The 144,179-nt window shown below is 33.5% G+C and overlaps 9 protein-coding genes, 1 non-coding gene and 3 pseudogenes across 10 annotated transcripts; 6 read left to right on the top strand and 7 right to left on the bottom strand.

Moving 5' to 3' along the window:
- Positions 1-10,278: 10,278 nt before the first annotated feature.
- TRNAK-CUU (transfer RNA lysine (anticodon CUU)) lies at positions 10,279-10,351 on the bottom strand. Its single transcript has one exon. It is a non-coding gene; the product is annotated as a tRNA-Lys (tRNA).
- Positions 10,352-12,110: 1,759 nt separating this feature from the next.
- Positions 12,111-13,862, bottom strand: LOC114762198 (cytochrome c oxidase copper chaperone 1). The gene is made up of 2 exons (XM_028951657.1): positions 13,793-13,862; positions 12,111-12,774 (listed from the first exon to the last, which is right to left on the bottom strand). Exon 2 carries the CDS (start codon positions 12,751-12,753, stop codon positions 12,520-12,522), a length of 234 nt encoding a protein of 77 aa, XP_028807490.1. The 5' UTR covers positions 12,754-12,774; positions 13,793-13,862; the 3' UTR covers positions 12,111-12,519.
- Positions 13,863-18,701: 4,839 nt separating this feature from the next.
- Positions 18,702-19,882, bottom strand: LOC114762200 (uncharacterized). The gene has a single exon (XM_028951659.1). The coding sequence runs from the start codon at positions 19,304-19,306 to the stop codon at positions 18,872-18,874; it is 435 nt and encodes a 144-aa protein (XP_028807492.1). The 5' UTR covers positions 19,307-19,882; the 3' UTR covers positions 18,702-18,871.
- Positions 19,883-34,774: 14,892 nt separating this feature from the next.
- LOC114762190 (probable serine/threonine-protein kinase At1g54610) lies at positions 34,775-40,682 on the top strand. Its single transcript, XM_028951649.1, has 8 exons — positions 34,775-35,203; positions 36,021-36,305; positions 36,655-36,972; positions 37,280-37,507; positions 38,039-38,139; positions 38,838-38,937; positions 39,212-39,676; positions 40,132-40,682. The coding sequence occupies exons 1-8, from the start codon at positions 34,793-34,795 to the stop codon at positions 40,336-40,338; spliced, it is 2,115 nt and encodes a 704-aa protein (XP_028807482.1). The 5' UTR covers positions 34,775-34,792; the 3' UTR covers positions 40,339-40,682.
- A 2,150-nt stretch (positions 40,683-42,832) lies between these two features.
- LOC114762180 (protein SPA1-RELATED 3-like) lies at positions 42,833-48,255 on the top strand (annotated as a pseudogene).
- A 518-nt stretch (positions 48,256-48,773) lies between these two features.
- On the bottom strand, positions 48,774-51,762 carry LOC114762191 (beta-glucuronosyltransferase GlcAT14B-like; annotated as a pseudogene).
- A 4,523-nt stretch (positions 51,763-56,285) lies between these two features.
- LOC114762189 (type II inositol polyphosphate 5-phosphatase 15) lies at positions 56,286-68,169 on the top strand. Its single transcript, XM_028951647.1, has 12 exons — positions 56,286-57,213; positions 57,715-57,967; positions 58,886-59,678; positions 60,902-61,026; positions 61,374-61,458; positions 62,921-63,086; positions 63,184-63,224; positions 63,679-63,931; positions 64,844-64,967; positions 65,110-65,470; positions 67,295-67,664; positions 67,829-68,169. Exons 1-11 carry the CDS (start codon positions 56,403-56,405, stop codon positions 67,661-67,663), a joined length of 3,381 nt encoding a protein of 1,126 aa, XP_028807480.1. The 5' UTR covers positions 56,286-56,402; the 3' UTR covers position 67,664; positions 67,829-68,169.
- Positions 68,170-76,500: 8,331 nt separating this feature from the next.
- LOC114762192 (proton pump-interactor 1) lies at positions 76,501-82,251 on the top strand. Its single transcript, XM_028951650.1, has 8 exons — positions 76,501-76,734; positions 77,312-77,736; positions 78,495-78,680; positions 78,779-78,958; positions 79,074-79,268; positions 80,809-80,907; positions 81,072-81,587; positions 81,672-82,251. The coding sequence occupies exons 2-8, from the start codon at positions 77,353-77,355 to the stop codon at positions 81,993-81,995; spliced, it is 1,884 nt and encodes a 627-aa protein (XP_028807483.1). The 5' UTR covers positions 76,501-76,734; positions 77,312-77,352; the 3' UTR covers positions 81,996-82,251.
- A 4,021-nt stretch (positions 82,252-86,272) lies between these two features.
- LOC114762182 (protein GRIM REAPER) lies at positions 86,273-86,755 on the bottom strand. The gene has a single exon (XM_028951640.1). The coding sequence runs from the start codon at positions 86,753-86,755 to the stop codon at positions 86,273-86,275; it is 483 nt and encodes a 160-aa protein (XP_028807473.1).
- Positions 86,756-88,253: 1,498 nt separating this feature from the next.
- LOC114762184 (dynamin-related protein 5A) lies at positions 88,254-92,907 on the top strand. The gene is made up of 8 exons (XM_028951642.1): positions 88,254-88,654; positions 88,872-89,063; positions 89,168-89,374; positions 89,691-90,119; positions 90,229-90,456; positions 90,541-90,736; positions 90,939-91,611; positions 92,361-92,907. The coding sequence occupies exons 1-8, from the start codon at positions 88,283-88,285 to the stop codon at positions 92,545-92,547; spliced, it is 2,484 nt and encodes an 827-aa protein (XP_028807475.1). The 5' UTR covers positions 88,254-88,282; the 3' UTR covers positions 92,548-92,907.
- A 12,240-nt stretch (positions 92,908-105,147) lies between these two features.
- LOC114762183 (VQ motif-containing protein 4-like) lies at positions 105,148-107,070 on the top strand. Its single transcript, XM_028951641.1, has one exon. The coding sequence runs from the start codon at positions 105,329-105,331 to the stop codon at positions 106,010-106,012; it is 684 nt and encodes a 227-aa protein (XP_028807474.1). The 5' UTR covers positions 105,148-105,328; the 3' UTR covers positions 106,013-107,070.
- Positions 107,071-111,029: 3,959 nt separating this feature from the next.
- On the bottom strand, positions 111,030-116,695 carry LOC114762177 (probable bifunctional methylthioribulose-1-phosphate dehydratase/enolase-phosphatase E1 1). The gene is made up of 9 exons (XM_028951639.1): positions 116,404-116,695; positions 115,990-116,069; positions 114,353-114,481; positions 113,960-114,115; positions 113,258-113,407; positions 113,095-113,196; positions 112,237-112,346; positions 112,028-112,146; positions 111,030-111,246 (listed from the first exon to the last, which is right to left on the bottom strand). Exons 1-9 carry the CDS (start codon positions 116,636-116,638, stop codon positions 111,155-111,157), a joined length of 1,173 nt encoding a protein of 390 aa, XP_028807472.1. The 5' UTR covers positions 116,639-116,695; the 3' UTR covers positions 111,030-111,154.
- Positions 116,696-121,905: 5,210 nt separating this feature from the next.
- Positions 121,906-123,190, bottom strand: LOC114762178 (early nodulin-like protein 2; annotated as a pseudogene).
- Positions 123,191-144,179: the final 20,989 nt, after the last annotated feature.

The raw sequence follows: 144,179 nt of genomic DNA, 5'->3' as shown, positions 1-144,179 counted from the left end.
ACAGAAGATTTACATGCCAAATGCCATCCACCTCAACCTGGCTGGGTTAGATTGGACATTGATGGTTCGGTTGACCAAGATGGAGCAACACTTTGTGATGGTCTCGTGTATGAGACGAACATCATATTCATCAAAATACTTTGGATTCATTACAACGCAGTAGCTGAATTCTTAGGTGGCCTGTCTTTAATTGAGCAAGAAGTGTGTAAATTGAAGTTATTGTGTACTTTGACTTGATGGAGGACGGAGGAACTCGCATTTGTTCGCAATGAATCTTCATAGAGCCATCATCTTCCATTCTCCAAAACACCTCTCCGCTGCTTCCATCTGTCAATTCAACTTCCAACAAAAGTATCAAATAATACTATTTATTTCGTTTAAACATCCCCTCCATGATATAACACAGCATCTAACAGAGATATATGATGAAAATCAAATAAATTTCTCCTTAAAAAAGAAAAACAGTCCTTTACTTTCCCTTCTCAGCAATATCATATGGAAGCAAACAAAATAAAGACTTCAGACTATGTAAGAATAATATGCCGACTCTCTATGCGGAAAGAAAAAACTATAACTTTTTGTCATAAGTGATAACTATTTTGTCCTTAACTAATGAATTAAATTGACACTACAAGAAATTGTAAAAGTAGCAGCGGAACCTTTCTAGCGGTTAAAGAAAACCGCTAGAAATTTCAGATATTTCTAGCGGTTCCTACAAAAACCGCTGCAAATACAGACGGTTTGACCATTAAACGCACATTTCTAGCGGTTACCCCTAACCGCTAGAAAATTAGAGCTAGAAAACTCCCCGGGCTTTGGCGGGAACTTGGCGCCAAATTTGTAGCGTTTACTTTCTAGCGGTTCAGGCTAATAAACCGCTAGACACTGAAAATTCTAGCGGTTGATGCATGAAGCGCTAGAAATTTTTTTCATTCCCCGAGGAGTTTAGAAATTTCTAGCGGTTCACGGCCGAACCGCTAGAGATTTCTAGCGGTTCGAGGCCGAACCGCTAGAAATCTCTAGCGGTTCGGCCGTGAACCGCTAGAAATTCCCAACGGTCATATGACCGTTGGGAATTTCTAGCGGTTAGGCACAAAACCGCTAGAAATTTCTAGCGGTTTTGTGCCTAACCGCTAGAAAGTTTCGGTCTATATATACCCCCCCCACACTCTCACTTCTTCAATCGTTCTGGAAGCGAAGCTCTGCTGAATTTTCTTCACAAACATATTTGAGTTCTGATTCAGTTGCAGATCCTTATTTTCAGGTAAAAATAGTAATTTATTGATAAATAATTTTTATTTTATGTTTTATTTTATTAATTTTATTATGTTATAGCTTATAAATTAATTTTTTTTATTTCATTTATAAATAATTACTATTTGTTGTTATTAGGATGCCTCGTCGACATGGGAAAGACCCAGTTGATCCTGAGAGAGCTGGACCCAGTGAGGTTCATCATGATGCTGATGAGCCATTTCCCAGCATTCATGACTACGATTGAGCGAGGAGGATATCCTCAGTTTTATGGAGCAGGATGGTATTGAGCGGACTGAGGAGGCTCATTTTACTGGGGATGAGCAACCCCATGCTGATGCTGCTGACGAGGAGGAGGAGGAGGAGGAGCAGCAGGATCAGGGGAATGAGTATCCCCAGGCTGCACAGCGTCCTGCTCCGAGACGTCAGGCTGGTTATGAGGTGGAATTTGTCGGTAAGTATTTATTTTAACTTTTTAAAGTTTTGATCAGTATTTAATTTATATAGAAATTATATTAATTTATTGATATATAATTTATTTCTTAATTAAATTTTGTAGACACTGAGGGGAACAGGTCCTATCGGAGGCTGACAGCCAGAGAGCTGTCTATGATGACGGGCGGACGAGTGGTTGTGCCGCTCAATGAGTTGGGCCAACCGACGAAGAAAGGTGGCCAGTTGTACAACAAGTACGTGCGCCTCCTTGGTCAGCAGTGGACGCTGTTCCCCATCTACGTGCAGGACTGGAAGAAGATCACCTCAGACAAGAAGCAGCAAGGCTGGGAAATAATGAAGGTAATATAAAATTGTTATTTATAATTTTTTTTAATTTAAATAAATGATTATATATTTTGTTTTCAAATAATTTAATTGTTTGATTATAATTTTTTATTTATTTAATTTGTTTGTTATTTATAATATTTTTAAAAGTAGTTAAATGAATATATTTTTAATTTAAATTATTTAAAAGTAGTTAAATGAAAATAATTTGTTATTGATTTCATTAATTTATTACTTATAATAATTTTAAATTTAGTTGAGTAAAAATATTTTTTATTTAAATTACTTAATTGTTTAATTATTATTAAACTTTGATTAATTTATATTTTATTTATAATATTGTTAAATTAGTTAAAAACTAATTATTTGTTTTTAATTATTGAAATTGCTTAATTATTTGTTTATAATTTGTTATTTAGTTAATTTATTATTTTAATCATAGAGTAAATTTATTCTGGGGGAGGAGTTGAGGGCTGACACGATCAAGAGGCTGGGGATGGCATGGAAGAACAGGAGGGCCGACCTGTGGAGGGAGAAGAAAGGTGACGGGACGAGGCCCCTCCAGGAGATACTGGCAGATGTACCTGGTGGAGTCCCGGACCAAGACTGGTCTACTTACGTCTATTTTAGGATGACGGCTGACCAGATGGTATGATAATATTGTATTAATTATAATTTCTTTATTTTTTATCCGACTTGACTCATTTAATTTAATTTTTTTACATTTTGCTTCAGGCTCTTTCTAGGAGAAATGCTAGGAGCGTCAGGCATCAGACGATACGTCATAGGGCTGGATCCAGGAGCTTTGCGATCACTTATGACGAGATTGTGAGTACTTGAAATAAATTTATTAAATATGTAGATGTATTTAATTTGTAACTAATTATTTCTTTGATTTCATTTACAGATAGAAAAGACGCAGCAGGAGCGGGGATACACGCCCACTTATGGCGAGATGTGGCCGATGGTGTATAGACCCCGAGACGGGCGTGCGTCGGATGAGGTTGAGGAGATAGCGGTAAGTAATAAATTAAATATTAATATAATATCACAGTGTAGATATCATTATATTATAATTAACTTCTTTATATTAATTTTGGTAGGCACGGATGACTCAGGTCGATTCCGAGTTGCGTGAGTCTCAGGGGTCTGCCTTGGATCCCACCGCCTCACTTTTAGCGGGTCTTGGCCGGCCGCAGCACCCTGGTCGAGTTAGCGGGCTTGGACTTGGACCTACACCGACTAGGCTGCCCCGCTCAAGTGGCGCTGGCCCTTCATATACTGCTGGGAGCTCTCATGCGAGTGCGAAGCGGCCGGGTTCCTCATCTTCAGAGGAATTGCGAGAGGAGCTCAGACAAGAGTTCGAGGCCAGGATCGTGGAGCGTGATCGTCAGTTCCAGGAGCGTGATCGTCAGCTCCAGACGCAGCTTGACCAGCTCTTGGCAGCTGCTACGGCTCTGCGTCATGTGGTGGTCAGTATAGCTCCAAACATCTCGGTTCCTGACATCCCCGACCTACACATGCCACCAGTCCCGCCCCTACCCCGCCATCCGCCAGTCCAGTCCCAGCAGGTTGAGCGGCCTGCCCACCGTCAGCCGGAGGATTCAGCAGAGGATGATCCCGATGATGCTGCTTCTGCCCCCCACCCATGATTTGCTTTCATTGTATCGGATTTTATTAGAATCTTAATTTTACGGTTTTATATATTATTTAGATATTTATCTAAATTTTATATTTATTTGTTTCCTTTATTGATTTATTTCTATAATTTTATTTATGTCAAGTACTAATTAATATTGAAATATTTATTTATTTATTACAACATCAACATTACAATTTATTAAACACGTTAAACATATTAATTACTCGAAATAATTCTATAATCATTTATTAATTTAATAAATATTTTAAAACCGTAGAATTTTCTAGCGGTTCTGGGGAACCGCTAGAAAATTGAGAATTTGACCGAATTTTCTAGCGGTTATAAAACCGCTAGAAAATTCAAAACAGATGGAGAGAAAATTCCCGTTAAACCGCTAGAAATTTCTATCGGTTTGTAACCGATATTTAGAATTTCTAGCGGTTAATAACCGCTGGAAATTGAAATTTTCCGTTAAAACCGCTACAAATTTGTAGCGGTTTTGTAACCGCTACAAAAAAATGACCGTTCCTCCACCCTCCTTTATAAGCTGAAGCACTTCAACTGAATTTCATTTTAACTTCTCTTTGAGCTCTGTGGCATATTTTCACGAAATTTGAGCATTATTAGTCATGGATAGGTCGTGGATCAACTTGCACCGGTCGACTCCGCAATACTTGGCTGGTCTAAACTATTTCTTGGATTTTGCTTTCGCCAATGCTGCCGTAAATGGTAAGATTCAGTGTCCCTGTCCTAAATGTAATTTCAAAAAGTGGCATCCCAAAGATATTGTTAGGGAACATTTAATCTTTAAGCCTTTTCCGCGAGAGTACGTATTTTGGCAACTACATGGGGAACGGCTAGATATGGGTGCTGAGTCAGTGCCAGTAGTTTCACGGATGGGAGTTCGAGTGGATGAGGCCGATGCCGTGAATGATGCTGTGCGTGATGCTTTTGGTGTTCACGAAAGCTCGAATCCCAACGAAGATGAAGTAGAGGGACCTCAACCGGAGTTTCTAAGAAACGAAACTGCTCGGGAATTTTTTGACCTCATGACCGAAGCTGACAAGCCTCTTTATTCTGGGTGTACAAAGTATTCGAAGTTGTCATTCTTGGTGAGGCTGTATCACATCAAATGCTTGTGCGGTATGACTGACAAGGCGATGTCTATGTTGCTGGAGTTACTGGGAGATGCTTTCCCCCAAGCTGAATTCCCTCCGTCTTTTTACGAAGCAAAAAAGATTATTAACAAGCTTGGCTTGAACTATAAGAAGATAGATGCATGCCCAAACGACTGTATGCTATACTGGGGAGATGATGCCAACAAAGAGATTTGTACGAGATGCAAGACGTCACGCTATAAGTCGGTACGAAAGGGCAAGAAGCAAAAGAAGAAACCGGCCAAAATTCTCAGGTACAAATTATTACAGCGTGTTACTTGTTCCGTCTCTAAAAATATTCGGTATTTTAAATTTTTAATATATTATTTTCTTAGATACTTTCCTTTGAAACCACGGTTGCAAAGAATGTATATGTCATCAAAAATGGCTCAGCACATGAGGTGGCACGCGACTGAGGAAAACCTAGATGGTAGGTTAAGGCACCCACGAGACTCGGAGGCGTGGAAAGCGTTTGATGCGAAATTTCCAGACTTTGCCAATGATCCTAGAAATGTACGTCTTGCATTGGCAACCGATGGTTTTAATCCCTTCGGAAACATGAGCACAAGTTACAGTATCTGGCCGGTGGTGTTAATTCCATACAATCTACCACCTTGGATGTGCATGAAGCAGAGCTCCTTTTTGCTTTCCATGATCATTCCTGGCAAGAAAGCACCAGGAAATGATATTGACGTATACCTGCAACCGTTGATACACGAATTGCTCGACCTATGGACGAATGGTGTTGAGGCATATGACTCACATGACAAGCAACTATTCAATCTCCGTGCAGCCTTGATGTGGACAATAAGTGATTTTCCCGGTTTGGGAACTTTGTCTGGCTGGAATGTGCATACTGGGTTGGCCTGTCCTGAGTGCAATTTTGATTCTGTGCCATGTCGCCTTCCACACAGTCGCAAGTGGTGCTTCATAGGACATCGACGGTTCCTTGATTCCAAGCACAGACTTAGATTGCAACGGATTCGCTTCGATGGGAAACAGGAGAAGAGAGATCCTCCTGTTACTTTGTCTGGTATGGATATTTTGCGGCAGTTAGAAGATGTTCATATCGAGTTTGGTAAGAGTGTGGATCCCGAACGATTGGGACGACGATCTCGTGGGACATCTGATACGCAACCTATGCAATGGCGGAAGAGAAGCATATTTTTCACTCTTCCTTATTGGGAATCTAATTTGCTACGACACAGTTTGGATGTTATGCACATTGAAAAAAATGTGTGCGATAATGTGCTATATACGTTGCTCAATGAAGCTGGAAAGTCCAAAGACCATCTCGCAGCTAGAAAAGATTTACGGGCCTGGGGAATTCGTGAAGAGGCTTGGCCTGATGAAAACGACAAGTTTCAGCCAGCTAAATTCACCTTGACAAAGCAGAACAAGGATATCTTCCTCTCGACGTTGAAGAACATAAAAGTACCAGATGGATATTCTAGCAACATCTCAAGGTGTATCGATCTGCAGGCTCGAAAGGTTACTGGGTTGAAAAGTCATGACTCTCATGTTCTTATGCAACAGTTACTTCCATTGGCCTTGAAAAACACACTTCCTTCTGATGTATCGGTGGTTTTGGTAGAATTATGTTCATTTTTCAAGAAGTTGTGTGCGAAGGTCTTGGTAGCGGAAGAGCTTGATCAGCTGCAAAATAAAATTATTCTTACACTTTGTCACTTGGAGATGATATTTCCTCCATCATTCTTTACTGTTATGGTTCACTTGACTGTCCACCTTGTTCGAGAAGCAAAGGTTGCTGGCCCAGTTCACTATCGATGGATGTACCCTATAGAGAGGTACTAGATTATCTTTTATTCCCGCCTCTTTAAATTTCACATTGTTCTTTCATTTACTCGTAATTATTAATGCAATTTTAACTTACAGGTACTTGGGAAAATTAAAATCATATGTTAGGAATAAGGCATGGCCTGAGGGGTCAATAGCAGAAGGTTATTCCGGAGATGAGGTCCTAACTTTCTGTTCGAGGTACTTTGATGACATGGAGACATCTTTTAACCGCCCGCGTCGCGTAGATGATTCTCCTCCCGGTCCTTCCACGTCAACTTTATTTCCTCCGTTGGGAAACCAGTTGGAGGATATGAATTCTTCAGACTCACTCCTACAGAGAAACTCCAGGCACACAGACACGTTTTGATAAATTGCAGCCAAGTTGAACCCTTCATGCAGTAAGTATATATATCATATAAGCTCACTAGCTTTTACACTTTATATTTGTTTCTTATTGACTCTTCTAACAAATTACACTTTACTATAGTGAGTTTAGGAGTTATCTCAGGCGTCAGCTACGGGGCCGTGCGCGTTCTGCTGACATTGATAAAAGAGTCCACAAAGAGTTTCCCAGTTGGTTTACACGTCGAATACGTAATGACAACAGCCCATACACAGATGAATTCAGAGCTCTTTCTCTCGGTCCGTTAGACCATGCACGGAGGTTTACCGCGTACAATGTCAACGGCTTCAAGTTCTGTACGGTTGCACGTGATCAGGGATTGCTCACACAAAACTCTGGAGTTTGCGGGACATTCGGAACGAGATGTTATGCTAGCAGTAGTGATGGCGATATGCGCTTTGGAGGCGTCACTTACTATGGAAAGCTAATTGACATTATTGAGTTGACTTACCAGCTTTTCACCGTGACACTGTTCAAATGCTCCTGGGCAAATACGACAACTTCACGGGGACTCGCTACTGACCATTTGGGCATCACCTCAGTCAATTTCTCAAGACTTATTCATACGGGGGCATCTGAAGATGATGAGCCATATATCCTTGCTTCTGAGGCACACCAAATTTACTATGTCGAGGACGAGAAACATAAAGACTGGAATATGGTCGTTCACCTCAAGCCACGGGATCTTTACGATATGGGTGATGGTGACATTATTTACGACAGTGAACCCTTCCAACCCTCGAATTTTGAAGACTTCTTTCCTCAAGGAGATGATAATTTGCCACTTATCAGGTACACGTCTTTTCTTAAATTATTTAAATAATTAACTACTAATTACTAATTTTTTCCAAATACAACATAAATTTAACAAATTTTTTTAAAATATGTCCTTTCAGGCCGGATGATGATGGAGAGTAGCAGCATCCAAAATAAATTATTTAACAAATTTTTCGTCCATAAATACATATGTATAAATTAAAATTCGTAAAATTTTTTTAAAAATAAAAAAATTTTCATTTGTAGCGGTTATTAACCGCTACAAATTTTTCCACGAAATTGTAATTTGTAGCGGTTATTAACCGCTACAAATTACAATTTCGTGAAAATTGTAATTTGTAGCGGTTAATAACCGCTACAAATTACAATATCGTGAAAAAATTTGTAGCGGTTATGAACCGCTACAAAATACATACCTGTAAATTAAAATTCGTTCAGATTTTAAAAATAAAAAATACTAACTTTCTAGCGGTTAATAACCGCTACATATGTAACCGCTACTAATTACTAGCGCTTTTATATACGCTAGAAAATGAATAACAGCTACAAAATGTTATAAAACGCTACAAAAACACCGCTACAAATGTGTCGCTGATCTCTATAAATATCATATCTTCTCTACATTCATTTACTCCATCTCTTTTCCTTCCTCTCCTATTCTTCTTCATAATTCTCTCTTTTTTTCTTACTATCTCATATTGTGATTTTTTTCTCTTTACTCTATGGTAAGTGAATTTTATTTTATAATTCATTGTATCTTTTATTTGTTTTTATTTAAAATTTACTAACATATTTATTTCTTCTTTCCTTTCAGATTTTTCTTCTCCACATTTGTCATGCCCTCCTCAACTGATTCAAATACTCATCAACTTAATACTATAGGTTCAATATTCCAAAATATATCATCTTCAATTCAACTATCTTATTAAATATTCAATTAAATTATCTTGTTAGATTAAATTCACTTCTTTTAACACATTCATAATTTAATTACATATTTTTATTACAAAATTTGAATATATAAAATGTAACATATAACTAATTATACAAATTAACAAAAATTCTTCAAAATAATTTATTTAATGGTTTTTAAAATTATAATATGAAAAACCATAAATTTTTTTTTCTGGCACGGTAAACATTTCTAGCGGTTCAGAACCGCTAGAACTATTTCGTCAAATTTAAATTTCGCGCCAAAATTTCTAGCGGTTAAGAACCGCTAGAAAATTTTCCCGCCATTCTAAAAATTCAATTGGTGTGAAAATTTAATTTCCCAAATATTTCTAGCGGTTCTATAACCGCTAGTAATTTTCGCGCGCTACTGAAATTATTTAATTCCCGTTTAGCAGGTTTCTAGCGGTTACAAAACCGCTAGAAATTTTTTCCGGGGAAACTTTTCTAGCGGTTATAAAACCGCTGGAAACGTTTCCCCGGAAAAAATTTCTAGCGGTTTTGTAACCGCTAGTAATGTGTCTCCTTCAGATAATTTCTAGCGGTTCGTAACCGCTAGAAATGTTCTATCGTTTTGACCATGATGTGTAGCGGTTGAGATAACCGCTAGAAATTTTTTCTAACACCTGTTTTTCTAGCGGTTTCGTTAACCGCTACAAATGTTATTTGTAGCGGTTAAAACCGCTAGAAATGTAACACCATAACCGCTAGAATTAACATATTTTTTTGTAGTGTGAGTAGAATAAAAAAAATTAGTTAAATTAGTTATTTGTAATATATAGGTGTTATCTTTCCTAATATCCTTACTAATCATATGTATTACCTAAAATCACCATTTGATGAATACAAAGGCTATTTTAAAAATAATAAATAAATTTAAGAAACAAAATTAATTGAAGTTTTATATTTAAAATTAAATTGAATATCAAACTAATTTTTATTTTAAGAATTAGGACAAGTATTACTCCAACTGTTCACAGTTTGACGGAGGAACACATTGGAAAGAATCCTATCTTGGGCAGAAAAGGCCAAGCAACACAAAAAAGACACACACAAACACACGCAGGAATCTCAAAAAATGCAGAATATATGATGGTGACGTTGTTTCTCCGCGAAAAGACATTAAGTTCCTTAAGATGATGATCAGTAGGCTCATGCTCCTCACGGGCCCTGCGAGGTCTCGACTTTCAGGCTCTTCCCCCAAAAATACTGCACCCGAGTTTAGAGGTTGGAAATTTAATTAAGTAATTTAAATAGATTAAACATATTTATTAAATTTATTAATATGATATATTTTTTCTAGGACATTGTAATCATCTTTTTTAATTTCTTTCTTTTCATATTTAATTGTAGGATTACTTTTTGATAAATATGTTAAATAAATTTTATACATAGAATCAACATAAATTCTACTTTAAAAATTAGACGTTGAAGGCCAAGGTAAACACCTGGTTAGTTCCTATTTGTCTGACCAGAAGATTATTATGCATGGGCGTGCTTATCAAAAAAGCAGACGCCCACCGTGGGGCTCGAACCCACGACCACAAGGTTAAGAGCCTTGCGCTCTACCGACTGAGCTAGACGGGCTTCACGCCATGGTGCTGCGTCGTGTGTCCTCAATGTTCTATATACTATGCTATATAGCTTGCTTATCAATATACAAATCCATTTTGCAGCAACGAGGAGAGCTGCGTGAGCAGCCAGTGAATACTAAGGGAATCATTAAGCCATGAATTTGCTACCACGAACAACATCATAATATGCAGCCTTGCTTATGAATAAGTGTGTTTGTGCTGTGATGCACATCCAATAACTGACATTGTCTCTGGTTTCTGTCGTCGTTGTACATCCTCCATTTCCATGTCTGTCCCTTTCTGTCGTATAATGCACTCATATTATCATATACCCAGCTTGTTCTTCCTCTTTCTACTATTCTTCTTGTTTGTTTCACTGAATCCACTTCCCAATATATAAAGCGAAAGAGAAGGCATATAACCTTATAGAACCAAATTATAATGAGATCATGAGATATATGACAATATGTAGTAAATATGTGTGTCTGTGTGTCTGTGTGCGTTCTGCTAAAAAAGTTTAATTAAATAATATGTCATCTCATAGTGTCATGTTGGAATGCTGATTACTGAATCAAAAGGAGCAGGAGGAAAACGTTTGTATGGCTCTTTTAAAAATAGCTAGCATGGTCTCGTGAGCCATTCAATTTTCGCCTTCAAAGCAGAGAATAAAACAACTGGATATATCACCAAGTGATCCAAACACCCAAATAACACAGCAGGAAGCATACTTTCATTTTAGAAAAAGCCAAAGAACACAAAAAGAGATATCATAGCAGAGGAGGGCCAGGCCTTCTGTGGCTGAAGATTCCTTGAGATGATGATGATGATGATGATATTCAGTAGGGGTCTCAGTTTCTCTGTACTGCATCATACTTAGAGGGTTCAAATATAGCAGCTGTATCATATAATTATAAACATACTGAGCTTTGAAATTCACAGCTCCTTTGTTTCTTGCTCTCAATATCCACGGTGTCAGAACCCTGGGACGACTGGGAGTGGAATGGTGGTCCACCCGAGAGCCATAGCGTGTAAATGCCTCTTCCGTTCTCTCTATACTAATGAACAATAAAACATTTATTTACTTGTATCCTCAATAATGATGTGATTATAATCTGTCTTTCAGGAAGAAACGGAACGGCTGCGTTGCTGAGAAAAGGCAACACCCTTAACGAACTTTTGGTTGTCCATACTTGGAAATGATAGAGCATAATGTTAAAAGTGAGTTTACTCTTTACGCCCGTCAAACATGTATGTAAATATACATGCATGTCCCCTTTTTATGGATGACAATGAAGCCGAACTAAGTATGCAAATCATGATTAGCGATTAAGAGCCTTGGAGCCAGACGGGCTTAATCACTCACTGTGTTTGTTTGCACGTGATCAGATACATAATTCATGATTGGCCACTAAGCAAAGCAGTGATTATGAAGCGGCCACCATAAACATCATATCAATAACTATTATATAGAGTTAAACGTGTTTTTGTTGTTTCTGGTAAAAAAAAAAACGTGTCTTTGTTGTTATACATATAGTAACTTGTTGAGGCACATCCAGGAGTCCAATAATTCACTATGCCTTTGTGGTTCTGCCACATAATGCACTGATATTATCATATACCTCTGGCTTGTTCTTGATCTTTTTTTTCCCTTGTTTCTTTCTTTCACTGGATCCAATTCACAAAACACGCACGCGCGCAGACCAAATCAATTATAGAAATTAAAGGCTAATGACCATAAAATAAAAAAGGCAAATTATAAAGAGATATAAATACGTAATAGAACCAAATCATAAATTATGCTTTCTCGTCAGCACCAGGTACAACCTGGGAGAATCGGGAAATAGCACAAGTAGCAGGGGATTTATTGATTTACAACACTTGTATGCCTATAATGTACAAAATGATTTTGAATATAAAAATGCAATCTGCATTCGGACCTTTCAGTTTCAACAAAACATTTGAGAGGCACAAACCTCCCAATTAAAAATTTACAAGTAAATTATGCATTGCATCTAGCAATCAGTTCCCTTTTCTCTTTTATTCAAACAATTCGAATATCATGTGTATAACGTCAGTAAATGTCTACCGTGCTCCAAAATTTGTATCAATTTTATAGAAACCAACTCAGTTATTCTACCAATGTCTTCTTTTTCTCTATTCTTCTTTTCTTGCTCATCAGTTTCAAACATTGAACCCCTCGGCACGCAGGCACTGACGATGAGCCTCAATCCATTTTGTACAAGCTGATTCACCGTGCTCTACTATGCATTCATCTCGCAGCCTTTTAGTGTCTGGGCAAGCACAACAGATTTTCTTCTTTGGTTTTGATTCTGCACCAGTTGCCATAGTTGCTGAGCCCTGGCTTTGCTGTGAACCCTTTAAAACCAAGGCAGGGGAAGCATTTTGCAGTTCCATACTGGCCCAATGACTTGAACACTAGTAAACCATAAAGAGGAAAAAGAAAATGTGAGTCAGATAAGGATGGAACGATAGAGAAGTGAATAAAACTAAAAGTTCATATTGAGGCAAGATGTGAGGTAGAGACAAGGATAAAACTTTGGCTAAAATGAGAAAGATATGGTAATATATACGTTTAACACAAGCTAGGAAGCAACGACCAGGACTTGACACCGGATGTTGGCATCACGACTTGAAAATTGTTTGGCATCGAAGTATAATTTCAAGTGTCGAGTAACGTCTAGTAAAATACAAATTTCCGACAAGTGTCAAAACATAAACATGCTCTTTCAAGTGTGTGCTTCCATAGAACACAGGTTGCGATTTTCATTTTCTTTTATCAGGGAAATTAGCATCGTTAGTATTAGTTACATAGTATTTGTAGTAGTTATAACCACATGAGTTGCTAGAAAACTATCCAATAGTTATAACCACGTGAGTTGCTAGAAAACTATCCAATAGTTATAACCACGTGAGTTGCTAGAAAACTATCTCAATCCCTTGGACAGTAATCTGGCCTAATTTAATCTAATGTAAAAGCGAGCACGCTATAGCACCTGAATACCTACCAACAAGAAATAAGTGCAAACATAAAACCGAAACAAGCCCAGTCCTGGCAGCTTGATCCTACTGATTGAGTAGTGACAAAGCTACACATTGTAGGATGAACATAAAAGTTTATGTACTTAGTGGATTAGCAAAAGCCCAAAAAAAAAAAATCAATAGTAGTTTAATTTTATCAAAGACGGAAAAAACAAAAGACCCTAAAAAGGTACCCTATCAATTCTCAAGTCCCTCGGCTACGCTCTATACTCCCGAAGTAATTAATATCTTCTGCACTCTCAATTTCATAATTCGCAGAGAATAACATCACTTAGAGGACGAAGACGAACGAGAAACAAAAAAATTAAGAGTAATAGAGCTTGGATCAAGTTTGGTCATTCCACAGCAAGAAAGTATGAAAATCATATAAGTGGAGAGAAAGACGACGGCTTACCAACAACAACGGAGCTGCGTATCTCTCACCTCTGTGCAGAATTCCGCCACGCTTCTGGTCCTGCGTGATGGCTAATTTTCGGAAGGAGAGGTCCGAAGGGGCATATGCACATAAGAAGACCTGGAAGAGTCTGTAGTGGGCCTGATGGGCTGAGTATCTTCTGTATCAGCCCAAAGCTACGTTGACTTCCGAGACTTCACTCAGGCGCAGCCAAATTGGAGACCCGCCGATCGCTTCTAAAGAGGTGTTTGGGTTATGTTAAAAGTGTACTTTTCTATAAATCGAGACAAACTCCTTCACATATTTACTTCGTATATCGTAAAAGTACTTTTAAAATCACAATTTTACTTTTACCCAAACACTCCTAAGCCTTTAGAATCAGCATCCATTTGGGGACGTTGCTGTGAAAAGATCAGCGAAGCTGCACAAATTATTATGGTGGGTCCTTTGATCTACTTTCCAGACGAAGGACCTTGAAAGGGAGTAGGACTTGCTCAAGAGCGCAGAAGATGAATTAGGAGCCCGAACTCTTGCTAGAATTGGAGAGCTTCGGAGTAGGATCAAGTAAAGATGGGGTTCTAATTCATTTAGTGTTGAAGAGTTTAGTCAAAGTGGAGGGAATCTCTACAAATCAGATATTTAAATTCTTGATATGATTGCTATAAAGTTCCAGTAAGTAAACTACATTATTAAAATGTTTCAGTAATAACAGAATAACCCGTAATAACTAATAACAAGTTTCAATATAAGAAACCATAACTTCTTGCTTATTATTAGAATTTCTTGATAGATCACTAAAAAAGGTAAATACGAGTGTTGTGGATTGCTTGAGAAGAAATGGGCAGTGGAGCGTGTGGTTTAACCTGGAGCGATTATCTCTAGTATACACACCAGCATGTAAATTTAGTGCAGTTGATCCATAAAATAAGCCACATATGCAATTCCCAAGGGTGACAAGGCATCCAAAATTAATCAAGGCAACTTTGAATGCCAAGTTCAGGCCTCTCCATCAATTGCAATTTTTCCAGATTTGTAAAGTAGGCGCGTCAATTTCAAATTTTCCACAATCATAAATAGATATTGATCTCAATTTGACATCGATTTTAATTTTGTAACATTTGTGAATAGGCATCAATATCAGGTTTTTCACATTCTTAAATAGGCATCAGCCTTAACTTTCCGAAATTTCTAAACAAGTATCAAAATCAAACATCAAATGATATAATGACCATCACTGTTTGCAAGAGGCATTTCTAATAGGCATTAACTTTAACTTTCCCACATTTTTAAACAAGCATAGAAATCAAGCATCAAATGATGCAATGATCATCACTGTTTGCGATCACCACTGAAAATTTGACAAAGTACACGTATCAGGGTTATAAAGTAGCAAATACATGGAGAGTCTAAGTTGAAGAGTGAAAGAGACCCATCATTATATTTATGCATTTTAAGATGAGGAATCAAACGACACAATGTCAATAACCCTCGTAGGAGTGTATTAAATATAAAAGTTCAAATATAAAATCAAAAACTTCTATTTATACCAAAAAAAAAAAACATTGTCATTTAGAAAATACGTCATGTGTAATTTCGAAGGATGACAAGGCATCCAAAATTAATTAAGGCAACTATGAATGCCAAGTTCAAGCCTTTCAATCAATCTCAATTTCCCCGCATTTGGAAGCAGCTATTAATTTCAAATTTTCTACATTTATAAATAGACATTAATCTCAATTTTCTCATATTTATAAATTGACATTAATCTCAATCTTTTCACATTTCTAAATTGAAATCATTGAGGAACTTAGGCAGCTTTGCCATAACGATCTAGTCAAGTGAGGATTGCTCCCAAATCTTTGATAAAGACACTTATAAAAGCTCTGTTCAAACTTCAAACAGGCCGTCCATTATGCTCAAATCAAACTGACCACCATAAAGATTTCGGAAGACAAATACGTCAATTACTAAAATCAGTGAAAAACATCATCCTTTACCCATTGGTATGTTATTATTTATTTCCTGTTAACAATATTTTTCAATACTTAAGGTGATAAACCCAATTTTGACCTCAAACAAACATTAAGTTACTATTATCTTATGTTCTTAATGAAAGAATTAGTTTGGGATTTGATTTGGACCTTAATTCATTTTGTCTTTCATTTTTTTTCTAAAATATCCTTATTTATTATAAGGGATTCTAAAATTCAATTTTAAACTTGAAAATAGAATCCCAAATAGGCAAGCTGGCTGTGTTACCAGAACATTGACAATGGATTCTTCACCATTGATCTCCAGATTTCGAACAATTACGGCTCAAAAGATATTCATAATTTTCAACCACGCTCAATTTACTCCTTTCAACATAATTGATTAAGTTGTCGATTGGAGAGATCTTGGCTTTGATGCACTATAATTAAAAAAAAGACATCATTATGTTGTGTTTTTCAGAACTTCCGTAATGAATTCTCGATCCATCCTTCCCCCAGCAAACTAGAAAAATCTTGAACCCAAAGTTATCCAAAATTTTCATCACATTAATTCTCTCCCCTAAATATATTAGCTTGGATACGAAATGTTCGTATCTTTCTCGAATCTGAATCCTAGTTCGCTACATACTGACTTCTTCTACTGAACTTAGTCCTTCTCGATTATTCTTTCCCCTGAACTTTTCAGCCCCTGTCGATCATTCTCTCTTCTGGGGCTGTTCAAGCTGCCAAATTCTCAATAAATCTGGGCTTTAAAGTATTCATGACCGAAAACTGGATTATATAGACACTACCTCCGCTATTTAGTATAAAAAACTAATTTAAACATATTAAAAAAATTAGTTAAATTAGCTATTTATAATAAATATGTGTTGTCTTTTTAAAAATACTATTATCAATCATCTGTATTAGTTAGAACTACCATATGATGGAACATTTAATATATGTAACTACTATATAAATTACTTTGGAAAAGAATAGATACATATACATACGTGTGTATATATATATAAAAGAAACAAAGGAGATTAGAATTTTGTATTTAAGATTAAATTAAATGTCAAATTAGCTCTTATATTAAGAATTGGAGATAGTATAATGCTATTTTCGGTCCTAATTATAAGAGTTAGTTGGCTAATTTGAAGAGATTAAGGAAATAAGTTAAATTAGTTATTTGTAATAAATAGGTATTACTTTTTCTAAAATATCCTTGCTAATCAAGTGCATTGGCTACAACTATTATTATGAGAAGGACTATCTTGGGAAAAAATGTACAAATATGAGAGACAAAGTGGATTGGAATCTTATATTTAGGACCAAAATAAAAGTTAAATGAGATCTTATATTAAGGACCGGAGGTATTATATAACTAAATTATCCGCCCTTTATTCCTTTTTTCTTTTTTAAACCAGATATCCGCCCTTTATTCACATAATATTTTTGGGGATAAAAAGGAATTAAATGGCGTTATTCGTTTGTTCACATTATTATGGGTGTCTAGGGTAAAACTAAATTGATTGAATCCACTCTTTTCGTTTTGGTCTATGATCGATTGTGTTGTGATCAAATCCACTGGATTAAAATTTAAAATTGATTGAAATATAAATGATCAAGTCAAAATTAAATATTGTCCCAAAAAACAAAGGTCAAATTTAAGTCTACGTATGTCAAATGTCAATAATAGCCAATATTAGTTGGACTAATATTTTTTAGGTATATTAAATCAAAGTAACTGTGGTGTATTTAAAAAAAAACAAAATAATTAACTGTGAGATAAATTTTTTTAGGCATACACGGTGAGTGTTTTTAAAATGATTATTGAAGAAACAAGAATAGTTGGACTAATATTTATCTGGTATTTTGAAGATTGTTTTTTACTGTCATTTAGAGAAAATTTCTTTAATATATTATATTAAAAAAATAGTCCGAAATATCGAAGTAAATTAAAAAGGATTCAATTGGATGAAATTAAAAATAAAAATGAATTTAATATATTATATTAAAAAAGTTTATGCAATGTTTTAGTTTGATGTTTTGAATGATAATTTTTTGTAACAATTATAATTACTTTAAAAATTAAACTTAAAATATTAGTATTTGAAAATATTTTATCAACATTCACGATCTCAATATCATTATTTTTTCAACAGTTTTATGATTAAAAAACTAAAAATATATTTTTTAAAATTAATGAACCAAACCAAAATCTTATATAAAGTTACAGGATTAAAAGTATATTTTAGTAAAAAAATATACGGTAAATGTTATTTTGAGTTTTTTTATTGTCAAATGCTATTTTTTTAATGTTGTGTAATAAAAAAATATTTTTTAAATAAATATATGGAGATAAAACTAATTTAATAAAAAAAATCGGCATGTGTATTAATCACCAATATTAGTTGGCATATGTTTGCTAATCCATTTTGGCAGAATTTTGGTTTTGACCCTACTCCCATAATATTTTGGTCAAGGTCATGCTTTGCTAAAATTGAAGTGGAAGATTTCCCATTTGAATTTCCTTAAAATAGATTAAATTTCAACATTGTAGGTAATAAAATCCCCCCGGGGGGGGGGATATAATTTTTGCTGTCTAAGCTAGTCTTTAATCATTAATTTAGTGTCTAATTTTGACTTAAAAACACAATCTAATCACTAGAGTTTCTTGAGTTGAAATAATACAATATCTACAATTTGTTAACTTAATAAACTACCATTTCAAGGGAACTAAATCAACAATTGAGACAAATTTTATCAAAAGTTATATTTTTTCTAAAATTAAATTAAGAGACTTACCTAATCAAACCTATTAGTTATGATTATGATTACCTAGTGGATTTTGGTTTTGGGACCACAAATCTATTATCCACTAAATCTAAATCTATTATCCTAATTACTGTCTCCCCACCAGCCTGAAAAAGATATGTCCACTGTCAGTAAGATATGTATTATGAAACTCATAAAGCATGAACATTTTGTACCAATGTCTCTGTAAATTACACTGAACAACCATGGCTTTGTCATGTGTAGGGGAAGTGTTTGCCATTTTTGTATGAGACAGAGTTCTGTACTGTGTAAATCAGTCCTATGAGGACTAATCATACTTCTCTCTCCATGAATACACAAGAAAGAAGACCCACGAAACTGCCAATGCCAGGTCTCCGATGGCTTGTCTGGGCCAGTCACGGGCCAGATCTTCAACCTTCCTCAAGAATCCAAATCTCCATACCGCCATGGAAATGTGAACAGCGATGCACCCTTTTGCGAAGAAGCTCTGAAACTCTCTGTCCTTCGCAAAAGCCACCATGAATAGCATGAATCCGATGGTGAACAGGAGTAATCCGGAGAACGAATCGGAAGTTCGAACTAGCAATTGATCGTGAGGCGTTGATCCTTGAAGCTTTTTCGCTGTCTCGCTGCCGTGGCTGAACTCCGAGATCTCCTCCGAGAAGAAAACCATGAGTGATCCGCAGGTCAGGGCTATCGCAGAGTGCAGAAGACAGATCAGAAAAAAACCGGGGGAAGCCATCGATCAGGATTAAAAAAAAAAAAAATCTCCAGTAAGATTCGGATACTCCAAATTAACCTCGATCAAAATGTTTGAAGCATCGATTACATAGTCATGTCGTGCTTGATTCAACAAACCTAGCTAAAATTTACTGATGGATCTTCCAAACAAATCGATAGAGGTCATTCTTCCGCTAAGGCTGGAACAAGAAAAACCAGAATACATGGCCATGTCTGTACTGTATCGTGAGGTACAATACTATAGCATTTGAAATTCGAAGCAGTAGAGAATCTAGATATCCCCGTGACCAAAACAAACAAACAATCAAAAAATGGACAGAACCCTTTCCTCAGCAATTTGAACAAGAAAACTAGGAATTGCTAGAGACGAAGATGTTGTGGAAAGATATGATGCAGATCTGGAACGGCAGGTACATGTAGCACTTACTACTTATAGAGAAAAGAATAAATTATGAGATTTGGATCTGCATAGGATGCAAGTTGAGTGATATGTTATCAATTGCATATGTAGAGATTGCTTTCATGATCATGAACCCACCAATCCCCATATGCACAAAATGCCATGCTTATGCTAATATGGCTCCTTCTTTTCTTGTTTCTATGAGGAATTTTGGCGTGGGTCAAGGAAATGGGTCTGCATAACTGTTCACTTTAAAAGATTATTTTCACATCATTGTGTTGAAATGGAATCCTTTGGCTTTCCTGGTAGGGCCCTGGGTTTTCATTATCCAGTTGCCCTTCTTAGACTATATGATTTTTTTTAACTTTATGTGATTTCACGTCTTAATCTTGAAGGGGATGACTTGATTTCGTGTTTGGATAAGTATAGCAGAAAAAATTTCAACCTATCATCCCAAATTTTTAATACTTTCCATTCACCTTAATCTTAAAGGCAATGACTTGATTTGCTGTATGGATAAGTATAGCCGGTAATTTTCCACCGATCATCACAAATTTTTAATAACTTCTGTTCAACATAATTGCGTATGAGGATGAGAAAGTGACAGTGATGGGTCAGATTTCATCCTCTTCATCATTCTCATTCTTTTGCCCTCCTTGTTCTTATTAACTTAACCATTTAAATTTTGGGTCTGATTGTTATCTCACTGTATGGGTGTATTCCACCATTTTTTTTACATCCCTAATCTCACAGTCATAGGGGACCCTTTTCACCTGAATTTACAGTTTCACGAAACTGATGCATCCATCTGATATTTATAATAGGAAGGAACAACCAAAAAGAAAAGAAGAAGATTCAGAGGAGAAAAAGCCAGAAAACATGCCGACTATTTCGAATCTCCAGGTCAGATTTGTGATATTCTATGAGGAAGGTTGCTTTTTGATCTGAAGAATATTGAGACTCTTTTGTTGTTCTGCAGACCCACCCAATGACAAAACTATCCAGTCGCATCACACACAAAATTTGAAATTCTATAGATAAAGAGGAAAAAGTCATCATGGGGTTTTAGTGATTTGTCCCACACAGCTAATTGGAGTGGAAAAATTGACTCTTGCTTTTGAAGACAGAGCAACGGCTAAAAAGATTCATCTTATAGCTATCATTCATATAGTAATGGAGAGTGATGTTCTTGAATTAAATATTGTTCTCTTCCCCTCAAGATACTGATTGGCTTGAAATTATAAGTGATATTAAGCCCTCTCATTTACAGGAAGCTTCAGTCATCCGTTTTAACAGCTAGATAATGGTGCTGCTCGTGACCTGTCCTGTTTTGTAAATTGGATAATCTATCATTATGCATTATGTGATATATTTAAAAGAGGACCTAAAATATTAATTAAATTATATATGAAATGATGAATATTTTATTTTTTTACACATATAGTTTTTTTTTCCTTATTTTATGTCGACTACTATATATATAAAATCAATTAACTCCATGGGTTCTGCTCACGGTTGCTTGCTTCAGGGCCAGCACAACTTGCAACCAAGCACGTTCTGCAATTAATATCTGTGTGGAAAAATCGTTGTGTAAATTGCATGTCACAATCCATCTCTGGCATGTATAGTGGGAGGCCACATATTAAATTCCTTTACCAGATGTTCTCTCATATCTTCACGTATATCATTGAGTAATCAGGATCAATACTAGTAATATACATAAAAAAATATAAGTTTTATCCTACTAGATGAGATCGACTTCATGGAGGATCATATAATGTTACTACTTTCGGTTCTTAATATAAGATCCTGTTTGACTTTTATTTTGATCCTAAATATAAGACCCCAATCCATTTTATCTATCATATTTATGTATTTTTTCCAAGATAGTCCTTCTAATAATTGTAGTCCTAGTTAATATAGTTGATTAGTAAGTATATTTTAAGAAAGTCAACATCTATTTATTACAAATAACTAATTTAACTTCTTTTTTTAATCTCCTCAAATTAGTCAATTGAGTCTTATAATTAGGACAAGAGGTAGTATTGTATTCTGTCAAAAAGCTAAATTCTTAAATAGAATGTTAACAAAAAGACTTTGTTCAATCACACCATTAAGTGTTTTTGGTTATCTTTCTTTATTTCTCTTTAGAAAACTTTATATTATTTGATCCACTCCCCTCGCTATTGTCTTCAATGGCTTTTTTTGTGTATGTTTGTATCATCTCAAATGATTTTTAGCTATTTTCTTTTCAATAGGCGTCATGTCTAATTTTCCTCTGTTATGGTCTCAATACTAGTATAATATATGATATAAAATTATTAAAAAGAAAGAGATATTATTCATAATTAAGAAACAACAATACAATTCATCTTAAACTAACAAACTTTGCATAATGTTTAAGAAAATGTATTTAATTTTCTCCAGGAAGTAATTAGGTACAAAAGTTGGATTTATTCTAAACAAATTTTAAAATCACTTAATCAATATTGACTCGTGAAGAAATCTACTCGTTGTATTATTGAGAAATCACAAAAGGATATAAGAACTGGGATTTAATATTTTTCGTGACAAATTGGCAGATAAATGAAAGCGATGAGCCTCAAGATGGCTCTGTGGCTGTTGTATTTCAAAGACTTCTCTTTCAGGCCAAAAAAAGAAAAGAAAGACTTCTCAAGGTATAAATGCTCTGCTGGCTTCTGTTCTTTTATGTGTGAGCCTTGTCTGAAGTGAATCAAGAGGTGCCACTGTTGGATCTAGAATATTTCAATACAAAAACTTCGTTGAAAAAATATTTAATAATTCTAAGCTCAGTGCCGACGAGGATTATACCCAAAATCATTTGACTGACCCTTAATGGATCTGAGTTTAAATCATTGTCGCCTGCTTTTTGAAAAAGAGAACAATTTTTCAGCATGGGATTTTAACTTGTGACTTGTGAAATAATAGCTTCGATACTTAACATAAGACCTCATTTAACCTTTATTTTGGTCCTAAAAATAAGACCACAATCCAATTTGTCTCTCATATTCATTCATTCATTCTTAATATAGTCATTCTATTAATAGTAGTTCTAAACAATAAACTTAATTACTAAGAATATTTTTTTTAAAAAATCAACTATTTATTACAAATAACTAACTTAATTTATTTTTTTAATCTATTCAAATTAGTCAACTAGTTCATATATTTAGGACCAGAAATAGTATCAAAGAAGCCATTCAAATACTTTCTTAACATCTGATTTTTTTTTTTGTCAGCATAGTTATCTTCTTATTAGAAGTAATTCTATTTGAGATACTATTGAGCATTAAATATAAATATTTTTTAATAGGAATTTAAATAATTTCTTTCTAGTTGACCCAACTCCCATTAATCTTAACATCTGATTTGAAATAAAAGAGCATCGTCTATAATTGAATGGGTCAAATAGTTTACCCTAAAAAGTGGGCCTTAAATAAAAGCCCCAAAAATTAGAAAGGAAAAGAAAAAACAGTCAACTGGAAGTTGATGCCAGAATTCTGTCTGTACGTCACTGCTAGTTCTGCTCTCCCGAGCTTCCCTGCCACAATTTTACTTCATCCGGAGAGACAGATATCGGCAATTTTATCAAAATACTATACACAGTAAAAATAATTAGCCGTGGGAACTATTTATCCATATATTATCTCTAATTTTTAATATAAGATTTTATTTAATTTTTATTTTATTCTAAATATAAGACTCAAATTCATTTTATCTTTCTTATTTATACTTTTTTTTAAGATAATCCTTTTAACAATAGTAGTTCTAGCTAATACACTTAATTAGTAAAGATATTTTAAGAAAGAAAACACCTATTTATTACAAATAACTAACTTAACTTCTTTCCTTAATCTTCTCAAATTAGTCAACTAGTTTTTATAATTAGGACCAGATGTAGTATTAATTTTCTTATTTTTCTCCAACACCTATTCTTATTTATTTTGTTTTTGTTTATTTCTAAATGATTTAAGGTAACATGACACTCTCACTGTGAAAGAAGAGAAAGCTCTAGTGACAGGACACTTTTATAATGATAGTTTTTGGTGTTTGTTTATTACATTATTTGAAGTGATTTTGTCAACCTATTAAGTTTTAAATATTTTATACTACCTCCGGTCCTAATTATAAGAGCCAGTTGACTAATTTGAGAAGATTAAGGAAGTAAGTTGAGTTAGTTATTTATCCTAAATAGGTGTTGTCTTTCCTAAAATACCCTTGCTAATCAAGCGTATTGACTATAACTCTTATTATTAGAAGGACTACTTTAGAAAAAAATATATAAATATGAGAGATAAAGTGGATTGGGGTCTTATATTTAGGACTAAAATAAAAGTCAAACAAGGTCTTATATTAAGAACATGAGGTATTATTTATTTAATTTATTTATACATTTTCATATGATGAGATGGGGTTTTTAACCGTAATTTCCTCCAAAATTCACAAGACACAGGGAGGAAGTTAATAAATTGGGTACTTGGTTGTAATTTTCGTCAAAAATGAAAATGGAGATAGTTGAACTCGTTCTTAGCCTTAATGAGTTTCTTTTTTTACTTTAAAAGCATAGCTGTCGGAGTGAAAATTCATCATGGTGTGAACGGGTTTTAAAAAGATGTAGTATATAGGTAAATAGTTCTTACAATATAGTATTCAGGTAATTATTTTTACTATGTATAGTATTTTGATAAAATTGCCGACAAATATCAGGCAGTGCATTAGCCAACAACAAATACAAATAAAATACAAATAGATTACAATAAGTTCACGGTAGTTGAGCTGTAAGCTAAGATGTCATATACTAATTCTGTCCTAAACAATACAAGACATCGTTAGGACAATATAAAATTTTAATTCATTTTACTTCTCATAATTTTTATTATTTTTTAAACTAGTTTAGCTAACTTATAAACTAATTTAATCTAATATCATATGGATTTGGCCTCTCTAAGTTTATACGTAAGAGTATTTTAAGTATATCTTATCATATTTATTAATATTAAATAATTTATTTAGCTTTCTTAATCTATTCAAATTAATTAAGGAGTTTTTATTGTGCAAGAAAGGGAAAGAGCATCAAAGTTGAGTGCTATGTATTGCCTCTTTGATTTAGATACTAAGTTACATTGAAACACAGGCTCTATTATGCCTTTGTGCTGCTTGAAGCTATAGGGAATTTCCTCATTAACGTGGGAAGCTCTTGCAAATATTTTTTAAGGCAAATTCTAACTTTGTTTTCTTAGTGCTAACCCTAAAGCCTTTATATTTAAATAGAATTAAATGCATGACTAGGATTTCTCTAAAAAATAGTACCACCTCTAGTCCTAAGTATACGTATAAGATGTAGCTTATAGTGCAATTACGAACTAAATCTTATGTTTAAGATTAAAGATAGTATTAGATACATTAATATATATATATATATAAAGGAGATATTTTCTTTCTGGGGACAAAAAGAAGATACAACTTTCAGCTACTTTATCAAGAATATTTGCTTTGGGTACAAGGAATCTCATAGGGAGGAAACAGTAAGGGTGAGGGAAAAAGGTTGAGCCTTTTGGCTGAGAAACCTTTTTATTATGTGTGAGAAAGATACCCTTGGGAGTTTAAGTGGTAATCATGAGGTTAGTTGTAAAAACATGGTTGAGCCCACTTTAATGATCATAATCTTCACATAGAACTTCAAGAATCTGGCGCTAGTATATTAGTACCAGTACTGCTAGTCTTGAACCTAATGATGCTTATCCTGTGACCCGAATCATTCTAATTTGAAGAAACCCATGCCACTCACAACAATATCTGCGTGACTTATCATTAAGGATTCTACCTTTTGCACATGCTGCCTCCTCAAATTTCTGGTACACTTGTCCTTCTCAAATTAACGGGTCTCAGATCTCAAATTTTTATTTTGTAATGTAAATTATACTAAAAAAGACAAGTCTTATACTACATCCGGTCCTAAATATATGAGCTAATTGATAAATTTGAGGAGATTAAGAAAATAAGTTAAGTTAATTATTTGTAATAAATATATATTGTCTTTTCTAAAATATCCTTGTTAATCAACTATATTAACTAGAATTATCATTATTAAAAAGAATATCTTGAAAAAAAAGGCATGAATATAAGAAACAAAGTGGATTGATGTCATAAATTTATAACTAAAATAAAAATCAAACAAAATCTTATATTGAATACCGGTGATAGTATTTAAGACAGGAAGAATAACATTTATGAAGGCGTCTAGAAATTATCCATAAGTGAATTTCTCATATTGGCAACAAGGATAAGACAATATATTGCAATTTTACATGTGTAAGTGATCAAGTCAAAATCAATTAAATTTTATAATAAAACAGATTTTCCCATGAAATTATTTTGAATTAAATTATTTGCGATCAAATCCAAACCTTGGCGTGGCATGAAAGTACATGCGCTATCTATCAAAAAAAAAAAATTATATCCCAAAAGCAAATGTAGTCTAAAAGATGTGCCTGGTCAGGATTTTCTACTAGGAACATGTCCAATATCTCCAAAATGAAGCTTGCAAATTACTCTCTCATTTTGCTTGATATCCAATCTAATGATTCTACATCGTGTGCTTAGGAATCTCCGCTCATAATTAACGAACTCATAATCACCAAAGGGACACGCATAAAAGAGGATTTGGATCCTCAATCCTATAAACTCTAGAGTTAATAGCATGTCTCAGACTCGTTTAATTCAAACGACACTTGGCATCTTTTCATATCATCATGTTTAAACATGAGGTGGCGTATGTGAGCCTCCCTGAGCAGTGAGCACAGATTTGATTTTGCGTCCTCAGGCCCCATAGAAGGAGGCTGGCAACTTGAATCACTAGATTCAAGGGTCTTGGGCAAAATATAATCCTTATCAGTTATATACCTTTCCGCTCCATAATATTATCTCCGGCTCTTAATATAAGATTTTGTTTAATTTTTATTTTAGTTCTAAATATAAGACCCCAATCCATTTTATCTCTCATATTTATACTTTTTTTTCCAAAACGGTCCTTCTAATAATAATAGTTCTAGTCGATACACTTGATTAGCAAGGATATTTTATGAAAGAAAACACCTATTTAGGACAAATAACTAACACAACTTACTTCTGTAATCTCCTCAAATTAGTCAACTAGTTCTTATAATTAGGACCAGAGGTAGTATAAGACCTAATTAACTAATTTGAATATATTAAGGATGTTAGTTAAATTAGTTAATATGATACATATTTTTTTAAAACATTCTAAGCATCTTCTTTAATTCTCTCCTTTCATCTCCTACTTGATTGTTATTAGGAGAATATCAATAGGGTTAATCTAAAATTTTTTTGCTAAATATATATAATAAGTCTTAGATATAAGACTAACATTAACTTCATAATTAGCTCTTATATTAAAAATAAAAAGAACACTAAACTAGAATACAATAGTAATTTCTGCTCTCTTTCAAAGCCTCGTTACCCTTATTAAATATGGAGATATATGAAAGAAAAATATTTAATGTTATCTAAAACTATCAAATTCTTCATAAAAAGATTTTTTTTAAAAAAAAAACACCTTCAAAAAGATGCCCTACATGCAGTTAGAGTGAGTATTTACTATTTACGCATGAAAAAATCTCACAAAAAAAATCTAAAAATTTTTAAATCTCAAATTTATAAATAGTACTAGAGTACTACCGTTGATACAGCAAACATTAATTATTAAGACAAGGTGAGGCATCCAATGTGAGGCTATTGGATTGAGAAAAGCTGTTATGTCTGTGAGCTTTGACCAACTTAGGAGTTAGGATTGTGAAAGATTTGGGGGTTTGCTAGAGATGAGGCAACAGGGTGGACCCTTATCGGGGTAGCCCCCTCCTCAAAAGGTCCCACCAACCTCACACATTGCCTCGGCCAAAGAATGCAAAGATATAAATTTCATGCACAAATGATTAATTAGATAACTGTTCATTATTTAATGGTCTATGTGGCTTCCCCTTCACGATGTTCCCCATTTCTGCTTCTATTGTCCCAAATCCTACTCTCTAGTATCTTTTCTTGTCCTAGTTTACTTGTTCTCTTTTCTTTTCCTTTTTTTTTTAAAAAAAATTGGGTAATACTGAGTTATCTTTTAATACTTCATGTTCAATTAGAAGTAGTGTTTTAAGCAAATTTTTTTACCTATAGGCTTCATACTCTTGACCATGTTTAAGAAAATTGTCAGGAGGACTAAATCATCATTAGTTTGCTCTTTCTCTCACTTTGTTTGAAGAAAGATTAGATAAATTGAATTTCAGAGAATATTAGTGTTGCGATGTTTATAAATATACTCTTTCGGTCCTTAATATAAGACTCAATTATTAAGTTAGTTTTGGTCCTAAATATAAGACATATTTATCATATTTATCAATTTTCTTTAAATTATCCTTATGGATGCCCCTTGAACCATAATTAAGTAGAAGAGGAAGATGGGGTATTAAGAAAGATGATTATGATATTTTAGGAAAAACGTGTCACATTTCTTACAATTAACTAACTTACCTAATTTCCTTAATTTAATCAAATTAGTTAACTAGGTTTTATATTAAGAACCAGAAAAGTACTAACATATTACTATGTATTATCAAACGAACACATTAATTATGGGATTTGAGCAATACTCAATATCTTTGTAAGTATGAGCGGCATGGCCGCATCTTTATAATTAGATTAGTTTTTATTCGCAATAAAAAGACCCTCCATCTTGTCCTAAATTTAGTAACTAATTCAGAGAGTTGCTTTGGTTTTAAATACTTTTTCAGTTCTTAATATAAAATTCATTTAATTAATTTGATTATATTAAGGAAGTTAAGTAAGTTAGTTAATTATAAGAAAAGTGACACATTTTTCTAAAACCCCATAATTATCTTTCTTAATACTCCCTCTCCATATTCTGCTTGATTATGGTTGAAGGAGTGTCTATAGAAGTAATTTAGAGAAAATTGATAAATATAAGAAATTGGTTTTATACTTAGAACAAAAACCAACTCAAGAACTGGGTTCTATATTAAGGACCAAAGAAGAGGAGTATAATATATCTATCTATTTTATCTCATAATTTTATAATTTTTTCTTGAACAATCCAATACAAATGATTAACTGAGATATTTTAGCAAAACTAACATATATTTGTTATAAATAATTAATTTAATTATTTTTTTAAATGTTTATAAATTAGTTGTCCGTCTCTCACATTTAAAATTAGAAGAGTTTTATTTAGACCCGTTTAGATTGGTGTATGTTACAAGCGAGTGGTTGGGATTTGATTTCTAGCTCTCATGTGCGAACCTAACTTATTGTTTGTTACGAGGGAAATTGGGGAAGAAAAAAAAAACAGAGAGAGGAGATTTTTTTTAATAAGCTTAATTTTGAAAAACTGAAAGAGTGGAGTTAAAAGTTTTTAATTAAATTTCTCCCTTTTTATCTTGTATGTTCTTTTATTTAAGATTTCATGATCTCATTTCTTCAATTTTTTAAATTGAGTCTATTAATTTTTTTTTTACTATTTTTTTCTCTGATTTCCTCATACCGAACATAAGATTAAAGAGGTTAGGCTATGCAATAAAATGAATATACGAAACTCTTGATCCCACGCAAAAAGGCCAAAAAAAAAAAATCCTTAGCAACAAAGGTATGACGATGTAATTCAGATACTTGCAAGAGTGTGGACTCAATTTTTGCTGTTAATTATTTTATAGTATAATTTATATTATAAAATGAGTTTTACATTTAAAATTAAAAAAAATATGAAATTTTTATTAATAAATAATTTATAAATACTTTTGTAACCACTGCCTGGTCAGAAGCATGTTTTGTATTCAATCGTTTTCTGGTGACACTCATTCTTAAAAGAGGGGGAAAAATCTTTGCTGCAGCTCATCCTCAACACTAAGCAATTTATCTTTTAACTATGTTAAAAAATCTTCAAAATAAGAACGGTTAGTATTATTTTTGCTCTTTATAGTTGGATCAAGTTTTAATTTTCTTCTTTGTATTCTTAAATAATTGGTTTTAGTTAATATAGAGATTGAAACTAAAATTTGTTATAAGTATAAGGACCATTTGTTAAAGTCAGACCAAAATATTATGAAACTATAAATGATAGTGATTAAAACCAACTATTTGAAAATATGAGAATCAAAATAAAAAAAATTTGATCAAACTATAAGTACTGACAATCATATCAACCCAAATGAAAATCATCTGCACAACATTAAAAATATATTCCACAATTACACCCGTTAAAAATAAGTTGTACCAATTTAAATTTAGACTTTTTTAGTGAATAAAATTTTGGAAAAATTGCAATAAGGTCATATACAAGATAATTAAATATAAAAATATCCCTTAAAATCATTAAATTATTTTAAAGTCTTAAGAGATATTATTGCAAAAAATTTTATTTTTTAATTACCAAATTGTTCTTTTTTTTAATTATGTATTGACAACTTAAAAAACAATAGTTAATAACTTAAGATATAACGATTGACGATTATCGTGACATGAATTAACAACATATTTTTTCAGTGCCTTACAAAAATGTAATGCATGAGTTGTTAATATCTGTCATAATAGTTGTTAATTATTACACTTTAAGTTGTTAATAACTGTATTTTCAGTTATCAATGTATATCTTTTTTTAAAAAATACAGGTAATCTGATAATTAAACAAATAAAATCCTTTGCAATGAGGTTTCTTAGAATCTTAGAATAATTTGATAATTTTAAGGTATTTTTTGTATTTAATTGTCTTGAATGAGATCTTATTATAATTTTTCTATAATTTTTAAACAAGTAACTTAATAATTTTTTTCCCGCAAAACCATTATAGGTTTAGAAATAACAGAAGTCATGCAAGACGATTACGACAGGAGTAATGTTGAAATAATAAAGTGCTACAGACTCTAATCTTCGTGTTAACAAGAGAACCTGAAAAGGAAAGGGAAAGAGATGGGAACCAGTCATGTAAGAAGGAAGCGATCGCCCAAAAGTGAAAGAGACAGGACAGAGGCGTTTGTTTGCCTAAGACGATAATACTACCTTCACCTTCAATCTTAACTAAAAAAAAAATTAATTGATTAATTTGAGTAAATTAAAAAAATAAATTAAAATTAGTTATTTGTAATAAATATGTATTGTCTTTCTTAAAATATTTTTAATAATTAAGTTTATTAATTTTATCTTAAAAAATAAATATATATAAAAGACAAAATGAATTAGAGTTTTATATTTAAAACCAAAACAAAAATTAAATAAAGTCCTCTATTAAAAAGATCAGAAATAATATTAAAAAATATATACTGAAGGAGCGACGTGGGGCGCAGGATGAGAGAAGAGAGGGGATCCAGGACCGTTGGATGAGGGGGGGATGGGGACCACATACCCAGTTTTTCACGGTGGGGAGTGAATGGGGTAGGATGGTAAATTCAAATTCTGCCACCTAACAAAATTTATGAAATTAACTGATAAGGCAGTGGAAAAGCCAACGACTTTGAATGACCTAAACCATCCTCCCTTCTTTCTCCCTTCGTACCTCACGCTGCCTCTCCTCCCCCACGCGCCTTTCAGACTCTCCTCTCACACGCGCTCCTCATTCTCCCACTAACTTTTCCTGTTACCAGTAATTTTTTTCCGCCCATAAAGTAAATATCCTATCTTTACGGGCATAGCAAGGGCACTTTAGTTTACACACCACATGAATTCCCCCAATTAGTAGGGATCTCTTTTGATAAGTACTACTCTTCCGGTTCTAAATATAAGATCTTTATACTCACTAGTATAAGGGTCTTACATTTAGGACCGGAAAAGTACTATTACTTAATTATCTTTCTTATCTAGTTCTATCATGGATTCATGGCCTTATAATTTAACATAATTTATTTTTCTACCATTAGATACAATGATTAAAGAACCGGACCGGACCGAACGGTCGGACCGGTTGAACCGTCACCCGGACTCGTTAACGGCTCGGTTTGGACCAAAAAACCGTTCACATAGTTGAGCCGGATTGGACCGGAGTTGAGCCGTTATTAAGCCGGAAACCAGAGTTGGACCGGGAACCGGAACGGTTTTCAGAAAACCGGACGGTTTTTTAGCCTGACTGAAAAATACTAAAAAATTTTAAAAAAATAGAAGAAAAATAAAAAAATTGATCCCCTTAAATATCCTAATATATTTTTAGACTAGTTATAACCATATAGTATTATTTCATTGAAAATTTCATATATTGTGGTGTTAAAATCGTGAATCGCTAGTCTTTTTGTTTCGATATTTGATCTATCTTTTAAAAAAATATTTTGATTTGAATGAATTGATAATTTGTAATATCATTAAATATTTTAAACATACATAAAATTAAATATATAAGGTTTTAGTCCATTTTCAATGATTTTATTATAATTTTAGATTATTTAAATGCATTTCTAAATTATTTAATAATTTGATATTTTTCATATATACTAATTATATGTATATAATATTTTTTTAAATTAATTATTGCGTCACCGGTCTGACCGAACGGTCCGACCGATCCGACCGATTGAACCATGACCCGTTGATCTTTCCGGTTCGACTTCCGGTCCGGCTTTTAAAACATTGATTAGATAGTTCAATAGAATTGATCCTAGATGATCATATATCAGTTAGCTCAACTAAAATATATTATTAATATTAATATTAATATATTTTCATTTTTTAAATCTAATTCTATATACTAAGTTGGCAAAATCTAGCTCAGCTATACAAAAATCAGGCATTGGCTTGATACTTGATAGTTAACCCATTTTTCAGGTACCTTTATTTTATACTCAGCGGTCTTAAATAAAATCTAATTGACTAATTTAAGGAGATTATGGAAATAAGTTAAGATAGTTATTTATAATAAATAGATGTTATTTTTTTCTAAAATATTCTTATAAATCAAGTTTATTGGTTAGAATTACTATTATTAGAAGGACTATCTTGAAAAAAAATATAAATATGAGAGACAAGGTGGATTGAGATCTTATATTTAGAATCAAAATAAAAATCAAATGAGGTTTTATATTAAAGACCAGAGGTAATATTAAGTTTAAAATAAGTTACAATTTGTGAATAATATGAATTCATATAGATTATATATAATACAAAATTTATGAAAAGTCAATAATTATGCACATTAAGGGTAAAGATTATCCTTACTTGACTTTTTTTTTTAAAAAAAATGTACTTCCGCCGGTCCTAATTATAAGAGCTAGTTGACTAATTTAAGGAGACTAAGAAAATAAGTTAAGTTAGTTATTTGTAATAAATAAGTGTTTTCTTTTCTAAAATATATTTGTTAATCAAGTGTATTGGCTAAAACTAATATTATTAGAAGGATTACTTTAGAAAAAAATACATAAATTTGAAAGACAAAGTGGATTAGGGTCTTATATTTAGGATCAAAATAAAAATCAAACAAAATCTTATATTAAGAACCAGACATAATATATTTTAATCTTAAAACACAACTGTGGAATTAATAAAATTATAAATTGACTGATGACTGATTGAAGACAGAGTTGACAGGAGAGTCAGGTTTTTTTTTTGGACAAAACCGGAGGGTCACCTGCAAAGTTTTCATAATAAACATAATATTAATCTGGAAGAAAAATAATTACACAACTACTATTTGATATTCTTTGATAGCTGATATGGCTGTATTACTAAAATAATGATCCTTGTGTGTTAGAAGGACAAAATATATATGAAGTAAAAAATAAATAAATTCTCTGGGTCACAAAACATACAGTGACTACATCACTGAAGAAAAAAAACATACAGTAAATAATTTAAACAGCTCAAGTCGGCTAGCTGCCAGAAATTTAATGGACAGATGTGAGTTTTGTGAAGTTTTATAATTACTCATTTTGAACTTGGTAACAAAACATTGAAAAATTTATTTTTTTTAACTATAATTTAATCATCAAAATGAAAATACATGATAGAGAGTCATGCATATCAAAATTGGGATGCATGGATCGTGAAAAATATTTTTCATAAAGGAATTTTCTCATCCGTTTTTAGGCTGAAAAATTTTCTCAAAACTTTAATTCAATGGACGACCTAAGAAAAGTAATTACCAATTAATGTCTGTCATAAAAAAGTGGCAATTATTGGCATATACCTCATCCTTTCCTAAGCGCGTGGCCTTATGGCAAGAACAAGAATGTCTTCATGCACTGAGTTTCGCTTCACAGCTTTTCTCTCTCTTCACTGAAAGCTGCAGCCTGCAGTGCTGGGGACACTCCTCTTCGCAACATAAATAAGCGCCGCGAGAGGCTATATTTACATGTTTTTAATTTTTTACTACTGCCAACATTAATTTATCTTCATTGAATTAAATATATAAAATAATTTTTATTGTGTTACTGGCATCTCTTCATCTTCCAAATACACAAGCTCGGGTTTCTCAAATCATTGTGCCCTAGATCCATGGCTTCTCTGCGCAAGCTCTGAGATGCGGTGATACCCTTTTTGTCATTCATTCAGTTTGGATGCTGGGAAAGCTTCATAAGGTCTGTGTTTAACTTATTTGCGGTGAAAATCAGCTTTTACAAGGTTTTGAGGAACTGGGTATTGCTATTTTGACTCCTCTCCTTGTAAATTTGGAAAGTTGTATGTTCCTGGATTAGAAAGTAGCGAGCTTTTGTTTGGAAAGGCATTCTACTGAGCCGAAGAACGGTCATTTTCAAGTTATTATGTTTTTCCTTGTGGTCTATTGAGCATTTTGGAGATTTCTAGCTTTTGATTCCTTGAAGTCTTGAGGCTGTTGTGCTTCTTGTGTTTTGGTGGGTGGAATATGTCAATTACTTGGTGATTTGAGGCCGCATTTGGGTTGAGATGAATACTGTGGTACTTTGTAATAACTTTACATTTGAAGTTATTGTATGACATTTGAGATGTGCTTTGAGTGAATTGGTGATTATAGCTCAGGAGAGGATAACATGATAATATTGTGGAGATACAGTTTGAGTGGACATTGAGATTGGTGGTTGCGTTTATTGCATGATGGGTTGCGTTTGTTGCAAGCCCTCAGCCATTGACGACAGTAGGGAGAGTCCAAGGGAGCGATTATCAAATAAGGCTTCGTTGGACTCCCGTGGATCTAGGGCCACTTCGTCAAGGAGAGAGGATGGATATCGAGTGAAGGATAGATGCGATAGTACTGATGGTCGAACTGCATCCATGGATAAACAAGGAAATGGCTCTGTGCGTTTACAAGTTGATCATTTTGAAAGGAAGAGGGAGAAACCAGAGTATGTTATTGCACAGCATCCAGGACTTGGTAGCGTTCCAAAAGCCACAGAAGGGGAGCAGGTTGCAGCTGGGTGGCCTTCATGGTTGGCAGCGGTGGCTGGAGAGGCTATCAAGGGATGGTTGCCACGACGAGCAGATTCTTTTGAGAAGTTGGATAAAGTATGCTTCATTCTTGATCTGGCTATATCTCATTATATGCTTCCCTTTTTGCGGACATTAGAGCTCTTTATCCTTTTGTTTTTACCAACTTTGATGTGTAGCATAGTGATTTGTATGCTAATATTTTATGATTACTTTTTTCCCTCCAGTTTATTGCATAATATCACTTCTAAAACTTGTGTTAAATTTTAAATATGATGGGCTATTCCTATCTTTTACTTCTTTTTTGTTTAGTTATCTAGACTTCCAAAATCTGCTTGCTGCCAGAGATGGCAATGTGCAAATGACAAACCAACTTCCTTGCTCCCTCATTGACTATTGATATCAAACTAGGATGATGAACTGATATCTAAGATAATTCTTTGCTTCTTGATCATATTGAGCTAAATTGCAACTTTTTGTACCCTCCTTAATGATCAAATGTTATTAAATGATTCTTTGCTCTTCATTCTAAGATTTTTTTTTTCCGCCTATAATTCTTGAATAATATTGGCGATTGTGGGTCTAATGCTCATGAGGTTATCCTTAACTATTTACTGCTAAATTATGGTTTTACTGATGTCATCTGTTTCTAAATGTGAATTCACTACAATATCGTCTGTTTTTTAGTTTCAAATTTCAAATTATATATTTTTGATGGTATGATAAATTATGTTTGCCAGAAAGTTGAGGTCGAATACGGGGCTTGAGGTCCTTGTAGTAATTTGATTTTTCTTAGTAAAATTTTCTGCTTAATCACGGTTAGTTTTTGAAATTATTTTACGTTGTTGTTGTTTTAACTTGCTATTAATAATAAATTATGTCCTTTAAAGTGCAGATTGGTCAGGGAACTTATAGCAATGTTTATAGGGCTCGTGATCTTGAGCATAAGAAAATTGTTGCTTTGAAAAAAGTGAGGTTCGATAATCTTGAACCTGAGAGTGTTCGTTTCATGGCAAGGGAAATTCACATTCTTCGTAGGCTTGATCATCCAAATGTTATAAAACTGGAAGGTCTAGTTACATCAAGGATGTCTTGCAGCCTATACCTTGTTTTTGAGTACATGGAACATGACTTGGCTGGGCTTGCTTCACATCCTGGACTAAAGTTTACTGAAGCGCAGGTACTTTCAGAAGCTTCTTTCTTTTGCCTACTGCTTTGCAAGAAGGGTTGTCGTATATCTCAAGAAAATCTAACTGTCATTATTGTCTATTTTAATATGATGTTCAACCTAATTATTTATTTGATAGTAGTTATTTTAAGATAATAATTAAAGATGCTGATCCCTGTTCACTTCTAAGCTGAGGATCGATTCATTTAGTTTGGAAATTGGAAATGAAGCAACTGTGCGGTAAGAAATATTTCACAAAAGAGTAAGATTCCCTCTCGGGGCAGAACATAACTAAGATCAAGTATGACAAGACCTAAAGAAACCTCCAAAGAGACTTACTTCTGTTATTGGAAGTTGTCAGGTCAAATGTTATATGCAGCAACTTCTACGTGGACTTGATCACTGCCATAGCTGTGGTGTACTGCACCGTGACATTAAGGGATCCAACCTTCTGATTGACAACAATGGAATCTTGAAGATTGCAGACTTTGGTTTGGCAAGCTTTTATAATCCCAATCAAATTCAGCCATTGACTAGTCGAGTTGTCACGCTCTGGTATCGTCCTCCAGAGCTTTTGCTTGGAGCAACTTACTATGGCGCTGCAGTTGATTTATGGAGTACAGGCTGCATACTTGCTGAGCTGTATGCTGGAAAGCCTATTATGCCAGGAAGAACTGAGGTGTGCATACTTAATTTTCACCATCTAATTTGAATGTGGCATTTTTATGCATTTTCTGTTTCCGTCACTTTTGCCAAAATGATTGTTATGCACTGTTTATTTGTTTACAATTTTTATTGTAAACTGCATGCGGTAGCTTTCAAAAATTATGAACTGTAGGCAAGCATAGGTTTGATTGGAACGAAAATATATGTAAAAATTCAGAAAGATTGGTGTTTTCTGCATAAAACATGTTCTTGAATTATCATGCGATTCAATCTGCTTGGTTTTACAAAGGAAATTATTACACACATTTTCTTCCTTGTAGGTTGAACAGTTACATAAAATTTTTAAACTTTGTGGCTCGCCTTCTGAGGATTATTGGAGGAAATCAAAGCTACCTCATGCAACAATATTTAAGCCCCAACAGCCCTACAGGCGGTGTGTTGGAGAAACATTTAAGGAGTTTCCTGCGCCTGCATTAGCACTTATGGAAACCCTTTTATCCATAGATCCTGCTGATCGTGGAACAGCAGCATCTGCTTTGAAGAGCGAGGTATGCATATTTTGATGAAAATAATATGGCATTTTTTTAATGGTGATGTCATTTCGCTTGTTGGTCCTGCTTATTGAAATGCTTCTCACGTGAAATGTAACTCTGTCAGTGCAAGTTGAGGGGGTCGTTTGTAGTGTTCAGAGCATCTGCTTTAACTTTTTTAAACATTGAGTTGTTAGAAAATTTGAATGTTTTTGGAATTTCTGTCAACACACAAGAATATAAATGCTCTGATATTATTTCTGGTTGATAATATTTATGCCAGTAATTAGTTCTCAAATATATTGTGTATTGCTGCAAGTACCTAAAAGGGTTGTCTCACATCTCCCCGTCCTATATGATAAAGCTTGTATGTAATTCATCTTACAATATTCACCACTTGTTAATTTATAGTTGATAATTGTTTACTATGATCAGCTCAGACAGAGTTCTTCAAAAGTAATTGTTTTATATTTCGTGATCAATTGTTTCCTTTCATACGTGTCTATGCATTATCAATGACTTCTTCCTTCTGGTGTTTTTGTGATTCAGTTCTTCACCACAAAGCCCTTACCTTGTGATCCTTCAAGTTTGCCCAAGTATCCTCCGAGCAAGGAATTTGATGCCAAAGCACGGGATGAAGAAGCTAGAAGGTGTGTGCATAGCCTTGGTTTAAAAGTGAATATGTTATTTATGTTCAGCAACAACTTAGTGACATCTCTGCTATTATTTTCGTTGTTTTCCAGATTTAAAGCTTTTTGTTCCTCCTTTTTAAAATGAAACGTCTTTGGCTATCACTATTCGGCAATTGCAAATTAAAGAAAAGTGAAGTTATCTTGAACTTTGATTGAACCTTAAAAAACAAACCAGAGAACTAAAGCTTGGCTGGTTCCAACAACTGCAACTACTATTCATTTTTCTTTTTGGGGGGTTTTCGCTCTTCCTTGTAATTATCTTGCTGAATGGTGATATCATAACTTCGGAGCGAGTCCCATGTTGCCTGGCTGAGGCAACTCCCATTTTTAGTTAGGAGTATGTATTCCTTTACATCACTTGGCTTAATTGTGTAGAGCAGGCGTCTGTTTATTTCAATGTTTCATGGGACTCCTGATATGAACATCATTACGTTCAAAATTTTCAAAAATACTATTTTCAAATGACGTTTTATCCCTTAGATCTTCTATGTTTAGTTCTAATTCTATTTATCCATGACTTGTCAATGAACTAGACTAAGATGCATTTGACTGGGTTTTTCAAATTAATCATTAGTGTTTGTCTGGTCCTGTACCTTGAAGGCTATACTGTGAGGTTGACTGTTGCAAATTTAATTTGATTTTTCTGATTCTACCAGACAAGGAGCTCTTGGAAGCAAGGGCCATAGACAAGGGACAAGAGAGTCTCGGGCTGTCCCTGCTCCTGATGCTAATGCTGAACTGGTCCTATCCATGCAGGTATCTTGTTCAATCATTAGACGAACCCTAACTATGTCATTGTAAGATGCAATTGCACGTTATGTTCGATATCATTCTGCTTTGGTCATTCAGGTTTCATGCATGAAACTTACTTCAGTTCTTTTACCTCAAAATCATGATAGCCTCACTCATACATATTTTTTTATCATCTGTTTGTTGTTCTGAGGATAATTTTCATAGTCATCTTTGTTTATTCGTACATATTTAATTTGATTTGATTTTGTTGATGTTGGAATTTTAAACCTTTTGGCAGAAGAGACAAGGTCAATCCAACTCTAAGAGCCGTAGTGAGAAGTTTAACCCTCATCCTGAAGAAGTTGCTTCAGGATTTCCCATCGATCCCCCTAGGCCATCACAGGCTGTGGAAGTAGGCATAGATCACCAGTTACAGCAACATAAAAGAGCTTCCCATTCAGGTCCACTTTGTAACCGCTCTGCATGGACAAAAGCTGGGAAAAACCCTGACGATGCCCCCAAGATCTCAAATGGGGGTGACTTGTCAGCAATGTCTGGCTTAGTTGCAGCAAGAAGAAGCATGTTATCTGATGATCGTAGAGAAAGGTCTGGATCATCACACACAGAGGTTCCAAAACTAATAAGCCGATTCCCAGGATCCATGAAGGAGGCCTCTGAGTCATTGATGCAACATGAACAGAAGCATGCTGGAGTCCCTCCTCCAAAGGAAGAAGGGAGAGGCAGCAACAAGGACCCAATTCCTGTGAGTAGTTTTCCCCCCTCCTTGATACCAGTCCTGTCCTTTTTGCTTTTCATCGTTCGCTTAGTTAGTCATCCGTTGCTGTGAATTTCATCTTCCATTTACGAAGTGGGGGACTTGTACAATGTTTTTGCTTTAGTTTGTTTAAAAGAGGTGTTTGGTACCCTTTGTAATGCTTACGCGCTATACATTGTTATTCAAGGCATCAAAAGAGATTAATATGGACATTCCATCCTAGAACTATTTCGACCTCACGGTCCTGCATTTTTGGGTTTGCCACGTATAGAATAGCGATTGTATAACTTCTGTCATCAAAACAAACAGGACACTATTAGTTACCATGATATTTTACATCTCGGAATCTTGCATGCCAAGAATGAGAAAGTTGTGTACCATGCACCTTGCTTCCGTTTTTTCGTTTATCAGTAGCAGATGATACTATATCTATAATGATGCAGGTTGGTTATGGGTCAAAGGGCCATAAAATTCATTATTCTGGTCCATTATTAGTCCCTTCTAGCAACACGGATCAGATGTTGAAGGACCACGATCGGCAAATTCAAGAAGTTGTCAGAAGAGCGCGATTGGACAAGGCGAAGATGAGAAGACTTCAGGCTGAAGGGAACCAGATGACAACCAATTCATTATTTGTTTCTGGTCGCTGAGCTGTTGTGTAGAGCCTGATGCAGCCAAATGCAAAGCCATCATCTCTAACAAGATCACTGCAAAAAATTATTTGGCTGGTGATCTTTCTCTTGTGAATCAAATATTCATATTTGATTCTTTCTTTCTTTTACACTCTTGGCATGTATAAGGTATATCCCTCGCAGAATCTGCCCATGGTGGCCGGTGTTAGGTGACTCAATAGCATAGAGAAAATCTTCTTTCCTCTTACAGCTGCAATTTCTGATATATGGCTGTTCTTGTAAAGCTTATCAGCCTTGAGCTGTAGAATTCTGAGAACAATGGCTTCCTTATGTTATGATTATACAGTAACATTCACTCACAAGATGCCTCCATTGATTTTTAGGTGTCATGTTAATATTTGCTTCTCATTTGTTTCGCATGTGGTTTAAAACTGTTGACTCTATTTTTTTTTCTGGGTAACTATACACGGTTCTACACATATCGTTTCGAACTTGGGAGTCATGCTATCTACGACTTACAACTTGTCACAAAGCAAAACTCCTGTTAATGAACTCTGTAATTTGCAACAAGAGCCTTAAATATTAAACTGCCTTTTATCTGATCCTATATTTTGGCATCTAATCTAATTCCTATCATCAATATTTAGTACATAGGGTTCAAGTTAGAATTAAGTAGCATTTGATATATAGGTATTACTGAGAAAGCATTTTAGATGCTGAATGCACCTAAAAATTAGATTAAAATATCGAGTGCCTGATGCTACCAAGAAGAATAGTTTTTAATACTAGAAGTTATTACAAAATATTGAATGTTACTTAAAAAGTATTTGGGTGTTGAATATATCAAAAATTCTTTTAAGATATGAATATTAATAGTATGCAAAAATATTTAAGAAAGCTGGCGGCAAGTTACCTATTATTGAGTTGATTTGGGAAAAAAAAAAAAACAGATTTACTTTGATGTTATCACAAGACGATTGTTCTTGTTTTTATCCCACGCTGAATGATATGTATCATATCGTTCAAACAGTGTGGTCCATTGTCTCCCCTCTCTTTCATCCTAAAAGCTTTTGGGGATGGTGTTGACCAATGGTCCTGAACTGAGATGAGCATCGCGTGTCTGTTCTTTGAGACCAAACCTTGGTTTGGGTTCTAAAGCATTTTTTACAGATTTGCCAAACACCCCGTTAATATAAGAGCTAAAACTAATTTGTGACATAAAAATTAGTTAAATTAGTAGTGTGTAATAGATAAATGTTCCTTTCTTGAATTTTTTTTATTAGTTGGTACTTGAATTATTTCTTCATAGTAACTCCTTAATATATGCAATTACTATAAAAGTTATTTGAGAAAAAAAAAACAAATATTTAAAATAAAGTAAATTGAGATTTTATATTAGTGCCAATTAAATATCTAATTGACTCTTATATTAAAAATCAAAGATAATATTTTGTAAAGCGTAAAAAACTTTTTTTTTTGGTTGATCCCAATTAGCTTTTAAAAATGGGTTTCATGAATTATGATGTGTTTCAAGAAAGTATGAAAAATTTTAAAAATAAAATAAAAATTGGGTTTGAAAAATCTGGTGCGATTAAAAAAAATCTTCTCATTTGAAGACAGAAAGAAAAAGGTCGATGTCATGCAATTGTCAAAGTCCATATAATATTTTTATACTTAAAAAAGTCCATATAATATTTATTAATATAAAATAATATACGCATGAAAGATTCAATTAATTACTCTTTCTATCGTGACGCTAAAAATTGATCAACTCATATGATATAAATATATTTCTAATCATTAAATTCACAAATCAGAGTAGAAGTGCAATCTTAAAATAATTAATTACTTTTTTTATTACGTTGTGTTGGGACCTTTTGGGTTGGTAAGAAAATAATTGTTTATTGATGGGTTACAAAAGCATGTGATTGTTTATTCTCATTTCCACTTTGGGAAAGTGAATTCATCCTTTCCAAGATAGATTAATCCACCTTTTTCCCCCCAATAATTGCCATTTGCTCCTATTTCTTTCTTTAATTTAAGTTTTGACCGCACGGCCATCCAGTTATTAAAATTTACTCCCTCTCTAGCTAGTGGATTGCATGGCCTCTGTTGCCTGGGAGATAAAACAGTATAGTAATCAGATCAAAATTCCCCCATGTTTTATAAAATATTTTTTTTCCTTCAAACTCAAGGGGTGATCTTTCACTAGCGGTAAACATTTTTTTAATTAAAATTACTAAATTGCAAAATGTTTATGATCCTAACGTCAGTTACGTTTATGATACTAACAAAGCATGGAAATCAATAGACATGAAAAATAAACTCCGTCTGAGAAAAAAGGACAACACGAAAAACAAAGGGGCGACATAGAAAACTTTGTGAGTACCCTGTTCTTTTTGGTTTTCTCTTGTCTTGAGAAATGAAAAGAATTTATGAGGCTGTGGAAGTTTCTGAGTTAGTGCTATGCTAATACCAAGTAAAGAGTTTTTTGTTGTGTGGTTTGCCTTCTCAGGTTGGCCTAGGTGCCTAGCAAGGAACACATCATCATCTCATAATCCACTCTTTTTCCCTCTTAGTTCCTCTTTCCCTATTTACTCCTATCGCTGTTGATTCACTAGTCACTACTCAACTAGCAAATTTGAGACTTTGAGTTCTTTTCTGCACTTTTCATCTTTGAGCTGTGATAATTTACGTCCAAATTGGGAAATCTGTGCACAACTACATCATTCTGCGTTGGGTTTTCTGGGAGCGTCTCTTTTCAATGTTCTGGTGTTTGGTTTTTGGTTAAAACTGCTGAAATGAAATTTGGACCGGTGGTACTTGGCAGGAACTAATCATTTCGTTCAGCGTGGAAATGCTGAGTTGATCTTGGTATTGGGTTTTTCATTGAATTTTTTTGTGACGCTGGAATGAAACTTCGAGCTGTAATGCTTGTGCTAAGAGAGAGTGTTACTAAAGCTGGAAAGTTCTTCCACGGGTCTCTGTCCTAGCCTTCATCATGCTCATGCAATTCTAACAGGATAAAAATGGAGGGTTCGTCTGGGTCTGTTTGGCAGAAGCCTATTTATTGGGACAGAAACCCTTATTCTGGTGAGATTTCAAATGATACTTCTGGCTTCAAGAAGGACAAAGATAGGATTGTGTTGGCTCAAAGTGATCAGCCTAAAGATCTGGTTAGTTTCTCTGGGGTTCATGAGTATGAGGCTGCGGTTGGCCCTTGTATTCATTCTGTAAAACGGGGTGATGTTAGCTTGAGGCAGTGGTTAGATAAACCTGAACGCTTGGTAGATGTATTTGAATGCTTGCATATTTAGGCAATAGTAGAAATTGTAAATACAGCACATTGTCAAGGAATTGTTGTTCATAATGTAAGGCCATCCTGCTTTGTCATGTCATCTTTCAATCTCATCTCCTTCATTGAGTCTGCATCTTGTTCAGATTCTGGCTCAGATTCTTTAGAAAATGGATTAAATAGCCAAGTTACTCAGATTAAAACCCCTGCGTTTTCCCATTCGCTTGATATGCATCACCAGAGAAGTTTAGGAGGCGAAGGGATGGAATTCGTCAAGACTTCAACAACTGCTGTGTCGAATTCTAGTTGCATGCTGTCCAGTGCAGTGAATGCGGCTCGTGCATCTTTAACAGAAGATACTGAAGAAAATAAAGCCAGAGGCAGGATAAACACTGAAGAAACAGAAGGAAAGAAGCATTCATTTCTAATGAAACAGATACTGCTAATGGAGACTAGTTGGTATGCTAGTCCTGAAGAGGTAGCTGGTACTTCAAGTTCCTCTGCTTCAGACATCTACCGACTGGGGGTTCTCCTGTTTGAGGTTCATATTAACAACTGTACTTAGATTCTATTCAAGTACTTCAATATGTTTTATCTTCTTCACTTTATATCTGTTTTTCTTTTTCCACTAACTTGATTGTCCTACATATAATTGGACAGCTCTTCTGTCCGTTCAGATCAACGAAGAAAGATCAGAACATGTCCAGAAGACATAGAGTTCTTTCCTCCAGTACATAGACTTCTAGAGTAATAAATGCAAGTTTGACTTCAATAACTCACCCCCAAGAAGCTCATTTTGTGGTTCTTCACCCCCAACCTAGTAGTCGTAACACTAGGTAATTTCTCCCCAACCAAGTGGTTCTTATACATCGAAATTCTAAACTGGTCTAGACTTGTCATCACTATTTGCCTTTTTGAGGCTTTTTCCCCCCCTATGTTTCAATTCCTTGATGTATTGAAAGATCATGATTCAGCTACTAACAAACTTGTTCCACTTTAGATCTTTATCATTAACATGGTAATTTCTTGCACTGATGCTGAGTTTAGGTGTAATAACTAATAAGTCGGACATTCATATTTTTGGTGAAGGATAAAAACTAGATGGCGAACATGCCAATAACTACAAATTCACATCAAAATGTTTGATTGCATTTGTTGATGACAATTTATTTATTTTTGATGTCTTGGGCTATATTCAACCTTTACTAGCATAAATGGACCTTTTCACTTCCTTTTCTTTTGCACAAGATTTTGTTGGACCTGTGCTTCGTTGAATATTGATTCCTTAAGCTTTTGGAATAATGGCTTCCCTGACATATATGAAATCCTCTTCAATTATCGGGACCTATCCTAAAATATGTGGAGCCATGCTTTGCGTATGTTTCAAGCTTTAGAGGTAGTCTGGTTCTGGACACCTGGGTCAACTATATTATTTTCAGTGATTAAGATCCTTAATGATCAAACATTTCTAGTTCTATGATAGACCTTAAGTGAAATTTTTTTTGTAACATTTGTTTCCTTTTTGTACCAGAGAGTTGTTGCAGAGTGAGTTCCTTAATGAACAGAGAGATGAAATGGAAACGTGAAGCTGCAATAAAACTTAGAGAAAAAATAGAGGAACAAGAGTTGTTACTAGAATTCCTTTTGTTAATTCAGCAGAGAAAAAGGGGTGTTGCTGATAATTTGCAACATACTGTTTCTTTTCTGTGTTCAGATATTGAAGAAGCAACCAAGCAGCAAATAGTATTTAAAGAAGTTTTTGGCTCTAATTTAGGGAGTGACGATCATTTAGTATCAAGTTTCCCGTCCATGGCAGTTGTTGAGAGTGAAGATTCTGCCGGCCTAGGCACTATAAAGCATATCAAATCAGAGATGTATGCTCGCAACATTAAAAAATGCAACGATAACATTGGTGATGATCAAAACAATAGTGGAGACGTTTTTTCAAATAAGTCTCGGCTAATGAAGAACTTTAAGAAACTGGAGTCAGCATACTTTTTAATGCGATGTAAATCATCGAGGAAACCAATGGTAACTGAGGGTAGAGGTTGCATTGTTATGACTGAAAGAGGTTGTGTCAATAACTTGGCATCAGAGGACAGAAATGCTAGGAAAAATTCTTTCCTAGAGGGTTTGTGCAAGTACCTATCTTTCAGCAAGCTAAGGTTAAGGCTGACCTGAAGCAAGGGGATCTGTTGCAATCTTCAAACCTAGTATGCGCACTCAGTTTTGATCATGAAGAGGCATTTTTTGCTACTGCTGGTGTGAATAAAAAAATTAAAGTTTTTGACTATAACTGGACCATAAATGAGGATCGTGATATCAGCTATCCAGTAGTGGAGATGACTAGCAGGTCAAAGCTGAGCAGTATATGTTGGAACACTTACATCAAAAGCCAAATAGCTTCTAGTAACTTTGAAGGTGTTGTACAGGTCAGTCAAGGCTTGTGCTGATTCATCTATTATTTCTGTTACAATGTTGTTACTTACTCGTCATCTTGTCCAGTTATGGGATGTGACAAGAAGTCAACCACTGTCTGAACTGGCAGAGCATGAAAGGCGGGTATGGTCCATCGATTTCTCATCAGCAGACCCGACAATGTTGGCAAGCGGGAGTGATGATGGTTCTGTCAAGCTATGGAGTATCAATCAGGCAAATTCTATTTCTGTATTTGTTGGATGTCAAATTTGAAACTATACAAACTACAGTAATCTATTGCATGTTTATGTATTGTTTCTGTGTGTATGATGATTTGTTTCTCTCAACGGGACTGATGCTGCAGGGAATTAGTGTTGGTACTATCAAAGCAAAGGCTAATGTTTGCAGTGTTCAGTTTTCCCCAGATTCTGGTCGTTTCCTTGCATTTGGTTCAGCAGATCATCGAACATATTATTATGATCTGAGGAACTTAAAAATGCCTCTTTTTACATTCTTTGGACATGATAAGACTGTGAGTTACATCAAGTTTGTGGACAGTGTGAACCTCGTCTCTGCATCCACAGACAACACTTTGAAGCTTTGGGATCTTTCTGCATGCAAATCTCAAGTTATAGACACACCACTTCAAACATTCTCAGGTCACAAGAATGTGAAGGTATGTTTGTTTGTAACATATTATGTTTTAACTGTAAATAGCTCATCTTTGTTTTCACATTGAAATCACCATATTTCTGTTACAACCATGATTTTGGTGGTTCCCAACATAAAACCAAACACCCACATGCGCCCAATGTTTGTGCACCCATTGTTTCAATTGTTGTGGGACTATATATAATCTGGCTGATGTATTTTCCCTTTCATACAGAACTTTGTCGGATTGTCAGTATCTGATGAATTCATTGCTACTGGTTCAGAGACAAATGAGGTATGCTCTATTACTTATTTCAACAGAAATCTCTAGGAATATATTTAATATTGAGTTCTCTGCTTGTATTAAGACAGCTTACGTGCCAATCAGGAGTAATGTTTTTCATATCATCAAATTGGTTGTCTGGTTATTTTCTTGGAATAAGCAAATTTAGGTGTAAATTTTACTTTCCTGTGACTTTTGAGTTGGGATTCATACAGAAATTTTACGGAGTGATTGTTACAATAGATTGAAATGTGACAACCCCCCCCCCCCCCCCCCCCCAAAAAAAAAAAAAAAAACTAAAGCTGTTTGGCCCTACTTTGCACTCATCGCTATGTTTAAATGATCTTGGAGGAAGAAAGGGATAAATATTAAAATAGTGATCTTCCATTTTTATTCACACCTTTCTTTCATCCTCCCATGTTTACCTGCAGTAACCTAACTATGAAATCAGACAACCATAACTTCTTGAGATATTGGGTGGAGGAAATGGCAATTTAGTCATGTTGACTCTACTTCCATTGAAGGAATTAAGAATAATGTTGAATATTCAACTCTTTTGAAAACTTCCAAACAAGCCCTTAGTCTGGAGTAATAAAAAAGAAAAGAAAAGAAAAAGAAGAAATGTAATGTCATTGTAGTCCCCCTCGTCAGAGAAAAAAACAACGGTCAAAGGCAGGTCTCCTACCAGCTTATTTCCCTGACAGACCCTTCTGGTATTGGTGTTAAACTAATGGACCAACGCATCATTTATTTGCTCTTTGCTGTTTTAATGAAGGTCACATTCTTTGTGGATTAGGTGTTCATATACCACAAGGTTTTCCCGATGCCAGCAATGTCTTTCAAGTTTCAGAACACAGATCCATTTTCTGGGCATGAAGTGGATGATACTGCACAGTTCATCTCTTCTGTTTGTTGGCGCACTCAGTCAAACACTTTAGTTGCTGCAAATTCCACTGGGAATGTCAAAATTCTGGAGATGGTTTAAGTTAGGTTTTACTAAGCAGTCTAGAAAGATGCCAAAAACAAAATCAGGGTTAGGTTTGGTCTATAAAATATAGTTGATAAAGTTAATTATGAAAAGTTATGCAGGCATATCAAGCATACTTTTTAGTGAGATCTATTTTTGTAACATAACTTCCTTTTTATAAAGGTAGATAAAATTCTATAGTAGAGGAAAGGATGTATCAAAATCCCATACATCTTCGATCTTTGTGGGTTTTGTTCCAATCATGTTCCATTTTATTTATGCAACAATTCCTGACTTTCATTATATTTGATTATATCCCTATAATCTCTCTAAACTTAGAGTTATATATGAATAAACTGTTGATATGTTGCGTTTTCCTCAGTAGAATACTTAACTAATCACAGGAGTGATCAAATTTTAAGTGTTCATTATCAAGTTGTAAATGTCAGAAGAGTTATTTATATATGACTCAAAATTTAAGCAATTTTATGCAATTAATCCTCCAGTTTAAGATACAACTGCAGGTAGAGCTTTTTTCCCGTGTCTTGTGGCAAATGCTTTTCTGCACATTATTCCCTAGTTGCCATGAGGATGACAATGGAGCATGTAAACGTGTTTTTTTTTTTTTTTCCCGTAAAATCACCTGTCCCCTTTGTATAACATAAAAGAATATTTATTTTAGGCCAGTCTCTTCTTAAGATTAAGGAAAAAGGAATATTTACGACTCAGATAAATAATTATGTGGTAAAAAAAATAGTTATACGCAGAGATTTGTAGGTACAAGATACATATTTATATGGAAAGGAGATAAGGAAAAAATGCGCACACCAACGAGTAAATATAAGAGTAAAGCAAAAAAATGTCGTAATTCATTAATAGTATGATATAATACAAGACAAATTTTTGCTGTATAGTTTGGCTATCAAAATTTTCAATCTATACATGAAATCATCAACTGAATATAATCTTTTACAGCTCCGCCCCATAAGACTGAATTAGCCAAAAATGAAGAATCAAGTAGCAAACACTTTTAAAAAGGAAAAAAAGAAAAGAAAAAGAAAATGGAAAAAAAAAAAACTTATCTCATTCTTGTAATGCAAGAAACTGTGTGTGATTTCTATGTGACATACAAAGAAAGATAGATGACAGTTTTGCCATCTTTGGCTCTGAATACAGTGGCAACCATGGCTGAAAGTTCAGATCTCTCCTTCCAACCCCAACCATGAGATTTCCCCATATGATCTATTCACATTGACTGCTAGTTAAGCTACCTCCTTTTGACAGTTTAGCTAGAAGACTAAGAAGCCTTTGGGATCCTCGGCCGGGTTTGATTTCCCGAGGGTCTCCGACCTTGCAACATTTGGGGTAGTCAGAACACCAACCACCTGGAGTGAATCTCCCTCTTTTCCTATGCAGTAACTTCTTGTCAATCAGATCCAAGACAGGATCATCTTGGTTAAACTTCCTTGCAAATGCAGCATTGCTTGCAAATATTTTCGCCGTGTCATTGAGAGAAAGGGTTGAGATGCTGTTTTGGGAGGGACATCCCAAGAAATATAGTGCAAATCATGGTTAACAGTTTTTCCTGCATATTCTGGAACATTGCAGACGATGGTCTGAAAGTAGCCTTCTGGGGAGGAAATAAAGTTAGCGTAGTACATGAGAAGGATCCTAGGAAGATTGTCCCAACCCCAGATAATATATTCGACTAGTCCTCGTGATAAAACTGTCCAAGCTGATCCTGCATGAAGAAATCATAGTTTATTGAAGCAAAGCAGGTAGTAAAAGTGAATTCAGAAGATTTAACTCGGCAGTAAAGGGGAAAACAGTGGTGACGATATCGTATGGCATAAATGAAATACTTAACCTCAACCCACTTCAGCGTCAATAATCACTTCAAGCCAAAAGTATATCAAGTACTCTCACACAAAAAGCTTTTTGGGATTGAAGTGCAGATAGCATAGATTCACCATACTTTGTCCTGGCATTAAGAATTGTTTTCTTGACAGATCCGTCTTAAAGACTGCGTGATAGCATATCAAGGACTAATTCAAATGGAAGGTTTAAGGTATTATGAAAAATCCTATGTATACTTTTATCATAATGTCTGATATTCTCAAGTATCAAGAGTAAGTCCAACTTAACAGTGTTTTCAGCTTTGAAGAACTGTAAGGAATATGTCATAATCCTAAGTAAAGAATCATTTTCGACACTGATACTACTGTCAGTTGATTAAGAATATACCGAAAACAGTTCACACCCATCATGAATTTATCCTCAAATTGCAGAACTAACGTAGGATATAAAAACACAAGGCATGATTTCATCATGAACTGCAAGTGAAACTCTGCAAAATAACAGATCAGTATATCATTGCTGCAAAATTAAAAGAATAAAGGAGTAAAGGCAGAAACTAACCAGTAAATAGTTTGAAGGCATTTGGCAAAGTTCTCTTAGGATTAACCCAAAATACATCGCTCTTGTTTGACATGTAAAGTCCAGGATCTACAATTAAAGGCATTGCCCGTTTTTCGCTGCAAAGCACAGTTTAAATATCAGTATATGTCATTGTCAGAAGGAAGGAAAAGCAAGAGAAAACTTACAATTTCCATCCTAACTTGCTTGTATACTCAATGAAGTTCAGGTTTCTATCCAAGCCAGAAAATGTGGAGATAAGATCTGCAAAATATGAATCCAATTTAATTAAATATTCTCAGAAAATGAACAAGAAATTAGTTAAATCAATCACAAGAGATAACAAACTAACCATCCTGAGTTACAAGAGGATAATCAGAAGCACTAAGGTTGATGAACCAGTCCCACTCTTTACTTCTCTTGAGAAGAAGGGCACAAGCATGAAGAGTATTGGCAACCATGGTTGGTCCTCTGTAAGTGACCATATTAGCTTTCACAATCATGAAAACATTCCCAATCTCAGAGAACATTGGGTGCTTCTCTATTCTAGAAGCAAGCTCCATCCTTTCTTCTACAGGTGATTCGAGGTCCAGATGAACAACATACTGGTTTATTGGATGATAAAGAGCAAAAAGTGTTCTCCAAAGCTTCTCCAAGTCGCCTTTTGATCCCGAAATTAAATAGGCAAAGCGAGGAATTGAAGGTGCAGAAGTTGTAGATGGATCAGGAGAAGGAGAAGGGGGGACCTTAGTTTCAGCAAAGGCCACGGAGGTTCGGTTTACATTAGGGTGAAATGGAAGAAAGAAGAAGATTGAGTTGATTGATTGCATTGAATGGGCAATACTCATGGTTAAGGATGTGACAAGAAATAGTACGCATAGAACAGAGAATATGATGAGAGGAAATATCCATTTCCTCTCTATTTTTGAGGAACCCATCACAGACTTTATCATGTGTCCCTTACACAGTTCTTACATTCAGGATTCCAGAGAAGAACTGAAATAGAAATTCCCTGTTCAACTTCAAGCAGCGACTAACATATATAAATATCTCACATTTGAGATCCTCCTCAAATAGATTCCAAAAACTTCACCTTTGAATGGTGTCTGTTTCATCAATCAAATATTATATTCGGGATTTTTTTAATTATCGAAAAACAATGGGAAACTGATGATTGTTGGGGTGATGAATTTCATGATCTTCAGCTGAAATAATGGTATATTGATGCCATTCCTAACGGTCTCCTTTTTTCCTTTCAGAGAAACTAGAATTGAAAGACAATAAGATCAACAAAAGCAACAGTAGGGAATCCACAGGGGCTGAACGCAGAAAATAGAAGATTCAGTCGTTGAACCATCTATTCATCAGAAACTAGGAAAGGCAATTGCAGTAGTGCATGATGAAGAACAGGAGCTGGATATTAAGCTGAAACAGGTCAGAATCTAGATGATTGATTGATCGAGGAGACAAATGCGAGGCCCAAACCTGGTTGTGATTTATGATGCGGAACAATGTGGAGCGTTCGACAAAGTGTAGGAACAACAAAGAATCATAGAACAAAGTAAGAGAAGGTAAAATGTAGGATTCAGACAAAAATTGTGCTAACAAGAAAAGCAGAGGAATTTGTTTCTTGCGCCAATGGACATAAGTTTTGTCAGGAATTCGTACACGAAGAAAAGGAAATTGCCATATTTGTTAAAGGTCTTCTCCATCTCTCTTTCACATATGCCTTGGTGTTTCTGTTCCTATCAGGAGCCTTCACCAAATATGGCAACTTCAACAAAATTGAAAATGACCTGTTTCCTTCTCTTTTTATACGCCATTAGCCTTTGTTCTTTCCCCCTTTCCTGTCTCTGTTTTGGTTTTGGTGCGAGTACTTCGATAAATTATTTTATTTGTTATATAATTTTAAAATTAAAGAAAATGGCTTTTTTCAGAAAAATTATCCATTAGTCGTAGATACATAAATTAAAATACAAAGGTCTTAAAAATTTCATATTTATAAAAAATGCATATTAATAAATAAAACTGGTGTTTTTATAAGTTAAATTTAACAATTTTCATCAGCGTATTTATAAGTTAAATTAGTAAAAATATTGAATTATTTTTTATGGCTCCAATATTCAATTTTTTTCCACTTATGAACAATTATTTTTTAAACATGAGATGGAAGGGACAATTAAAAACTTTTTAGATAGGAAAAATTGCACCCCACCTAAGGGAATTAAATAAAAAAAATCCCTTAAAATGATTAAAGTATTCTGAAATCTTAAGGGAGCTCATTACAAGATATTTCATTTGTTTAATTACCAAATTGTCCTTATTTTTTTTTAAAGTATACATTGACAATTAAAAGTGTAGTAGTTAACAACTTAAAGTGTAAGAATTAATAACTATCGTGACAGATATTAACAATTCATGCATTAGATTTTTGTAATGTGTTGAGAAAATGTGTTGTTAATATTTGTCACAATAGTTGTGAATCGTTACACCTTAAAGGCATGTTTGGATTGCCGTTAGAAACTATAAAATGTCTTAGAATTTGTGAAACTGAGTTACAAACTGAGTTGAATAAAAATTGTTTTTTGGTTGGGCTACCTTTTTCAACCAACTTCTGTGGCTTTCAACCTTAGTAGACTCAACAGAGAAAAATATGACTTTTAAAACTGCAGTTTTAAACGGTGATTATTAAAAATGAGTATCCCAGATTTATCCTCACATTTTTCCCTCTGCCTCATCTCTTTCGTTAGTATAATGAGCTTTTATTCAAACCAAATAAATTTTAATTTATATTCATGTTTGTCTATTATGTATATTTGATTAATTATCTACAATGTGTTTTCAAATTTTTCTTCGTAACAAATATTTTTATTTTAATTTTGCAAATAAACTATTTATATTTTATCATAATAATTTTACATATTTTTTTAAACTATTCACATTAAAAATATAAAATTTCAAATACTACAATTCAATAAAGTCCATACCTTTTTTTAGTCATTTTACAACTAAACTAACTTTTATATTAATCATCTAAATAACTTTCAATTTTTTCAACCGACTTTTTAAAAATATTATCCAAACATACCCTAACTGACTTTTACTCTAACTTCAGTTACAAAGTCAGTTGAGCTAGAAGTCATTTTACCCAACACTAATCCAAACATACCCTAAGTTTGTTAATAACTACTTTTTCAGTTATCAAGGCATATTTAAAAAATAAAACAATTTGATAATCAAACAAATAAAATCTCTTACAATAAGGTCTTTTAGGATTTCAGAATATTTGATGATTTTAAAAAATGTTTTATATTTAATTTTCTTGGATGTGACTTTATTGTAATTTTTTTCTTTTAGGATAAGCATAAGCAAGACATTATCTTTATTTTAAGGGAAAAAAATCTACATCTAATGCATATATTTATGGAGCTCGTAAGTTAATGAGGGCTGCACATAGGCAGGGTTAGGCAGGACAAGCCCCTTGCTTGATGCCCAGTCCCGAAAATTAGCGGGTTGCATTTTACAGCCCGCTCCTAGTAGAAGCCCTAACCATTTTGAGCAGGATAAGGCGGGTTGGATAGAGCGGGCTTTTCTGCCCACTTAATACACCATGCTCTATATCATATGTAGAAAAAAAATTCAATTATTGTGTTTTGAGACAAGGAGAGGAAAAAATTATCACGAATGAGTCTATCACTCATATATATATATATATATATATATATAAGGCTTATGTAGTCTTTTCTTTCGTTTTTCGATTCTTATGGGAGGTAAAAAATATTTAATATTAGAATATTTAATAATTAAGCTAAATCAGTAGTTCAATTCCTAGTTTATTCATATAGTTAGTGGATTATTATAATCATGTGAAAGCACAAAATTTGAAAGGTGGTTTTATTTTTCTTTTTGGGTTAAGGTTCTTAATTGCCCCGGAAGTTTTCCTCGAGGAGCACTCAGCAACCAGAAGTTTTTGTTTGTTCTTAAATATCCCGGAATTAATTTACGTAGCAATTATGCCCTGAGTTAACGTTCAGGCAAACGACGTCTGTAAATGACACGGTGTCGAGAAGGTGGACAACACGTTGGTGAATGGGATGGTGACGTGGCACTGTTGTGTTGACAAAATAAAAGTTGATGCCGAAGGTCATGTTGTCATCGAAGGTCGCTTTTGTCGTCGACAATGAGAGCTAGGGCAAAGCAAAGCAGGTGGGGCGCATGTAAAGTCTGAGAAGAGACAGAGCCAGAGAAAACCAAAGATCAGTTCTCAAATTGTATTCAAGAAGACCAGTTCTCAAATACGTATTCGAGAAGACCATTTCTCTAATATATATTCAAAATATATTCAAGAATATCTTCAAGAATTAGTTGAAAATAAGCTTTGAGTTAGAATGGTGTTTACTAAAGGATTGTGTGATGTGCGACAGTAAAAGACACAAAGGATACGTGGGATGTGCGACAGTAGAAGACACAAAGCTTTTATATTGATTAATATTGATTAGTCGACAAGGGTATTTATCAATTAACAAATCGATAAATAGGACTTGAATTGTTTGATAAATGAATTTATCGATAAGCTACTCGATTTGTTAATCGATAAATACCTTGTCGACTAATCAATATTAATCAATATAATACTTTGTGTCTTCTACTGTCGCACATCCCACGTATCCTTTGTGTCTTTTACTGTCGCACATCACACACATCCTTTATAACACCATTCTAACTCAAAGCTTATTTTCAACTATATTCTTGAATATATATTTAGAGAAATGATCTTTTCGAATACGTATTGAGAACTGGTCTTCTTGAATACATATTTGAGAACTGATCTTTGGTCTTCTCTGCTCTGTCCTCTTCTCAGACTTCACATGCGCCCCACCTCGCTTTGCTTTGCCCTAGCTCTCACTGTCGACGACAAAGCGACCTTCGATGACAATATGGCCTTCGGCATCAATTTTATTTTGTCGACACAACAGTGCCATTCATCATCTCATTCACCAAGTGTCGTCCATCTTCTCGACACCGTGTCATTACAGACGTCCGTTTGCCTGAACGTTAACTCGGGACATATTACTACGATAAATTACTTCCGGGATATTTAAGAACAAACAAAAACTTCCGGGTGCTGAGGCTCATCGGGGAAAACTTCCGGGGCAATTAAGAACCTTAACCCTTTTCTTTTTTTTATTTGAAAAAATTGGATGTAACAAAAAAAGAAGGAAATTTGATTGGAGTAATTTAGCATATTGAATCTTATATTTTGATATTTGGCTCTCTTATATAATTATAATTTTATGTTCTTTTCATTTTTTCTAATTTTACCTAATTTTTTACCCAAAATAAAAGAGATAATTGCTTAAAAAAATAATATTATATATATATAATTATATATTTTTTCGGGCAGTGCAGCGTATCCTGCTCGTAGCCCTGCCCTGCTTGTGAATCAGCCTGAACCAAAAATGGCTATTTTTGTTTGGGTAGCTTTTTATTAGGCTGGGTTGGACGCTTTCTTGTGGGCTCGGGCGGACTTACTGGGTATGCGGGCCTCATGCACACTCCTAAGTTAATCAGCACCATTTTTGCATTTCTTTCTAATTTATAAATTCATATTAATTTGCTTTTAAACTTATACTAACCACAAACTTAGTCGACTGAGAAACTCGTGATCTTTTACTCACTTAAATGATCATTTTTATTTTTAATTATTTAATCAAGTGATAAAAATAAATTCTTGCAAGTTTATGACCCTTTCACAGTTTACATGATGGCCCTGCATTTTTTGAACCCGTCATAGTACGTCTCATGGTGATTTGCTCATTAATGCCCTTTCAGTAAGATTAAAGCTCTAATTCTAATGGAAAACTGAATTACTTATTTTTAATTCTAATGGTAGTCTTAATTTTCGATTGTCATTGATGTTACTTTGTCCCTGTCGGGCCAGGCTGAACTCCGCTGCCGGGAGCTTGAACTGCGCTTCTCTATATTCGCGCAAATATTGGATCCTCTCAGCCTCATATCTTCCTCATTCCAGAGCGAAACAGTATCTTATTCCAATGGATCCACGCCTGGTCGAAAACAAAGAATCCTCAGTTTTGACTGGTCATCTATCTCCCCATTCCTACCCTCAGCACGGTCCTAGCGAGGTTCGCTTCGATGGAACTGATAATCACTCGGCCATAAATGTCAACTGCTACTTGTACTCGTCTTGTTCTTCTGACGACGACAACGATGATGGTCCTCACTCTCTTCCTCCCTCCAATTCCATCAAATCCACCAATAAACGACTGGACTATATGCTTCAATTTCTTGATCGCAAGCTTTCTTCCGGTCATCACAACCAGCATTCAGGCCAGGGGAACCATTCCCGCCCTGGGTTGCCTGAGTTTGTTGCCAAAGGTGGAGGGAATGGTATCTTCAAAGTTCCTGTGCGAGCGGCAGTCCACCCCTTGCGGCCTCCCAGTCTTGAATTGAGGCCGCATCCCCTGCGGGAAACTCAGATTGGGCGTTTCTTGAGGGCTATTGCAAGCACCGAGTCCCAACTGTGGGCTGCCAGCGAGTGTGGGGTCAGGGTCTGGGATTTCAAGGATCTCTGTGCAGCCTGGTGTGGCGTTGAAGAAACAATCATGAGAGGCGACGAAGACACGGCTCCTTTTTCAGAGTCCGTAAGGACTTCACCTGCACTGTGTTTGGTTTCGGATGAAGGAAACAGATTGGTATGGAGCGGACATAAAGATGGCAAGATTCGATGTTGGCATATGAATCAGGATTTAGATGAGAACCAGAGCGGGAGGACTCGATTTCATGAAAGATTGTCCTGGCAGGCTCACCGCGGCCCCGTTCTTTCACTTACTATTACGTCTTATGGTGATTTGCTCATATTTATTTTACTGCTTTTTTAACCTTTTCCCTGGTTTCATTTTGAGTTTATTTTTAAAATAATTGCATAAACCTGAAGTGGGCTTCTCCTGACATACGAAAATAGGGATGAATTGTAAATAGAGGGGGGATAAAAACTTGTCATAAGTGGCACGGAACAGCTGAAAATAATATCTGAATTACCATAGGTAAACCAAATTTGTTAAAACACAATTTTGTGTGTGCACCTTGCTAAACACAGACATGGGTGCAAGAGGTATTCATCTTTGGATAATGAAATAAAGTTACTACCTATGCAATACGTCAAATAAAAGCCATAAACAGAGCAATGGCAATCTGGAAATTTAGTGTTGATGGCTATGCTACTATTGTTAATAAAATCCAATGAGTTGGTCGTGGAATCAGTTTGCTTATCTAATGCTTGTAGTATATTGATCTTTCTTCTTCACCTCAATTTTTACTGCATTCCTCTTTATTGGCTTGATCCAGGGGATTTGTGGTCGGGTTCAGAAGGAGGAGCTATAAAGATATGGCCTTGGGAGGCCGTTGAAAAATCTATTTCCCTTACAACAGAAGAAAGACATACAGCTGCCTTATTGGTGGAGAGGTCCTATGTTGACTTGAGGAACCAATTGTCAGCAAACGGTTTCCATAACATGCTAACTTCAGATATAAAGTACTTAGTATCTGATAATTCAAGAGCAAAGGTGTGGAGCGCTGGGTTTTTTTCATTTGCTTTGTGGTATGAATAAAATTTACAGGCCTAGTCTCTTTTAGTATTGGTATTATGCTTGACACTTTGTATTTAAGATTTTTTAGAGGCTAGTAATAAATCTTCTTTCTTTTTCTTTCTTCTTCATTTAAGCTGGGGACATAGAGTATCTTTTGTAGAACATATTATCGAATTATTTTATTTTTTAACTACAAAATAATTTATAAATAATTCACCTGAGTATAAGATATTTCCTTTCTAATAAGGACGTGGAATTTAAAAGGCTGATCTTTAATATTTTTGGAGTGAAATAAGTTTTACATGGTTAGCAGCATCTATGACCAACTGTTAAAAATTTGATCTCTGGCGCCCACAATTTCGTAATTAAATTAAATTTCTGCCCAATATATGGTGGTTTTTAACTTTATCCGCACTTAAAAGTCCAAAAGATTTCCGTGTGAGGAGGCATGAGTCTCTGGCAAAGATGGCACTGTATTTGTAGAATTTATGGCCAATAGAATGAGATAATGATGGACGCAATTTGGTGCAGACGTATTCTTGAAGGAATGAGAATAGTGAGGTGGGTTCGGTAGGGGAAAAGTAGAGAGTATAGGCTGGGTGGCTATTCTCTGTAGGAATTTTGTGACTTAAGGAGATAGAATGGATGGATTTGTTTAGGAGAATTATATGGGAGATTGGCGTGAGTGTCATAGGCAGATCTTAGACTTGGTGTGGAGATACTAGCCTCTGAAAGCCAGACCTCTTCTTCCTCCAGATTTTCCCTCTCTACCACCGCTGTCCATCTCTGCTTCTGTTCCTCTGTGGCAGTGTCTTATGTGCCATCATTTTATGGATATTCTCTCCTTGATAACTTATTAGATTTGTCATCATGTGTCTGAGAGTGTGTGTGTGTGTGTGTATCTTATGCCAGTGGTTGTTACTTTACAGGGATGCCCGTACAAGAGAGATACTTAAAGTATTCAATACTTATGGCCAAATCGAAAATCGGGTGGACATTTCATCAATACAAGACTTTTCAGTTGAGCTTGTTTCAGGTTCTCGGAAAGACAAAGCACAAAGTTCTATTGGGTTCTTTCAGCGTTCACGCAATGCCATAATGGGGGCAGCAGATGCTGTTCGTCGAGCTGCTGCAAAGGGTGGTTTTGGTGATGAGAACCGAAGAACTGAAGCAATATTGGTAACCATTGACGGAATGATTTGGACAGGGTGTTCAAGTGGCTTACTGTTGCAATGGGATGGAAATGGCAATTGCATACAGGATTTCCAACACCATTCATCAGCTGTTCAATGCTTTTGTACTTTTGGGACACGTATTTGGGTAGGTTATGTGACTGGTATTGTCCAGGTGTTGGACCTCAAAGGTAATTTGATAGGGGGTTGGGTAGCTCATAGCAGTCCAATTGTAAAAATGACTGTTGGAGCTGGTTTTGTTTTCACACTTGCTAATCATGGTGGCATTCGCGGATGGAACGTCACTTCTCCAGGACCCCTTGATAGCATTTTGCGTGCAGAATTAGGTGGCAAAGAGTTTTTGTATACAAAAATAGAAAACCTAAAAATCTTGACTGGCACTTGGAATGTCGGCCAAGGAAAAGCATCTCAGGATTCGCTTACTTCATGGCTTGGATCTGTAGCTTCGGATGCTGGAATTGTTGTTGTTGGGTTGCAAGAGGTTGAAATGGGTGCTGGATTTCTTGCAATGTCTGCAGCAAAAGAAACGGTAGTCATCATCCTTGTTTCATGCTAGAAGATTATAGATCTTTGTTATCAACAAACGCCAACTTTTTTGTTAGTAAGCAAAATAATGCTATATCAGACCATGATTAAAATAATAATAATAATGCTATACAACTATTTTTTGGATTAATGATGTTTGTTAATTGTTGTCTTGCCATAAGATCCAACTTTGAATGCTGTCAGTGTAGCTTTTGAAGTCCATGGTTTCATCCGCTCCTTCTCATCATTTATAGCCTGCTATAGCTCCTTGCTGCAGCCTTTAACCATCTGCAACATGCCTTTGTTCTTTGCTATAAGTGTAGGGGTAGCATAGCAACCTTTTGTATTTCAGCTATAGCAAGTGCTACATGCACTGTAGCAACTTGTCTCAAGTGCTTGTTATTTTGCTATATGGGAAAGGGATAATTTTCAATTGCAATGCCCTTCGCCTCTGTCCAATAATTAATGTTGGCACGCTCACTTTAGAGGCAATTTTCAACAGCAGAGGTGAGTGGCAGTCATGTTCCCCACTTCACCTGGCCCTTCTCCTAAATTTTTGTTGTGATCCCCCCCAAACTATGACCAAATGGCGTGGGATTTTATACTCCTAATAGGATTCTATATACATTTTATTACAAGAGATGATGCGTAGAATTCTAATCCTTTTTAATATTCACATGTTTGTGTCCCTTTCTTTTTTCCATTTGCTTCCGCTTATTTCCCAGATTTCTCTTTTTGTCAGTTTTGATGGTAGATAGTACGAGTTATGTTTTAGATGCTAGTTTCTGATTTGTGGGTGTCAGATTCTCCATGTATGTACTAACATGGTGTGGCAAAATAATGTGAAGTTTCAGATATACTTTTCTACCTTTCTGCTTCTGATTACTTCACACAAAAACCTTCCAAGTTGCCTGTATTTTTCTACAATGTTAGAATTATAGAGTTGATAGGTGCCTCATGTTGTTGTGTCTTTCGGGAGTCTGGCTGTTGACATTTGGGCAAAAGTAGGACAAATATGCTTTTGGTATTTGTTCAATGGAAATGGAAATTTGACCTGTGGTTTGAGTGTTCATATGTCATTATATCATCTTGTTTGTGTGCGTGCTTGTATTATGATTACAGCTCTGCTATTTTTGGTGAAATATATATGTGATGATTATAGCTATTAGTCTGCCTAACTCTTCATTGATCTACCCTCCCCTAACCGCACCTTGGGAATATATATAGGTAGGACTCGAGGGAAGTTCTGTTGGGCAGTGGTGGCTAGATATGATAGACAAAACACTGGATGAAGGTTCAACTTTTGAACGTGTTGGTTCCAGGCAACTTGCTGGCTTGGTCGTTGCTGTATGGTGAGAATCTAATTCAAATGGGCTGGGAAAGCCTTTAACGTTTCACCAAATTATGCCTACATTTTTGCCTGAGTTGTCTTATTAGATGATTGTACTTATCTTCCCTTGTTATAGATGATAGATGATATTTATGTTGGGAATACATTGACATTAACCTATAAGGGTTGAGCTCCTAATTGTGTTCTGAAACGAAACATAAACCATAAACCAATGTCCTTCTTTGAAGCAATGCTTTCATTCAATTTGAATATATGTTTTCATTTTGTTTCTATCATATATTTTCTATGGTATCTTTCCTTGTTGATTTCATCACATGTAGTAGTTGAACTCAAACTTATATTCTGTAGGGTCAGAAATAATATTAAATTTCATGTTGGGGATGTTGATGCGGCAGCTGTTCCTTGTGGCTTCGGACGCACTATCGGCAATAAGGTATGCTTGCTCTGCTATTTTATTTGTATGATAGTTAGGATTTACTCTCTCTCTCTCTATATATATATATGCACATATATATGTTCTTTTGTAAATAAATGACTAAGATCTGGCAGTTTTGCTATTATTTTCTTTTTTAAATTCCTAATGCAGATCCTGAAGCGCATGATTTCAGCCTTGTTTACTTGTGACATTTCAATATGGATGATTAAAGCATGAGAATTTTTGTTAGGTTTTCCATGATATGGTATAGTTTTAATCTTATACGTAAGGAAATGTAATGGAGTTTATGTTGAAGGTTAAAAAGTTATCGACATCAGGAATATGTGATCTAATTATTGAAACCCATTGTCTCTAATCATTACTGCCGAGAGAGATAACCTATTCAATGTCAGGTGCAGACTTTGGATTGAAGTCATGCAATTGATTTTTAGTGATATTAATATCAAATAGCGTATGCAGATCTGCTCTCAGATGTCAAAGTATTAGTGTATTGTTATTAATCTAAAAGGAACAGTACTAAAATTCAAGTTATACCTTTACCAAAACTTCGTAGTATTTGAGGGAAAGATTATCCAAATATGTGTCTGAAAGTCAATTAAATTAATAATTATTAGGGAAAAAAGCCTTGGATACAGTTCAACATCATGCATTACTTTGACTTTATTGTAGGAGAGAATTATGCTTACTGACTGAAATGACAAGTTAGCTACATGCGAGAACCTTAAATTTCTAAAATTATTTTGCAAGATCAAGGTTCTTCTCTGAAAAGTTAATAAATAAATAAGTGCGTGTGTGATGAATGAAAGGTGCATGAGACAAATAAGTTACCTTGTTTAATAATCAAACATAGGAAATTTAGTACTCTGAAAGTTCCTTATATTTTAGTTTTAAATTCCCTATGCGTGATTGCTAAACAAGGTAAATTATTTGTCTCGTGGATATTTTTTTTCAACACTTTTTTTTCTCTCCAGAGAAGGACCTTGATCCTTCAGAATAATTGCAGAAGTTTAAGGTCTTTATATCTAAACAACTTGTCATTTTGGTTCTTTAGCATAACTTCCCCTCATTATAATTTTATAAACTTCGAGATTGTATTAAGAAACTATATTATTATTTTTGTTGATTATATACCATATAAATTATTATCCATTTTTTCGTTGTTATGAGATTTTCTATTTATTAGTGGATGGGGTTCCTGTATCTCATACCCTCCCCCACACCCATGCAACACAGGATAGAAAATAGTATGCTGCAATTGTACTTAACTGTCTTCTAAGTTGATGTGTTCCAAATGCTGAAAGTTCCTTTCCAGCATCATGCTATGGTCTGTATATACATTGCAAGCAAATCAACATATGCGTTGGTTCATTGAAAACAATAATTTCTGTTTTAACATATCCATTTGTGTGAATTTACTTTATACCTTTTGCATTGACATGGGAAATGTGTGTCTTACCAGGGAGCTGTTGGTTTGAGAATTAGAGTGTATGATCGGGTGATGTGCTTTGTTAGTTGTCATTTTGCTGCACATTTGGATGCAGTTAGTCGTCGTAATGCAGACTTTGACCATGTATACCGAACAATGTCTTTCTCTCGGTCAACAAACCTCATAAATGCTGCGGCTGGTACCTTACTGTGCCTTTACTTTTCTGCTTGTGGACCATCATATACATATTTTGGTCTGTTTATGAAAATGGCTTGCATTGGTCCTTTTTGTTGCAGCTGGAACTTCATCTGCTGTTCCAATGTGTCGTGGGACAAACGTATGTAAACACTATTCACTCTATTTTTTTTCAAGTTATTCATCGTGCTTGACATATGTAGCACAGATGCTTAAAAAAGTCAATTTACCTGTGTCAGATTCGTATCCAGTATGATGCACATGCTATATTTTTAAACTTATTTTTTTGATCTCCCCCCCCCCTAAAATGTTCCAAAATAATTTAAAACTGTCTTGTCATTAATACCTCTATGCTACTCTTGAAATACTTATTTAAAACTCAAATATGTTTATCTTGTTCATGTTTTATAAGTTTATTTGTTAAATATGTGCATAATTATGTATGTATATCTCCCTCACCTGTATCCATATCCTAAAATTTTATAATTTGTTGTGTCCAACGTATCGCATTGTATACTCGATGCACATACCCATATCTGTGCATCATAGTTGACAGCACAATTGGATGAAGAATTAATTCTTGGTATGTGTTTCAGTCACCAGAGGGGATGCCTGATTTATCTGAGGCAGACATGGTTGTATTTCTTGGTGATTTTAATTATCGTCTTGATGGCATTTCTTATGATGAAGCAAGAGATTTTGTTTCTCAAAGATGCTTTGACTGGCTTAGAGAAAGGGATCAGCTTCGAGCAGAAATGGAAGCTGGGAATGTATTCCAAGGAATGCGTGAAGCAATTATTACGTTTCCTCCTACGTACAAGTTTGAACGGCATCAAGTTGGCTTAGCAGGTTGGGTTTTCTGTAAAATTTATTGGATTAACTTCTTGTTTTAGGCTTGAAAGAGAAACCACTGACTGTGAAAGATTTGCTAATAAATACTAGCTAACGTTTGTGTGAATTTCTTTTCATTGAAGTTAACTAAGCAAATCTCTTAGTTGTGGTTTGATATGGTTGCAAGCTCTTTTCAATGTTTTATCTTTTTTATTTGTGGTTTGACATGCTGGCAAGCTCTTCATACTTTTGCTACAATTTAGATCAAAAGGTGAATTGTTCTCATGGGTACGCAAGTCAAATGGAAACTGTCCCCCAAAATCTAGCTATTAAGATGGGTAAATATTGATCGGGACTTGGGTAGTAGGAAGGCCTAAACCCTTCCTCGAGTAGCATGGGATGCTCTGAGGGGTATGTAAGCGGCTTAGTTTTCTCATCTCAATATCTAGCTTTTTAAGGAGATTTCTTCATCCCACTCGAGTACTCATCAATATCAAAGTTGATGGTTGACACTTCTGAGTAAAGTGTCACGGAGTGAAATGCTATCACGATGACATCCCCTCTCCAAAAGGGAAAATCTCTAGAGTTGTATGGAATATTTTATTAGGTATCTGATGGATACTTAAGTGGAATCGGAAATTTTCCTTCAAAAGCTAGCTATAAGCCTATATGAAATTGTTGACTGCCAGCTGTATTACCTATTGATGTATACTTACTCAAGTGCGATGAGAAACCCTTAATCAAGAACTAGCTCTTAAGAAACGAGAATCTACTGTCAGCATACTTAAATACGGGAAGCATCCCATACTACCTAACAATCTGTCTCCTCAGAAGTTAGAAGCAGTGCCGTTTGAGTTCTCTGTCATCTGTGTTGCTTTAAAACCTTCTTGGGCACATGACCTCAATCTGTGTGAATTGTTTCTTTTGAAGGGTATGATTCTGGTGAAAAGAAGCGCATCCCTGCCTGGTGTGACAGAATTTTATATCGTGATAGTCGCTCTTCTTTCGTGGCTGACTGCAGTTTAGAGTGTCCTGTTGTCTCTACAGTACTACAGTGAGTTATCTAGTTTAGTTACCCATCTATAATGGTATTTTATGAGATGCAAAGCAAGTAAAAATCAGTTGTCAGACATTACCGTTCTTGTCCCCCCCCCCCCCCCCAAAATAATCAACTAACGATAATTTACTCTCAATAGGTATGAGGCCTGCATGGATGTAACAGATAGTGATCACAAGCCTGTCCGTTGCATATTTACTACAGATATTGCTCGAGTAGATGAATCAATTAGGAGACAAGAGTTTGGAGAGATAATTGGTTCAAATGAGAAAATCAAAGAGTCCCTGAAAGAATTGTGCAAGATACCCGAAACAATCATCAGTACAAACAATATAATCCTTCAAAATCAGGACACGTTGATTCTACGCATTACAAATAAATGTTCAGATGACAATGCTTTATTTGAAATAATTTGCGAAGGTCAGTCTACTGTTACGGAGGACCAGAAAGCATCCAAACGTCAGTTGAGAGGTTCTTTTGGCTTCCCTAGATGGCTCGAGGTGATGATTTTTCTTTCTTTCTTTTCTTCTTTTTAATGCTTTTTTTGGTGCTTTCAACAGAAAATGCAGGCTTTTTCTTGTCACGGTATATATCTTATCTTGGAGAGAATTGAGCTCAAAGATAAAGAAGGATAAATCATTCTCTTTGGCGTTAAGAGGGGCCAAAATCTCATACCTGAACACGGGTGTGTCAAAACAATCTTGTCCCAAAGCAAGCCTAGGGACGAGATGTTTTTCTCTTTAAAAACTTTGGCATTCGACTATAACCAAATATGTAGGCTGCAATGGGCGAGGTCAGGTCGGTCTTCACCCCAACCTGTTGTGATGTCCTGCTTGATGTGCAATTCGGGCCAGCCTAATGCCCAAATGTTAGGGTCGAGCTTTGGCTCAACCTGATACATTTTTAAAAATATTTTAAAAATATGAAAAAAAAAAATTCATCAACAGGAAAATATGATTAAGATAATCTAAAATATATTTCTTATAAAACTAATACTAGGGTCAAAAGTAATATTTTTTAAAATTGTAGATATTTAAAGAATATTCTTTATTTTTTTTACATAATATTAAGTTAAAAATCAATTTGAAATTTTGAAAGAGGTTAAAAAGATTGAAATCACAAAAAATATCCATGATGATCATAAAACATAACATATTGCATGAAAAATATCAAGAAAAATAATAATATCAAACAAGTTTCACTAATAAATTAAGAGTGTGTTCAGGTCGGGCTGGGTAAGACAGGGTTTGCAGCCCAGTGCTCAGACTGAACTGCGTGAATGGCTGGGGCGGGGCGGGCGGGCCATTTGTATCCTACAATACACTAGGTGGCGAAGCACTGTGACCATCTTATTCTAACCGTGCCTGCTGAACTTTCTTTTGATCAGCAAGGCTGCTGAGCTTGAAAGAAAATGCTCATTTTGGGAAAAGTCAAGATTCACTGGGCATGACTAAAAATATCTGCTGGGATAATTAAAATAAGGCTGCACTCATATCTGAATTTGGGAAACACATCACACATGCAGTAGGATTTAGGATAGAATGGTGGTGTTTATAATGGAGGTCCACGTTCACATATATTCAAAATAGTGGGAGGTTTGTATATTTAACCCTGAATTTAAGGGTGGTCAAAGTGTTTTTAAAGGAGATTAAGGCAGCGTAGCACGCCTAAGTTTCACATTGAGTGATATGGAATTCTTTATTGGGTATTTAAGCAGATTGGTTCTCCTCCCTCTGTAGTTAGTTTTTGAGGAAAGATTCCCACGTTACTCAAATACGCATCAATTTTACTTTGAAATGTGGTTTATTCTGGTCAAGCGAGCCTTTGTCAAAGTGTAAGCATGAGAAAAGGCAGCGGCTATGGTGGAATGTAGTTGAAAGTTAAATGCTTGATCCGTGCAATTATACTATGTTAAAGGAGACCTCTGAACTACCATGCAGACACAGTAACACACCAAGCTTGTGAGATTAATCATTTCACCCAACCTATTTTGTATATGGTTTTTGCTTTGGTAGAGTTACTTGCTTTAAAGTGTTCCCCCACACCCCCCCCCCCCAAAAAAAAAGAATGTCAGGTAGAATAAACGTATCCCCTGGAATATTTGGCTTCTTTATCAGTTGTTATTCTTAGAGCAGATTTCTTTGTGTATCTGAATTCGAGACATCTCCCCTAGAAGACTTGGCTTTTTTAACGGTTGTTATCCTTAAGAGTAGATTTCTCTGTGTATAAAATTCGATCCTTTTTTTTTTTTTTTGGGTTATAGCCAAGGCATCTGTTTTTTGTAATTCTCTGCAAGGAAATTTACCCGCCCACTTATGATTCAGGTAACTCCTGCTACTGGCATAATAAAGCCAGATCATATTGTTGAAGTATCAGTGCATCATGAGGAATTTCACACTCAGGAAGAGTTTGTCGATGGTGTTGTACAAAACTCTTGGTGTGAAGACTCCAGAGACAAGGAAGCTATGCTAACTGTCAAGGTTCGTGGCAAATACTCAAGCCAGACTAGAAACCATCGGGTTTGTGTGCACCACTGCTTTTTAGCCAAGAAAAATAAAACGGACTCACAGCCAAAGAGCTCTAGCCATATGCAGGGAAGTGTACTGCACCGAGCTGATTTTCAACATCTTAGTAGTTCCTATGATGTGGTGGAGCGGCTACAGAATTTGCATAGCTCTTCAAGTTCCAATTGACGTGAGTGCTAGTAAAATAAAATCATTGTTTTCAATGGTAGAGGTTTGCTTGGTGCTTTTGCTAGTGTACCATTTAGTGAACGTCGTGATGATAAGTTAAGCTCGCCCAATTGCTGGAATGCTGGTTATATATGATGATGATAACGATTTGTTTTGTTCTCACAGGTTGTGGTCCATGGGCGTATTTAATTAAGTGTACAGAGAAAGCAAATTCATGACACAACGTGACAGTTTCTCAAGATCAATTGTTTCATTTGTTTATACATGACTTCAGTTTTACTTGTATGATATGTGCCTCTAATAAACGAGCAGGTGAGCAGCAACTACCAGACAAAACCCGGTTCGTGCTAATTTTCTAATACTCTCTAGGAAGAATTACCAAAAATTCCTAAGAAAGAAATTTAATCACCAAAAAATTCTAATGACAGTCATTTCTTACTCTGAAATTTGTCATTACTTATTCTTTATTTGTGAATGGACTTTAAGTTAATTAAATCTCTTTTTTATGACCTGCTTGTAATTCTCTCTAATTTCTACTCCTCTTATTTTAAATGTAAGAGCTAGTTACGGTCTTGTTTTTTTGTCCTAAATGTAATGATTTGATTCATGTTATTTCTCATCTTTATTATTTTCTTCAAATTTATCTTATGAAATAATATATAATCTAATGTTATATAGAAGTGTTTCGAGGAGGTCATGTCATATTTATTATTTTTAAGTAATTTATTTAGTTTCTTTAATCTATTCAAAATAGGTAAATAATCTTTACATTAATGACCGAAGGGTGAGTTGAAATTCGTACTCAAGCATCACTAAAAATATACACATGTACAACCTGTAGGTGTTGGTTCTAAGGGAAGAAGTTTTTGCTATTTAAACACGAGTTTTTCAGTATGCTCGTGCGATTGCATGAAAAACGAGAATATTTTTTAGTTAGGCTTGACAATGCTCGCATTAGACCTAATTAGATGGTTGTATTAAAAAAATACTTATATATATTGATTTTTTTAAAAAAAAAGACATTTGTTGTGGACTAGCTTTGAAAAATTGGAAATAATAATTTGAAGAAAAGAAAAACAAGCTTAAAGTTTTTTGTCAAAAGGAAAAAGATTTAGGGCAATGCTCAAATGATCTATCCAATCTTTTGGAAGCATTTTTTTCTTGTTCAAGTTACTTTGTTTTTTTTTTTTTTGCCAATGACATATTGATAAGTTACAATTGATGCTTTGTCTCAACGCGTAGAATAGATTGTTTTATAAGATCAAATTAAAATTCCACATAATGCATTGAATTCACTTTCATAATCAAGCCAAGCTATTCCTCAAGTGGAATGATTAATTATACCATTAAAATTTAAAAGTTTGGTTATGTCCATCCTTTTCAAATTAGGCTGTGATATGGATACTGGATAGACGTATACAGGGATAGACCTCTTAACCTTTTAATAATTACTTTTTTATGGGCTTAGTTGGGAAAATGACTTTCAAACTGTATTCGTTAGCAATTGCAATAATGAATCAATTTAACAAATAATTGCCAGCTTAACTCTTAGTTAAGTGTATTGTTACTGTCATTTGTCAAACAAATCACTCATTGATTTTTCTAATTAAGAAATTGATTGCATTATTATCATTGCATTCAAGACTTCCTGAGAGAGGCGCGCAGCACCATTAACGGACTAAAATATTGAATCATTTTATTCAAAAAAAATTTGATAATGACAAAGTTTAGTTAATTCTAGTATAGAAGTTAAATTTTGCGGATTTTAATTATTTTATTTTATTTTATTATCACTTAAGACTTAAGAGAACTACAAAAAAATATTCATATTTATCCATTATATTATTCGAAAACATTGTAGAAATAGCTAGGGGTGCACATGGGCAGGGCTGGGCAGGGCAGAACCCCTGCCCGATGCCCAGCCCGAAACATGAACGGGCTGCATTTTGCAGCCCGCTGCCCGGCCCTGCCCATAGAAGCCCTAACCATTTTGGGCTGGGCATGGGCGGGCTGGGCAGGGCGGGCTTTGCTGCCCAAATGATGATGACCTACCGATATCACATGTAAAAAAACTTTCATCCATACCTAAAAATTACATTTCATAATTTTATATTTTCACACATTAAAATTATCCAAAAATAATTCAAAACAAGTCTTAGCAAATATCCAAATAAATAATATTCATAATCTATTTAGAACAAAACAACTCTCAAGATTGTAATTAAAGTCTTGAAATTCAAACGGTTTGCATTAATCTCTAGAAAGTTGAGAAAAGAATAAAACATCTGAAAAAATTGAAGAGGGGTTGAAGCACATTGAGATATTCCATTGGGAGCCAGGGATGGCGATGTAATAGAAACTTGATTATCCATTTAAGTGGCAAAAATTAAATGTTACCTAAAAGATTGTAAAAAGATATTAAAACTGAAGTAATGGGCTAATAGGAATAACATAGACCATATAAAAATGAGGTGAAAATAATTGTAAAAAGAAAAATAAAAATAATCTCATAATAATTTAATATAACGACTTTTAATATGTAAATACTTATTATGCGATACAATGCAGCTAGCAGTCCACACAACTAAAAGACTTCTTTTTATCATATGACTTGTTCATAAAAAATTAATACAAAATAACTAAATATAAATCAAATAGAAAACATGTAATTCAGATAATTAAACCCCAATTTTCTTTCCATGCTCCTACCCCAATCTTGTTTTCTATCTTGCATAAATATTCAAAATTGTTTATTTATACAAATATGTAATGTATGAACTCAATTCTCTAACAAAGAAAGTTGTTAATGACATAGAGGGGAAGATTGACTTATAAATAGCCAACACTACAACAGCAACAAACAATAGGATATACACAATAAAACTCACGAATAACAAGTTAAAAGCAAGATACTACTGCTTCTTTAGAAGAATTAGATCCCTTAAAATAGAAAACTAATAGACATGTAATAATAATAAGTTAAATTGCAAAAAGGAGGGAGATAACTTTTTTTTTAGGTAAAGAAATGTAATATATTAATATTATTTTATAAATTATAATATATATAATCTGGGCAGGGCCAAATGGGCAGGACAGCATGTCCTGCCCGATGCCCAGCCCTGCCCATGAAATGCCCAGCCCAAAGATGCCCATTCTTTTTCGGGCTCTTTTTTTTCGGGCTGGGCTGGGCAATTTTTCTTCGGGCTCGGGCGGGCTTTGCGGGCATTTGGGCTTCATGCACACCCTTAGAAATAGCAATCTCAGGGAACAGATAATAGGCGAGCAAGAAACATAAGATTGTGATACAACTTCTGTTCGGTGATCATTAATATTAAATATATTAAGTAATAGGTAAAATTAAATTTTAAATACTACCTCCGGTCCTTAATATAAGACCCTAATTTACTTTGTCTCTCATATTTATACATTTTTTTTTCCAAAGTAACTCTTCTAACAATTATAGTTCTAGTCAATACACTTGATTAGCAATGATATTTTAGGAAAGACAACACTTATTTAGGACAAATAACTAATTCAACTTACTTCTTTAATCTCCTCAAATTAGTCAACTAGCTCTTATAATTAGGATCGGAGGTAGTAATAAATTTAAATTTGTATTAATTCGTTGCAGAAAATAGCACGTGGCTTTGTCGTCCAATATTTTATTATCTTTTTTATGAGTATCATGATAAACGAGGGTCCTTAGTCTATTTACTCCCGCAAACATTTTAGGCGTGACAGAATAATCTCACAAAAATACGTTTGAAATTAATAAATTTTAAATAAATTTTTTTTAATAAAAATGTATTGTTATTTGTGAATCTACTACTGTCAAAATCTATAAATGTGTTGTTACCAAACCTGATTTTAAATTTAATAATTTCAAGCTCTTTTTCATGAAATTTTCCCTGAAATATAATAATTAATAATTAATTAGTGGTTAAAAATAATTAATTCCAAGAATTTTATTTATTTATCTATTTGTGAACTTCTTTTGCAAGAAAAATGTTTAGGAAAAATCACAAAAACAATCTTGGAAATACAAAAATTATAAATAGAGACCCATTACAATATTAGTATGGGTTTAGATAATAATTAATAACTAAATGACAACAAATTTTGTGAATGGATTCTTATATACAATTTTTTAATTTTTAAGGTTTTTTTTTACGATTTTTTCAAATGTTTAACAATTTTGGACTAAATGTTAAAAATTAAAACAATCTTTTTTCAGCTAAAATTAAAATCATCTAACACAAAGTTAATTAAAGAAAACAAACATTTTTCAGATTTAATTTCCTCACGGTGCGTTATCCTGCAAGGCTGTCGGGAAAACTTTGGAATTTCATTCTCTTTTGGAATGGATTTCGAACGTAAATTTAAACACTTATAGCGGAAAAGAATTTCATTGAGAGGACTGATAAAATTCAAATTTAACTTAATAAAATATTCAGTTGTATGGGGAAAAAAAAATAGAATGGGTGAATTTGCCTCCAATTTATTAGTCTGTCTTGTGTGGCCATAGGCGTGAATTTGAAACTAAAGGAGGTCAAATGAGTCAAATCATTCAATCTGCAAATCATGATGAGTTGACTTGTTTAATGGATTACCATAATCATTTAAATAAGGATTGCTCACTCTAATTTTATTATAAACAGCTAATAACATAATACCCCATCTCTTATTATGATATCTAATTTTTTAAATTGATTTGTCTCTTTTTATAAAAATTTTTTAGATATGTCTAAACAATAAATCTATTTTTATCCGCTTTACCTTTAATTGATACACTCCCTCTTATTATTTTTTCTCTCATACATTCTCTCCTGTATTTTTCTCCAATCACACCTACCCACTTATAAATGAGGACAAATTTGTCAAAAAAAGAGAGAAAGAAAGTATTTTTTTTACATATTTATTACTTTTAACTAATTTTAATAGTTTTTTTAACCACACAATATGGTTATCTGGATTTTATAATAAGAGATGGAGCTAATACAAGTTTACACAGTTAATAAAGTTAGTTAAAATTAGTTACTTTTTTGTAAAATAAAAAAATTACTCTTCCTTTTATCATTAATACAATAACTATTTAACTAATTTGAGAAGTTCAAAAAAGTTAGATAAATTAATTAATTATAAACTTGATATATATCTAGTATTCTTATGCAGTAATAAATTATTTATCAGTTTATAAATTAGACAAATTAGTTTGAAGAAAACTGATAAATATAAAAAATAAAGTGAATTTAAAAATAAGATTAAATGAATCTCACTCTCAAATTAGATTCTCTCCATTCTTTTTATAAGAGACAATTAAGCAAATTGCATTATTCAAAATGTTAGTTAAAATTAGTTGAAGAAATTAGTAAAAAATGTAAATTTTTTTGCGAAAAATATCATCATTTATGGGGAAGAAAGATAATGTGTGGAGGAGAGAATATATGAGAATTAAATGTAATAATAATATAAGTAATTAAATAGAGGTAAAATGAAAAGTCAACAAACGAATCTTGAGACAACCTCTAAATGTTTCTTATAAAAAAGAACATAACATATTTCACAATTGTCTTTTATAATAAAAAATGGAAGGAATACTCCATTATATTACTAGGAATTAGAGGGAGTAAGAGGAGTTTGGCTAATTTGTATTGATACTAGGTGGGAAAAAAACAGTGTTTTAAAGTAAGAAACAAATCAATCAAAAGATTGTTAAAATAAGAACAGAAAGGAGTACAAAATGCAAGAGAGATGAAGCGAAGAAACGGACACGTTTTGAATAGCAGTAATGCAGCAACACAAGTGTTGTGTGAAGTCTGAGCCATCCAAATTTGGTAAAGAAGAAGCAAACAAAGGGAAAGAGAATCTAATAACGTGGGAGTGGGAATAACAATACTGCCAAAAAGGTTGTGAGAAAGGGATGAGCATGAGCAAAAGGTTTGGACCATCACAGAGTTTGGGATAGCACGTGTAAATTACCCAAGTTTCGGTCTGTCATTTTTGCGTTTGCTAGGGGTGTTTATGTACTTTCCTACTTTTGCCGGTGTAGCTCATATCCTCAACAAGTCCCCTCGTAATCATCGCCCATACGCGTCGCTAGCTGAAGCTACTCGCCCGCCAATCCGCCATTCAATCAATCCACGTACCTTTCTTTTCTTTTTTTAGAAAAAAAAGAAAAGCAAAAAAAAAACTTTTGATTTTTAATATAAAAACTAGTTTAATTTTTATTTTAATTATAAATATAAGATTTCAATTTAATTTATCTATAATATTTATTTTTTAAGATATTTTTTGTAATAATAGCAGTTTTAGCAAATACACTTGATTAGTAAGGATATTTTAAAAAAGATAATACCTATTTATCACAAATAACTAACTTAACTAATTTTTTTCATCTATTCAAATTAGTCAACAAATTCGTATATTAAAGACAGGAGGTAGTATTATTTTGTTACGGGATTAAATCGACTATTGATTGAATTAAAGAAAGTAAATAATTAGAAATTAATTTTTCTGGCAGAAAAAAAGTACATTTTGTTTGGTATCATAGATGTGAATGATACCACGTCATTATAGCAATATGGGGTATTTATATATCTATTCTCATAACATGATAATTTTCGGACTGATTTCTCTATGGATAAATCTGTATTACATATTATAAAATGTTATTTTGAGCAAAGGAAATAAAAAAAAATCAATGTTAGTAGTTAATTTAATATTAAATCAAGTGATTTTTCTTTTTCAATTAAACTATTTTTAATCATTTGTCCTTCTGATTAATGATAAAAGTCAAACCCACCAACCAGGCCACTAATTTTTTTAATATTTAATTGTCCTCCACGTATCACAGTCCTCCAAAAAAAAGTCGTGTTATTATAAATAAAAAAAATTACAAAGTAATATCATTAATTCGGTTCATTCCGTATAACAAAAGTCAACTGTATTTAATGATTAGTATATTGGGATATATATATATATATATATATATATTTAAACACATGAATATTTTAGAAATATTATCTAATTGTTCTAATTTGTTTGAAGGAGTTAAAAGATACTCCCTCCGTTCCTTATTATAAAAGACAAATAGCCGAAGTACGTTGATCAAAAAAACAGTTAAAGTTAATTAAGAACAATTAATGTATAAAAAGTATAATTTTTTTTTCCAAAAATACCCTCATTAATAAGGAGAGAGAGCAGGAGAGAGAACAATTAAATTATTAAAAGAAAGAGAAGTGGGAGGGAGAGAGAGTGTGAGTTGGAGATAATAAATATGGGTAAAATAGTAAATCAACACAAAAAAGTAGAGACAACTTGTAAGTGTCTCTTATATATAGAAACATGATATAAGCATCAAGTGTCTCTTATAATAAGGAACGGAGGGAGTAACTTATAGCATTTTCTTGTTCTAGTATAATACTTAGTTAACTGATTCATGTGAATTAAAAATTTAATCAAGCTAAGTATTTATTATTATTATGTAAAAAACGTGTCTCATTTTTTTAAAAATATCCTGAGATATAAAAAAATAAACAAAAGAAATTATTAAGGGGTAATATGGAAAAAATTATTAAATGAATAAGACAATGAAAATTGAGCTCCTATATTTATCATAAAAACAAATCTCTAAGATAATTCTTATATTTAGAAATAGTGGGGGTTAAGTGAAATTTTTCCAATTAAGTATTGGCTACTCAGCTGGCGTAATGAAAATTTAGGGTGAAAAACCTTTAGAAAATTATTTTTTGTTCTGGAAAAATTTTTGTGTGCTTATAACACTATTTTACCTTAGGCTTATAAGGAAATGATACCATAAAAGCATTTGACTTTTATATGTGAAAATATATGCACCCCATTTATTTGAAATATATGTGAAAAATCAAAAGCTTTTTTTTATTTAAAAAAAAAAGCAGGATCAATAAAAGCACTTGATCTTTAGGAAGATGCCATTCTCCTCAGATACCTATAAAACATTACCACATTACGATATCCGATAGCATATTATTTTAGTATCATTAGGTTTCTTATTTAGGCTATCCTATCCTTAAATAATCATTATATCTATCGGAAAAAAATATATTTGCATAAATATAATTTTTTTGTGTGAATGCAAGGGTGTTTTTATAACAATTTTTAATTAGTGTGAAATTTAATTAAGGAAAAATATCCCCATATTAAATGACTTTAACTATTAATTTTTTATCCGAGAAGTAATATTCTCTTGGAGCACATAATTTTGTGGAGTAATCTTTCTCATCTATAACTTAAAATCTAAAAATTACATAAAATTTTTTTTGGGAAAAATGGTTGAATAATTGAATTAGATTAAAACTTTATCTTAAAATGTTTTAACGATATTGTTTTTTATTAAAAAAAAGATATACCATATAAAAATGTAATTATATCATCGACATGGACATAAAATATAAAAAAATAGAAAGGGAGGTTTATTACGTGATAAATATTAAATATATATTTGTTTAAATCTAAAAGTAAAGTAAATTAATTTATATAAATATATTCGAAAATATTTTTTTTATTTGTTTGGTTAAAATAGTAATTTATATACATCATAATTCAAAGAGAATTAGAGAACAAAAGTAGGAATCAGCATTCAAACACCGGAGAAGCAAAAGCTTGAAAATCCAAAACTTCGTTTTTTCCCCCGAAAAGAGAAAAAGGATATCTGAGCCGGTCGGTTTAAGCCTTTTACTATTTTGCAGAAATTAGCGAATACCCCCAAAAAAAAAATCTGGCCTAAAAAAAAAAGAGAAAAGAAAAGAACCCGAAAAAAAAAATCCAACTGCTTGAGTGCTGAGCCTTCAATGTCTTCCCTTATAATTATAGTTCGCACTGTAAATATAGCCTCCTCTCTTCCCATCTCTCTCTCTGCGGGGTACAGATTTAGAGGGACTTGGAGGCTTTGGTCCTAGGAAAAGAAATTTCAGAGCGAGATCTAGCTATTTCCTTATTCTTGTTTTTTTTCCCTGGGTTTTGCCTAAATTTGGAATTGGAGGCCTTTTGTCAAAAGGGGTCTTCTGCGCAATCTTTTCGCTCTCTTCTCCTCGGTATTAATCATCTTCGAGCTCACAATGCTGTTCTCTTCGTATTGTTTGTGATTTTTTTTTTTTTTTTTGGTTTTTTCTGATTTAAAGGTTCAATTTTCCTTTTGTTGGCTATTGGATTTATTATGGGAGAGCCTGATCGGTTACTCTAGGTATTCAGACTCCAAATTGTGACATTTTGTTGTCTCTGTGTCTCGTGTTGGATTTAGTTTTGCATGCTCTGTTGATTCGTATAACAATATCTGATCTTTTCCTTAAAACCAGTTTTTTTATTTAATCAGGCAGTCTTGGCCTTTTTCCCCTCTTACGATTTCTTCTACATGATTGAGATTGCGATTTTAGTTTCAGATCCCTTTGTCCTTATCAATATAGTTCAAATCTGTTGGCAATAATGTTCATGATTTTTGTTTTCTGATCGTGCTTTGTGGCTCCGCAATTATGCTTATTTTCAATCAGGTCATCAATAATCACGATTTAACCTTCCCGTCACTATTTATTGAGCTTTTGAGATCAAACTATTGAATTGTATGCGTTGTCCGAATCTTACTTATTTAAATGGAACCTTTGACTTTCGAACCAGTTTACGTCGGTTCGTGGTGAGACTTTCTTCTATTCGGAGCCATGGCTGTTGCGGTCGATGGATTTGAGATGGTTCAGGGGCCAGTGGAGAACGTTTCTGAAGGAGACAAATCTGTTTTGGTTGGGAAGGAGAATGGCAAATTAGAACGAGATTCTGGAGTTGCTGAACCAATAAAATTTGGATCACATGGGGATGAACCTGTTAAAGGTGCTAGAGTTGAAGGGAATGGAGTTTCAGATGCAGGTGTCCCAAAGGGTGCAGTAGAAGAGTGGCCTGCGCCTAAGCAAATATATTCGTTTTATTTTGTCAGGTTTCGCCCTTATGATGATCCAAATGTAAAATCCAAAATCGATCAGCTTGATAAAGAGATTAGCAAGAAAAATCAAGCCCGATTTCAGATCACTGAAGCGCTAAAGGCAAAGCGGGTGAGTTGAAACTATTTCACTATGATTTGATCAATAGATTTTGACGTATGCTTAGTAGATCTGAAAATAGGAAGGGACTCATTTGGGTCTCTGTCAAGCTAAATGTTGTCCGGACCAATTAAATTAGTCATGGGCATGCCAGTGACCTAATTTGCAGAATTTCTATATTTTGTGTTAGTGAAATAATTGTCCACTCGCGCTTTAAAGTGAAAAGGGAAGTATCTAGTTATTACCATTTCATCACAAAGTCAAATATATTATGGCACTCAACTCACCTTTAAACATATATCAGATTTATAGATGTAAGCCACTGTGTGCCAGAACATTGGATATATTACAGTGGATAATGTGTCTTTTGGGATGAAAATTTTGTCTTGTGCAATATGAGTTAGTGTACTTGTATATATAATAAGTAGGACTTCTCTTATGTATTGCTTTGATGGTTCTTTTGTTGAGAAGCCGACAAAGAGTTCTGCGTAATATTAGAACATGTTTGTGAGTGTGTTTAATAGTGGGTGTTAGGACTTGAATGTGAGTGCATTTAATAACAGATGTCAGGATCTTTGAAACATATCTGCGGATCAGAATCTTCTGGGAATTTATTTATCAGATATGTAAGCACAGAGTAAGGGGCTTGCATATTTATTGGGCTTGACATTCATTCCCATGGAAATTTTATGCTTATCGAATCACGTTGCATTTGAAACTCCATCTCAACAGGCATTCTAATGTGGTTTGATATTTTGTCTATACTGCAGGCAGAACGGGGAGAGTTGATTTCTCAGATTAAGACTTTGAGAGACGATGATAGGCAAGTTCGGAGTCTTATGGATGAGAAGAGAAAAGAAATTGAACCCCTCCAACAGGCACTTGGTAAGCTGCGTTCTTCCAACAATGGTGGCCGGGGTGGTTTATGTTCATCCGAGGAGGAACTCAATGAGATGGTATGTTGCAATAGTAGTTCTTTGTCCAGTGCAGAATCCATCACTTCTTATTGTTTATCATCTACTAACATCTATTCTCCATTCATCAATGGCTGCAGATCTATAGCTTAAAATATCGCATCCAACATGAGAGCATTCCACTGTCCGAGGAAAAGCAACTCCTTCGAGAAATCAAACAACTTGAGGGGACCAGGGAGAAAGTTATTGCCAATGCTGCTATGAGAGCCAAGTTACAGGACTCCATGGGGCAGAAAGAAACCATTCAAGATCAGGTTAAGGTAAGGTAGTTCTTTTTTTTCTTTTTTGTGTGAGTCATCTAGCTTCTTGTTTTATTTGTTATTCTGAATTTTTAATCACATGTCAAAAGTTCTTGAGAAATTATTTTGTTTATAGCTTATTGGTGGGGATTTGGATGGAGCAAAGAAGGAGAGGCAACTAGTTCAAGCCAAAATCAACAAACTTGATGAGGAGTTAAAAGCCATAGACAGGGATATCAAGTCTTTGCAGGATGAACTGACAGCTGTGACTCAGAAGAGGGAAACTGCATACGAGAGCATTCAGAAACTGAGAAAACAACGTGATGAAGGAGTATGTGTTTCTTTCTTGCCACAGAGACACACAAATATATGTCTTGTTTTCTTCATGTGGTACCGATAAATCTCTTTTGTTGTCATCCAAATCTATGACTTATGACCATTCACCTTTTTGGCTAGCTGAGGAGGAACGTGTTTACATGTTATGGCATGGTAGTTCTTCAATTGTTATTTATGCTAACTTCTCTGGTTTCGTCATTTTGGGGTTTGGGTTCAATTATGAATATTGAAGTCGCTGTGATGCAATTACACATGTACTTGGTATAGGACTTGGGTGCTATGAACAGACCACTGAATTCAAGTAGTTATGTGACAAATTATGCACAAAAAGCTTTTAAATCCTAGTGCTTAGTGAGATTAATGAATCCTGAATGTGGGTTTCTTCAATTCGATTATTTCATAGATGACAACAGTGGGCTTTATCTCAGAATGCGTCTCTACTTGCTGTCCTGATTATATTATGTAATTTATCTTCAACATTGTACTCTTTTGCTAACAGGTTTATTTGATCCTCAGTAGGTTATTTAAGAGTTATTATTGTCCTTTGCTCCAAAAATTGTCTTTTCAAATTTTAGAACTTGTCAAACAGGTGTCCTAATTAGGTGACATATGGCAATTTCAATACATTCTAGTTGCTTTTGAGAGTCAGCCTTCATTTCCAGTTGTTGTTGCAAGAGTTATTCAGCACTTGCTATCATTTTGCTAATAATGTTAATGTAGCAGAAAAATGTGGAAAATTCTGCTGAACTTGAAAATGATGTTATTTCCTGTCACATTTTAATAAGCATATGATGGTTTTGATATGACGGTTTTGGTTTTGAGTGCCCTCCTAAGTAGAGTTAAAAACAGTAATTTTATTTGAATGCATTTTAAGTGGACAGGGCTTCGCTCTGTGGAAGCTATTTAAGTCCGGTGGAGAAATATGCGAACCGTTATGAATTTGTCTATGGATTTTTATTTGGAAAACCTATGCTATATGGGAATTTAAAACACTGACTTAAATGGTCGCCTCTTGCCTCAACTCCAGCTTCCATGCTTATTCTGTGCCTTTTCTTTTGCCAAATTTAAGAGTTGGCAGGTTGTGATGGTCTTCTATTGCTTATAGTTTTCTCTTGCCCTGCACTTTATTAAGTCATTTTTATTCCCATTGTGGTAGGATGTAATTATGAATAAGTATACTCACCAAGGTGGTCAAACCTTACAGTTAACACGCCCATACTCTCTGTGTGCGCAGGCTTGTGCGCATGTGTGCATGGGCCTTGCCTCTGCTGTTTGAAAATTTTGACATAGTAGCAAGATGCTTACAATTTCATCAAATGGACAATGTGGTGACCTTTCAACTGCTAGTTGGGTTGATGCATAATGTTTTGTTTTTTGGATATCTACATTAATATATGTTGTTTGATGTGCTGTTTGTAGTCTTAATTTTGGTGATATTCGTCATTATTTATAAACCTTGTTATTTTTCTCAGTCTTGCTGTGTTGCGGGGAATAATATTATCTGTAATTTGAATTAATAATAGCTTTTTTTTTAGAATTCCTATTTCTATCAAAGTCGGACGCTTTTGAATAAAGCACGGGAGCTTGCTGCAAAGAAAGATATTAGTGCTCTTGAGGAACTTTCACAACAAGAGGTATATCCAACTTTTTCTCATTCTTAGGAGCTGAATTTGATATTACTGAATGTTTTACACTAACTATCAAATTTCATTCCCCTGTTGTTAGTTGTGTGATTTAGCATATTAATTTTGATTTTGATTTTTGCAATGTTTTTTTTTTTTTTTCCCTTTTGTTCTAGGTTGGCAAATTTATGTCACTCTGGAGTAGTGACAAGGCTTTTAGGAACGATTATGAGAAAAGACTTTTGCCCTCCTTGGATGCGCGACAGCTGAGCAGGGATGGACGGATGAGGAACCCTGATGAGAAGCCACTGCTGGAAGAACCAAAACCTGCTGAAACTACTACGGCACCAAAACCCAGCGTAAAACAGACAAAGGAGGAGCCCAAGTCTACTCCACAAGATAGTTTGTCCACTCAGAAGGTTCCGAAAGAACCTGCAAACAAAGGAAGGGATTCAAAATCAATTCCAGTTAATAAGGATGTACCTGAAGTTGATGAACCTGAATTTGTTAATCCCCAGAAGGAGACTCCTGCCAAAGAGCCTGAAATCGATCCAGTAAAGTTGAAGGAGATGAAGAGAGAAGAGGAAATGGCAAAAGCCAAGCAAGCTGTAGAAAGAAAGAAGAAGTTAGCTGAGAAAAATGCAGCAAAAGCAGCTCTCAAAGCACAAAAGGAGGCTGAGAAGAAGCTTAAGGTAAACATCTATGCAATCTTCTTTTATTCTCTATCAGACATGTGTACATTGCTCGGTATGAAACGGGTGCTTGGTTGATCTCAGGAGCGGGAGAAGAAAGCAAAGAAGAAAGCCGCATCCTCTGCCCCTGGTCCCAATGCTGATGAACCAGAAGATGCAGCAGTAGTTGAAGCTACAGAACAAGAAAAGGATGCAGAAACCTTTGATGCCTCCCCAGCTCCAATGAAGGAGAAGGTCGCAAAGGAGACTGCCGTCAGGTCAAGGAGTAGAACAAAAGGCCCTGAGGCGATCCCAAAAGCCATTCTAAAGCGAAGAAGGTCGAATAACTACTGGCTATGGGCTTCAGGTGCAGCTGTGCTACTTCTGCTGGTGGCAGTTCTTGCATACAACTATCAAAGTTTAATTTAACAGTTTGTAATATGTAAGCGAGTTTTTTAACTCCTTGAGAGTAGACTAAGTTAATTTGTTCCATACATACTGTTGGGCTTAGGGGGAAAGGATCAAACACACTTTATTTTTCTTTGCTTGTTCTGTTGGGAGAAGCTGCTGCACACATTTAATTAGTTTGTCTCTGTTCTACTTTGAAATTTTGTTCAAATTTCATGAGATGTTACCGGATGCTTAAATTTTAGTTGATTGTTCAGAGGAAAATGTTTAATGCGTATCATAAGATCTCTGTTGAATGAGAACGGGTCTGTGTTTTCGTTACCAGCTGTGGATGTTCTACGTAGTTTGTGATAAAATTATATAATTGGCTGAATTAAAGGAAAGCCAGACAAGTTTACATCTGTTGGCCAGCATGGAAGGAAAGTCAAATCAATTTCTTTTGCCTTGAAAAGTTCTTTTGTACTTTATGACAAAAAAAACCTCCTGCGTAAAATTACTTAAAAAAAGTTAAATCCAATCACTTTCTTGAAAATGAAATATTTTCGAACACATTTTTTTAAGGAAGTTAAAAATCAAATCGATTGCATGTTTGCAATGTCACTGAAGAAGAAAAGGCTTGTGAATATATGAAATTTGAATTTTATTTTTATCAGTAATTTAATTAACTTTAACAAATAAACACCAGCACTTTTAATTTTATAAAAACGTGTAGCAGAAATTCAATCATACCTTTAAGTGGATGTGCAAGTGGCAGGTATGGGTACTAAAATTTAGGACAAGATTGGGCAAATCTTAAATTTGACTTTTTAGCTAGATGTCTCAGTTTCACATGCTCTTTGAGAGTTTCAGATCAAATGAAAAGAAAAATTAGGTCAATGGAAATCCAAACTGGCATTACTTTTTTTTTGTCCTAAAATAAAAATGCATGACAATTTGGTTTGTGAATATCTCAAAGTCAACAAGTGGAACCAAAATGGCCGCCATGTGACCGCAAGACATACTGAATTAAAATAAAATGGAATAAAGATAGATCAAATCCAGACTAGCAATTAATTAATCAAAAGACCTCAAGAATCAACATGTATTTCAGCACAAACTAGTTAAATCATAGACTAAATTTTAAAATAAAATAAATTACTTTCACTTTTAGTTTTATCTAGAAATATTTTTCTATGTATTATAACAAAATTAAAAAAAAAAAAGTCACACCAATAATAGTATATGAATTTGATATACATATACATATACATACATATATATAAGAGTATGATTTTCACAGAAAATTAGTCAGGCCGATTCCTAATTACATATTTGACAACCCTCAAAAGTGCTTTTAAAAAGCATTTTTTCGCAAAACGAGGTAAATTTCTTCGTATATTTACTTTATAAATTGTAAATGTACTTTTAAAATCATGGTTTGGTTTCCAACCAAACATCTCCTAAATTGATCTTAAAGACACGTCTTAACCCACTTGAAATATTTTCTACATGATTAAAGTGGGAGGAGTGAAAAAGCCTTAAATACTTCTTATTACAAATTAATCATTTGTTTAATAATTTACACATGGCAGCTGGTGTCATAATCCATGCTCAATCAATTTCCATTATTACATGTACAAAATTACAACCTATTCATGAAAAAGAGCCAGAAATATACATGTCAGAATCCAACAAAAGTAAAATTCACTCAACAAAAGAATAAAATCAAGACAGACAGATATTATCGAAGTTAACTAATCAGTACAACTTTCTTCATTAGTGCAAGTAATTAAGTATCTTATTGATAAAACCTTTTTGAACCTTGGACTGCGAAGCATGAATATTAATTAAGAAAACAATAATAGTACCATTTCAAATGTCAACACATCATGTGAATATATCAGCGCTCTTTCATTTACAGGGCTTCATAAGACCTCCTTAATTAACTTCAGGCATACCCACAAAAACCAATCCGACATGGAATCCCTGGTTTACACTTTTTGTTACACCTGCCACAGTCATTAACGTTGTTCATAACGTTGGTACAAACTCCGTAGCAGCACCGTTGACCTTGCGTGCACTTGTGTCCACAGTTGCCACAGTGATTCATGCCTCCAAGAATGTTCACACATTCCTTCTTGCAGCATTGCAGAACCAGAATGGCCTTTTTAGCAGAAACCCTGTTGCAGATGTTGTTATTGTTGGGATCACAACGAGCTTCTGCACTTTGCTTCCCAAGAACCTGCTCCTTGGTGTGTAATCTTCTGTGTCTTCTGCTTCTAATTCTTCAGTTTCGTTTTCTTTTTCTGTATCTGTTGGTGTGACCTTTGGGAGGTGAAGGGCTAGAAGGGTGAGCAGAAGGAGAATGGTGAATGTGAGGTTGAAGAAGGTCTTGGCCATTTTGGTTTCCTTTGAAAGGTTAGAGAGCTTTTTAAGTTGGATTTGCAACAAGATTGTGAGTTATTGTGAGTTACTTCAAAGGTTTTTCATGGGTCATTTAAACCGCAATGTTTCTTAAGAAAATATATTGCTTGTTGCTTCAATACTTAATGAGATGTCAAATGGGCAAATTGTTTTGAGAGTTATAATTACGTGCCTTTTGGGTTCTTAATATAAATAGCAGAGGATGAATCTTCATTTTGTTTGACTGATTTAGCTTAAAAGGTTAGACATTTTGAATCATATCATTAAGACAATACACCTGATCTTTAATGTAAGACTTATTTAATTAATTTAATTAGATTAAGAAAGTTAGATAAGTTAATTAGTTATAATAAATATATCGTGTTTTTTCTAGAACACCTTAATCATCTTCTTTAATTTCCTCCCTCTCTCCTACTTAGTTATCATTGTACAGTATGGGTAATAAAAAAAACTGATAAATGTACAAAATGCATCTTACATTTATGACCAAGAATATCTCTCTAATTATGTTTTATATTAAGGAATGAAGGAATAATAAATAATAATGAAGCTCCTAGTAGGTATAGCATCTCCAGATGTTTAAAGGGCAACGTTTTTTGTCTTTTTTTTTTGGGGGGGCCACCGAACTAATGAGGGGTTAAACTGAATGTAAAAACTTGACATATAGTTTCTCCATCTTTGCCATAAGATCCCCCAAGAAAAAGATAACAAATTTATGGTTTTTTACCGTTTATTAGTGCCTGATTAGTCTTTTAAAGAGCATTTCATGCAATTGAAAAAAAAGAAGAAAGACAGAATTAGCTAGTTCAATCGGAAAACCAGTGAATGGACTAGTGGTTTGGTTTGGTTCAAGTGTTGAACTGGCTAAAGATTGAATCAAAATCAAATTGGTCAAACGAGTGTAAATCAGTAAAAACTGGCAAAAACTGCTGTGAAACCAGTTATCAACCTGTTTGGATGATTATGTTGCTATTGGTAATATTTTTTCTCATTCAACTCATAATATCTCAGTTATTATAGATTAAATGAATTTTAATGATGATTTTAGTATCAATAATTATTAATTTTAGTTTTGTTAAAAAAAGTATTAATTTTAATTATTAAGGAATCGTAAATATCAAAATTCTCAATGTCATTGTGTTTGGTACTTTGGTTATTGTCACAATCAAACTATTATTATATTTCTTTATATTTTGTTGTTAGTTATTACTAATGTTTTTATATTTTATTATTTTTAATTAAATTATATTATTTTAATATGACTAATTTGATCTCGAGTTGATCCCGGTCTGACCTACTGACCCTTAAACCACTATCTCAACCCGTTTAGGGTCTGATCTGATTTTTTTTCCCTTGGTTTCGTGCATGGTACTCTTTTGTTGTGGAAAATGATGCCAGAGAAAAGTTAATAATTATACATTTATAATATATGATCAGGGAGTTATGAGGAGATCAAAACCCTAAAGACAGGGTGAACATAAAATGGGTCTCCAAAAGTGATAGGCCTGAGCCCCGGAGGGGGAGGAAGATTGATCGCAACCAAATCCATAAACTTGAATACGTTGAAGCGGATATAAATTTGCAATTTGTGATATTTACAATTTGGTCCTCTAATGAATTGAAAATATCACCATGATCTTTAATTCCATGAAAATCGGCGGAACAAAAATGTCAAAAAAGCCTAATATGAAGATGTATTTTTCTGCAAATGATTTTACAAATTTTTTTAACTTTTTTTTAAAAAATCTGCGGTCAATAATCTATTTTTATTCGACATAAACAATGTTTATGTGAACGGAAAGATAATAAAATTCAAAATATACACACATAGAATAAAAATTTAAATGATCCTACTAAAATGCAAATTATTATCCTCAAATCCATTACTTATTAATTCAAGCATACCCACAACAGCCATTTTCACAGTGAAGCCCAGGTGAACAGTTGTTGCCACACTTGCCGCAGTGATTTTCGTTAAACAAAACGTCGGTGCAAGCTCCGTCGCAGCAGCGTTGACCTTGCCGGCATCTATGGCCGCACCGCCCACAGTTGTTCTTGTCTCCGAGAACGTTCCGGCAGTGCTTCTTGCAGCAGAAAAGCAATCCTCTTCCCTTGCTCGCAGAAACTCCATTGCAGATGTTAAAACCAGCAGTACTATCATCACAATGCATGCCTTTCTTTATGATTCTCCTCAAGAATCGACTTCTCGTTCCAATTCCAAGCGAAGAAGAAGAAGAAGGTTTGAGATCAAGAATGTAAATATCATCTTCATCATCTATGTCTTCTGTTTGGAAGGTCATTGCTTGGGAATGTTGGAGCAGAAGAAGAAGAGGAAGAATAATGGTTGTGAGCTTGAGGAAGCTGATGTTGTGAGCCATGTTTGTGAGTGTTAATTTGTGAGCTTTTGGGAGAAATTGGGGCTGATTTAAAGTGTGAGGTTTCGTATAAAAATATTCCATGTTCTTGGGGCAAGGCAAGATCTAACAGATTGAAGCATGAGATCATTAACGTGCGTGCATGGTTTTGTTGATGCATAATTTCCTCTCTAAATTCTCGGAAGATGTTATATATAATTAATTTATGATTCAATAATTAGCCTCAAAATTTCATTTTTAATTCACTTAAATAATTGAGAGAAAATTACTCAATTTTGTAATGTTCTGATTGATTTAACTTACAATGGTCGTAGAAATTTTGCCAGAACTCAACATATATAACTATACAAATAATATATTCTTATGATCCTTAATGAAAGGCTTATTTAACTAATTTCGTTATATTAAAAAAATTAGGTAAGTTAAGTAATTATAAAAAATATGACATGTTTTTTTTAAAATATCATAATCACCTTTCTTAATATCCTGTCCCTATTTTCTACTTAATTATAGTTGAAGGAGTATTAATAGCAAAAAATTTATAAACAAATAAATATAAAACATAGGTATTATATTTCAGACTAAAATTAACTCAATAATTAGATCATATATTAAAAAATTAGATGAGTATATATTGTGTGCTCCAAAAAACTATCTAATAGGATTTTTCTTTTTTTCTACATGAGCACACGCAACCATCGCCCTCACAACCCTACCATTTAAGTTGGTGCATTTGCAAAGGATTGAACGCGTGATCTTTGATTATGTTAGAACAATTTCTACCAATTGATCTAATAATTTGTTAAGAGCTTATAAATATTTTTATGTAATTCAAGAAAAAAAAAATATTTTCATGTATTTATTTTTTTTATTCATTTACGATTGAAAAGCTGCTTTTTGAAGACTCATGGTAACATTTCAAACAGGTCCTAAATGATTTGTTGAGAGCTTACACATGGGGGTTGGCCAAAAGGAAAAAGAAACAGGGGTGCTGAATTTAAGCGGGTTAATATTATTATGGTTGACCACGAAATGCAAATGTAGGTGCACGTGTAGAGGATATTCCTTCCCGGCGGCAACTGCGTTAGGGTCACTGGTAGGTTACGTCACCCGCCTCACAAAATCAGGGTCACCCATTATGGCTTCTACAAGTGTTGCAATCCCAGTGAGTCTTGCGTCAACGACAGGCTTCGTGTGGCGGATTCGATGAGACATTCTAGAGTGCCTACCTTTTAAATAAATAAAAATTCATGTTGTCCTCTTTTTTATATCAGGCCTTACTCCTCAGTGTCATGTCGGTAATTAGTTCGGGCCGAGGCTGTGATTTTCAGATTTTTGAAGGCCTGGCCCATTACACTCTGGCCCAAACCACCTGTTTAATTCATTGAAGATTTAACTTAGGAACTTTATATCCATCATTCATCCTCGGAAGACAAATCCAACGTCTATATTTGTTTGTCCAATTCAAATTTAAAATCCCTCCGCTCTCTTCATCTTCTTCCATTTTCCTTTTCGGCTTTAGTGGCTGCAATGGCTGCCACCAATGGTTTCCTCTCCACTCCCTCCAAAACCCCATCTGATAAATCGGCTTCGTTGTCCAGGAAGCATACCCACTCAAACTCTCTTGATTCTTCAGCTACTCGATCGGCCTCCAACTCCGATTTCAAGTCTCGATTTGAGGCATACAATCGGCTTCAGGCTGCCGCTGTGGCCTTCGGCGAGAAGCTTCCAATTCCCGAGATCGTTGCCCTTGGTGGCCAGTCTGATGGCAAGAGTTCTCTCCTTGAAGCGCTCCTTGGGTTCCGATTCAATGTGCGCGAGGTCGAGATGGGGACTCGCAGGCCCCTCATCCTCCAAATGGTTCACGATCCAACCGCCCTGGAACCTCGATGCCGTTTCCAGGTTTTGCGGTCTCTTCTCACTTCGGAGCTTTTGAAAATTTTCAAATATGTTGCGCTTAATTTTCTATCATGCGTTTATCGTTTATACGCTAGGAATCTGAATTCACAGTTTGAATTTTGCCAAGTTTACCATTTCTTCTCAACAGATTCTTCAGCGGTGTAACTTTGTATTAATAATGTGTTGTTCAAGAACCTGAGGTTTTAAATTGAAAACACAGGAGGAGGATTCAGAAGAGTATGGAAGCCCTGTCGTTTCGGCATCTGCTATTGCAGACATTATAAAGTCTCGAACAGACGCACTTTTGAAGAAAACTAAGACATCAGTATCTCCAAAACCGATTATAATGAGGGCAGAATATGCTCACTGCCCTAACCTTACTATTATCGATACCCCGGGCTTTGTTCTTAAAGTAAGTACTGCGAAAGAATTTATGAGAATAGAATGTTCGACACATATGAGCTTTGTTAGATGTCTAATGTTTTGCTTTAGTAAATGAGTAAATTTATTTGTCAGGCAAAGAAGGGAGAACCGGAGAACACACCTGATGAAATTCTTTCAATGGTGAAAGAATTGGCCAGTCCTCCCCATCGCATCCTCTTGTTCCTGCAGCAAAGCAGCGTGGAGTGGTGCTCATCCTTGTGGTTGGATGCGATTCGTGACATTGATCCAACATTTAGACGGACGGTGATTGTGGTCTCCAAATTTGATAATCGTCTTAAGGTAAAATAGGGTTACTCCCAATGTGTTCATATAAAGTCTGAATACAACTTGCAGTGCATGAGGCTGTTCTGGTTTAACTTCAAATTCAACTGTTTGTTGGACACTACTGGACGACTAATTTAGCATAAATAATAGATGATAGATGATAAATAATAAGCTAGGCTGGTAAAATTGAAAGGCCACTTTAATTGCTCTATGTCATACAAAAGAAAATCGTCGTATCCCACTGGCGGCAGTAGGCTATAGAATTAGGCATGGACACAAACTAATTTTATTTTGGTGTTGGTTATTGGAGTTAGCTTTCTATTGTATGCAGGAATTCAGTGATCGATGGGAAGTGGATCGTTACTTAAGTGCAAGCGGTTACCTGGGAGATAGTACTCGCCCTTTCTTTGTGGCCCTACCAAAAGATAGAGGAACTGTTTCAAACGATGAATTCCGCAGGCAGATTTCTCAGGTAGACTCAGAAGTTCTGCGTCATTTGCGTGAAGGCGTCAAAGGAGGTTTTGATGAAGAAAAGTTTAGACAATATATTGGTTTTGGCTGTCTGAGAGATTATTTGGAGGCTGAGCTTCAGAAGAAATACAAAGAAGCTGCACCAGCAACTCTAGCATTGCTTGAGCAGCGCTGCAGCGAAGTTACTTTTGAACTTGCAAGAATGGACTCGAAAATTCAGGCCACTTCAGATATTGCACATCTTAGGAAATCCGCTATGCTATATGCGGCTTCTATCAGCAATCATGTGGTGCGTAACAAGAGCCAAATTCGAAACTCATTTCTAAGCAAAAGGGCTTCATAATTAATAAGTTGGCATGTGATTCAAGTTAGTAACTATTTTGCTCACATTTATGTAGGGTGCATTGATTGACGGCGCAGCTGACCCTTGCCCTGAACAATGGGGGAAAACCACCTCGGAAGAGCAATCACAAAGTGGTATTGGGGTTTGGCCTGGGGTTATAGCAGATATAAAGCCTCCAAATGCTACCCTTCGTCTCTATGGAGGAGCTGCTTTTGAGAGGGTGATGCATGAATTTCGCTGTGCAGCATATTCCATTGAATGCCCCTCAGTGTCAAGGGAAAAGGTGTTGCGCCTTACCATGATCTTATTTGGTAAAATATGTCAATCCCACTTCTTTCAACTCAATTCTTTGGTATTCATCCAACAGGTTGCGAATATATTACTTGCTCATGCTGGGCGAGGAGGGGGAAGAGGTGTAACAGAGGCTGCTGCAGAGATTGCACGTGCTGCGGCTAAATCATGGCTTGCACCTCTTCTTGACACTGCTTGTGACAGGCTTGCTTTTGTTTTGGGAAGTTTATTTGATTTGGCTTTAGAAAGAAATCGCAGTCGTGACTCAGAATGTAAGTGAATCTCCATCTTGACTTTTTTTCTCCCTTTTCCTAACTTAATAGGTTCTCTATGTCCATCTTCAGCGCATTAAAGTAACCTCTTCTATTGTAGTTCTTAGTTTATTGGAATTTACAATCAATGTCATGGATATCATGTGAATTGTGTATCCTTTAATGATTAAAAAAGCCAAGCAAAGTTACTTTTTCCGTGCAGACGGGAGTGAAACAGGAAACATGGATGGTTATGTCGGCTTTCATGCTGCTCTAAGGCGTGCTTACAATCGGTTCATAAGGGATCTAGCTAAGCAGTGCAAGCAATTAGTTAGACACCACCTTGATTCAGTTACCAGTCCATACTCACAGGTCTGCTATGTTAATGACTTTCAACTATCTAATGGCCTAAATGCTACCTCTTTTAGGCAGGCTTCTGCTGCTTCCTTTTTTCTTGAGTTGAGTGATATAGAGTCAACTTCCCGCAATATAATGAGGGATCAAGAAAATATACCCCCAGAAAAGAATGGACAGGAAACTACACCTGGTAAAACTGCAGAAGCTAAAGAGGCTTTGCGAGAAAGCCAGATGACTGTACCTGAGACGCCATCTCCTGATCAGCCAGGTGATCCTGTCCACATTGGGGCTAAAAAAGATCTTGGAAATTGCAATGACTTTGGACCAAGAAAGAGAATGTCAAGAATGACAGGAAATAACAAAAATTCTGATAGTCTGAGATTGCAGAACGGTGGCCTTCTATTGGGAAGTGGGGATAAGTCAGGTTCAGCGTACTCAGAAATATGTTTATCAGCAGCACAGCATTTTGCACGTATACGTGAAGTGCTTGTTGAGAGAGGCGTGGCATCAACGTTAAATTCTGGATTTCTCACTCCGTGGTAAGCTTATTTGTCTTTTGTAGATCAACTCATCATAGCAGAATGTTATCATTATGAAACTCAAACAACCTACAGATTTTCTAGCTAGTAGTTTGAAGATGTCGAACGCCAAGTATTTTCCATGCAATGACTTCATTCAGTTGCGAAGTACTAACTGAAGCCTTGCGGTAGCTTATCATATTTGCTTAATTTTTATAAATGATTTTTATAAATAATAATGTAGTTTATTATTATTTTGTAACAGCGTTTTGTATGCAACAAAGGATCTCCTCTGTTTCTAAGTTAAAATGTGCTTAATGCAACTTAGAACCTCAAGTGTTTGTTATTTGTTATCTTAGTTCGAATAATACTTTCATTTATAATACAAATAGTCCTAAATCTGCGAAAAGAAGTATTCATTATCTCATGTATAAACCCTAAATTATAGAGATCAATAATAACTTGAAGTGATCTTCTTTCCCTATTTTGTTGTCTATAAGAATATACAAGAAAAATATTACACGTTTGTTTACTTTATGGTAGATTATATTCTTATATTACAAGTTATTTGTTCTATTTGGATGGAAACTTTGGTTAAGATCCCAAGTTTCCACATCGGTGATACTGTAGTCTGTAGCAGGTATCTTACACAGCGAATTTGCTGAGTGAACTAGAATAGATAATTTTTGAGCCAAATGGATTTTATGCCTAGTTTTATTCTTTCCTCCATTCAGATGATGACCTTGTGTTTTCTTTTGTGTTCTGTGCAGTCGGGAACGGCTTGTAGTGGCTCTTGGGTTAGATTTGTTTGCTGTGAATGATGAGAAATTCATGGACATGTTTGTGGCCCCTGGTGCCATAGATTCGCTGCAAAATGAACGAGATTCTCTTCTGAAGCGTCAAAAAATACTCCAATCTTGCTTGAATGAATTCAAAAATGTTGCTCGGGCCCTTTGATAGAGCTAATTTAATCCAGCTTCCCAAAACTCTGATTTCGGAGGCCCAGTTTTTCTGTCCATCTCTCGTCATATGCAAATTGTATTTTACTCACATCTAGTGAGAGAGAGAGGGGGGTTCATTTTGGGCTTCCTCAAAGCTTAAGATACACTATAATTTTGCTCTTAATGATTTTCCCTGGCTGGTCCTTTTCAGCGGTCTACAGAAATTAGCTCAATTTTTCATTCACGGTGGTTCACATTCATCTTTCAGGAAATGGAGCAACATGGGGACCAAAATACCCTACTGGATATGATTCCTGAATTAATTCAGGCAGATCTGATTAATAAAATTAATGTCAATATTCATACACTAACATGTACAAAGTTTACACGTTATTTAATGATTAGTTTGATGATTGGTCACAGACAGTTGTTCGCATTTTCTCTGTTAAATGCATGATGCATGATTTGAACCACAGGTGGATTCTCTCAAGTCGATGGTTTGGTTGGTATTATTTGATTTTATATCCAAACTATCTGCATTCATTGTCATTGAATTTGCAGATTAGGAAAGGTAACTAATTTGGGACCATTTTTTGACAAGAGACAAGGAAGGAATTGGGCTCAGGAGGGTTCTATACTTTTCTGAAATATGTTTGCGATTGTCAGTTTGTGAATGAATGCATTTTCATGCTAACAAATTGGATGCTTACAAGCTACCAATGTTTAATGCAGAGAAAGCCTCTCTTCACCAACATGTTCTGGTTACCAAATGCTCTTTTTGACCTTTCCTAAAGCTTCTCTTTATCTCCGACTTTTTTTTCCCTGGAAAAAAGATTAATTGCGTAAAATATTATTTCTAGAATTTGAAATTTCAATTTTAGTGTGAATTGTAAGCAGCCACTCTTCTCTTCTGACGGGTATTAAAACTAACAGGAAAAATGCTTGTGTAAAACATTAACTTTGTCAAAAATACAAATATTCATGATGAATTGAAATCCTATAGATGGTTTTGCTTGACTAGGGAAATGAGGGAAGTTGAACTCGCCTGAAAGTAAAACCGATTACACTTAGTTTACTAAAAGTTCAGAATTTTTGGACATTGAAGATTCAATTGGGAAAGTAGCCAAGTAAAACTATGGCACATGTTTTTCTTAGTATTTTATTTTATTTAACTCACCATTAATCTCCTTATTCCTGAATTATCTGCATCTTTCTTATGCATCATTTCCAAAATCTCTAAGCTTGATGCTTCCATCACATTTCTCTAGCTTCTTTCTGCAGCAAAGAGACAGGTACTTTGTGGGTGTAAAGATAACAAGGAGGTTTATGACCCAAAAATAATAATAATAAAAAGGTTTGTTTGCATCTCTGGCTTCTTCCTCATCAGGTTGGTCTAGTTTGCAGAAGATTTTAGGAAGACATAAGTGCTTCTTCTTCCTCAACAGTTGCAACATTTCATGTCTCTTAATACTTTTAACATGTCACTAGAGAATAATAATACAACTGCGGGCTTTTAGTGAACAGACTAAAAATAAATACACCGTTCTTTAATATAATATAATATAATTTGAGCTTCTTAAGCAAATCAATGATAAATTAGTTTTCCAAGAAGTATGATAAAATGAAGCAAATAAATTAGGCTTTCTTTCAAGGATATTTCAAATTTTTTAGTACATTTATTTTTTATTATTATGTTGATCTACACTATTAAAATCATTAGCTTATTCATATAAAAGACAAAATGACAATGAGCTGATCATGATGACCCTTTGTGCGAGGGGTTATAAATTTCAGCAAAGGGGTTTGGAGAAGAAGCTAAAGCAACTTTTAGAGAAAATAAGGTCACATAGCCCATTATTTAAAGGTCACGTAAGTAAGTCCAATGAAAAGAACACATGTCTTCTTATAGTGGAAATTAAAGCTTCTTTTTTTAAATAATTTCCTTAGATGTTACTACACATGTCATGATGAGAGAAGCACTACAAAGAGGGAAAAAAAAAATAAAAGGAAAAGACAAGATATAATATTAATAATGGAATCACTCTTTCAACATAATTCATTCATTCATACATGAGATGAGCCTTTGAAATGGCAATACCAAAGTCTAAGTGGTCCCTTTTTATCCCTTTCATCCTCTCTTTGTCCCACTTTTATGAGAGACCTATCCCAACATCTTATTATTGTAATTATTGTTATCCCATTCCTCACCATATTTCAATCCAATCATAGTCTTAATTAATGGTAACCCTAATTTAGGCTGCAATCACTCATGTTTAGCCATTTTGTTATATATACACTCTTTTTGCTAAGATACACGTTTCATCATCTATGGTCTTGTTAATGAAAAATGTTGATTCAACAAATATAAATAGCGACTCTGCAATTTAATACCAATTGATGCAGATGTTGTCGAATTTAAACTTGATTTTTTTAAAAAAAAAAAACAGCTCATCAAGTCCTTCTTTTCTCTTTTCATATATTTGAATATTAGCTTATATATTAGCTATATATTAGAGATTTTTTTTTTTTGAAGATGAGTGACCATATAATTTTGTATTCGGGAAAAAATACAAAATAATAATCTTTATGACCAATACAATAAATAATATCGAGTAATAAGAATAGAAACGTAATAATATTAGGGTATGCCCAGTAGATTTTGTTTGTCTCGGTACCAAATATATTAATCTAAAATGGAATTAATATTTTCAAAGAAGAAAAGCTATCACTCAGAGGCAACACCGATGTCAAAAATAAAGCTTCTTTATCTTGCATCCATTTATTTTTTTATTTACTTTTTGTATTCATCACTACTCTTTTAAATGCTAAATGTTTAAATCAAATAGAAAATAGAGACAAACAAACAGCAGCAAGATTTTGCTTCAAGATGCCTTTGTATTCTAGTTCTTCCTCTAAAATACAAATGCTATTATTTAATAGTAGAGATAAAGTCACTTTGAATACGATATGAATTTAGAGGCAGTATTTTTTTTATTTTCTAGAGAATGACTTGTATAATTTTTATAACAATAGAGAAGCAGGATTTACAGAATGACAGAGTATTTAATTAACTCGATATATTGTCTCTAAGGTACTTAAGGACAGATTTTTTTAGTTCTTGAGTAGGTATAAATAAGTATAACTCATTTTGATTTGTGCACAATATATTTTCAGTTATACGCAAATGTTTTTTCGTTTTGCACATAGTTACCAGAAAAAGAGTTGCACCCACTAAAAGTAGTAGGTTTTCCCTTAAAACCTTAAACAAATTTTATAATGAGCGATTTTTCAGCAATCAAATTACTTAAAGTCTATATATAATAGAGTGAAATTACGTATGATCATGAACACATCTTTTTATTTTCATTTTTATATTTTAAAGTTCGTGCTTCAGAGCGTAAATTTCAAGCTTTCTTTCTTTCTTTTTTTTTTAAAACATTTTTAGTTCAAATGTAACACATGTTTCACAATTTTTTTTTTTTGATAACATTAACCAAATTAAGACTTTCATATTGGGAGATGTATAATTATGTGGATTCTTGGTGGATCCCAATTAATGCCGAATATAGCAAATATTAATATTCAATAATGAGAAATGTTTTTTAAGAAAAAGCCAAAGAAGTTGCAAAGCATCACATATATACGGTATCAGAACCCATTCCCTCTCTAATATAGGGTAATTTATCATAATTAAAGTAATAATTATATTAATTTATTTAGCCTTCTTAAATAATTGGATTAGATATCGTGGCCTCGTTTCGTATTATTCGTAATTCATAATTACTGTTACTTGTTATAAAAATTCAGGCCTTTTTTGTTATAGAAAAGGATTTTTAATTGAATGGAAATGAATTGTAGTGTGGTAGACTCGTCTTTGGGCACGCATACTCAACATCCATCCCCCCCCAAATTTTGAGTCAAAGACAAAATGATATACCTCCAGCTTTTTAATATATGACTTAATTGTTAAGTTAATTTTGGGTTTAAATATAAGACTTGTTTCTTATATTTATCAGTTTCTTCTAAATTAACTATATGGATACTCTATCAACTATAATCAAGTGAGGGAGAGGAAAAGGATATCAAGAAAGATGATTATAGTGTTTTAGAAAAAACATGTCATATTTCTTATAATTAACTAACTTACGTAACTTTCTTAATCTAATCAAATTAGTTAAATAAGTCTTATATTAAGGATCGAAGGAGTATTAAGCAAATATGAGTTTTACAGATTACATACATTTTTGCCCCTTGATTTTATTGGCCAATAACACTTTTTCTTTCTTACTTTAAATATCTTCTTTCATTAGTTTCTCTATCTTTCATTTTTGTTACCTTTAATTTCTTTACACATACTACCTTCGATTCTTAATATAAGACTCAATTCACTAGTTTTAAAAAATTAAAAAAACTTAAAAATTATTTAATTATAACATCTGTTATATGATTTTTTTTTTTACAATACTTATATGTATCATTATATTATATATTTCTATAGAAGCCCAACAATTTAGTTTTAAAAAAAACGATAAATATAACATTTTAAAATAATTTATTTAATTCTTTTAATCTCTCCAAATTAGTTAAGGTGTTATATTAAGGATTGAAAGTAGAGGTGAGCAAAACCGAACCGTAACCGAAAACCGAACCGAACCGAATTTAATTTCAGTTTTTCAGTTCGGTTATTTCGGTTTTCGGTTATATATTCGGTTTTTATTTTTTAAACAATTCGATTTCGGTGTTCGGTTCGGTTAGTAGAAAAAATATATTATATATTTATATTTATTAACCGAAATAAATATATTATATATGTGTGTTCGGTTCGAATAACCGAAATAAATATATTATATATTTATATTTAATAAATATTATTATAATAAATATATATGTGGGTATATGTGAATTTTTTAAATATATTTATATTCAACAAATATGATTACAATAAATATTATTATAATAAATCACATTGAATGATGAAATATTTATTAATTAATGGTTATAATTGTGTTTTATTATTATTTTTAATTTAAAATTATTTTTCATATTTATATATTTCGGTTAATCGGTTAACCGAACCGAAATTTTCGGTTTCGGTTAGTTCGGTTATTCGGTTTCGGTTCGGTGTTTAAAATTTACTCTATTCGGTTATTCGGTTAATTCGGTTATCACCGATAACCGAACTGAAAAACCGAATGTTCACCCCTGATTGAAAGTAGTAATACGGTAAAAGTATTAACCTCGCTAAGTAACTTTTGAATATTGATCGCATTATGAACATTGATATTTCATTAAAAAGAAAGGCAACGAAGGTATCATAAAAAGTTTTGAATCAAAGCATATCCACGAGGCATATTTAGGTTAAACCATCGAACATGGATAAATAGTAACTAAGACTTCTCTTTTGGGAACAAAAGATCTTTGAGAAAAGATAACTATATATATGTATATAGCACCCTAATTTCAAACAAATTATAGCCAAAGCATCTCATAATTATATATATGCTTCAACATATTATATTTTGTCTATGATGGAGTTCCATTATGGCATTGTTGAAATCTACAGCTTGCGTAGGGCCATTAAGTTTGACTAAAACACATTAGTTTGCAATTACATGAAAGATCAAAAGAAGTTGGATTCCAACCGCATAAAGATCATTCATTTAATTAACAATAGTGGAATTAATCAGTTAACAAATCTTTAACCTATTTATGTGCGCCCTTCTTCGTGATTAATTAACTAAATATTGCAGTATATATTGCTTAATTCTTCAATATTGTGAGGGAGATTAATTAATTTCTGTGATGTGAAATATTAGATGAGCTTACCAAGGACGAAAGAAGATAAAATAATTAAATCAAATAAGTCTCTTCTTTTAACTTTATGTTAATCACAATGCCCCAAATCATATATCTATACCAATTAATTAATTGAGTTGATTACCCACCAAGAAGTTTTGTTCGTTAATAAGTTGCTCTCTTGTTCTCATCCCTCTTCATTTCTTTGTCTGCCAAGCATTTACAAACCCAAAAGTAATCCGCAGCTTACAAGAACACAACTTTTCTAGAATTTATCTTGATAAGAAATTATAATGATTAATGACCAATCTAATTTCGCCTCATCATTTTTGGTTAGTTGATTAATTATTCCACTAATTAATAATCCCTCTAGTCCTTATTATAAGTTTCAAATGATTAATTTGCTTATAACAAAAAATCAGTTAAAAGTGAAAATATACATTTATTTTCAAATATGCCCTTATAAAAATGAGGAAAAAGGTAAAAAAAAAATGTATAGGAAAATATGATCAAAAAGCACAAAAGAGAGAGAATAAATAATTAATGGCAAAGTTGAAAAAAAAAACAGATTAAATTTAAGATAAATCCAAATTATAGCTTGTAGAATAGATCACATCTCTTTCTAATTTTGAAGTTTATAAATAGGACTCGAGGCAGTATAATTAACCATGCTTTGGGTCCACCTATTAGATTTGAAAATAAAGATAGCACATATATATATATATATATATATCTCATTTTTCCCATCTATCAAACTTAAATCTGAGATCTTGCATAATAGAGAACAAGTGTGTTGAGACACCTTAACCTTTCTGATATCTACAAATAATCAAATTAAATTTCACATTGTTTGAATCTCAAGTAAAGCCTACCAATTCACCTGACCTCCCTTTGTTATAGCTTTTGTTATTTTATGTCCGAGGTTTAGGTAATCCATTTTATTTATTCAATTTGATAAGATAGAATAACAAAAGTAAAGTTAATTATCTTTTCTTCTCTTTTTAGGGATGATATATACGATTAGTCAGTTTTTGCCAATAGCATATTGGAGAACTTTTGTGAAAAATTGCAAATAGTTCAACACAGTGAAGATTGATATACTTTAATTCGTTTCATTGCATGCATGCAGACATGTCTACAAAGTTCAAGTGCTCCTTTCGGTCTCATAAATTTAACAAATCAGTATGGTTTGACAAATTTAAACAAAGTACAGGCAAATGTTGGTAAGTATGGGTATTTTAAGTAATTTTATACTGTGAAAATAAATCTGTGAGGGGAGTTTTGTTCTATAAAATTTTTTTAAAAAAAACCACCTTTTTGCAGGCTTGCCGAACACCCACACCTGGCTTGATCATCTTATTTTAAGCATATATGAAGTGTGTATTGTCAAATGTTGATTATTGGAAGTTGGCCAAAATATATTATATTAAAAAATATCAATGATTAATAAACTTGTTACTGCTCCCAATCATGAGTGTCCAACAAGATCAAAAGAAAAATTAAATAAAAGAAAAGACATTTCGTGGGATTAATTAATATACTTATAATAAGACTTGAGACTTGAAGACATCGCATACGAGAATTGCTGTCACCTTCATATTACCACATTAATTAATATACTCCTCCGGTCCTTAATATAAGACCCATTTAACTAATTTGATTAGATTAAGGAAGTTAGGTAAATTGGTTAATTATAAGAAAAGTGACACATTTTTCCTAAAACACCATAATCATCTTTCTTAATACCTCATCTCCCTCTTCTATTTGATTATGGTTGAGAGAGTATCCATAGGGGTAGTTTAGAGAAAATTGATAAATATGAGAAATGGGTCTTATATTTAGAACCAAACCCAACTCAACAATTGGGTCCTATATTAAGGACCGGAGGAGTATATTAATATCATCCATGCGCTCCTCAACTAATCTTCAAAACCTACTCATTTCCCACTCCATCGTTGGACTCAATATCCTCCCTCCCTCACCTACTTAATTATAGTTGATGGAGTATCTATAGGGGTAATTTAGAAAAATTAGTAAATATGAGAAATAGGTTTTATATTAAGATCAAAATTAAATTAATAATTAGGTCTGATATTAAAGACCGGAAAAATATATTAGTATCACCCATCGGCTTCTCAAATAATCTTCAAAACCTACTCATTTCCCACTCCATCGTTGGACTCAATATTGCATCTCTCTCTCTCTTTCTCTCTCTCTAGTTTCCCACTCTTGATAATCCTCCTTCATCCAAAAAGGAAAACAAAACTCATGATTGTTTACATATGTCCCGATAAATTTGCACGTTGTTATTCTTTGATCATAACTCATGCTTTTATTATCTGTAGAGACTTTGAACTCACAATCTTATGTTATTGAGAAAGATTTAAGAGGGGCGTTTGGTGTTATTGGACTACACGGCCCCGACATACTCTCTCCCGTATTCCTCTCTCTATACACTGATAATTTCCAAGTAACCATAGTTTTAGGGTTTGAATGGATGCCATTGGCTTTACATGGAACGTGTAACTAGAGACCGCATATACGGGCGACGACTTGTGGATCGGTGGGACTCCTCGTCATTAGTTCAAGTTATTTTAGTTTATAATTCATGATTGGACATTGTTAACTTAGTGACTCCTCAATAATATTTATTGTTCTTTTCACCACTTCACTCTCGAATCTAGCTAGTTATAACACTATGGTGATCTTTTCACCCCAGAAAAAACTTTGAATTTTTAAATATTTTTGGTAATCTCAATTTATTTATAAAATATAAAAGTCATACTATTCCTGTTGTAAGCGGTATTAATTAATCACTTCATTGTTAAAGTTGTGTATAATGCATGCTGCCTTTATTCTCCTACTAATTAATCTCTAATATTATATAAAGAAATGATTCTCCTTATTAGAAAATGCATATTTTATAATAAAGAAATGAAAATAAATGATAAAATTAAGAACATTGCATAACGAACAAAGTACTCCTTTGGTCCTTAATGTAGGACCTAATTAAGGAGATGATGTTAGTTCTATATATAAGACTTATTTTATATGTTTATCATTTTTTTTAAATTAACCTTATTAATATTTTCGTAACAATAATCAAGTAGGAGAAAGAGGAAGAAAATTAAGAAAGATGCTTAGCTTAAAATGTTTTATGAAAAAACATATTATATTAATTAATTTAACTAATATTTTTAATATATTATTAGGTGTTACATCAAACATCGGAGGAGCTCTAAATGTACATGAAACTGAATTATATACAATGGATAACTTTTTTTTTTGTTGCCCACTCAGTTCACCAGAGTTTTTGCTCCGACTACATTTGGATAACTTTTTTTATTAACATATAAAATTGCCGAAAGATAATATATTTTTTGAAATGGATTCCCTTTTCTTTATTACTTTTTGAAATATTATTAAAAAGTTTGTGAAGGAAATGTGAAAGCTAAGTCATACTTAGACAAATGGACAGTGAAGACGAAATTGCATCTATATAAAATGAGAATGCAACTTTGAATCCGATAAGCGCATGATTTTCTGCACTCTCGTCTTTTGGAACGGACTGATTCATTTGCACTATTATGAGACACAAATTAATTGATTAATTATGATTATCCTTTTGATTTAATTAATGAAACACATATCAATTAGTGCTAATGTGTGGAGTTAAGAGTGCTTTCTTTTTATTCACTATATTTTTTTTCCAAAAAAAAGTGGCATAGGTTTGCCATTTTGCACTCCGAGCTCCAGGAACAATTAGTCATTATACTATGGAGGAAAAATATTAAAAATATTTCCGGTTATAAAAATACGTGTGCTGTTGATAATTTAGTAAAACTGATTTTTCGTTCGTTCGAGAAATATTTATTAGACCTGCTTCTTATATTCATATATGTTTGAAAAATTAAAGCATGAGTTGTATTAATTATATGAATAATGTGAATTGTGCGCGCGCACACATTAACCTATTGATATCATGTGTATGTGTTCTTACTGAGTAACAAGTTAGAAGATCTTGCTTGTTTTTCTTTGATCTAAAATACTCAGCTTTTATATTTAATTAGGTAAAAATAATAATATAATAAAACTAAGGAAAAGTGGGTGAAATATAAAAAGAATTCAATATAATTCATTTTCTTTGAAGTATAATTCTCAAATTCAAATGATCCAGTTGTAAATTATATCATTCTCAAATTCATTTCCTCGATTGTTTTCAGGACCAAATTTATCTTAATTAATTAAATTAGCACAATTTGGGCTAGTTCATAATTTTTCTGAGCATTTTTTAAAAATAAAAAGGAATAACAAAATAGAAAGGATGAAAAAAACTCAAAAAAATGAATAACAAAATATAATTAAAATTTACTCCATCAGTCCTTTTTATAAGAGTCTGAAATTTCAAATTGCCTTGGTCTTTTTTATAAGAGCTCACTTATAGTTGTTTGAACATCTAACGCGTATTTATCATTTTTGCCCCTAATTAATTTTACATATTACATTAATTAAAAAGTTGACAAGTTGCTATGCTACATTTTTTTTATATTTTCTCTCTTATTTGCCCCTTACAAATAAGATTATGTTTGAAAAAAAGTTATTTCTTACATATTTATTATTTTTAATTAATTTTAATTTTTTTTGAAACTGTATAATTTAGTTATCAAACTCTTGGGTGGCGTTTTCCCGGTTTCCCCTTTTCCTTTCTTTCCCTTTCCGACGCAGCTTCTCTCCCTTTCTCTTACCATCCGCTGCCCTCCTTTACCTTTGATACTGCGCCGTTTTGAGTGAAAGCAAGGGAGGGTGAAGGCTTTTTTTTAATTTTAAAAAAAAATCTAATAGCTTAAAATATTTTTTTCAGTGTCATTTCCTATCCTAAATTAATTGTTAATACACTCAACAAGGTAAAATACTACCTCCAGTCCTAATTATAAGAGCCAATTGACTAATTTGAGGAGATTAAAGAAGTAAGTTGGGTTAGTTATTTGTCCTAAATAGGTGTTGTCTTTCCTAAAATATCCTTACTAATCAAGTATATTGATTAAAACTATAATTATTAGAAGGACTATCTTGGAAAAAATTGAATAAATATGAGAAATACAGTAGATTGGGGTCTTATATTTAGAACCAAAATAAAAGTCAAACAGGGTCTTATATTAAGAATCGAAGGTAATAATTTTTTAGTAGCACCTAATATTTAACACCCAGCATTCTAAGATATTTCTTAACAGCACTTAGTATTGTAAAATAATTTTTGGTCCACTTAGAAGGCTAAAATATTTTTTTTCAATAACACCTATGCACATCCAATATGCTGGGATATTTTTTTAGTAGCACCAAGTAGCTTGTGCTAAATTTTAGTGACCATAAGATATTATATGACAAATTACTTCAAGATACTAAATGTTATTTAAAAATATTTTTGGGTGTTGGATATATTAAAAATTAATTTATGATATTGAGTGTTATTAGAGAAATACTTTGACATGATGGGTATTACTAAAAAAAATTTGGGATACTGGATCTATTAAAAAATATTTTAGGATACTGAGTTAGATATTAAGTACTATTAGAAAAATATTTTAGAACGGTAAGGGTATTGAGAATTTATTTAGGATACTTAATAATACTAAAAATATATTTTAGAGTACTGAATTTTTTTTTTTTTTAAATAGAAAAGCACTCACTCTGTCGTTTTTCACTCAAAACGCCGCGGCTTTGAGGGTAGCGGACGGCAGCAGCGGATGGTAAGGGAAAAGGAGAGAAGCCGCGTCCTTTTCTTTGAAGGAGTGGGTTTGTCATTTTGTGAAACCTGCCCGTCTGGGTAATCTGGAGGGAGAGTTGGGTCGTCATATAATTGATGCGTGGACGACACGCTCCCTAGAGAAAAGTGCACAAACAAAGAAATAGATTTACCAAGTATAGGAATGTTAACGTGAGAATGTGCCGTCTCCAATCTCATCAACCAAAGTACTCAAGTCAAACCTACCTCATGCCCTCTTGATTTTTAAAAAAATTACATAAACATTTTAAATAAAAAAAACTAAATATGAATCATTTTTAAAATCTTATTTAATATTAATAGCCTAAGGGTTTATAAATATAAAAATTTGACTTGTGATCAAGGAGATCTAGTTGTATTTAACTTCCTTACTTATGACATATGTGTAATTTTCTCATTTAATTTTTTAATATTTTTATTAAAAGAATCATAATGACAAAGCAGCCAAATTATAATATGGCTGAAAAGAGAAGTCCATACAGCAACACACACCAAACGCCCCCGATTGAAAAAAGTTAGCAAGACATAATATAGGAAACTTTAAATAAATTAAATGATAAGCCAAAAAAATACATTCCTAACAAAGTTGTTGACTTGGTCAACCTATATCAGTCGTTAATAGTTTAATTGTTAAATTGTTCCGCATATTGTGTGTTCTTATAATTAATCCCAACATATTATTTATAATTCTAAATTTCTCAATTGAACCAAACAAATCGATAAAAACAGTTAAAATTAATAGACATTCTTAATTTTATATTAAAAAAATCATCAGGTCATTGCAAAATTACTCCTCATTATTAAAGTCTAATAAACCTCTATCATATGGATCAAATATTAAAATTTTCATAATTTTAATGAAATACTAGAATTTAGAAGTGTGATGTAAAATTATAAATGCCACCAGAATAGCATATAACCACGGTTAATCCAAAAACGAAAAAACACAAATGTAAAAAAATAAAAAAGAAATGTGGGGAAGAGAAGAGTATAAAGAAAGAGAAAGGCAGTAGGAAACAAAATAGGGGCCAATAAGCAACCCTCCCTCCTTGGCTCCTTCCTTCCTTCTTCACTACACTCTCTTGTTTCCGCTCAAGCCTTCTCTTTCACTCTTTGCTCTGCCACTTTCCATATCTCTTCTCCGAACTCCACCTTTTTCCTCTCTGCAACTCTCTCTCTCTCTCTCTCTCTCTCTCTCTCTGTGTTTAGGTTTCCATCAATGGAAATCAGCCCTAAACCTCATGACCCACAGAATCCTTCTCCGCTTCTCTCTCCCACCTCTCCACCTCTCACCTCCAGAAACATCCCCAGATCTGATTCCCACCCTTACCCCACCACTTTCGTCCAGGCTGACACTTCCTCCTTTAAGCACGTCGTTCAAATGCTCACCGGCTCCCCCGATTCCCCTAAACCCCCACTTTCCGATTCCCTTCCTCCTCCTCCGCCTCCTCCTTCTTCCAAGAGCTTCACTATCCCGCCGGTGAAGACGCCGCCCAAGAAACAGGGTTTCAAGCTCTACGAGAGGAGGAACAACCTTAAGAACAGTCTCATGATCAACACCTTCACCACCAATTTCCCTCCCAATTCTGGGCTTTCACCTCGCAAGCCGGAGATTCTGTCGCCCAGTTTGCTTGATTTCCCTTCGCTCTCTCTCAGTCCCGTGACGCCGTTGAACGACGACGACAGGACCGACCCCTTTGAGAAGTCGTCGTCGTCGCCTCTCCTGACGATGACGACGACGAACTCGCTGTCGTCGTCAGGGGAGGAGGAGAGGGCGATCGCGGAGAAAGGGTTTTATTTGCACCCCTCGCCCTTGAACACTCCCAGGGACTCCGAGCCCCGGCTTCTGCCTCTGTTTCCGGTGACATCACCCCGAGTCTCCGAGTCGGAGTCTCCTCCGTGAAGCTATGATGATTTTGTTGCTCATTTACAGAATAATTCGCGAGGTTTCTGACTTGTAGGTACAAAACCAGATGGTGAAATTCTAGTTTATTTCTTCCATGAAATGGCACAGCTCTCTGCTTCTTCTTCTTCGTGATTCCCCTGGTTTTCGTATCTTCTTCATCAAAATATCATTTTTTTACGGAAAAAAAAAATCTCTCTATCAGATGAATTTCATCGAGTCACTTTTTGGGATCCTTTTTGTCTTCGTAAGTCCTGACACAAATGACTCTTCATGTTTTTTGTCTTCGAAATATCAGAAAACAGAGGAAACAAACCATGAAGCTCGATGACATTTCGAATTGTACTAGAATACTGCATGTTTTTTCCCTGCTGTAATAGGTGTCATGTCTCATAGTACAACATCTCGTAGATTGTTTGTGTCATGTCTATCCCAGGAAAAAAAATGAAGATTGGGATAGGGAAAATGGGATGTTTTTGGGACACATTTTAATGAAGGAAAACAGTATCTATAAGGAAGACGTTGACAGAGATCCACAGAGGAGGAAGATGAAGTTTTCTTCTGCAGCTAGCTTTAGTCTAAGATATCTGTTTTGTTTCTTCATCTTTCATTTTGACTCCTATTGGAATTTTTGGAAGAAAGGCCAGATCAGATAGATTTGTCTGTATCAAATTCTAAAAAAATCTCCCTCGGATCAAGTGAACCAGAAGTTTTCTTTTTGTCATTTTCTTTTTCTCCTCCTGCTCTCGTGTTTCAAAGATGTGGATAGATATGTAGAAATTTGAGTTTAAAGAGAAGATCAATAATTAGGGCCAAAAAAAAAAAAAGGAATAATGGAAAGCTTGGATTTTTCTCCATCCCCATTTAAAATTTCTTATGGTTTTTGGATTTTGAGCTTAGGATTAGCTTAAAGTCACTGTGATTTCAAATTGCAGTTAGAATAGCATGAAAATTGAAAATCGGAACAAAGTTGCAGGATCCCCCATAGGGAAGTGGCCATTGTAATTATCGTGCATAATTTAAGATTATGATACTTAGGCAGTCATTATTGATGTTTATCTCTTCTCTTGTTAATTAATTCGTTATTAATTATTATATATCACTTTCACATATGGTTGAGTCAAGCAGCATTGACAAACGGAGGAAATGCTAAAAATGAAGAGAGAAAAAGTGGGGCTTTGGTTAAAATTAGAATCACTGCGGTTAAGGAAAGTAAGATTAAAAAACAAAAACAACGTATGAAAATTTGAAAAGCAGAGAAAATGTGAGCACTTTTTTGGGGATTTTAGGCTTTGTTTTGTCATATAGGTACAGGTAGGTTGGACCTGACTGTTTAGTATATTGGAAAATAACCACCAAGTCCTTTTCTTCTTTCTTGATGGAAAAGAGGTTGAGAACACCTTAAATTAAATTAAAAAGCCAATTGAAAATTGATCCCAAGTACATCAATATAAACAAAATCCCTTTTATAGTAGAGAACAACATTATGAACTCTAAGGACAAATCTGAAGCAAACATCCCAAGAATGAAATTTTGGATTTTTAATGAAGACTGATCTTGATTGATTTTCATAAGTGTTATATAAATTAATCCAATGAATAATATCAGCAGCAATCTCATCGTGCAGATTTGAAAAATCATTCATATCAAGCTTAATCCACTAAGCCCCTTTCTTTCCCTTATTTTCTTTGCAACTGGTTTTTTGGCTAAATTTTTTTGGCAACATAAGCATATTGTATAAATAAATTTCCTTTTATTGAAAATGTGAGTAAATTATAAGAACTTTTTATCATTTGTTGTAAGCGTTTTATGATTTCTGCACTACGGTTTGTTTTTTTCCTCCCTCTTGAAACAAGCTACTACCTTCGGCCTTTAATATAAGAGTTAGTTTGATTTTTAATTTGATTTTTAATTTAATTCTAAATATAATACTTCAATTCACTTTATCTTTTATATTTATCTATTTTTTTAAAATAGTCCTTATAGTAGTTACACATATTAAAAGTTTTATTAAATAGTACTCCTTCGGTTCTTAATATAAGACCCATTTAACTAATTTGATTAGATTAAGAAAGTTAAGTAAGTTAGTTAATTATAAGAAATGTGACACACTTTTCCTAAAACACTATAATCATCTTTCTTAATACCTATCTCCCTCTTTTACTTGATTATAGTTGAGGGAATATCCATAGGGGTAATTTAGAGAAAATTGATAAATATAAGAAATGATTCTTATATTTAGAATCAAAACTATCTTATATTTAGAATTAAAACTAATTCAACAATTGTGTCTTATATTAAGGACCGGAGGAGTAACTTTAACTAATACACATAATTAGAAAACACAACACATATTTGTTACAAATAACTAACTAAATCAATCTCCTTAATCTCTTCAAATTAGTCAATTAGGTCTTATATTAAGTATTGGAGATAGTATGTTTGACTTTGGTTTTTGGTTTCCACCGAAGACTTTGTATTTGTTTTTTTATCAACTAAAAAACTCCTATATTTTCATGAAGGGCATTTTTGGTCAACCAGTCTTAAGTTAGCCTAAAACGTACATATGTAGTATAAACTAAATTGCGGACAATTGTAGGCCTGTGCTTTGCGCCCAATCAAAAAATGAGCTACACAAGTAGTTTGACTTCCTATAGTTTTATATCATGCATATTGATTACTATACTTCATCTCTAATTTTAAAATATGTAACTTTTGGATTATATGATTATGTTCAAATACGTACGGTAGAAATTAGCAAAGGAGAGAAGGAGGACTATAGTTCAGTCAAAAGAAAGTCCTTTGCCAGAAAAAATTTGTAAATTTGAACTGAAAGTATAATCCCAGATTTCTGTTAAAATAATTTCTATATAGTTTTTTTTAAAAAATTATAAACTTTTCGGTCCAATAATTAATGTGATATATACTGTTTCTTCAGAACAGGGTTTCTAACTCCCTCTTCTTGACAAACGGAGAAATTAATTGGGAAGGTTTGAAAAGTCACCAAGTTGGAAGCAAGGACCACACACTTCACAAGTTAGGGAACAACAAAGGAAAAAAACTAGACCGAACTAGCCAATTTAACTAGAAAACTGGTGAATTGGTCTGCAGTCCGTTCTGGTTTAATTGGTGGACTAGTGGTTAATTGAACCAGTAGAAAACCACTTTAACTGGTGAAAACCGCTATTAAACTGGGTAACCCCCAGTTTGATGGGTTACCCAGTTTGATTCTTTTTTTTTTTTTTTGCATCCCAAAAAGCCCAAAACGACATCCTTTATTTTAATCAAAAAAATTTAAAAAACCTTCTTCAATGTACTCCCCTCCATCTACTTATCGCGAGGGCAAAAAATCTTTTAGTAGACCCTCATGTTAAAAAGCTGTACAAAAACTAGACCCTTGTAAGTATTATATTCATGGTTATTCACTAATTCTATATAATATTGGATACTATATATATTTTATTATGTAGATGAATAATGGACATATTATGGTTGTTCAGTTCAAGAATTGCAGCATGTTGCAATGCATATTCCTAGTCAAACTTTTGCTTCTTCTGGTTGTGAGAGGAATTGGAACTTATTTGAAAGAATTCATACAAAAAAAAAAAGATTAGAACACAAAAGGCTGAATGATTTAGTTTTCACCAACTATAATCTGCAATTGAAACATAAGTAATCTTGAAAATAGTGAATATTTTTTTTCTATTTTAATTTATTTCTATTTAATTGAAATTTTATTTGTCATTAAAGGAGTACATTGAAGAAGAGCAAAAGTTATGATCTAATTGACTATGAAAACATTGATATGGTAGATTTTTAGGTGGCTGAAGAAGATCTCATTTCAGAGTTTGATGATGGAAATATGGCTACGATTGAAAGTGTTCTTAACAATGAGGGCATTGCAAATTCAACTCTTGAGAGGGATAATGATGGTCTATATATACTCCTCCAGTCCTTGATATAGGATCTAATTATTTGGTTAATTTTGGTCATAAATATAAGACATACCTCTCATATTTATCAATTTTTTCTCAATTACCCCTATAGATACTCCCTCAACCATAACCAAGTAGAAGAGGGAGGGGGATATTAAGGAAGATGATTATATTATTTTTGAAAAAACATGTCATATTTATAATTAACTAACTTACCTAACTTCTTTAATCTAATCAAATTAGTTAAATAGATCTTATATTAAGGAGCAAAAGAGTACAATTAAGACTCTATTCTTATACAAATATATAATTATTTGCATAATCATTAATATTAATTATTGTCTTATATAAATGATGAAGATATGAACATTACTGATCCTCCACCTTCACACGATGATGTTGTTGCTCTTGCTTTTCCTCATCCAGCTGTTGATATATCAATCCATGCCAATGATCTTAGTGATGATTTTAATTTTCTATAATGAAAATATACATTTTATTAATGTTTATTTGGTACAATTAAACATATAAACTACTTTTGTAGCTTCTTATATTTTGTTAGGGATTATTATTTGTGACTTTTATTTTATTTTAATATTGTGAATTATATTATATTATTTTAATATGGTTGGTCTGACCAATAATCCTTGACCCACTACCTCAACAAGTTTAATTCCTAATCCAGTTTTTTTGTTTCTTGAAGAACAAAGATAACTTCAAACCAACTTTAAATACCTTATCATCATTCATCAATGATCAAAAGTCAAAGCCGCCCGTCCTAAATAAGTAGTATAATCTGATTAGCTTGTAACGTTAACTGAAAATTGTAAACTTGTGATATGTCAACGACAAGTTGCTCCAAAAACAGCACCACCCGCCAAGCTTAGACGAGATTTCAGGCCTGAAAAGCCATAAGCTTAATATTTCATGCATATGCAGCCTCTTAATGGTTTATACGCGTACTGATTTCATGTGGTTTTGTTGTCATTTATATATGTCTAAATTAAAGTAATGAAAACTTAAATCTTCTATGATTGGCGTGGGCAGTGGGCTTGATCATGTCCCGCCGTGGAAGACAGTCTATAAACTGTAAACCTCAATTGACCAAACTCTCTGTCAGTTTTGGGAAAGTGAACGTTATGAAGTATACATCTATGGTGGTTGCGGCACATTTAACATATTTACACAATCACTTTAACTACTACTCTCATATCTCCAAGAAGGAATTGATTGTCCTGAATCCATGATTTTCCGGAAGAGGTCCATTTCCAGGTCGAATAGAAATCATCACCTCCAATCCTGAAACATGCACATAACAAATTCATTTGCAGAAAAAAGGAACAGTTCTTACTTGGCCATATAGCCGCACGGCTGACAAAAGCATGCATTTCTCAGATCTGTGTGTGTGTGTGGGGGTGGGTGGGTCTACCTTCTAGATATTCATGTCAAAAGCAACAGCGGAGCTAGGATCTTATCGTAAAGGGCACCGAGAATGAAAAGCATTTATGGTATAGGGTTCGTATAATTTTCTAGGGAAGTGGAAATTTGTAACATCTATGATACTAAAAAAAGGTAAAATCTTGGGGTGGTCATGGCCCTACCTAACTCGCCTCCCTCCATCACCGGTTAGAAGTAGTAAAAAAGTGTTCTCAACGTATTTAGATGTTTATTTATCTGATGTTTCCTCGATCAGAGATGCAAATTACAGTATTTCGTAATGTTATTATTCACATTTAAACAAAAGCATTTGCCGTTTAATTTTTTGGGATCTTTGCACATTGATTTGCCAACTGAAGAAAGGAGTTACTCAGAAGTAAAGACAAAAGCTAGTTTGCACTAGTTCTATATGAATTGGTTTTGGTTCCCCCCCCCCTATGGGCTTCATTCGGGAAGTCAGTCATTCAGATGCTATATAACATAGAGAAAAAAGAAAAAGACACAGTGCCGAAACTGTAAGATTTGGCTTCCTCACCTTTTGATTGATAGGAGCAATAGCTCGGAGAAGAAATCTAATAGTTCCAAAAGCATCAATCATATCTATTTGGTATATGAATTAAAGTACTAATACAAAAGCACAAACCTGCAGCCTTTGCAGCAGTAGCTTCTTGAGAAACATCAGTCAAAAATAAAATATTTGACGGTTTATCAACGCCAAGTGACTCAAAAATTTCAACGTAACTGGATGTCTCTCTTTTGTTACTGCAAAAGAAAGAGTTCTTCATGATGAAAATAGCTGACTCAGGAATTCAGACAAGCACCGCCATAACGAAATATCACGAAAAACATTACCCCACTTTGGTGTCGAAAAACCCACACAAGTATTTTCTCAGATCCCCATGGTTTGTATTTCCAAATATTAGCCTCTGCGCCAACCTACTGCCACTAGAATATATGTACACCTGTAGCAAAGTTTTTAAATAGCAATTACGATGCAAATAAACATGCCTTTCGTGCCTTCCATGCAACATATGAGAAACGCGCCCACGTTTTGATTGCTTAATTTGGTCCATAATTATCCAGAGGCAATTAAAACAGGGGGTGAAATATTCAACCCATCTCTGAGAGCAAGAACCCCAATTCTATTACGAAAAAGAGGGATCCTCTTTCAAAGCCCAAAACCAAGCCATAAACTAAACCCTAATTTCAGGTCTGATGCTAAGGGATCCATTTAGTATTTCTCTCCTGTGAAAAATCTCTACCGGTCAACACGAGATAAAGGCATAAAGATAGACAGGGAATAAGTGAACTTTCTTCGCGATGAAGGACTTCATGCTGCCACTAGCCACAAATCTTCTATGTGCTTGGATACAAAAAGGAATCCACCATGTTAGCCACAGAATCCAACACACAGAGGTCAAGGAGGAGTATAAGGGAAATATAAAGTGGCATCAGGTTTTTGATGATCTAAAAACAAAAAAACAAATGAATCTTTTAATCTTATATCTAAAATTGAGATTGTTGTAATGTGTTTTTGGTTTTAAGGGAAGGTTGTGTGTATTTTTAATAAAATGGGGGCATTGTGCAATTAAGTCATCTCTCAGTGGAGGGGGACTAAAAAGAGACAGCACTGGGAGTACACTTGAGAAGACAAATACAATGAGAAAATCATCACTAATTGTTTCAGGGTAAAGAATTCGTAATTCAAACCTTTTTACCCAAGGCATGCCACTTCTCAAGTGCTTTTGGTACATCATCGAAAACTATGGCTTCCAATTCCTTACTCTCAAAACCCGTTCGCCATATATGACCCTGCATGACCAGATTTCAATTATACGATATATAAATTCCCATCTGCTTTAATCAGGTTTACCTGCAACTCTTTCAAGGCAGTGATCTTCCTATCTGCCTTAATCATAGCTTCTACATTAGCAGCCAAAGAAGCGATGACTTCCTCTTTCCCAGCATCATCTGGGGGAACAGGCACAGCACCTGCAATCCCTTGTTCCAAGTCATTTTGAACCTGGGATCACAAGGAGGTCAATGGTTCGAGTTATTTTAATGAACAAGAACAAAATAAAAATCTTCAGTTCTTGATTAGTTGAAAGTTTGAAAATCGCTTGTTAGAAACCCAATTAGGGCAAGGCTTCCATACTAGATACTTCCCTGCTACCAGGACTACACTTCATGTATGTGTGCGGTTTTTGCTGGTTTCTTTTTTCAGAATTCTAGTAGAGTATTCAATTCAAATTTTATTTCAGAGCCGTTCAGTATACTGCCATCTTCGTTCAAACATATTTAACACTTAAGTGTCTTATAAATCTGAATTAGATGCCTATATATATATCTATGTATCTATGTACGTACGTACGTACGTACGTATGTAGATCCCTAGTCCTATAATTTTTACAAACTTTTACAAACAACATTTTATATCATGTCTTTGATGCCTTCCCAAGTCTTAAATGTCATGTTATCCTATACCAAGATAACCAAGACATCTAAGAATGTAAGATGCCAGTGTATCAAATGGCTCTATAGAAACAATAATCAGACAACTCTTATAAATACATACTTGAGAGCGAAGCAGCTTAATATCATCTTGCGTCTCAGGGTTATCATATGTAGCAGATAGATGCCTACCAACATTAGCACGTGCATATGGGAAGAGAACCTCTGTAACAAACGATATGGGAGTAGTAGTCCCCTCAATGTCAAGAACAATGCAGTGCTGCAGTCCAAATGGATGAAATAATGAAGAATCTAATTTGAGACAATGAGGAACAAAACTGCAGGATGTTTCTCTTTTCTTTTATGTACTTACTGCAGGATTTTTCGAACACACTAGAAACTGCAACTTAGCGTTGCCGGTAGACAGAGGATATTGTTTCAGGAATGTGAAAAATTAACCCCTGACAACTTTAGAGGTCTAAGTTACAATCTGAAAGGTAAAATTATGTGAACTCACAGGAAATGGATCCATTTCACGCTCAGATCCCTGTGCCTTGGTTAACACATTTCGCCTCTGGCCCATCCCTAAACCGCTTCGTACTCTTTGCATTGGACCATCACTTGGAGAAGAAAAGTCTATTCCGAGCTGATAAAGTTTAATAGAAGCAACAAAGAGGCAATCACAACACTCGACCTTACGGAAAAATCATCATTTTATGGGAAAACGAGATGAATACACAACCCGCAATTGGCATAAGATGATCCCGCATAATACTTCAGAGTATTAAATGCCTTGAACTACATAAAGATGATTCAAATGGACATTTAGTAACTACTAATTCCCATGGACAAATCCAAAATTGAGTTTTATCATTGATCCATGAGTCCCACCAAACGCACAGGCCAGATTACAAACAAGCCCAGCTATCGTTTTGGGAGGCTTCAATCCACAGATCAGAAGAAAAACTACATCATGCATCATGAAGAAGAAAAAAATAAAGATGTAATTTTTTTAAAAGGACTTTTTATGTGCCATTTAATCATGTAGAGCTCCTGATTTGTTCATCACATGAATGCTGTACCATTAGATAATAGAAAACAATAAAATGATTAGGCCCATAACTCACGGGTGAATTGGAAAGGTGGCATGGCAGAAAGATACCAAGAAACTTTAATAAACAAGACTGGATTTATTTAATTGAAAGTTCATTCCTGAAGGAAAAGGAGCAGAGACAAGAAGAGGAGGAGGGGATAACGTACATAACACAAAAGTTCTTCATTTCCTTAAAGTAAAGCAGGTAAAAGAACAGCACTCAAGTATAACAACATACACAGAAAGCTAGGCCAACTTACAGAAGGAAACATACAGCTTTTAGGGAACCAATAATTCATCATAATAATCATGCCCCTTGATTGCTTTTATCATTTCCATGTGAGCCATCAGCATATTGTGTAGAAAAAAAGGATCTATCGAAATAGAAAGGGACAAAAGCAAAAGCTACAGAAAGAACCACAAGATCAAAGAGATACTTTAACCTCTCCTGCAAAATTTTTTACAGACCTTCTCAGAGCATATGGAGTAAAGTTATAAGAACATGTAAAACCCACCATCCTAAAATTGACCAAAAAGAATTAGGAAACATGATTAAGATTCAAGGGGTGGGGATTGGCAGGTGCCTTATCCCCTACCAACACCCTCCCCAAGGAAAACTATTTAGAAAAACAGAAAATCGTTTTTTGGAGAACTAGTAGTGTAAACATTCATATGACCGTCAAAGTAACCCCTGATCCCTAAACAGAAAAATTTAATTGTTCTAAAGTCACCTCTTTAATTAACTAATTAAGTCTGATGAACAGATCTTACATCCAGCATGTTTCAAATTACCTGTACTAAGTAATGAGATAATTATAATGTCTTATAAGTTATAACCCATCTCAAACTTCAGTCAAAAATCTAAACACTAAACGAAGTATCTACCATAATAATGTTAGCACATGGATAAATTTCTTAAAACCTCGCAATCTAAGTAATGATGAGCAGCTGTACTGCACATGCTATGTGGCAATGTGAAAATCAAAATAAGGAACATTGCCAATGCCAAACTCTACATTTTCAGATACTACAGCAAGTAATAGAATGTAAATTGATTTTACCTTCGTGAAGAGAGACCCATAATCAGAAGACTTTGGAGTTTTAGGCAGGTGAGGTTTCGGAGATGGAGCAGACAAACCACCTATCAAAATTTGAAGAAAAAGAAAAACAAAATGGCACAAGATAAAATGGATAAATTATCCTCCACCAAGCCATACCTGAATTCAAGCATAACAATTTAAAATCTGCTGCAACAACTAATATATAAAATGAAAAATAAAAAACAACAGAGAGTAACAATACTCGCGACACAATTGATATCTGGTAGGAATAGGAATACCCAGAAAGATTCCAATACCAAAATGACGAGGAAAACCACCGGAGTCAAGATGGAAAATGCAAATACTGGAATCAAACGAACTGTTCTAATACTTATCCCATCAATCGCAAACAATGCCAACTGATGATATTGATACCTGAAGAGGACATGACCATAAGCTGCTGTGGTTTACGAGTGTAGTGATCGTGGACTTTAATGGTGGTGCTTCCAGATGTGCCTGAGGCCCGCCCAAGATTGTAGAAGTGGCGAGAGAATCCAGAAATCAGAACTCTGGTCTCTTTCGCTGCCATGCTTTCTAGGTGTGCCTGCGATGCTGTGCCTATCTTTATTCCGTTCACAGCCATTGCCGGTGCTGCTGCAGCAGCAGCCATGGATTCTTGTGAAGGAAAACGATGAAGCAAGAGATAGCAGGGAAGAAATGAGTGAGTGAGTGAGTGGAGCGAGCTAAACGCGTTGGCTATCGTCAGGACAACGGAAGGTGCATTTCTGCTTTGCAATATCTTTTTTTTTTCCCTTTTACCGGAAGTTTTGACCGTTATTTTTTTTTTGGCCATTTTTTTTTATTACCGGTATTATATTTTTTAAGAAAAATTACTTTTTTTATTCAATTAATTTTGATTCCATTAAAAATAAATCCCTAAATTTAAACTCATTACAATTTATCTTATAGTTTTTTTCGAATAATATTTATAATTTTAAATCCTTAAGCTTTATGAAATATACAGTTTTATTTTTTAAATGATTCTATAGAATCACTGATGAAAGAAGTCACTATTTAATGCCAGTGATAACCGCTTCTAATATCATGCATAGCAAAACAAAAAAACAAAAAAAAAACCTGTAGATCTTAAGCATGAGCCCACATTACTGGCCCAAAAACAAGAAAACAGAATGATGATATGGCCCATTGTGAGGAAGGTCAAAATTTAGTTAATAAAATTACCTGCAATACGAGGATAACTGTAGGTGAAAAAAATGGAATGGAAGGTTTAAATTTGTCTATATGGAATTACGAAGAACACGAGCAATGTTACTAGGTTAGCTAAATATGCTAGTGTTATGAAAATGAGAAAGTTAGAATAGAAAGTAGAAAGAAAATAGTAAGACAAGAATTGAAAGAAAAAACAACGAATATTTCTCATACACTTATACAGGAGTTATTATATACAAATGCCTCGTATATGGCCTCTATTTATAGGCATCCAACCATTAAAGTCTAATCTAAGGGTTACAAAGAAATGAAGAAGAGAATAACAACAATAAACATGAAAAACTCCTCTAAAATCATTCATTGGAGGTTTATAAGTTTAAGACATTCAAAAATAAAAAATCTTATGAAGAATCATAAGAGCTGAGGTTATGAACATCCACATAGATACAATATATATATATATTATATATATATATATATATATATATTTGATAAGCTAGAAAACAAAGAAACAAATACAAAGACAAGTAATGTCAAGCGATGAGAAGATTCTCAAAACAGCATCTGCACTAGGAATTTGTTAACCCAAAGCTCCATCCAGGGCCACCTCCACAACACACTTCGTGGCAAGCTTGGTGCCATCTTCCTGGGTCACTTGGCTCTAATTCGCCACCATATTAACTCCTTTGAGCTTAGACACCGTACTTTTCATGCAATTCACAACAGCAGAGGCCCTAGCTTTTACCGTGGTCATATCAGTACCGGAATTCGAATGAATGAATTCATTTCTCACTCTCCAAAGAAGCCAACAAATGATTATGAAAGTATTTTTCCCTTCTCCCTCCCTGTGACCAGCTTTCTTCTTGAAGTTTAACTGAAGCCAATCTTGGAGTTCACTTGAGAAGATACTTTGATGAAACTCGGGCTTAACAATGGTTTCCCAAAATTTCTTTATACCAGGGCAATTACGGAGCACATGAATCTCGTCTTCCAGAACATGTTTACATCTATCACATGTTCCAGTTTGATGCCGACCTTTCTTCTGTTTGCGTTCATTGGTAATGATGAGACGCTCACGTTGTAACAACCATGCAAAAGTTTTACACCTTTGGGGTACATTCAACTTCCGCATTCCATTCCAGTTCCTGTTACACTCTTCTCTTGCAGGGTTAAGCGATATATTAGCAGACTTCGTAGAGAAACGTCCGCTTTTATTCTATTTCCAGCGAACTACATGGTTTACCTTGATTATCGAGCGTTTCCTGCAGGCCTGTTTTAATGTGACCCTAATTATTTTTGATGCCTCTCCATGTATTAGACCCAGGCTTCTTGGAATTTATTTGTGGTAAAAGGTCATTCCCACACCCGTATTTATAACATCTAGTAATTTGAATAGATTTTGTTAACACCTTTGATGGTTTAAATCACTTAATTTATTTTATACTCTTATAATCTTATTTACAAGTCATTTTTAACATATTTTATTAAAATTAATGAATACCTTAAATCTTATTAACTGTCTTAAAATTTGATTTTTAAAAATAATGATAATAAGGGATAGTTACATAAAAAAATAATTGATAAATATTTTCACCAATCTCAAATATAACACTCAGTTATAACATCAAAAAAACTATTGTAACAGAATTTTCAAGATATCCAACTTAACTTTCTTTCTTGTTTTTTTTTTTTTAAGAAATGAAAGTTTAACGAGGAAATTTTAGTAAACTTAATTATAGGGGATATTTGGACATTTCTAAAAATGCTTTTTAAAAGTAATTTTTTACAAATTGAGACACTCTTTTAAACACTTATTTCATATATCATAAAATTACTTTTAAAATTATAATTTGGTTTCATCCAAACACTTTTATTTTTAAAATGGATCATCTTTGCATTGCACGGGAGAGCTACGCGGCTTGGTGGCCACAACTCATGAGTCCACAACTCTCATTGCTTTTCTCGACATGTCGTTTTATTTGGGGGCCACGAGATGTGTCGTTTTGCTTTGCTTTTGCACTCATACAAAAGCGCTTTAGCCTTTATGATAACCTAGTTAGGTGCAGTAGGAAAAAAAATTAATATTATTTAAGTAAAGAGTTATTTTTATTTGAATTTAATAAGATTTTTCGTGGCAATGAATTTAATAAGAACTAAATTTAGACAGGTGATAAGATTGGGTAACAATGTAAAATAATTTTATGACACGTCTTTTTTAAAGGGAGCAAAATTCAAATTTAACACCTACATTGAAAATAACTAATGAGAATACTTGACTAGTTTAATTTAGAAGTAAAGGGTTTTAAAAAGATGAACTGAGTTGAAATACTTCTTCTTATCCATAATATAAAACCTTAGTTAGAAAAAAATTATGATCTAAAATATAACACAATATCAAGATAGTTAATTTAATTTTGTTCACTTTTATCCCCATTAAATGTAAGAGAAAGAATATAGATATGAGAAATAATAAAAATATAACATTAAAAATAACTTTAGTATTTTTTTCGGGTAAAATGAAAAAATTCGGTCATTTTAAGACAAATTTAATAACTAAATTTTTATTTTTTGATATGTAAGAAAAGTTAATAAATTTTTATATTATATTATAAATGGATGTATTTTATTAAACTAATGAGGAAGCAAGAAACGCATAATATTGAAAAAATAATAATAAAAAAAAGGGTTTGGGAGAAAATTTGCGCGGAAAACAAGGAGGCCCCAATTATTAAATACACGCATGAGCATCGTGTTTGCGGAATCCGGCTTTTCGGAAAGTGCACTTTTATAAAGCTAATAGGCTGCTTGGGACCTAATCCTGGGATTATATATATATATATTAATTTTTATCGATGAAGGGTGCTTGATTGTACTGATTTTCAATCGCACGCCAAAAAAAAAAGGCCAAAAACTAAATTATCTTTGAAATTTGAATAAATTTTTATTTTAACAGATGCAAGAAAAGTACATTTTACATTTAATTTATTTGTTATATTTAAAATAAATTTTTATTTTAGTATATGCAAAATTTAGCTAGAAAAATCTATATTTAAAAATTTTATTGATCAGAATAACCTAAATTTATTTTCATACACAAAAATTATTGATATTCTGAAAATTTTATATCTTTCCACATTTTATATCCTTCCACTCGGTGTAATTTTTAAATAGAAACTTTTGACAGATTTTTTCAATTTAATATAAATATAAATTATTTTAAAAATGAATTAAAATTAAAAATTGCATTTAAATATTTAAATTCATCCCATCCAAGTTCGTTTAAATGATTTAAATTTTATCGCAACAATGAATTATACAAATAACATTCAAGCTTCTGATTTAAGGAATATAGGTAAGAAATGATTCTTTTTTAAAGTTTTGGTGAAAGGAACAGCGATAAATAATTTGTAGCAGCTTGCTTATCTTGAATTAATCAATCATCAAGTACACTACAAGGCAAAAATAAAGAATAAAATAAAATAAATCAATCAAGCACATCTTGCTTTACGTTAATATTAAATTCAGTTCACACGTAGAAATATCTGGATAAATTATATTTTTGACAAAGTTCATCTTAATCTTACTAGACTTTATTAAACCCTGTTGATTAATTATTAGGTCAAGATTATCAGGTTCACTAATCAATGTGTTATCCTGTTCTGGAAAATTCCCCACATGGCCTCTTTACATGAATGGCTCCATCACATCATATTATGAACCAATAATCACTCTATTATTCCTCTCTTTTTTGTAACAATCCTTCCACGTCATCCCCCTTTTGTGTGTGTGTGTGTGTGTGTGTCATTTCATGTTTTTACTTTTGCACGTTTTGGTTTTCAATCAGGACAGCCCACGTGGAGACAAATTTCTATGTTTGCTTTGTTTTTTTATTGAAACTTCTGGCTCATCCTTTTCATCACATATATATCATTTAAAAAAGGTCGCTAACTACCATGTTAATCAATACTACCTCCGGTCCTTAATATAAAACCCTTTTTGACTTTTTGTTTAGTTCTAATTATAAGACCCCAATCCATTTTTTCTCTCGTATTTATACATATTTTTTCAAGATAGTCCTTCTAATAATGATAGTTCTAACCAATACACTTAATTAGCAAGGATATTTTAGGAATGACAACACTTATTTATTACAAATAACTAACTTAACTTACTTCCTTAATCTCCTCAAATAAGTCAATTGGGTTTTATAATTAGGACCGGAGGTAGTATGTCATATTTAACTGGAAAAAAGAATTTGTTCAGTATATTTTTAATTTGACTATAACTTGGTTTTACAATTTCAACCTCAGATAACTCAATTCTTAAACTTTAACTTAATAAACATATATCTATGATTTTGTTTTGTTTTTAAGTGTTGTAGTATTTGACGTATCTATAAAATATAAAATATAAAATACTGGATGAATTAATCCTTTAATTCACTCTAAAATAACAGGGGGAAAAAATGATGACCCAATTCCGAGGTTTAATATATTTCTACACAAAATACACCACTAGCACTTTAACAGTAAAGTGCCAACTGACAACAGAGAAAATAACGCCCTTTACTGAAAAAGGTCACAATATATATCCAACGCATGATAATAATCGCCCAGCACCAAAATAAAATAAACTAAAAATATGTGCGGGGCAGCTCTCAAATAATTAATTTTAGATTATAAATAGTAATAGTAATAATAATTTCTTCTACTGTCCACCCAAAATTTCACTCAGAGCACAACTCAGCACAATGGTCCCCGCATACACCAATAAGCTTGATGGAGCTACGTCCCATGCACCTGATCCATTCGGTGGCGGCGGCGATGTTTCATTCGATGACGATGGGTTTGCAGATCCTGGCGGGCTCGCCGAAGGTGTTGCCGGTGACCCCGGACCAGATGCGGGAGTGTTCGCCGGAGGTGCGGGAGGTGACGACCCTGGAGTCGATGGCGCGGGTGATGGTGATGGCGCGGGTGAATTTGCTGGAGTATTGGCGGGGGGCGGTGGGGGTGATGTACTTGCCGGAGCCGGAGCAGACCCCGGTGTTGGGTACGAAGGCACGTTGGCAGGTGCTGGGGAAACAGCCGGAGGGGTGATCGCCGGAGATGGCGATGACGGAGATATGTTCGGTGATGGATACGGTGAAACCGCTGGAGCTGGCGATGACGGAGATATCTTGGGTGATGGATATGGTGAAACAGCCGGAGCTGGCGATGACGGAGATATCTTGGGCGATGGATATGGAGAAACCGCTGGAGCTGGCGATGACGGAGATATCTTGGGTGATGGATATGGTGAAACCGCTGGAGCTGGCGGCGATGTGGGAGGGATCATCGGTGCTGGGTATGATGGGTGTGGAGAAACTGCCGGAGACGGCGGATTAGCCACCGGAGGTTTAGAACCAGGGGGTGGCAAAACAGAGGATGGAGGAGGAGGATGATAGTAAGGAGGTGGCCTGACGGCCAAAACCACAACGATCAATTTCTGACCCTTTTCACAATAAGAATCCGTCCCACTAATAAAGTAAAAGGTCCCGATCGATCAAACTTAAACACTGAGTCACCATCTTCAAATTTCTTGATGGGGTTGGTCTTGTCGCATTTATAATAAGCCTCCTTGTTCACCACCAAAACTGAATTCGACCCCTTCTTGTACTTAAAAACTACAATAAACACAAACCCAGATTTCTTGAATCAGTCGCGAGCAAGAAAACGAAAAAACTTTAAAGGCTTGACCTTTCCAATCACATATGAACCAGAGAAAAAATCAAAAAAAAAAAAAGGAAAAAAACCAGAGAGCTCACCTATAGTGTCATTGACCTGAAACCTGTTTCTTTCAGCCCAGTGATTGTAATCCTCAGAAGGGTTCACGACCCATCCATCTCGTCCACCAGGGTAGAACACATACGCCTGAGAACAATAGAGAGAAGACTGAACAGGACGAAACAGAGACAGTACTGAGGTCTCTGAAACTCCATGAAAATGGAAGAGAAGAAGAAGAAGAAGGAAAACTGAAACAGGATTATATGAAAAAGTATATGTTTCTGTGTATTGAGATGACGTTTTTGGAAGAGAGGAGAGGGATTATGAAACTGAAGGTGGAGGAGAAGGCTGATGGGGAATGGAATTTAAAGAGAGGGGTTTTTGAATTGGGTTCAATAATAATTTTTTATGAGAGACGACCGTTGCTGATGGAGCATGATGCAGGAGGGGAACATGCGTGTCAAATGAGGGAGTCTTAGGTGGGAAGAGCGTGAGCCGTTGATTATCTAGTAATTAGAAAGGTAACACGTGGTGAGATCTTGGAGATATAACGTTGGAATTTTGGGCTAATTATGTTTCAATATATGTTTTAATGTGGGTGTTAAATATCTGCTCGAGTTGGTCAAAGTCAAGCGTGATGGGTTGGATGTGGATTGGTCGGTGATAAGAAGGCCGGGCGGGTTTCCGTATGTTTTTTTAATTTTTGTTTTCCTTTATTTTAATGTTTTTTTTTTCCATGAAGTGTTAAGAAAAAAATTCTTGAAATGATTTTTATAATATATCTTTCTAGTATCCACTGGTGACTAGCCACGAGTTTAACGAATGAAGCGTAACAACCTTGGTCGTAATCAAACAGCTAGCCCGGTCCAAACTCAGCCCGACCCGTTAAACACTCTTAACAAACCTTGACATGTGGTACTTTTTCTCTGATACGGTGCCTAGTAAAACGAGCTAGTTATTAGGATTAAATTTGATTTCAAATATTAAATTTTAATTTATTTTTATCTTTCTTATTTATCCAACTGACGTCAAATGATTCAAGATGATATTTTTAAAAAAACTAATACATTTTTTTGATAAATAATTAATTTAATTATTTTTTAATCTACCTTAATTAATGTAAAAGACATTATATTAAGAATAAGAGGTAGTATATAATAGTTGGTAAAAGGTTTATTTTATATTTTATATGGATACTAATATTGATTAATTAATTTCAAAAGCAAGGAACATATACTCAATTGTTCTAACCGACCTTATAAGCGAGATTTATTATGTGAGAACTACGTTTTGAACTTTCTCTTTTAAAACTTAAAACATCAATTAAAAGAAGGTCCGAAGCCTTATTAAAATAATATTGGTTATGTTGTAACATTTTATGATTTTTTTTATTCAAGATAGAATATTTGTGGTATAAAAAAATTATTGAAGTTAAATTATAATTATCTTGCTCTGTAATATAAAAGTTAATTAACTGATTTGAGTAGATTAAAAAAATATTTAAGTTAGTTATTTGTAATATATAGGTTTTATCTTTCATAAATACCTTTGATAGTCATTTATCTTAGTTAGAACTATCATTTGATGGAATATTTAACATGTATAACTACTACTATAAGGAATATTTTAAAAAAAAAGATAATATAATAAATAAAATAGATTAGGATCTTATATTTAAAATCAAATTAATTCTTATATTAAGAAGTAGAGATATGATAACAAGATATTAATTTTTTATCATAACTTACCAGATTATGATGCAGTCTTATGAGCTGACCTCGTTAGCATGGCTTTCTTCTAAGATGTTTAATAATTAATTACTTAATTAATTAGGAACAGCTAAAACAATACGGACTTAAGATATTGTTGGCTTTGATACATACGAAGGCGGATTAATTAATTAATCCGAGTTAGTTTTTAATTATCTGACGAATATTCTGCGTTTCGAGGGATCCAACATTTCTAGGCTTCTCTGTCTGTGTCTGGCTTTTCACTATTGACCTTTTTCAGGCCTGAAACTATTGACCTCACTTGTCAAAATTATTGGTTCGTATGCTTTTGTATTTTCAGTTTCATGGATGCGTTGCTCTGACTTTTTTAAAGTAGAAGCCGTTTTGTTTGTTCTTAATAAACACTTGAACGACTGTTTTGTGCTTTTTTCCACCGAATCCTATTTATGATTATGCGCTTCAAATTTGGTACGCTTGATTTTAGAATCTTTAATTTAATATTTAATATATATTTTTAATATCATCCTTAATTATTCTTCTCTTACAACATTTTTTCATACATTCTCTTTTTTTTTTTCTTATTTATTATAAGACTATATTTAAAAATTAAAATATATTTTAAACATATTTATTTTTTAACTGATTTTAACTAATTATTTATTATTCATAAATTAGTTATTTAAAATTTATAATAAAACAGGATAGAGTTTTTTTTTTTTTAACAGCGTTACATCGTCAGAGAGAACAAAAACAAGAGTACAAGACTAGGAACTAGTTTCAGGGTGTGTTTGGATGAAACCAAACCGTGGTTTGGAAAAGTGATTCTGGAGAATAGATTCTGGAGAAAATAGATTCTGTGAAGAATAGATTTTGTAAAAAAGTGATTCTGAGAAGTGAGAGTTTTGGATAGTTGTTATCAGAAGCACTTTTTATATATACAAATTACTAAAAAAAAAGACATAAGTTAATATGATAATTACAGAAAAATAGATTTTATGATATATTTTAATTTGAAGGAATAAAATTGTTAATAATATGTTTTTTACCAACATAATTAATAATACATAAGATAATATAATTAATAAATAATTAATGTGTATATATTTATAAAATATAAGATTAAATATATTTATAAAAAAATATGTTTATAAAAAATAACAAGATACATATCATATAGACCCTCACACTCTTTCCTTTTTCTCCAAAAGCAAAAAAAATTTGCTTTTTCCAAAACCATAGTTTTGACCCAAAACCATGGTTTTGATTTTTGGAGGGGGTGTTTGGGTGATTTATTCCCCAAACCATGGTTTGGGTCTCCAAACCATGGTTTGGGATGTCACCCAAACACACCCTCAATCATCTCCCTCCATCTGGACTGAAGAAAGATGGCACGTGATCAAAAAACCAGTAGTTCCTCCTAAGGTATGACAGTACTTGGCAAGTTGGTCAGTCACGGAGTTTTGAACTCTAGGAGCGTGGTTGATCACAACTTGTGAGTCTCTACACAAAAGTAATCAGCAATTGAAACACAGCTCCTCTTCAGCAAATTAATATAAGAGTTTGTTTAATTTTTATTTTGGTCTTAAATATAAACCCTTATCTAATTTGTTTATCAAATTTATCAATTTTTTTCAAAATAATCCTTGTAATAATAGTAGTTCTAACAAATACACTTGATTAGTAAGAATATTTTAAGAAAGACAATATATATTTATTATAAATAACTAACTTAACTAATTTCTTTAATATATTCAAATCAGTCAACTAACTCTTATATTAAAAACCAGATGTAGTATTAACTTTTTCGTATGAATTTTAGCAGTATTATTGATGATGCATGTGGTACTGTTTGGATTGTAATGCCTTATACGGCCATTGCTATTTTGGTAGCAATTAAGACTTCTAATTTATCGGTTTTTCCTCTCTTTTTGCGTACGGTCCTCCAAAATCAATTGACAGAGCCAATGACTTTGTAATTTCCTTATAAATGAAACATCGTGGGTTCAATTTTGCTTCTAATATCAAGACGTTAGTTATTACCCTTTTAATTTCCAAACAAAAAACCAGTTCCATTATTAAAACCAGTACTCCCCAATAGTACAGTTTGGATATATTCTTGTTAGGAATTAGCAAAGCTTGAGGTTGCACAAATAATATTTCCTTCCAAATTTCAAAGCTGGTAAAGGAGTTACTTTGCAGAATCTCATGTTACTACAGCATGTAGCTCTTCTCAGTGTGAAATAGCTTGAAAATAAATGTGGTTTTTAAATTTTTTCTTGTTTAAAATCATGAATTCGAATTACATCTTGGTCAAAAGAAAAAACAAAGAAAATTACATCAACTTTAAATAGAAATAATGAAAAAATATAATTAATGCCCGATTCAGTAACTTATAATACGATCCACTCATTTCCTTTAAAAAGTGCCTTATAATATAAAACGGAATGACATCAATCTAAGATAACTAATTTCCTTGAAGTTTCAAAACAATAAATTAAAAAGTGAACACAATCAATGGACGCATAAAAAAATGTTCCTTTAAAGAATAAAAAAAAATCTAATAATAAAGAGATGATAAATTGGATTGCGATGCCAACAAATTAAAAGATGTACATGCATATGCTGTGCATTCTTCCCCATCCAATTTGATTATTAAAACAGATATAATAATTCTGTAAGTGAAGTACATGCATGGCTATCTATCCATGTCACCATCATGTATTAAAAACAAAAGAAAATCAAATAAATAAGATCAATGATACATATATTTAATTTGTTTCTTTCTTCTCTTTTTAACGTCTATATCACCAGCATTTGGCACTCTTGATTTAATCAATTAAAAATAAGGGAAGAATTTCAATCAACAATTTATTTTAATTAATCATAACCAAAACATTCAGAAAGTTTTCCTGTATAATCAAAGGGCTCATATTTGATATTAGGTTTTAATAATTTCTTACTAAAATGGACGGTTAAAAGTTTCTCTTACCACCCTCTCACCTTTTTATTTTCACCTGTTCGTTTTCTTTTAATTTACATAATCAACAGAATATTAAGGTTAAAGTTCTCTCGGTAAATATATTTTTAGGGATTTAAACTTTTTTTTTTTTTTACAGGGATAAAACCACTTATCATCTTAATCAATAGCTTCTTAATAATAAATAAAGAAATTTTAAACATAAAGAACAAAGGATAAAGAAAGATCAAGCTAAGGGATAAATCCCATATATTTATTTATCGATTTAATAGAACTTGCAAAGTCCAATTTATTTACATATTCCTTTACCCCTTTAATTTCATCAGGAGGGCAACACAAATCGGAGCAAATAATGGGGCAATTAGGGTCTGGCTGGGGTACACCGTGTTAGCATGCCACCATGCAATGTTCGACCGATGCATTAGGCTGGGTCTTCCACTTCCTTCACTACTGCTTCTCCGGCGACTTCTGCGTCTAACGCCGGCGTGGTCACCACCATCACCACTGCCCTCATCATCACTTTGTTCCAACCCATTCTTTCTGAATTTCTTTCCCGTTCTTCACACCGTCTTACGGTATTTATCTATTAGAGGATACTAATACAATAATACTCTCTCCGTTCCTTATTATAAGAGACATTTGATGCTTATGGCACGTTCTCATATATAAGAGACACTTAAAAATTGTCTTTATTTTTTTATATTGATTTCCTATTTTATCCCTATTTATTTTGTCTCCAACTCACTCTCTCTCTCCCTTCCACTTCTCTTTCTTTTAATAATTTAATTATTCTCTCTCATACTTTCTCTCCTTATTAATAAGGGCATTGTTGAAAAAAATATTATACTTTTTACATATTAATTGTCCTCAACTAATTTTAACTGTTTTTTTATTAACGTAATTTGATTATTTGTCTCTTATAATAAAGAATGGAGGGAGTAATAATTTACACACCCACCACAGTCCCACACTTCCACCTTTACCCAAATTAATGCTGATTAATGAGTGAATCACTGCGTTGTATGTTATGCAATAAATGATCTTTAAAGCAACATTGAGTTGACGTTTAATATGGTTCCTCTCTGATTACCCCCTCGTGTCCTTATTACTCCTTCCTGTACTTGTTATAAGTTCAAATAACTAATTTACATATAATAAAAAATGATTTAAAATTAGTTATTATTCTGTTCAAGTTAAAATTAATTAAAAATAATAAATGCATTTGTTTTATTATGGATGAAAGTTATTCCCTTAGGTCCTTATCACTTTTCATCAAAATGATAACTTCTCCATTACCAGAAAGACCTTTACCTCGTGTTAGAGAAACAAAGAATAGCTTCTCCATTTGCACATAAATAATAATATATATAGTTTAAGTTCTTAGTGGAATACACTGGGATAATTCCACCATTTTTTCCCACTTAGATGATCGATAATAATTCCTCTAAGAATGCATCGGAACGGTTAAATCATTTGGTCGAGAAAAGTCTATGGTTCGAAATGGACGGTTAAAATTTTCTCTTACCACCCCCTGACTTTTTAATGTTCAGTTGTTTCCTTCCTATTAGTGAGTAAGTAGCATTGAACGTTAATCCTCAGATTCAATCATAGGATAGAGTGAGTAATTTTATTTGTTCTTAATATAAATTAGATCTTTAAATTTATAGAATGCACAATTTCCTAATCTATTGTTCTATAAATTGTTTTTCAAAGAAGTATAAATCTTAAATAGAAGAAAGTTGAAAATTTATTAAATTTTAATATAGAATCAAGGAAATTTAAAGTTTCCCTCAACTATGATAAAGCATGTTTAAATTCTCTTATAAATAGTATTACTCTATCATATGAGTACTCCCTCTAGTCCATAATATAAGAAGTTTTGTAGGAAAAAAGAATTTGGTCCAAAATTTCTTATCTAATGTTAGAATGAGAGATTTTTAAACGCAGGAGACAGATAAAAGAATAAAATAGTTAACTCCTATCACTTTAAAACACATTTAATGATTTACAAAATATTTTTTGATTTGTGAGAAAGTTTAACTAACATTTTATATTATGAATGCAAGAGAATACATCTCACATACTTTGCATGGAAAAAAAAAACCCCATTAACGTTAGAGGAGCACTTTTTGCATTTTTTTAAAAAATTCTTTTTCACCTAATAACCACAACTTAAAACTAAAGACGATATGCATAGAGAGAGCCATATATAAAAAATTACTATTATTTAAATTTACGGTAAAATAACAGAAAGATACCTATTGAATTTTAAAATAATCAATATGTAATTTTAATAAATTTTGGCTTGTCAAGCTTATTATAAAGTAGTCAAAACCATTACAAAAATACGTAGTTAGCATGACTTATTTATCTTTTTAAAATTTAACTGGTATTTCTCTATCATATTTCTAAATTTATTGTATACCATAAACGGAAGTTGTAAACATAATGTGAAGCGAAGATGATGAAAGAGAAGGGATCAATCCCATTTATTTATTTATATTGCCCACATACATGATTGATTTATCTAGCTACATGGTGGTTTACCTCTCTGTTCAGGAGGGCAACACAGATCCACACAAGCTTTTATGCAATTAGGGTCTATGTTGATTATACCAGCACAGCCCGGCGTGCATTCACGCAGGCATTTCTCAGGGTCTTCTCCGGCGACCTCTGTAAATAATGCCGTCGTAACCACCGCCAGCCACATCACAAATAGAAATGCCTTTACTTTGTTGTTCTTCAAAGCCATTTCTGATTATTGCTTTCTTCCTCTTCCCCAAAACTCCTTATCTTATCTTATTTATATACCAAAGAGGCCATTAATATTCTTGATGCCGATTATTTTTTTCCTCCAAACGACTTATTCATTTTTATGGTTGTAATTTTTAATTTTGAACGTCTTAAAGCTAAGGTATAATAATATAATGTCTTTGAAGTTTCCTTTTTATGGATGTAATGTAACTATTTATTTTAAGCGTTACACATAAATTGGGTATAGTTGCTAAATTAATTAATATATAATTAAATTGATGATATGGCTTTTGAGTACGTAAGTCATCATTTGTTGTTAACTTATTTAACGTTGTTTAATATTTGGATTTCTAACCACGATTCAAAAGTTCAAGGATTTTGTTTTGCCAACGAAATGTTAAAGGATTATAATAAAACTTAATAATATTAAGATATTGAAATGAAACCTTCCTGAAAATGTTTTAAAAAATAAAACTTAAATGTATGCATTTACCCATTTTTATATTTAGTTTTCAAATTTATCACTAATAAATTAATACGTTAAAAGTTTTCTATTATAGATATCATGTAATATGCCGGTTAAAAAAAAAAGATCATGTAATAAATTACTAATAATGTGGATGGATTTTTTTTTTTTGGCCCACGGATGGAATGAATTTAATTCTCCTTAAGTAAAGTGGACAAATATTGAAAAATTGAGATTTTCTTTCTTTCATTTCTTAATAAATTTCAAGATACGTTCCCAGTTAAACAAATTAGAGTATCGGATTCGATTGAGAAAGTAGTAAAAAGGTGAAATTATGCCTCAAATCATTTCTTTCTTTCTTTCTTCATCTTCTTTAATAATTTGGATTTTCAATTAATGTACGAATCATTAATTTAATTAAAACAATGCTGTGACGAAATTTTTTTTGATGCTATATATAGGTATGATATACGAATCCATAGACATTATTCATTTTAGCATATGGGTCCGGGTTGACCCATCTTCATCTCGGTTTATGTCATGAGGTTCAATCTGGGTCCGGGTTTATCCAGCTCCAATGCTCCATCCCGGTTTATGTCAGATTAATTAGGATAAAATTTGATTTGGGGTATTGAATATTGATGACCTATCTGTGTTTGTATGCGAGTGTCTATAAATATATATATATATACTTTTATTATATTATATTGTTTTTAATAATTCACAGATAATAAAACTCATTTTATTATTTTATTATGTTTTATCTTTTTCAAATATTTTTGTTAAGAATTTAAGGTTTAGAAAAAAGTTGTTGGTTCTACAACAAGTGGATTATAACTTGTAAGCTAAGGTAATATACATTAATTTTCTTCTTTACAAGATCATACCACCCCCAGTCCTAATTATAAGATATTATTTGTAGTTTACAAACGAAATCTTATAACAATATATTTTATTTTGTATATTTACATAAAATTCTCATTATTTTATATCATGATAAAATGGCAGTAGGAGCCAAAGGCCTCTTCAAAAGAGAGAGATCACAGGTTCTATGAGAGAGGATTAATTGTGTGTGTAAGGAATTTTCTCTTATGAGGAAAAAAAGAAAAGAAAGGATGCTATAAAACATAATTTCTTAATTCTTACTTCTCCATCTTTCTCTTTTACTCTCTGTCTTGTTCAATCTGTTTATATGATGTGGTCTTAAAATACATGAAGACAAGTGGGCTCTTAGCTTTATATATGAAAAGATGACACTTGATAGTTTTTATTTATTTAGTTCTATATATATATATATATCCCAAAGAAGACATAAGAGACCAGCGGGTAGATGTATACATCAGTTGGATAAGGATTTAAGAAAGTGAAGGAAGGAATTGGAAGCAAAACAATTAGTAACACAAGTCTTCTTACAGCAATTATAGTAGCAATCCGCCTTCTGAGGATCGCTTCCACAATCTCTGAAGCATTGCCGTTGGCAGTGAGCCACTTCCTCCACTCCTGCTCTTGCCTCTGCCGTCGTCGTCATCACTGCCGTCACCACCATCATCACCACCGCCATTACTATTCCTTTCTTCCAACCCATCTCTCTCTTTCTCTCTCTTCAAGTCTGGTAATTGTTTTTCATTCTCTAACTCCACTTTCACTTATATAGACGGAGGTTTGTATTTCTGGTTCATTACTATTGAAAATATGATTTTTTTTTTTTTACAAGTTTCTTAAAATAAAATGGAAAACATTGGTCCAAAGGCCCTTATAATATTTATATCTCAATTTTGAATTAGTCTGCAGTTTATTTTGTTTGAATTGAGTCCTTATTGTTTAATTTGGTGATTTAAATTTATAGAGTATTTTATGAAATTTCATTCACAGAAATGCGCAGTGTTAAATAAAATGAAGAAAATTTCATAAAATCTATGAAATTCTAAACCCTAAAATTAATTAATGAGATAAACTATAAAGATCTGCAAATTAATTTTCCCAAATAAAATTACTCTCACATATATTATTTTCATGAACAAATCATGTTATGATGGAATCCAGTAGATATCCGCATGTTCCATTCTTTATTAAAGGAATATTTATTTTAAGTATGAAATCTGGCGTATTGAATGCGATCTAATTGGGAAAACTAATATTTATAGATATAATTAGATGTCGACATATACATATATATAGGATCTCAAATTTATTTAACCATCAAATCTGATCCATTCAATTTCGTCCCATGATTGAGAGGGAAATGAGCAAGTTTATCGCACTAATTATGGAAGTTAATACTACCACATAAAGATAAATATTAGTATATCCACATATATAATTGTGAATTTAAACGGTTTAGGGTTTTGATAATACTGGACTTGTAAATGATAACATATTTTTGTCAAAAAATTAATTTATAATTTAACAATTTTAAACATCTTTTTATGAGATGCTCTCTTCAAATTTCATTCTTTTTTAACCCTGCTAACTTTTATAATTTATGCCTAATAAATCCAGATTTTATTATTGTGCTTTGCGTGCCTAACATATTCATATATAGATTTTGTCATTTTCGACGGAGTTATAGCTTTCGTCAAGCAATTGAAAGTTTAATTTCTAATTCGCATGTATAAACAAAACTTAGCTGAGAAAAAAGTCTATCTTAATTAGTAACTAACCTCCTAAATTTTCAAACTATAACTCCAAACTAAAAATTTTATACTCCTCCTAAATTTTCAGCTATTTGCAAATGAATAACAAACAAAAGTAAATAATAGGGAAAATTACACTCAGGTCCCACACAAGACAATTAATTTACAAAAGTCCCTCAAAATCCCAAAATAACTCCCAAGTCCCAGGGACCTGTGTATAATAATTTGTAATTATGAAATTTCCTATTTACCCCCATTCATTTACAATTTCAACAGTGGCTGTTGACAACCCGAGGAGAAGTGGTTAACAACCTCGGTAATGCCCCTGGTATCCCACAGAGTGAGTTGTCAGGGGCATTGCCGAGGTTATTAACCACGTTTCCTCAGGTTGTCAACAGCCACTATTGAGGTTGTAAATAAATTACTGTAATAAAATTAATAGGGGTAAATAGGTAATTTCATAATTTCAATTTATTACACAAGGTCCCTGGGAACATAGGAATCATTTTGGAATTTGTAAAGACTTTTTATGAATTAATTGTCTTGGGTGGGACCTATGTGTAATTTTTCCTAAATAATATGGGAATATATTTGTATAAAAATAAAAGTTAAGAAATAATTATTGTAAAATTTCATACATCATGAAATTTACTTGCATATAATAAAAAATTTGAAAATTCTAAGCCAAGAAAAAACATAAAATTTGAAATTCTGTATAATTTAGCATAAGCATTATTATTTATTTATTTTACTCTACCGGCACCAATGGTAGTGCTATACGGGGTATTTTACTTTTCTAATCTAAAGATTGCGTTTACATAGTGTTTTTATATTATATAATTGCCTTTCCAATTGTAAATGCATATTTTTTATCCCTTTGTTCAGTTATATTTTGTATTTTATATTTTAATTCTTCAATTTTTTTTAATTATTTGTCAAAAAAGTGTCTTAATTTTTCTAAAATTTCCCTTTTAATTATTTGTATAGGAAACTATCCCTTAATATGCAAAGAGGAGTTTAGATATAAAATTATAAATTTAGGAGACAATGTCATATATATATTTTATCAGTCAAGTAAACTTCTCTGTTATAACTCTTATACTTAATAAATTATCAAAGACACGGTGTGAATGGGTCGTCATTCGGTACTCATTACAGCATTGAGCATTATGTACTTGTCGATATAGTGTAATCTAGACCATTCAAAATATGATATGAATGGTTGAGATTTACAATTTGTAATATGTAATTTTTTTCAATGAGAAAGTTATTTTCTAAAAAAGTGTTAGTTATAAGATTATCTTTATTTTAAATTTTGTATTTATTAAAATAAAATATTAATAAAAATATAAAAAATTAAATTTATTCTAAACTATCTAAAATCAATATGAATGATCAAAATTAAGATAAGCCCTTCATAGTCGTGCTCCCCAGCGGGAACCAAGCATTGTTGGAGCAATTTACAATTTACATGTAAATAAACCATCAAATTGGGATTAACCTGCAAATTTTACCGTTGAAAAAACATCACTTGATCGCCATAAGTCCTCACGGGTAATAACTTAAAACAAGAAAGAATGGACCCAACAATGATATATATGAATAGATCTCCTTTACTTTATTTAATTGTCCATTATAAAAGTCCCAGAGACAAACATTCCGATTTGACAAAGTGAAATGATGAAGAGACGCCTAGTTCCCTACATTCAGTTGGATTTTAGTATGTGGAATAATCAAATGAGAATGATGACATTCTCGACAATTCTTCTTACAGCACTTAACGTAGCACTTATTGTTATCACCTCCACAATCATCAGAGCATGTCTTTTGGCACAGTGACTTTGTTTCTTCCTTAGCTTCTCCGACCTCTGCACCAATCATCATCATCACCATCATCACCACCATTACTGCTTTCTTCCAACCCACCATTTTGATTCTCTGTTTCTGTCAAATTGGAAGAGGGCTTTCTCTAAAGTTTTAATAAAACTATGTTATTGCTTCTCATTCTCAGCTCTCTGACCCCTTTCACTTTTATAAGGGGAGGTTAGGACTTGGGAGAATCTCCTCAGGCTAGCATACCAATTTTGATTTGTCATCTCTGCTTTATTTTAAGTTTTTTTTAATTCTTTTTTGGAATATTTATTCATCATTTTAATATGAAATCTGGTGTAATCAGTGTGGTCTAATTATGAAAATGGATACTGCCTTCTATTAAAAGTCAATATATGATCTCAAAATTTAAAGCAGCATTCAGAGATAGATTTCTATCTTTACACGCTGGTTTTTTTTTTTTAATCAGAAATTCTCTCTGCTGGAAATTCAACTTATTTATTTTCCAGAGAATGACAAAATTTAACCATTGTTGCTTAATTATCTGCAAAATAAATAATTGTAATTTTAAAAACTTGTCTTTGCTCTGTTTCTGGTTCAGTAAAACAGGGGTGGAATATAACAGTCAAATAGTTCTATAATAACACTACCTCCGGTCTTTAATATAAACTCTATTTGATTTTTATTTTGATCCTAAATATAAGACCTCAATTCATTTTGTCTCTCATATTTATTCATTTTTTTTTCTAAAGTAGTCCTTCTAATAATAAGAGTTCTAGTCAATACACTTGATTATTAAGGATATTTTAGAAAAGACAACACCTATTTAGGACAAATAACTAACTCAACTTACTTCTTTAATCTTCTCAAATTAGTCAACTAGCTCTTATAATTAGAACCAGAAGTAGTAGTCAGATGCCTGTTTTTGTCCCCTATCTTTTCATATTTGATTCTTATTTTTATATTTATTAAGAAGGATCATGAGAATTGTAATTATTCAGAGAGATTAAATTCTGAAATATAAATTTAAAATTACTATGTTATCTTCCATTCTGGCCGTTCTCCTCCGTCCCTGTGTTGGGTATATGTGTGAATATGCGTGGTTTCATTGGTTTGATTCAGGAGATCGACATTAAAGAAGGAAAGCTTAGCTCGTTGTCTCTCCCTTCCTCCCTTGCGCGTCCGAGAAACTCAAAGGACATCCAGAGAAATCGTGACAATTGACATCCAATCAGGGACAATTTTGTACTTTTAAATATTCATTTTAATTTAATATTATGTCCTTCTACACAATTACTCCTCTTGTCTCAAATTTAAATGAATACCAATTTTGTAGTATAATTTAAGCGAAGGGAGTATCATTTTTAAGATTTTTTTCACTAAATATTATTTTGTGAGGTTACTTCATTGTAATCTTTCCTATTTTTGACCATCAAGTATTAGCCGTTATATATGACAAATTTTGTAACAGTATTTTACATTCCTTTTTAATTCGATGGAAAAATATAAAGCAGAGAGTTGAAAAATATTGTTAATATTTAAGCAAATAGAATCAATTGCAAGGTTGAGAGTTGGGACTTGGGAGCATATGAAAGTTGATGAGATAATTTTGTCTATAAAATATATTGACCCTACCTTCTGACTCCCCCCGGGGTAATTTTACAAGCATATTTTCAAAGTATCTACTAATATGGTTCTTCATTCTCTCTTTAGTTATATAAATTTATGAATATGGAGAATCTAATTTATACTCCTCTGGTTCTAAATATAACACCTATTTTGTGGTGCAATTTACAATACAAAATGGGTCTTATATTTAGAACCGGAGAAGTACTTTTTACTCTGGTATGTGTTTTCTTAAAGGAATATGCTTTTTTAAAGCCACTATCTAAAGAAAGGGCTCAATTTTAACTTGTAAGAATTATCATGGGGTTGAAGGGATTTAATTATTAAAAAATTTTAATAACAAGTGACCAGCATAATCTAATGTCATTTCTTACTCAGTGGCTACCCTGAAACTTAACATTATATGCTAACATTATATACTCTTTAGTTATCAATAGATTTTAGGATAATGAAATCCTTTTTTTATAATCTGATTGTAATTTTACTTTTTAACTTTCTTGAAGTGCCTGGCTTTTTCCCTCATTATTTAATTTCCAAGACAAAATAACCAAACTAGTTTGGCATATTATCAGTTTTTTTGGACTATGAGTGAAGTTGGAATGAAACTTAAATGTGGTGTTCTACAAAACAAGTTTGAACGTAACAACCAAACTCTTTCCCTTATAAATCATTTAGAGTAAAAGAAATTACAAGTTAAGATTTAAGCCTACAAATTTAAGCTTGTTTTGTATGGAGTCTACCCTTAATTCAATATATAGTTGAATGGTCGTCAGATAAAATGAACGTAAATTAACATCAATAAGCTTTAATGAAAATGACCATAATTTATTGAATTTGTCCATAAAACTTCCATAGCTAGATTTGACGCTCCAGTTAACAACTGGTGGGCATTATTATTATTATTATTTTTTTTTTATGATCACTATGTCTAATCAAAGATTATTGTTACTCACACACACACACACAAATATATTGAAAGGAAGAAAAATATCAAATTGAAAGGGAATTAATTAATGAGGAGGAGGAAGTGAACGACATTCCCTCCATAAGCAAGCGAAATAGCAATCAGCTGTCTTCTGCTTATCGCCTCCGCAATCTGCGAAGCATTTGTGTTGGCATTCTTCCATCGTTTCTTGTGGCTCTTGGTCTTCCATTGCTCCTCCTCCTCCAACCTCTGCTCTACTTATCACCATCATTATCATCACCACTACTATTATTATTCCTCCTTTCTTCCGCCCCATTTCTTTCTTCTTCTCAAAAACCCCCTTATAATTTCACCAATCTTTCACAGGTGTATGTGTATATACATATACACGTCACACACATATATATAGTGGTGCTTAAATAGCAATAAATGCACATACATATCTCGTTTAATCAAAGAGCATTTATTAATTTATATAATGAAATCTGGTAGCGTTTTTAATGCTTCTAACTTAACATATCCCTATTAAATGTTTTTAATTATTTACTTCTTTACTACTACCTCTGGTCCTTAATATAAGAGTTAGTTGACTAATTTGAGTAGATTGAGAAAGTTTGTTGAGTTAGTTATTTGTAATAATTAGGTATTGTCCTTCTTAAAATACCCTTGTTAATCATGTATTAGTTAAAACTACCATTTGATTAAAATTTTAACATATGTAACTACTACAATGACTACTTTGGAAAAAAATAGATAAATATGAAATATAAAGTAGATTGAAATCTTATATTTAGGACCAGTTAAAAGTCAAACTAACTCTTATATATATATATATTAAGGATCAGAGGTAGTACTATTTATAAAGTAGAGAAAGAATTTTTTTTTCATATTTAATTATAAGTTGCATCATTAAATTTTTAGTGTAAATTAACTATTTTACCTTTATTTATTATTATGTATATTAGATTGATTTTTTTTTGGGAAAAGGGTATTAATTAAAGAGGGTTAAAGTTGAAAAAATTGTTTAATTCAAAGGCAGAATTAATGTGAGTTTCAATGAACTAGGCGGAATCAATGCATGTTTCCAAAAGTAAGAGGTAAGATTAGAAAGAAGAAAATAATTTAAATATATGAAAAATTGGCCATATATATTAATGTGACGGAAAAATTAATATAAGTTTTGTTCAGAGATTTTTTTTGGACAAAAAATAGAAGTAGTTCTTTTTTTTCCCGTAAAATAGAAGTAGTTTGAAGTATAGAGTTGGAAACTTGAATTTTTTGAGAAATATCTGTCCAAATAACAGAGTTTAAGTTGAGATCGTTAGATGGGTTATGTATTTCAGCATGTTTTACAATTCTTTTTTCTTTTGTTGGTGGGTGGGTGTGTGTGTGTGTGTGTTTTTTTAAACAGTTCTTTCTTCTCTCTTTAACTTATAATATACTCCTTTTTCTGCATTTTTTCCATGTATAAGAAAACTTTTAGAAATAACATGTTCTTGTTTATAAAAAACGCACACCAGCTATTAGCTTGTCTGAAAACTTTAGTATTATTTTTTTATTTATGTTCCTATTAATTATTGGTAAGTCTCATAACATATTAATGATTTATACTCTCTCTCACCACAGCCCACAGGGTGCTTTTAATCAAGGCGCTTTTTTTTTTTTTAACAGATTTATTATTTTTAATTAAATCCTGGAAATTCAAGTCCTTGACGTAACCAAAAGAAGAAGAGGGAATTCAAAAAACAAAAACAAAAAGATTTTGAAGAAAAATAAAACATAATTAAACCTTTTATTTCAGTTAATAATTTCAGAAAGACTAATCAACATCAGAACTCATAGATAGCATCTTTCACACACACTGTAACAGTCTGAGAATTAATTTTTGAAATGATTAAACTTGTCCAAAACGACAGCGTTTGAGACAACGTTGGTAGCAAGAAGGGTCGTTGGGTATGTGGAAGCAATAATTAGAGCAGTGGTGGTGACTAATTAGGGTTTCCATCAACCACTGTTTCGTTTGCTTCTTCTGCACTATTAATAATCGCCCTCGACGACGTCGTTACTATCATCATCATCATCAACAACCCCACAATCACTACTGCTACTTTGCTTGAAGCCATCCTTGAGATTTGAGATTGCTAGCTACCGAATTGCTTGGATTAATTTTAATGGATATTCACTTATATATATATATATATATATATATATAAATATACACGCGCACACAATCCAGAACATAAAATCTGACTTAATAAATGGAATATATGATAGGGATCAAAAGAATTTAATGCATTTAGAGGTACCACTTTTTATTTCCCAAAAACATTTCAAGGTATCATGCTGATGCGTGATCCTATAAAGTAGAAAGAGAAGAGATCTTTTATTTCCATTCTAGTTATAAGGGTGTATATTGTTTTGTTTAATTTTAAAGCGTGTATATTTAAGGTGAAATTGAGTTTTAAAATTTTTCCTATTTCTGATAAAATAATATTTCAATTGACTCATAAATAAAATTGGAATGATTGATATATCAATATTCAAAAAAATGCGTGTCTGGCTTTTTTACCTTCACAAATATATATATTTATATTTTTTTGGACAGGCTTGTCCAGCCTCCTTGCTACTAGCCTGACCCATCCGGGGCCAATGTGCAGCCGGATCAGCCCCACATTGGCCTCTTCGAGTCTTCGTCACCTCTGGTCATTTACGGCCCAAAAAGGAAATTAACAAAAGGAGGAAAATTTGTTTAAAAAAAAAAGGGCAATACAAACTTTTGTCCCTCAAGTTTATCTTCGTTTTAGTTTTGATCTCTCAAATTTCAAATCATATGTTTTGATATCTTAAGTTTCTTTTCATTTATAACATTGGTCCCTATAATCTAATAAAAACTTGGATGTCCTTTTAGGGATCAAAACCTATGATTTAAAATTTCCGAGACCAAAATCAAAATGAAGGCAAACTTAAAGGATTAAAAATTATATTAACCCAAAAAAAAAGTACATGTTTGAAAATTTTATTGGTTAAAAGAATCTAAATTTGAGTGAGTGTAACTGTATTTTGTATTTAGCAGGTGCTTTCAAATGACTTTCGTTTTGGTAATTCTTACCCATAATTGAAGATATGTGGCATAGAATTGAAGAAAAAATGGCTCCTGTTGAAGAGATGCTTATTGTATATATGGATCAGACTATTTAAACGTCTTACGATTTAGAACATCATCTATCATTGGTTTTGCTTGGCATCCGGACACATTAACTAACTAAAGACCACAGAAATAACACCTGAACAAAGAACAAGAAGAACTTGAAACTGAACAGAATCAGACACAAACACGTTAAAAAAAAGGTAACTGCAGCAACACATCGATCAACCCAAAGAAATAAGAACTTATTATTAATATATCCGATCCCCATAATATATATATATATATATATATATCCTCAGAGAGAATGAGGCCATTGTTATTCACTGGATATGTTTAGTCACAGTACAGATTCAAACATGGAGGAGTGTTTGGGAATCATCCATATATATTCAAGTTCCAGAGTGAATACACTGATTGAAGCAGACGCTGTAGCAATTTCGGGCTCCAACGAAGGCGCATTGTGCTTCGCATTCTTGTCTGCAATATTCTGGGCTGTTCTGATTCACCCCTATATCGTTAATATGATTTTCTGCTTCTGCCATTATCACCGTCATCATCATCAACAACCCTAACACCAGCATTGCTGCTATTTTGCTGGAAGCCATTCTTGAGATTGTTTGTGTTTATCTGAATAACTCTGATATGTATATTCTTATTTATATATACATACACACCCAGCTGATCAACGTACACTGAAGTTAATGCTTTTGATTCGAGATCATATCACTTGGGAATATTATATATATTGCTTATTGTTTTTCCCCATTCTGTTATCAAACCATTAATGAAAAAAACGGATGCATTGAATTCATATAATGCGTGATTAGATTAATTGAACTTCGTATAATTCTAGCGATTTGTTTCTTTTTTCATTCTTTTCAAATTAGTCAGATATTGATCATGGCATGGGGATTTTCTTGAGAATTTGTAAGGGTGAAATAATGTTATTAAAGAGTATCCTAGACAAGTCTAGAATTGACGGATAAGTGATAACACCGTTGACACCACATCGACGAGCTTAACATCATATCTGAGTTTTTATGAAACTATAAGAATTAATATTTTGGACGGCACAAAATATGGGAACCAAAACTCATTAAAAATATAGGAATTTTGTTTTTAGAAAAATTATCACTTTCTACAGAGCATCTACGATGTCCACATGCATGCAAGTAAAAAATTCATATTTAAATTTAGATTTAAAACTAAAATGTCATATTATGCCTCATTTAGATAGAGAGATCATATTTTTTTATAAGAGTTAGTTGACTAATTTGAATAAATTAAAAAAACTAGTTAAGTTAGTTATTTATAATAAATAAGTATTGTCTTTTTTCAAATACCCTTACTAATTAAGTATATTGACTAGAACTACTATTATTACAAGAATTATCTCAGAATAAATAAATAAATCTAAGAGACAAAGTGAATTAGGATCCTATATTTAAAACTAAAATAAAAATCAAACAAGTTCTTATATTAAAAATCAGAAGTAGTATATAATAGACTCATCATCGATATACAATCGTACATACATTTATCAGATACAGGAAAGATTGCAGTTTTTGAATGCTCCGGAGGAATCGTCACCGACAACAACGTTATCAAATAGAAAGCACTTTGGCGTGATGCATCTACATGGATTCTATCTTATCTTATCATCAATTTTGTTGACTTTTGTTTATTGACATCTTACGTAGGCGATATAACTTCTTCCCCAGGTAACATTTTTTTTAATCTTGTTCTTCTTTAACTAAAAAGAAGTTGGATTTTACATGATTCTTCTTTCTCCATCATGTTGCTTTGAAAAAAAGGCTCAACCCGTGAACCTCTTATTCAGTGAGAGGCATGTACTGTTTAAAAGCACCAACAAAAATTAATTTATATTTAAATAATCTTTTTGTGGGGTTTATTTTGTCTGTCCTTATCCCCTTTTCGCTTTTGCAATTTTCCTCCTCCCATGTGCTCATGTTTAACCCATTATAACCATTGTCCTCTCCACGATACGTTATATATATTGTAAGGTACTCCTCCGATCCTAAATATAATACCTTTATATATATAAAGGTCTTACATTTAAAACCGGATGAGTATATTTTTAATCCAAGAGGTCTAATAGAAGAGACAAATAAAAGACCAAAAAAATTATTAGACTCTTTATGTTCATCTCTCACTTTCTTTGCATGATTATTCTATATACCATGTCACATAGGAAAAGGCTTGAATCCCTTCATATCTGAACATATGTATGCTGCAGATAAATCCCGATAATGGATGTCTTTTTCTTGTTAAGTTAGTGAATGAACTATGATTATTATTATCAGAATCTGTTTTGAGTTGGTGGAAACAAAGAAGTCACACTCATAAAACTTATTTTCCCATGAAGTAGACATTTATCAGTGATCTCACGGACAACAGTTTGATTTGATTCCAAAGTGAGATAAAACATCAGTTTCCCTAGATTTAACAAAGTTAGAAGAAGCTGAAACAGTTATATGCTTGTGTTTCTCAATTATATTGATCTGACATGAATATTCACACGCACACGTACTCTTGAAATTTATATAAATGCCAAATTATTATCTAAAAATGGTGGATTTACTCTAGTGATCCTAAAGCTTAATAATAGACATTTTCTGGGCAAATTCTTCATATTAACTGTAACCAGCAAGCTTCAATTTTCCCTGTTCTCTTACATGAGCAGCACAGCTCAATGAAATTTCATAATCCCCAGAGCAATGAGGAAACAAACAACAATGTGAACTCAAATATAATTGCCCTGAGCTGTTCAGAAGACAAATCTCTGCAAATTCTGTGAAACACAGGTTGAAGCCAGAAAAAGGCATGATATACACCAAAAGGACAGAAACAACAATTACTGATATAAATATATTTATATTATTCTCCATCTTAACAGTTACCGGTGCAGGCAATAATCATACATTTGTAAACTGATATATATATATATATATATATATAAATGCCATGGCAGAGGCAAATGAAGAAGCAAGTACAAAGAAGACACATTGATCTGTTGCACAGGCATGCTACTGGGATTAATAATTAAAGGAGAAGCAGAAAGAGAGAAAAAAAACTGACAATGATCAGAACAAAGTTTCAATCTGTCTTT

The sequence above is a fragment of the Neltuma alba genome, unplaced genomic scaffold, assembly GCF_004799145.2.
Source record: "Neltuma alba isolate B1F8T4 unplaced genomic scaffold, ASM479914v2 tig00011198_pilon, whole genome shotgun sequence".
NCBI classification, from domain to species: domain Eukaryota; kingdom Viridiplantae; phylum Streptophyta; class Magnoliopsida; order Fabales; family Fabaceae; genus Neltuma; species Neltuma alba.
Note: the sequence above shows the minus strand (reverse complement) of the source record. Positions and strands in the feature narration are given on the sequence as shown.

What these genes read in the sequence shown, in the direction of transcription:
- LOC114762198 (XM_028951657.1), bottom strand. Translation starts at nt 12,753, where the DNA reads ATGGAACTGCAAAATGCTTCCCCTGCCTTGGTTTTAAAGGGTTCACAG.
- LOC114762200 (XM_028951659.1), bottom strand. Translation starts at nt 19,306, where the DNA reads ATGGCTTCCCCCGGTTTTTTTCTGATCTGTCTTCTGCACTCTGCGATA.
- LOC114762190 (XM_028951649.1), top strand. Translation starts at nt 34,793, where the DNA reads ATGATGGGTTGCGTTTGTTGCAAGCCCTCAGCCATTGACGACAGTAGG. An exon ending in TAAAGTTTACTGAAGCGCAG is followed by an intron (nt 36,306 to 36,654) that starts GTACTTTCAGAA and finishes GGAAGTTGTCAG; the next exon opens with GTCAAATGTTATATGCAGCA. An exon ending in AACTGGTCCTATCCATGCAG is followed by an intron (nt 38,938 to 39,211) that starts GTATCTTGTTCA and finishes ACCTTTTGGCAG; the next exon opens with AAGAGACAAGGTCAATCCAA.
- LOC114762189 (XM_028951647.1), top strand. Translation starts at nt 56,403, where the DNA reads ATGGATCCACGCCTGGTCGAAAACAAAGAATCCTCAGTTTTGACTGGT. An exon ending in ACTTACTATTACGTCTTATG is followed by an intron (nt 57,214 to 57,714) that starts GTGATTTGCTCA and finishes GGCTTGATCCAG; the next exon opens with GGGATTTGTGGTCGGGTTCA. An exon ending in GGCTTGGTCGTTGCTGTATG is followed by an intron (nt 61,027 to 61,373) that starts GTGAGAATCTAA and finishes TATATTCTGTAG; the next exon opens with GGTCAGAAATAATATTAAAT.
- LOC114762192 (XM_028951650.1), top strand. Translation starts at nt 77,353, where the DNA reads ATGGCTGTTGCGGTCGATGGATTTGAGATGGTTCAGGGGCCAGTGGAG. An exon ending in AGGAGGAACTCAATGAGATG is followed by an intron (nt 78,681 to 78,778) that starts GTATGTTGCAAT and finishes CAATGGCTGCAG; the next exon opens with ATCTATAGCTTAAAATATCG. An exon ending in AGGCTGAGAAGAAGCTTAAG is followed by an intron (nt 81,588 to 81,671) that starts GTAAACATCTAT and finishes GGTTGATCTCAG; the next exon opens with GAGCGGGAGAAGAAAGCAAA.
- LOC114762182 (XM_028951640.1), bottom strand. Translation starts at nt 86,755, where the DNA reads ATGGCTCACAACATCAGCTTCCTCAAGCTCACAACCATTATTCTTCCT.
- LOC114762184 (XM_028951642.1), top strand. Translation starts at nt 88,283, where the DNA reads ATGGCTGCCACCAATGGTTTCCTCTCCACTCCCTCCAAAACCCCATCT. An exon ending in AACCTCGATGCCGTTTCCAG is followed by an intron (nt 88,655 to 88,871) that starts GTTTTGCGGTCT and finishes TTGAAAACACAG; the next exon opens with GAGGAGGATTCAGAAGAGTA. An exon ending in AATTTGATAATCGTCTTAAG is followed by an intron (nt 89,375 to 89,690) that starts GTAAAATAGGGT and finishes TATTGTATGCAG; the next exon opens with GAATTCAGTGATCGATGGGA.
- LOC114762183 (XM_028951641.1), top strand. Translation starts at nt 105,329, where the DNA reads ATGGAAATCAGCCCTAAACCTCATGACCCACAGAATCCTTCTCCGCTT.
- LOC114762177 (XM_028951639.1), bottom strand. Translation starts at nt 116,638, where the DNA reads ATGGCTGCTGCTGCAGCAGCACCGGCAATGGCTGTGAACGGAATAAAG. An exon ending in GTGAAATGGATCCATTTCCT is followed by an intron (nt 114,116 to 114,352) that starts GTGAGTTCACAT and finishes TTTGGACTGCAG; the next exon opens with CACTGCATTGTTCTTGACAT. An exon ending in GGCATGCCTTGGGTAAAAAG is followed by an intron (nt 112,347 to 113,094) that starts GTTTGAATTACG and finishes ACTTTGCTACAG; the next exon opens with GTGTACATATATTCTAGTGG.